The sequence below is a fragment of the Apodemus sylvaticus genome, chromosome 20 (assembly GCF_947179515.1).
Source record: "Apodemus sylvaticus chromosome 20, mApoSyl1.1, whole genome shotgun sequence".
NCBI classification, from domain to species: domain Eukaryota; kingdom Metazoa; phylum Chordata; class Mammalia; order Rodentia; family Muridae; genus Apodemus; species Apodemus sylvaticus.
In genome coordinates, this window is record NC_067491.1 from 62,093,037 (window position 1) to 62,203,438 (window position 110,402).

The 110,402-nt window shown below is 39.8% G+C and overlaps 1 protein-coding gene and 1 pseudogene across 1 annotated transcript; both read right to left on the reverse strand.

The window, feature by feature from the left end:
* Positions 1–9,592: 9,592 nt before the first annotated feature.
* Positions 9,593–93,031, reverse strand: LOC127670667 (leucine-rich repeat-containing protein 58-like; annotated as a pseudogene).
* Positions 33,090–75,124, reverse strand: LOC127670981 (vomeronasal type-2 receptor 116-like). The gene is made up of 7 exons (XM_052165608.1): positions 74,910–75,124; positions 60,636–60,927; positions 59,469–60,274; position 59,150; positions 57,396–57,623; positions 53,438–53,561; positions 33,090–34,018 (listed from the first exon to the last, which is right to left on the reverse strand). The coding sequence occupies exons 1-7, from the start codon at positions 75,122–75,124 to the stop codon at positions 33,090–33,092; spliced, it is 2,595 nt and encodes an 864-aa protein (XP_052021568.1).
* Positions 93,032–110,402: the final 17,371 nt, after the last annotated feature.

Consider the following 110,402-nt stretch of genomic DNA (forward strand, 5'->3'; position numbering starts at 1 on the left):
TGAACACAGATCCAGCAGTCCTCTGCTGTACATATGTTGGGAGCCTCATATCAACTGATGTATGCTGCCTGTTTGTTGGTCCAGTGTTTGAGAGAGTTCAGGGGTCCACGTTAATTGAGACTGCTGATCCTCCTACAGAGTTGCCCTCCTCCTCAGCCCTAATTCTACCACAGGAGTATTGTTTTCCTTGAATTTTGTTTCTGTTCTGATCTTCTGTCCTGGGTTGCCTGCAGTTCTGGTGATCAGTCAGACTTCAGGTCCAGTGCGGTCTCTTTTCTAAGACTTTTTGGCCTGGACAACCTCTTGGATTTGGATTTGGGGAAATACCATCACCTCTTGATCTCTAGAACTGGCATGACCTCTGGGAATGTAAAGATCTAGCAACATTGTAGTGTCTAATATGGTTGCCCAGGAGATGGGGTGTAGTTTATGGCTTTTGGGTACACTTTAAGGGGAGCTCATATGCAGGGGACCATGTCTTACCTTGGGTCCCTAGTGCCCACATGGCCTCTGGGAAAGCTTCCAGAGTCATGGACCAGAATATAGAACCCAGAGCATTGGGTGCCTTTAGGTGATGTTAGGCCTACTTTAAAGGGAAATTGTGGGGCGGCAGCAGAGCCGGTGTCAGTGCAGCAGTGGCTGGTCCAGGTGAAGGGCCATCAGCAGTGGAACCAAGGCGACACAGGGTCCAGTTAGGCCCTGCGCCCACGAACACTGACCTTCGCTGACCAGCCAGGCGGCAAACAGCTGAAGTTGTGCAGGGCCTTTCACTGCACAGAAGCCACTTCAGAACTTGGCCTCCCGCCAGTCAGGAGAGGCTCATCTCCATCTTGGTTTCGGACTCCAGAGATCGGACAGACTGAGGTACACAAACATAATCCGAGGCCAACACCGCGGGGGGGGGGGGCTGAGCCCAACGGGCATTGGCCTGCACCCAGGCCCTGGGCTGTTCGGGGCGCCATCGGGGTGCCAATCCAGCCAGGAGATTTTTTGCCTGGGCCTGCGCACACGCCGCCATTTTGCCTGCAGGACACCAGAGAGCTCTGGCGGGCAGACCCGTAACAGGCATAGCCTGAGGCTAACAAAGTGGGGGTCTAGGCCCCAAAAGGCACAGGACTGACCCCAAGAACTGGGCGGCTTTGTGGGCCATCTGTGAGTCAACCCGCCCAGGAGGTTGTTAGCACAGCAGACTCTCCCGGCGCTTTCGGGGAGCGCGGGCGCGCACGCCCGCCATCCAGGTCACCTGGTGGACCCAACTAACAGTCATAGCCCTAGGGGACCTTTGCTCGGACCTTGGCCTCCCAGGCTTTTGCCTGAACTCAGGGCCTGGGCGGCCAGGCTAACCTTTTGAGCGCCAGCCCGGTTGGGAAATCAGCTGCCCAGCGGAGTGAGCGGAACACAGGGGAGGTCACAGCAGCATACACCGTCAGCGCTCCCTGGGGGTACACACGGGCTCCATCTGTTCCACAGAAACAATCATGGCCAAGGCCTCAGGCAGAAGCCCTCAGCTCAACTCTCTCCGCTTCCGGATCCAGATCAGCCTGGGCGGCCACACCACATCTCTAGGTCCTGCAAGAGGCTAGCGGGGCTTCCGGCCTGCCAACTGGGAGAAGTTGGTGTGCTCCGGTAAGGTAAATCCTGCGGGGCCCAGTGGGGGCCTCGGGTGCCTGCTTCGGGATCTGAACAGCCAGGGCAGCAGCACCCTGTCTACAGGCAGTGCAGGGTGTAAGCTGTGCACCAGAGGCCAATGGGGAAGGGGCAGCTTGCACTGGTGAGTCCAGCACTGACAAGACCAAGTAACACCAGTGAGAACTAGATGGCAAAAGGTAAACGCAGGAACGTCACTAACAGAAATCAAGGCAATATGGCAACATCTGAACCCAATTCTCCTCTACCAGCATGTCCTGGATACCCCATCACACCAGTAGAACAAGATTTGGATTTAAAATCACTGGTCATGATGCTGGTACAGGAACACATGAAGGACATACTTAAAGAAATTCAGGAGAAAATAGATCAAAAGTTAGAAGCCCTTGCAAGGGAAACACAAAAATCATTGAAAGAAATCCAAGAGAATACAACAGCCAACAAGGAGGAAAGGCAAAAAACACTTAAAGCAATACAGGAGAACTTTGGTCAACAGGCTGAGGTCATCAAAGAGGAAACACAAAAATCTCTTAAAGAATTAAAGGAAAGCACAAACAAGCAAGTGAAGGAGCTAAGCTAAACCATCCAGGATCTAAAATCAGAAGTAGAAACAACTAAGAAAACTCAAAGGGAGACAACTTTGGAGATAGAAAGCCTTGGGAAGAAATCAGTGGACATAGATGCAAATATCAACAACAGAATACAAGAGATAGAAGAATCTCAGATGCTGAAGATTCCATAGAAACCATGGACTCAACAGTTAAAGAAAATGCAAAATGCAAAAAGCTTGTAACCCAAAATATCTAGGAAATCCAGGACACAATGAGAAGAACAAACCTAAGGATTATAGGCATAGATGAGAGTGAAGATTTACAACTTAAAGGGCCAGCAAATATCTTCAATAAAATTATGGAAGAAAACTTCCCTAACCTAAAGAGAGAGATGCCCATGAATATACAAGAAGCCTACAAAACTCCAAACAGACTGGACCAGAACAGAAATCCCCCCTCATCAGATAATAATCAAAACACCAAATGTTCTAAACAAAGAAAGAATATTAAAGGCAGTAAGAGAAAAAGGCCAAGTAACATATAAAGGAAGACCTATCAGAATCACAGCAGACTTTTCACCTGAGAATATGAAGGCTAGAAGGTCCTGGGCAGATCTGATGCAGATTCTAAGAGAATACAAATGCCAGCCAAAACTACTATATCCAGCAAAACTCTCAATCACCATAGATGGAGAAACTAAGATATTTCATGGCAAAACCAAGTTTACCCAATATCTATCAACAAACCCAGCCCTAAAAAGGATAATAGGAGGACAATACCAATACAAGGAGGGAAACTTCACCCTGGAAAAAGCAAGATAGTAACCTTTCATCAAACCCAAAAGAAGTTAAGCAATCAAATTTAAAAAATAACGTCAAAAATGATAGGAAGTAACAATCACTATTCCTTAATATCTCTTAACATCAATGGACTTAATGCCCCAATAAAAAGACACAGACTAACTGACTGGATACATAAACAGGACCCTACATTTTGCTGCTTACAGGAAACACACCTCAGGGTCAATGAAAAACACTACCTTAGAGTAAAAGGCTGGAAGACAATTTTACAAGCAAATGGTCCCAGGAAAAAAGCTGGAGTAGCCATTTTAATATCAGATAAAATGGACTTTCAACCCAAAGTCATCAAAAGAGACTCTGAGGGACACTTCTTGCTGGTCAAAGGAAAAATACAACAAGAAGAACTCTCAATCCTGAACATCTTTGCTCCAAACGCAAGGGCACCCTCTTTCATAAAAGAAACTTTATTAAAACTCAAAGCACACATTGCACCTAACACAATAATTGTGGGTGACTTCAACACTGCTCTTTCCTCAATGGACCGATCAGGAAAACAGAAACTAAACAGGGACACAATGAAACTAATTGAAGCTTTGGACCAATTAGATTTAACTGATATATATATAGAACATTCTATCCTAAAATAAAAGAATATACCTTTATCTCAGCACCTCATGGTAGCTTCTCCAAAATCGACCATATAATTGGTCACAAGACAGACCTCAACAAATATCAGAAGATCGAAATAATCCCATGCCTCCTATCTGCTCACTATGGAGTAAAAGTGGTCTTCAATAGCAACAGAAACAACAGAAAACCCACATACACATGCAAACTGAATAATACTCTACTCAATGAAACCTTGGTCAAGGAAGAAATAAAGAAAGAAATTAAAGACTCTTTAGAACACAATGAAAATGAAAACACAACATACCCAAATCTATGGGACACAATGAAAGCAGTGCTAAGAGGAAAACTCATAGCCCTGAGTGCCTCCAAAAAGAAAATGGAGAGAGCATACATTACCAGCTTAATGACACACCTGAAAGCCCTAGAACAAAAAGAAGCTATTTCACCCAGGAGGAGTAGAAGGCAGGAAATCATCAAACTCAGGGCTGAAATCAATCAAGTAGAAACAAAGAGAACCATACAAAAAATCAACAAACCAGGAGCTGGTTCTTTGAGAAAATCAACAAGATAGATAAACCCAGCCAGACTGACAAAAGGGCACAGAGAAAGTATCCAAATTAACAAACTTAGAATTAAAAAGGAGATATAACAACGGAAACTGAGGAAATCCAAAAAATCATCAGATCCTACTACAAGAGCCCGTACTCAACACAACTGAAGAATCTGAAGATAATGGACAATTTCCTTGACAGATACCAAATACCAAGTAAATCAGGACCAACTAGACCATCTAAACAGTCCCATAATGCCTAAAGAAATAGAAGGAGTCATAGAAAGTCTTCCAACCAAAAAAAGCACAGGTTCAGATCGATTCAGTGCAGAATTCTACCAGACCTTCAAAGAAGAGTTAACACCAATACTCTTCAAACTATTCCACAAAATAGAAACAGAAGGAAAACTACCCAATTGCTTCTACGAAGCCACAATTACACTGATACCAAAGCCACACAAAGATCCAACAAAGAAAGAGAACTTCAGACCAATTTCCCTTATGAACATTGATGCAAAAATATTCAATAAAATTCTTGCCAACCGAATCCAAGAACACATCAAAGCGATCATCCACCATGATCAAGTAGGCTTTATCCCGGGAATGCAGGGTTGGTTCAATATAGGGAAATCCATCAATACAATCCACTACATAAACAAACTCAAAGAACAAAACCACATGGTCATTTCATTGGATGCTGAAAAAGCATTTGACAAAATGTAGCATCCTTTCATGCTTAAAGTCTTGGAGAAAACAGGAATTCAAGGCCAATACCTAAACATACTAAAAGAAATATATAGCAAACCGGTAGCCAGCATCAAACTAAATGGAGAGAAACTTGAAGCAATCCCACTGAAATCAAGGACCAGACAAGGCTGCCCACTTTCTCCTTATCTTTTCAACATTGTACTTGAGGTACTAGCTCGGGCAATTCGACAACATAAGGAGGTCAAAGGGATACAAATTGAAAAGGAAGAAGTCAAACTATCATTATTTGCAGACGACATGATATTCTATCTAAGTGACGCAAAAACTCCACTAGAGAGCTCCTACAGCTGATAAACAACTTCAGCAAAGTGGCAAGTTATAAAATCAACTCAAGCAAATCAGTGGCCTTCCTATACTCAAAGGATAAGCAGGCTGAGAAAGAAATTAGGGAAATGACCCCCTTCACAATAGCCACAAACAGTACAAAGTATCTTGGGGTGACTCTTACCAAACATGTGAAAGATCTGTATGACAAGAACTTCAAGACTCTGAAGAAGGAATTGGAAGAAGACCTCAAAAAATGGGAAAACCTCCCAGGCTCATGAATCAGTAGAATCAATATAGTTAAAATGGCCATTTTGCCAAAAGCAATATACAGATTCAATGCAATACCCAACAAAATCCCAACTCAATTCTTCACAGAGTTGGAAAGAGCAATTATCAAATTCATCTGGAATAACAAAAAACCCAGGATAGTTAAACTATTCTCAGCAACAAAAGAAATTCTGGGGGAATCAGTATCCCTGACCTCAAGCAATACTACAGAGCAATAGTGTTAAAAACTGCATGGTATTGGTACAGTGACAGGCAGGAGGATCAATGGAACAGGATTCAAGATCCAGAAATGAACCCACATACCTATGGCCACTGGATCCTCGACAAAGAGGCTGAAAACATCCAATGGAAAAAAGATAGCCTTTTCAACAAATGGTGCTGGTTCAACTGGAGGTCAGCATGCAGAAGAATGCGAATTGATCCATTCTTGTCTCCTTTACTATGCTCAAATCCAAATGGATCAAGGACCTCCACATAAAGCCAGACACTCTAAAGCTAATAGAAAAGAAACTGGGGAAGACCCATGAGGACATCGGTACAGGGAGAAAGTTTATGAACAGAACACCAATAGCATATGCTCTAAGAGCAAGAATTGACAAATGGGACCTCATAAAATTACAAAGTTTCTGTAAGGCAAAGGACACCATCAAGAAGACAAATCGGCAACCAACAAATTGGGAAAAGATCTTCACCAATCCTACATCAGATAGAGGGCTAATATACAATATATATAAAGAATTCAAGAAGTTAGACTCCAGAAAACCAAACAACCCTATTAAAAAATGGGGTACAGAGTTAAACAGGGAATTCTCACCTGAAGAACTTCGGATGGCAGAGAAGCATCTTAGAAAATGCTCAACTTCATTAGTCATTAGGGAAATGCAAATCAAAACAACCCTGAGATTTCACCTTATACCAGTCAGAATGGCTAAGATTAAAAATTCAGGAGACAGCAGGTGTTGGAGAGGGTGTGGAGAAAGAGGGACACTCCTCCGCTGCTGGTGGGGTTGCGAATTGGTACAACCACTCTGGAAATCAGTCTGAAGGTTCCTCTGAAAACTGGGCACCTCACTTCCAGAAGATCCTGCTATACCACTCCTGGGCATATACTCAGAGGATTCCCCACCATGTAATAAGGATACATGCTCTACTATGTTCATAGCAGCCCTATTTATAATTGCCAGATGCTGGAAAGAACCCAGGTATCCCTCAACAGAAGAGTGGATGCAAAAAAATGTGGTATATCTACACAATGGAGTACTATTCAGCCATTAGAAACAATGAATTCATGAAATTCTTAGGCAAATGGATGGAGCTAGAGAACATCATACTAAGTGAGGTAACCCAGACTCAAAAGGTGAATCATGGAATGCACTCACTAATAAGTGGATATTAACCTAGAAAACTGGAATACCCAAAACATAATCCACACATCAATTGATGTACAAGAAGAAAGGAGGAGTGGCCCCTTGTTTTGGAAAGACTCAGTGAAGTAGTATTCGGCAAAACCAGAAAGGGCAAGTAGGAAGGGGTGTGTGGGAGGACAGGGGAAGAGAAGGGGGCTTCCGGGACTTCCGGGGAGTGGGGGTCTAGAAAAGGTGAAATCATTTGAAATGTAAATAAATTATATCGAATAAAAAAAATTTTAAAAAAAATTAAAAAAAAAATACAAAGTTTCTGTAAAGCAAAGGACGCCATCAAAAGGACAAATTGGCAACCAACAAATTGGGAAAAGATCTTCACCAACCCTACATCAGATAGAGGGCTAATATCCAATATATACAAAGAACTCAAGAAGTTAGACCCCAGAAAACCAAATAACTCTATTTAAAAATGGGGTACAGAGTTAAAGAATTCTCACCTGAAGAACTTTGGATGGCAGAGAAACATCTTTAAAAATGCTCAACTTATTAGTCATCAGGGAAGTGCAAATCAAAATAACCCTGAGATTTCACCTTACACCAGTCAGAATGGCTAAGATTAAAAACTCAGGAGACAGCAGGTGTTGGCAAGGATTTGGAGAAAGAGGAACACTCCTCCACTGCTGGTGGGGTTGCAAATTGGTACAACCACTCTGGAAATCAGTCTGGAGGTTCCTCAGAAAACTGGGCACCTCACTTCCGAAAGATTCTGCTATACCACTCCTGGGCATATACCCAGAGGATTCCCCAGCATGTAATAAGGATATATATGCTCCACTATGTTCATAGCAGCCCTATTTATAACAGCCAGAAGCTGGAAAGAACCCAGGTATCCCTCAACAGAAGAATGGATCCAAAAAAATGTGGTATATATACATTCAGCCATTAGAAACAATGAATTCATGAAATTCTTAGGCAAATAGATGGAGCTGGAGAATATCATACTAAGTGAGGTAACCCAGTCTCAAAAGATCAGTCCTGGTATGCACTCACTAATAAGCAGATATTAGCCTGGAAAACTGGAATACCCAAAACATAATCCACACATCAAATGAGGTACAAGAAGAAAGGAGTGGCCCCTGGTTCTGGAAAGACTCAGTGTAGCAGTATAAGGCAAAACCAGAACAGGGAAGTAGGAAGGGGTGGGTCGAGAACAGGGGAGGGAAGGGGGCTTATGTGACTTTCGGGGAGTGGGGGACCAGAAAAGAGGAAATCATTTGAAATTTAAAAATATATCGAATAAAATAAAAATAAAAAATAAAAATAAAAAAAGAAATGTAATATGCAAGGATTCTGTATACAGTTGGCTTCTAATAAAGCACTCTTCAAGAGATCACCTGATGCCCCACTGCAATCTTAAACTACTTTTGGCACTTACCAACTAGACTTCCTGTTACAGGTTGGATAATGATCAGCAGTGACAGTTACATGCTTTTTAATGTTAGCTAATATTTTTAGTATTTTATTCCTAATCAACTAGTTAGTAAAATTTATTAATTTCCGATGACAACACTTTCTGTTACTATTTTTCTTCCCCACCTTAGTGATACAATGTATTTAATGTTCTCTCAATGCTTTCTTCCGTGTTCAGTGGTTGCTGGCTCTGTGAACTCCTCTACTGAACACAATAGGCTCTGCTTCACTATACTTATGTAGTTGTAGTTTTTCTTTTAAATGTAGAGGAAGTCTTGGCTTAGTAAACAAGAGGAACAAAGGAGACACGCGTGGTGGTTAAAATCCGCCCCCTTCCACCTTGAGACAAATTTTCATGTGTGTAGCCCAGACTGGCCTCAAATGTACTATGGAGCGTAGGTTAACTCTGAAGTCCTGTTCTTCTGCCTCTACCTCCCAAGTGCAGGTCTGAAGGTGTGCACAACTATGCCCGACTTTTCCTCATTTAGTCTGATGTTGTAAAGCAGGTTCTTAGACTACTTAGCAGTTCTTAGACTACTTGTCATCTAGATTTTTGGGAGGTCCAAAACTATTATTCTGCCTCTTGGTGAATACACAGATCAAGACTTTAGCCTCTCATTAAGTGTAAAAGACATTTACTTAGAAGAGATCATTGCAGTTAACACAAATAAAGTTAAGATGGCCATGGAAGCAGATGGTGGTGTACACCTATAATATCAGCAACTAGGGAGGCAGAGGACCCCTAGAATTGCCATCTGGAAGATGTCCCCTCTGGGAGTTCTTCCAGGGAGATCTCTTAGTTCCAGGCCAGTCCATTCTACAGAGTTCCAGGCCCTCAGAACTCAGGTATTATGTATACATTTATTCAGCTAGTTAAAGTATATTTCCAAGTGTTTTGCACAGTGTCAGGTTATAGGCTGCCCTGAAATAATTTCTATATTAAGCTTCCATAATCTTGCTAGGATTAAGGAATTGCTAGTTTATATAAAGTTAGTAACAATCACACAAGACAAGAGCTGGTTTAAATATATTAAAAGTTATAGGCCTTACTGTCAAGTTAGTTGTTTAGAAAGGCTTTCAACAGTCCAGGGGTAACACAAGGAGAAGGTTCATTTTATTTGTGTATAGTGTTCAGCATAAACCAGCCATGGTAAGAGGACTGTGATGACTTCGTTAATCAACTCAGCTGTCCGAGGTTGTTCTGACTGATTGCAAACATCACTGTTCTTCAGAATGAACCATGCTGTTAGTGTTTCTTCAAAGACTTACATGAAAATTGTGGTCAATCGGCTTAATTTTGAACTGCCATTGATAATAAATTACACTCAAAGAATCTAAACTCGGGACCAGACTCACTCCTGCCAAATGTGAAGATAAAATGCAAAACCTTTCTTTCACACCATGGCAAAGTCTTACATGGACATTCAAGACAAAAACGCTCAGGTCTCCAATCAACTTCAAGACCTGGTTTCTTTTTAAGTCACTTCTGCTCCGTGTTTTATCAATACCCACTGCTCCCCAACCATGAAGAACTTTCTGCATTCTGTGTGCACTGGCTGCATCTTCTGAGTCAGACTCACTCTGGGATGTGGAGTTGTGTGAGGCAGAGTGCAGTGGGAGGAGCATTCTGGAGCACGCAGTGCATGAGGGAAGACGGTACTTCCCACAGAAACCCACAACCTTAATTTGTCTGACACCACAGTCAAAATAGACTCCACCACACTTTGGGTTTTGGACAATTGTTGGCTGAACCCAAGTATCTATGAAGATTCCCAGGAAGTCCATAGTGTGTGTATGAAATACTTCGGATCTTAATGGTCCTTAAGGCTAATTCCAGAAGAGCTGTATGGTCATGTAAAATCTCTAACAAAACAACCAACCAACGGGTTTCCTCGTAAACTCAACTTTTCCAGGGAATAAGATTGCGGATCTCTCGAGGCAGGTATGTCACCAAGTTATGAAAACTGAGGATCGAAGCGAATGCAACTGTGATTGCTGAGTAGGCACACTTTGGATCTTGTCATGCAGCACCGAGTAACTCAGAGAAGGCAGATTTGCTAATTCTTCTGGTGGGATTTCTTCAATGACATTTACTCCAAGGTATAAACATTCTAAACTCTGCAAGTTCTCCATCTCTGCCAGGATGCTCTGCAGCTAATTGCTGCCCAGCCCAGGCTGAAGGTCTGAAGCACATGCAGCTCCAACAGCGAGGCAGGCAGCTCCTGGAAGCTGTTGCCACTGAATTTGAGGACCTGCAAGCTGCAGCAGAGAAGCAACTGGGCTAGGCAGGCCCTTGGGCAGCAAGCCTGGGCCACCCAGCCGGTTGTTCCTGACCAGCAGCATGCGCAGGCCACTCAGTGTCAGCAGCTCAGGTCCCAGAGCTGCAAGCTCATTGCCACTCATGTCCAGGAGCCTGAGGAGGAAGCCACAGCTCAGCGCTCCCATGGCAGCGACCAGCAGCAGCCACAGCAGCGCCTCACACAAGCCACTCCACTCCTCGGTCGTGCCTTCAGCTCAGACTCCAGGGCCTCTGCCCCACATGCTGTGAACGGAGCAGTTGAGTTTGGCCTCCTGAGCCCGGTGTCCTCCGTGCAGCAGGATCCTAGGACGCCTGATGAGTCACTGCATCCTGGAACCTGAAGGGTTGGTTCCACCCCATCAGAAGTGGTGCAGCATGGCCCTGCCCAGGCTCACCCCTGATGCCAGCCGAGTCAAGCCTCAACCTTCTTCTTTACTCTTTGTCTAATATCCACTTACATGTAAGAATATACAGTTATAGATTTGGTTTATTGCTAATATTATCTTAATGGGGTTCCAAAATTATAGGAGAATTTGCATGTCTAAGTGTGAGGCACTGTCCTTCCTCCCAGATTGTGCTAAATGCTAAGTAAATTTCCTGGTAGCAAATGACTGGACAGGGAGACAGAGGTGGGACTTTAGATTTCCCAGACAGTAGATCACTGAAAAAAGGAAGGTTTAGAATTGCCATACTGGGGAATCAGAGGATGGAAAGGTCTCCCATTCTCATGGATTGATAGGTTTAATACAGTAAAAATGGGCATCTTACTAAAAGAAATCTACTTATTCAATACAATCCCCATAAAAATAGCAACACAATAATTTACTGACATGGAAAGAGCAATTCTTAGTTTCACATGAACGAAACAATTTTGAGCAAGTAAAGACTTCTGAAAGAATCACCATCCCTGACCTCAAGCTGTACTACAGAGCAATAGTGATATAAATTGCGTGATAGTGGACACGGACAGTCAGGTTAATCAACCGAATAGAATCAAAGACCCAGAATTAAACCCACACACCTGTGGACACTTGTCTTTTGATAAAGAAGCCAAAACCATACAACCAAAATTATAGCATCTTCAAATCAGACGGGCACTTAGCACCTTATTTTAAAACAGCGGTGGATTACAATTACGCTGATACCAAAGCCACACAAAGATCCAACAAAGAAAGAGAACTTCAGACCAATTTCCCTTATGAACATCGATGCAAAAATACTCAATAAAATTCTTGCCAACCGAATCCAAGAACACATCAAAACAATCATCCACCATGATCAAGTAGGCTTTATCCCGGGAATGCAGGGTTGGTTCAATATACGGAAATCCATCAATACAATCCACTACATAAACAAACTCAAAGAACAAAACCACATGGTCATTTCATTGGATGCTGAAAAAGCATTTGACAAAATTCAGCATCCCTTCATGCTTAAAGTCTTGGAGAGAACAGGAATACAAGGCCCATACCTAAACATAGTAAAAGCAATATACAGCAAACCGGTAGCCAGCATCAAACTAAATGGAGAGAAACTTGAAGCAATCCCACTGAAATCAGGGACCAGACAAGGCTGCCCCCTTTCTCCTTATCTTTTCAATATTGTACTTGAGGTACTAGCACGGGCAATTCAACAACATAAGGAGGTCAAAGGGATACAAATTGGAAAGGAAGAAGTCAAACTATCATTATTTGCAGACGACATGATCTTCTACCTAAGTGACCCAAAGAACTCCACTAGAGAGCTCCTAGAGCTGATAAACAACTTCAGCAAAGTGGCAGGTTATAAAATCAACTCAAGCAAATCAGTGGCCTTCCTATACTCAAAGGATAAGCAGGCTGAGAAAGAAATTAGGGAAATGACCCCCTTCACAATAGCCACAAACAGTATAAAGTATCATGAGGTGACTCTTACCAAACATGTGAAAGATCTGTATGACAAGAACTTCAAGACTCTGAAGAAGGAAATGGAAGAAGACCTCAAAAAATGGGAAAACCTCCCATGCTCATGGATCAGTAGAATCAATATAGTTAAAATGGCCATTTTGCATAAAGCACTATACAGATTCAATGCAATACCCATCAAAATCCCAACTCAATTCTTCACAGAGTTAGAAAGAGCAATTATCAAATTCATCTGGAACAACAAAAAACCCAGGATAGCTAAAACTATTCTCAGCAACAAAAGGAAATCTGGGGGAATCAGTATCCCTGACCACAAGCAATACTACAGAGCAATAGTGTTAAAAACTGCATGGTATTGGTACAGTGACAGGCAGGAGGATAAATGGAACAGGATTGAAGATCCAGAAATGAACCCACACACCTATGGCCACTTTATCCTCGACAAAGAGGCTGAAAACATCCAATGGAAAAAAGATAGCCTTTTCAACAAATGGTGCTGGTTCAACTGGAGGTCAGCATGCAGAAGAATGCGAATTGATCCATCCTTGTCTCCTTGTACTAAGCTCAAATCCAAATGGGTCAAGGACCTCCACATAAAGCCAGACACTCTGAAGCTAATAGAAAAGAAACTGGGGAAGACCCTTGAGGACATCAGTACAGGGAGAAAGTTTCTGAACAGAACACCAATAGCGTATGCTCTAAGAGCAAGAATTGACAAATGGGACCTCATAAAATTACAAAGTTTATGTAAGGCAAAGGACACCATCAAGAGGACAAATCGGCAACCAACAAATTGGGAAAAGATCTTCACAAATCCTACATCAGATAGAGGGCTAATATCCAATATATATAAAGAACTCAAGAAGTTAGACTCCAGAAAACAAACAACCCTATTAAAAAATGGGGTACAGAGTTAAACAAAGAATTCTCACCTGAAGAACTTCGGATGGCAGAGAAGCATCTTAAAAAATGCTCAACTTCATTAGTCATTAGGGAAATGCAAATCAAAACAACCCTAAGATTTCAACTTACACCAGTCAGAATGGCTAAGATTAAAAATTCAGGAGACAGCAGGTGTTGGAGAGGGTGTGGAGAAAGAGGAACACTCCTCCACTGCTGGTGGGGTTGCAAATTGGTACAACCACTCTGGAAATCAGTCTGGCGGTTCCTCCGAAAACTGGGCACCTTACTTCCAGAAGATCCTGCTATACCACTCCTGGGCATATACCCAGAAGACTCCCCACCATGTAATAAGGATACATGTTCTACTATGTTCATAGCAGCCCTATTTGTAATTGCCAGATGCTGGAAAGAACCCAGTTATGCCTCAACAGAAGAGTGGATGCAAAAAATGTGGTATATCTACACAATGGAGTACTATTCAGCCATTAGAAACAATGAATTCATGGAATTCTTAGGCAAATGGATGGAGCTAGAGAATATCATACTAAGTGAGGTAACCCAGACTCAAAAGGTTAATCATGGTATGCACTCACTAATAAGTGGATATTAACCTAGAAAACTGGAATACCCAAAACATAATCCACACATCAAATGAGGTACAAGAAGAAAGGAGGAGTGGCCCCTGGTTCTGGAAAGACTCAGTGAAACAGTATTCAGCAAAACCAGAACGGGGAAGTGGGAAGGGGTGGGTGGGAGGACAGGGGAAGAGAAGGGGGCTTGCGGGACTTTCGGGGAGTGGGGGGGCTAGAAAAGGGGAAATCATTTGAAATGTAAATAATTTATATTGAATAAAAAAAAAAAAAAAAAAAAGAAAAAACCAGTGGTGGATTAAGTAAGGGATTGCTTGCTAGAACCCTTCCCCTCATGTCCAGATGCCTCTTGCTTGTTTGGCTAGGGAGAGATTTGGAGCAATAAACTTCTATTGAACCAGAAGAAGAGTCAAATTTGCAGAAGAATGTTTTTACATAAGTAAACATGGATAAACTCACATAAAATTACATATGGATTCATGCTTGCACATTCATATATCTCCATTAAAACCAGTTGGGCCAAACTACATCCTTATCTCATAATTACACACACACACACACACACACACACACACACACACACATCTATACTTACAAATGCATTTGGAACAAAACATCAAGCACCAGCACAGAATGAAATCATTCATTCTGGATGAAAAATGAGCTCCAATATTTATTGCATAGTGAAAAAAAAGCTTCTTCAAGTTTGTTGCTAAATGAATTTAACCCAAGTCCATAGCAGAACGCTTTGTCCTCTTTAGTACAACTAAGCTTGCCTTGCTTTTAAGAAAAGACATGTTCTGTCCTGTGGTAAGGAGGGTCCTACCTGCCCCTTCAACTCTCTCTGTAGTTTCTTCTTTTTCCTCTTTCTCTCTGCATTGTGCATATTGCTCTTATTTTATAAAGTTGCCTTATATTTAAGATATTAAACTCTGTATTCTCCTTCTAAGCTTGCTCCCTCCTCCTGCTCTGATGTAACAATGCTCTTACTTTCAATGTGTTTGTTACTTTTTATTTCACTCAGTTTTTATTAGATATTTTCTTTATTCACATTTCAAATGTTATCCCCTCTCCTCATTCCCCCTCCAAAAGCCCCTATCCCATCCCTCCTCCACCTGCTTACTACCCCACCCACACCCGCTTCCCTATCCTGGCGTTCCCCGTCACTGGGGCATGGAGCCTTCACAGGACCCAGGGCCTCTCCTCTCATTGAGGTCTGACAGGGCCATCCCCTTCAACATATGTGGCTGGAGCCATGGGTTCCCCCATGTGTTCTCTTTTGTTGGTGGTTTAGTCCCTGGGGTTCTGGGGGTGCTGGTTGGTTCATATTTTTGTTCCTCCTACGAGGCTGCAAGATCCTTCAGCTCCCTGGGTCCTTTCTCTAGTTCCTCCATGGGGGACCCTGTGCTTCGTTCATTAGTTGGCTGTGAGTATCCACTTCTGTATTTGTCAGGCACAGACAGGGCCTCTCAGGAGACAGCCATATCATCTTCCTTTCAGGAAGCACTTGCTGACATCCACAATAGTGTCTGGGTTTGGTGACTGTATGAAGGATGGATCCCCAGGTGGGGCAGTCTCTGGATGGCCTTCCCTTCAGTCTCTGCTCCACATTTTGTCTCTGTATCTCCTCCTGTGGGTATTTAGTTCCCCCTTCTAAGAAGTACTGAAGTCTTCCTTCTTCTTGAGCTTCATTTGCTCTATGAATTCTATCTTGGGTGTTCCAAGCTTCTGGGCTAATATCCACTTTTTAGTGAGTGCATGAAATGTGTGTTCTTTTTGACTGGGTTACCTCACTCAGGATGATATTTTATAGTTCCACCCATTTGCCTAAGAATTCCATGAATTTGTTGTTTTTAATAACTGAGTAGTACTCCTTTAGGCAAATATCATCTACAAATAGTGATATTTTGAAATCTTCCATTCCAATTTGTTTGCCTTTTACCTTCTTTTGTTGTCTAATTGCTTTTGCTAGGTTTTTGAGTACTATATTGAACAGGTAGGGAGAGAATGGACAGCCTTGTCCAGTTCTTGATTTTAGAGGGGTTGCTTCAAGTTTCTCTCCATTTAGTTTGATGTTGGCTACTGCTTTGCTGTGTATTGCTTTTCTATTATCAGGTATGGTCCTTGAATTTATGATCTTTCCAAGAGTTTTATTATAAAGGGTATTGGATTTTGTCAAATACTTTCTCTGCATCTAATGAAATGGTCATGTGATTTTTTTCTTTGAGTTTTTTTATATAGTGGATTACGTGTATCATGAAGGGGTGATGGATATTGTCAAATACTTTCTCAGCATCTAATGAAGTGATAATGTGTTTTTTTTTTCCGTTGAGTTCCTTCATATAGTGGATTACATTGATAGATTTCTGTATATTGAACCATCCCTGCATCCCTGTAACGAAGCCTACTTGATCATGGTGGATGATTGCTATGATGTTTACTTGGATTCTAAAAGGAAAACCGCAAAACAAGGAAGGTACTTTCACCAATTAGAAAAGAAGATAAGAGTTATCTCAGAACAAAATAATCAAAAGGAGAGAATCACATGCATATAATGCCACCTACAACAGCAAACATAACAGGAACTAAAATATTCCATCCTTAGTATTTCTCAATATCAACAGGCTCAGTTCCCCAATAAACAGACATATGCTAACAGACTGGATATGCAAAAAGGATCTAGCATTTTGCTGCATATAAGAAACACACCCCCAATGACAAAGGTAGACACTACCTCAGAGTTAAAGGCTTGAAGCAAGTCTTCCAAGCAAACAGTCACAAAAAACAAGCAGGAGTTGTCATTCTTATAGCTAATAGACTTTCAACCAAAAATTTTCAAGGGAGATGGCAAACGACACTTCATATTAATCAAAGGAAAAGTCAACCAAGAGAAAGTGTCAATTCTGAATATCTGTGCCACAAATGTAAGGGTATCCACATTCATAAGGGGTGACTTTAATGAAGCTGAAAACACACCTTGAATCATACACAATAATAGTGGAAGACCTCAACACCCCACTCTCACCAAAGAACAGAGCATTGAAACAGAAACTAAACAGAGACACAGTGACACTAATAGAGGTTGACTCAAATGCATCTAACAAATATATATAGAACATTTTACACTACCACAAAAGAATATACCTTCTTCTCCATATCTTATATTACCTTTTCTAAAATTAGCCATATAACTGGTTACAAAACAAGCTTCAACACGTACAAGAAGATTGAAATAATCCCGTGCATTTTATGAGATTACCACAGATTAAGGCTAGATTTCAAAAACAACACAAAACCCCCTAGAAATCCCATGTACATCTGGAAATTGAACAACTCTCAATTCAATGATAACTTCATCAGGGAAGAGGTAAAGAAAGAAATGAATAACATTTTAGAATTCAATGAAAATGAAGGCACAACAACCCAAACTTATGAGACAGTGAAAGCAGGGCAAAGAGGAAAATTCATAGCACATAGGGCCCTAGTAAAGAAACTGGAGAGATCTTACACTAACACACTAACACACTAACAGCACACCTGAAAGCCCCACAACCTAAAGAAACAAACACAACCAAGAGGAGGAGAGGGTAAGAAATTGTCAAGCTCAGAACCAAAATCAAAAATGTAGAAACAAAGAGAATAATACAAATAAAGAAACCAAAAGCTGTTCCTTTAAAAAAATCAACATTATAGATAAATCCCCTAGCCAAACTAAGTAAAGGGCCCAGAGACAGAATCTAAATGAACAAAATCAGAAATTAAAAAGGGGACATAACAACAGAAGCTGAAAAATTAAAAAAAAAATTCATATCTTTGTACAAAAGCCTATACTCAACAAAACTGGAAAATCTAAATGAAATGGATGATTTCCTAGACAGATACCATGCACCAAAATAAAATTGGCATCAGGTACACCATCAAATCACATATCATCTAAGGAAATTGAAAAATTAAACTTCTGGAGTCTGGAGGCCTCTGGCAGTAGCCCTCAGATCTCTCTGCTTCCGGATCCAGATCAGCCTGGGCGGCAACACCTCATCTCCAGGTCCTGTAAGAGGCAAGAGGGGCTTCCGGGCGGCCAGCGGAGAGAAGTCAGTGTGCTCTGGTGAATCCAGGGAGCCCCAGCAGGAGCCTTCAGGTGCCTGCTTTGGGATCTGAACAGCCTGGGCCACAGCACTCGGTCTCCAGGAAGTGCATAAGACCTGGTGTGCACCCAGAGGCAGTCTGGGAGCTCACAGCACAGCTTGCTCCTGTGACACAGAGCTTAGGCTCCAGTCCGGAGGCCTCAGGCAGGAGCACTCAAACCTCTCCGCTTCCGGATCCAGATCAGCCTGGGCGGCAACACCACATCTGCAGGTCCTGCAAGAGGCAAGAGGGGCTTCCGGGCCCCCAGCGGGGAGAAGTCGGTGTGCTCCAGTGAATCCAGCAGGCCTCAGTGGGAGCCTTCAGGTGTCTGCTTCGGGATCTGAACAGCCTGGGCATCAGCACCCTGTCTCCAGGCAGTGCAGGAGGTAAGCTGTTCACCAGAGGCCACCTAGGAAGGGTCAGCTTGCACTGGTGAGTCCAACATTGACAAGACCAACTAACACCAGTGAGAACTAGATGGCAAAAGGCAAACGCAGTAACGCCAATAACAGAAATCAAGGCAATATGGCAACATCTGAACCCAATTCTCCTTTACCAGCATGGCCTGGATACCCCATCACACCAGTAAAACAAGATTTGGATTTAAAATCACTGGTCATGATGCTGGTACAGGAACACATGAAGGACATACATAAAGAAATTCAGGAGAAAATGGATCAAAAGTTAGAAGCCCTTGCAAGGGAAACACAAAAATCATTGAAAGAAATCCAGGAGAATACAAAAGCCAATAATGAGGAAACACAAAAAACACTTAAAGAAATACAGGAGAACTTTGGTCAAGAGGTTGAGGTCATGAAAGAGGAAACAAAAAAATCTCTTAAGGAATTACAGGAAAGCACAAACAAGCAACTGAAGGAGCTAAGCAAAACCATCCAGGACCTAAAATCAGAAGTAGAAACAACTAAGAAAACTCAAAGGGAGACAACTTTGGAGATACAAAACCTTGGGAAGAAATCGGTGGACATAGATGCAAATATCAACAACAGAATACAAGAGATAGAAGAAAGAATCTCAGATGCTGAAGATACCATAGAAACCATGGACTCAACAGTTAAAGAAAATGCAAAAGGCAAAAAGCTTGTAACCCAAAATATCCAGGAAAATCCAGGACACAATGAGAAGACCAAACCTAAGGATTATAGGCATAGATGAGAGTGAAGATTTACAACTTAAAGGGCCAGCAAATATCTTCAATAAAATTATGGAAGAAAACTTCCCTAACCTAAAGAGAGAGATGCCCATGAGTATACAAGAAGCCTACAGAACTCCAAACACACTGGACCAGAACAGAAATACTTCCTGTCACATAATAATCAAAACATCATATGTACTAAACAAAGAAAGAATATTAAAGGCAGTAAGAGAAAAAGGCCAAGTAACATATAAAGGAAGACCTATCAGAATCACAGCAGACTTTTCATCTGAGACTATGAAGGCTAGAAGATCCTGGGCAGATCTCATGCAGACCCTAAGAGAACACAAATGCCAGCCAAAACTACTATATCCAGCAAAACTCTCAATCACCATAGATGGAGAAACAAAGATATTCCATGACAAAACCAAGTTTACCCAATATCTATCCACAAACCCAGCCCTACAAAGGAAAATAGGAGGACAACACCAATACAAGGAGGGAAACTTCACCCTGGAAAAAGCAAGATAGTAACCATTCATCAAACCCAAAAGAGGTTAACCAATCAAATTTAAAAAATAACATCAAAAATGACAAGAAGTAACAATCACTATTCCTTAATATCTCTTAACATCAATGGACTCAATGCCCCAATAAAAAGACATAGACTAATAGACTGGATACGTAAACAGGACCCTACATTTTGCTGCTTACAGGAAACACACCTAAGGGTCAAAGACAAGCACTACCTTAGAGTAAAAGGCTGAAAGACAATTTTACAAGCAAATGGTCTCAGGAAACAAGCTAGAGTAGCCATTTTAATATCAGATAAAATTGACTTTCAACCCAAAGTCATCAAAAGAGACTCTGAGGGACTCTTCTTGCTGATCAAAGGAAAAATACAACAAGAAGAACCCTCAATCCTGAACATCTATGCTCCAAATGCAAGGACACCCTCTTTCCTAAAAGAAACTTTATTAAAGCTCAAAGTACACATTGCACCTAACACAGTAATTGTGGGCGACTTCAACACTGCACTTTCCTCAATGGACCGATCAGGAAAACAGAAACTAAACAGGAACACAATGAAACTAATTGAAACTTTGGACCAACTAGCTTTAACAGATATATATAGAACATTCTATCCTAAAGCAAAAGAGTATACCTTTTTCTCAGCACCTCATGGTACCTTCTCCAAAACTGACCATATATTTGGTCACAAGACAGACCTCAACAAATATAAGAAGATCGAACTAATCCCATGCCTCCTATCAGATCACTATGGAGTAAAAGTGGTCTTCAATACCAACAAAAACAACAGAAAACCCACATACACATGGAAACTGAACAATATTCTACTCAATGATACCTTGGTCAAGGAAGAAATAAAGAAAGAAATTAAAGACTTTTTAGAACTCAATGAAAATGAAAACACAACATACATAAATCTATGGGGCACAATGAAACCAGTGCTAAGAGGAAAACTCATAGCCCTGAGTGCCTCCAAAAAGAAAATGGAGAGAGCATACATAACCAGCTTAATGACACACCTGAAAGCCCTGGAACAAAAAGAAGCTATTTCACCCAGGAGGAGTAGAAGGCAGGAAATCATCAAACTTAGGGCCGAAATCAATCAAGTAGAAACAAAGAGAACCATACAAAGAATCAACAAGTCCAGGAGCTGGTTCTTTGAGAAAATCAACAAGATAGATAAACCCTTAGCCAGACTGACCAAAGGGCACAGAGAAAGTATCCAAATTAACAAATTTAGAAATGAAAAGGGAGATATAACAATGGAAACTGAGGAAATCCAAAAATCATCAGATCCTACTACAAGAGCCTGTACTCGACACAACTGGAGAATCTGGAGGAAATGGACAATTTCCTAGACAGATAACAAATACCAGAATTAAGTCAGGACCAAATAGATCATCTAAACAGTCCCATAATGCCTAAAGAAATAGAAGGAGTCATAGAAAGTCTTCCAACCAAAAAAAGCACAGGACCAGATGGTTTCAGTGCAGAATTCTAACAGACCTTCGAAGAAGAGTTAACACCAATACTCTTCAAACTATTCCAAAAAATAGAAACAGAAGGAAAACTACCCAATTCCTTCTACGAAGCCACAATTACGCTGATATCAAAACCACACAAAGATCCAACAAAGAAAGAGAACTTCAGACCAATTTCCCTTATGAACATCAATGCAAAAATACTCAATAAAATTCTTGCCAACCGAATCCAAGAACACATCAAAATGATCATCCGCCATGATCAAGTAGGCTTTATCCCGGGCATGCAGGATTGGTTCAATATACGGAAATCCATCAATGCAATCCACTACATAAACAAACTCAAAATAAAAAACCACATGGACATTTCATTGGATGCTGAAAAAGCATTTGGCAAAATTCAGCATCCTTTCATGCTTAAAGTCTTGGAAAGAACAGGAATTCAAGACCCATACCTAAACATAGTAAAAGCAATATACAGCAAACCGGTAGCCAGCATCAAACTAAATGGAGAGAAACTTGAAGCAATCCCACTAAAATCAGGGACTAGACAGGGCTGCCCCCTTTCTCCTTATCTTTTCAATATTGTACTTGAGGTTCTAGCTCGTACAATTTGACAACATAAGGATGTCAAAGGGATACAAATTGGAAAGGAAGAAGTCAAACTATCATTATTTGCAGATGACATGATAGTCTACCTAAGTGACCCAAAAAACTCCACTAGAGAACTCCTACAGCTGAAAAACAACTTCAGCAAAGTGGCAGGTTATAAAATCAACTCAAGCAAATCAGTGGCCTTCTTATACTCAGAGGATAAGCAGGCTGAGAAAGAAATTAGGGAAATGAACCCCTTCACAATAACCACAAACAGTATAAAGTATCTTGGGGTGACTCTTACCAAACATGTGAAAGATCTGTATGACAAGAACTTCAAGACTCTGAAGAAGGAAATGGAAGAATACCTCAAAAAATGGGAAAACCTCCCATGCTCATGGATCAGTAGGATCAATATAGTTAAAATGGCCATTTTGCCAAAAGCAATATACAGATTCAATGCAATACCCATCAAAATCCCAACTCAATTCTTCACAGAGTTAGAAAGAGCAATTATCAAATTCATCTGGAATAACAAAAAACCCAGGATAGCTAAAACTATTCTCAGCAACAAAAGAAATTCTGGGGGAATCACTATCCCTGACCTCAAGAAATACTATAGAGCAATAGTGTTAAAAACTGCCTGGTATTGGTACAGTGACAGGCAGGCGGATCAATGGAACAGGATTGAAGATCCAGAAATGAACCCACACACCTATGGCCACTTGATCCTCGACAAAGAGGCTGAAAGCATCCAATGGAAAAAAGATAGCCTTTTCAACAAATAGTGCTGGTTCAACTGGAGGTCAGCATGCAGAAGAATGTGAATTGATCCATCCTTGTCTTATTGTACTAAGCTCAAATCCAAATGGATCAAGGACCTCCACATAAAGCCAGACACTCTGAAGCTAATAGAAAAGAAACTGGGGAAGACCCTTGAGGACATCGGTACAGGGAGAAAGTTTCTGAACAGAATACCAATAGCGTATGCTCTAAGAGCAAGAATTGACAAATGGGACCTCATAAAATTACAAAGTTTCTGAAAGGCAAAGGACACCAGCAAGAGGACAAATCGGCAACCAACAAATTGGGAAAAGATCTTCATCAATCCTACATCAGATAGAGGGCTAATATCCAATATATATAAAGAACTCAAGAAGTTAGACTCCAGAAAACCAAACAACCATATTTAAAAATGGGGTACAGAGTTAAACAAAGAATTCTCAACAGAAGAACTTCGGATGGCGGAAAAGCATCTTAAAAAATGCTCAACTTCATTAGTCATTAGGGAAATGCAAATCAAAACAACCCTGAGATTCCACCTTACACCAGTCAGAATGGCAAAGGTTAAAAATTCAGGAGACAGCAGGTGTTGGAAAGGGTGTGGAGAAAGAGGAACACTCCTCCACTGCTGGTGGGGTTGCAAATTGGTACAACCACTCTGGAAATCAATCTGGCGGTTCCTCTGAAAACTGGGCACCTCACTTCCAGAAGATCCTGCTATACCACTCCTGGGCATATACCCAGAGGATTCCCCACCATGTAATAAGGATACATGCTCTACTATGTTCTTAGCAGCCCTATTTATAATTGCCACATGCTGGAAAGAACCCAGATATCCCTCAACAGAAGAGTGGATGCAAAAGATATGGTATATCTACACAATGGAGTACTATTCAGCCATTAGAAACAATGAATTCATAAAATTCTTAGGCAAATGGATGGCGCTAAAGAACATCATACTAAGTGATGTAACCCAGACTCAAAATGTGATTCATGGTATGCACTCACTAATAAGTGGATATTAACCTACAAAACTGGAATACCCAAAACATAATCCACACATCAAATGAGGTACAAGAAGAAAGGAAGAGTGGCCCCCTGTTCTGGAAAGACTCAGTGAAGCAGTATTGGGCAAAACCAGAACGGGGAAGTGGGAAGGGGTTGGTGGGAGGACAGGGGGAGAGAAGGGGGCTTGCAGGACTTTCGGGAGTTGGGGGCTAGAAAAGGGGAAATCACTTGAAATGTAAATAAATTATATCAAATAAAAAAATTAAAAAAAGAAAAGGGGAAATCATTTGAAATGTAAATAAAAAATATATCAAATAAAAAAAAAAACTTAAAAAAAAAATAAATTTCCCAACCAAAAACCGCTCAGGGCCCAGATGGCTTTAGTGTAGAATTCTACCACACTTTCAAAGAAGACATAAAAATAATACTCCTGAATTTATTTCTTAAGGCAAACGCAGAAAAAAACACAACCTTGTTCATTTTATGATTCCATAATTACTCAGATACCTAAACCACACAGATACCCAACAAAGAAAGACAACTTCAGTCCAATTTCCCTTATGAATGTCAATGAAAAAATACTCAATATAATTCTAGGAAACTGAATACAAGAATACAGGGATAAAAGGTTGATTCAATATGTGAAAATACATTAACCTAATCAAGTATGTAAACAGTCTAAATGAAAAAAAAATCACATGATCATCTCATTAGATGTTGAAAAAGCATTTGACAAAATCAACACAACCTCATGTTAAAATAATGGAGAGAACCGGAATTCAAGGCACATACCTAAACAAAATAAATGTAACATATAGCAAACCAACAGCCAATATCAAATTAATGGAGAGAAATTTGAAGCAATTCCACCATAATCAGGAAAAGGACAATGATGCCAACTCTCCCCATATCTCTTTAATATAGTAATTGAAGGTGTAGCCCGACAACTACAACAACAAAAGGAAATCAAAGGGATACAAATTGGCAAGAATTCAAGGTATCACTATTTGCAAATGATATGATACTATATGTAAACATCCACAAAACTTCTACCTGAGAACTAGTACAACTTATAACCAACTTTAGCAAAGTGTCCAGATACAAAATTAACTCCAAAAAATCAGTATCCTTCCTTTAGACAAATGATCAACGGGCTGAAAAAGAAATAATCAAAATAATGCCCTTCACGATCGTCACAAATTATATAAAATATCTTCATGTAACTCTAACCAAACAAGTGAAAGATCTGTATGTCCAGAACTTCTAGTCTTTCATGAAGGAAATCTAAAAAGACCTCAGAAAATGGAGTCATCCCCCATGCTCATGGATTGATAGTTTAAACATAGTAAAAATGGCCATCCTACCAAAAGTATTGTAAAGGTTCATTTCAATCCACATCAAAATTCAAACAAAATTCATCAAAGACATGGAAATAGCAATTCTAAATTTCATATGGAAAAACAAACCTGCCAGGATAGCAAAAACAATTCTTAACAATAAAAGAATGTGTTTAAGATCACTACCCATGATCTAAAACTATACTACAGATCAATAGTGATAAAAACTGCATGGTATTGGTACATCACAGACAGGTTGATCAATGAAACAGAATGGAAAACTAAGAAATATAACTACACACTTATGCACACTTCATCTTTGACAAAGAAGTAAAAAATATACAATGGATAAAGGAAAGCATCTTCAATAAATTGTGCTGGTCTAACTGGCAGTTGGTATGTAGAAAGATGAATGTACATACATATTTGTCACATTGCACAAAGCTCAACTACAAGTGGATCAAGGACCTCAAAATAAAACTAGGTACACAGAATCTAATATAAGAGAAAGTGGAAAAGATCCTCAAACACATTGGCACAGAACAAAATTTCCTAAACAGAACTCCAATGGTTCAGATTCTAAGATCAAGAATTGATAAATGGGACCTAACGAAACTGAAAAACCTCTGCAAGTCAAGGTACATAGTCAATAGGAAAAATCAGAAACCTACAAATTGGGGAAAACAATCTTCACTAACTCCAAATCTGATTTCCAGAGTGGTTGTACCAATTTGCAACCCCACCAGCAGTGGAGGAGTGTTCCTCTTTCTCCACACCCTCTCCAGCACCCGCTGTTTCCTGAATTTTTAATCTTAGCCATTCTGACTGGTGTAAGATGAAATCTTAGGTTTGTTTTGATTTGAATTTCCCTAATGAACAACCACTCTGGAAATCAGTCTGGCGGTTCCTCCGAAAACTGGGCACCTCACTTCCAGAAGATCCTGCTATACCACTCCTGGGCATATACCCAGAAGACTCCCCACCATGTAATAAGGATACATCTTCTACTATGTTCATAGCAGCCCTATTTATAATTGCCAGATGCTGGAAAGAACCCAGGTATCCCTCAACAGAAGAGTGGATGCAAAAAAATGTGGTATATCTACACAATGGAGTACTATTCAGCCATTAGAAACAATGAATTCATGAAATTCTTAGGCAAATGGATTGACCTAGAGAATATCATACTAAGTGAGGTAACCCAGGCTCAAAAGGTGAATCATGGTATGCACTCACTAATAAGTGGTTATTAACCTAGAAAACTGGAATACACAAAACATAATCCACTCATCAAATGAGATACAAGAAGAAAGGAGGAGTGGCCCCTGGTTCTGGAAAGACTCAGTGAAACAGTATTCGGCAAAACCAGAACGGGGAAGTGGGAAGGGGTGGGAGGGAAGATAGGGGAAGAGAAGGGGGCTTACGGGACTTTCGGGGAGTGGGGGGGCTAGAAAAGGGGAAATCATTTGAAATGTAAATAAATTATATCGAATTAAAAAAAAAGAACTCAAGAAGCTAACTTCCAACAAAAACAAACAACACAATAAAAAAAAAATTCGGGTATAGAACTAAAGAGAATTTACAACAGAGGAATTTTGAATGACAGATAAGCACTTAAACAAAAGTTCAAATTCCTTAGTGATCAGGGAAATGCAATTCTTAATGGCCTTGCAATTCTACCTTACACCATTCACAAAGGCTAGGAAAAAAACTCAGTGGACAGTACCTGTTGGTGAGGACTTGGAGAGAGAGGAACACTCATGGTTGCTGGTGGGCTTGCAAACTGAAAGAACTACTCTGGAAATCAATCTGGAGGTTCCTCAGAAAATTGGAACTAGATGTACCTGAAGACACAGCTATCCTACTCCTGGGCATACACCCTAAAGGTACCCTACTATGCCACAGGGCACGGGCATCACTGTGTTCATAGTGCCCTTATTTCTGATAGCCAGAAGCTGGAACCAACACAGATGTCCTACACCAACAGAATAGAAACAGAAAATACGGTTCATTTACACAATGGAATACTCTTCAGCTATTAAGAATGAGGGCATCACTCCTGGGCATATACCCAGAAGACTCCCCACCATGTAATAAGGATACATGTTCTATTATGTTCATAGCAGCCCTATTTATAATTGCCAGATGTTGGAAAGAACCCAGGTATCCCTCAACAGAAGAGTGGATGCAAAAAATGTGGTATATCTACACAATGGAGTACTATTCAGCCATTAGAAACAACGAATTCATGAAATTCTTAGGCAAATGGATGGAGCTAGAGAATATCATACTCAGTGAGGTAACCCAGACTCAAAAGGTGAATCATGGTATGCACTCACTAATAAGTGGATATTAACCTAGAAAACTGGAATACCCAAAACACAATCCACACATCAAATGAGGTACAAGAAGAAAGGAGGAGTGGCCCCTGGTTCTGGAAAGACTCAGTGAAACAGTATTCAGCAAAACCAGAACGGGGAAGTGGGAAGGGGTGGGTGGGAGGACAGGGGAAGAGAAGGGGGCTTACGGGACTTTCAGGGAGTGGGGGGGGGCTAGAAAAGGGGAAATCATTTGAAATGTAAATAAATTATATCGAATAAAAAAAAAAGAAAAAAAAAGAAAAAAAAATGAGGGCATCATGAGTTTTGCAAGCAAATGAATGGAACAGGGAAATATCACATTGAGTGAGGTATCTCATACCCAAAAAGACATGAATGGCATGTACTCACTAATAAGCAGATATTAGCCAAAATTATACAGAATTCCCAGGATACAATCCAGAGAACTCAAGTTTAAGAAGCCAAAGGGCCCTAGTGAAGATGCTTCATTTTCATTTTTATTTTTTTCTTTCTTTTTTTCTTTTTTTAATTTTATTTTATTATTTATTTATTTATTTATTTTTTTGGTTTTTTGAGACAGGGTGTCTCTGTGTAGCCATGGCTGTCCTGGAACTCACTCTGTAGACCAGGCTGGCCTCGAACTAAAAACTCTGCCTTCCTTTGCCTTCGAAGTGCTGGGATTACAGGCGTGCACCACCACCACCTGACTTAAAATTCTTCATTTTCACTCAGGAGGGAGAAGAAAGCAGAGGACAGAGGGACAAAGTGAACTGGGTGGAAGAGATGGGGGGGTCAGGGAAAAGGGAAACATCATCAGATATTGTGGGGTGGGAGGATCGGGAGTGAAGCCAGAGGGCCAGCATAATGAATGGAAATATGCAATCTCAGGAGCTAGGAGGTTAGGAGAATCTCTAGAACATACCAGAGACCTGAGCCTTGAGCGAGTCTCAAGACACAAAGGAAAGGACCTTAGATGATATGCCAAAATGCGGGAAGAGGGAAGTTTTAGAATCTACCTCTTGGGGGGCTGGAGAGATGGCTCAGTGGTTAAGAGCACTGACTGTTCCTCTGACAGTCCTGAGTTCAAATCCCAGTAACCACATGGTGGCTCACAACCATCCATAATGAGAACCAACGTCCTCTTCTGGTGTGTCTGAAGACAGCTATAGTGAACTTACATATAATAAATAAATAAATCTTTAAAAAAAAAGACTCCAGAATTTCTTTTCTTGCTGAGAATAGTTTTAGCTATCCTGTGTTTTTTGTTATTCCAGATAATTTGAGAATTGCTCTTTCTAACTCTGTGAAGAATTGAGTTGGGATTTTGATGGGTATTGCATTGAATCTGTAGACTGCTTTTGGCAGAATGGCCATTTTAACTATATTGATCCTGCCGATCCATGAGCATGGGAGGTTTTCCCATTTTTTGAGGCCTTCTTCCATTTCCTTCATCAGAGTCTTGAAGTTCTTGTCATACAGATCTTTCACATGTTTGGTAAGAGTCACCCCAAGATACTTTATACTGTTTGTGGCTATTGTGAAGGGGCTCATTTTCCAAATTTCTTTCTCAGCCTGCTTATCCTTTGAGTATAAGAAGGCCACTGATTTGCTGGAGTTGACTTTATAACCTCCTACTTTGCTGAAGTTGTTTATCAGCTGTAGTAGTTCTCTGGTGGAGGTTTTCGGGTCACTTAAGTAGACTATCATGTCATCTGCAAATAGTGATAATTTAACTTCTTCCTTTCCAATTTGTATCCCTTTGACCCCCTTATGTTGTCTAATTGCCCGAGCTACTACCTAAAGTACAATATTCAAAAGATAAGGAGAAAGGGGGCAGCCCTGTCTAGTCCCTGATTTTAGTGGGATTGCTTCAAGTTTCTCTACATTTAGTTTGATGCTGGCTACCAGTTTGCTGTATATTGCTTTAACGATGTTTAGGTATGGGCCTTGAATTCACGTTCTTTCCAAGACTTTAAGCATGAAAGGATGCTGAATTTTGTCAAATGCTTTTTCAGCATCCAATGAAATGACCATGTGGTTTTTTTCTTTGAGTTTGTTTATGTAGTGGATTGCATTGATGGATTTCCGTATATTGAACCAACCCTGCATCCCTGGGATAAAGCCTATTTGATCATGGTGGATGATCGTTTTGATGTGTTCTTGGATTTGGTTGGCAAGAATTTTATTGAGTATTTTTGCACCGATGTTCATAAGGGAGATTGGTCTGAAGTTTTCTTTCTTTGTTGGATCTTTGTGTGGTTTTGGTATCAGCGTAATTGTGGCTTCGTAGAAGGAATTGGGTAGGGTTCCTTCTGTTTCTATTTTGTGGAATAGTTTGAAGAGTATTGGTGTTAGGACTTCTTTGAAGGTCTGATAGAATTTTGCACTGAAACCATCTGGTCCTGTGCTTTTTGTAGTTGGAAGACTTTCTATGAGCCCTTCTATTTTAGGGGTTATGGGACTGTTTAGATGATATATTTGGTCCTGATTTACTTTTGGTCTTTGGTATCTGTCTAGGAAATTGTCTATTTCCTCCAAATTATCCAGTTGTGTTGAGCATAGGCTTTTGTAGTAGGATCTGATGATTTTTTGGATTTCCTCAGTTTCTGTTGTAATATCTCTCTTTTCATTTCTAATTTTGTTAATTTGGATACTTTCTCTGTGCTCTTTGGTCAGTCTGGCTAAGGGTTTATCTATCTTGTTGATTTTCTCAAAGAACAAGCTCCTGGACTCGTTGATTCTTTGTATGGTTCTCTTTGTTTCCACTTGATTGATTTAAGCAAAAAAAAAAAAAAAAGACTCTACCTCTGGTAGAAATACAGGGATCAAGTGGAGGCATAGGGTTGCTGTCCCACAGTGAAAAATGCTGACCCAGGATTGTTCCTGTCTGAAAGAACTGCAGGAACAAGAATGGAGAAGAGATTGAGAGAAAGAAGGTCCCGTGACAAGTCCAAATTGGACCCCATCTGAAGGGGAGGCTCCAAGGCTGACACTATTATTGATCCTAAGATACAGCTGAATGAGGGAAAGTCTGGAATAATTGAAGAGGAGTGCGACCCATAGGAAGACCAGTTGTCTCAATAAAGCCGGATCCTCCAGATCTCTCAGACAATGAACTGCCAAGCAGGCATCATACACTAGGTAGCCCAAGGCTCCTCACACACACACACCCACACACACACACACACACTAGGACTCACTGAAATGGCCTCACTGAGAGTAGACGCACCTATCACTTGAGAGACTTGAGGTCCCAGGACATGTGTAGGCCTGGTGGTGTGTGGTGGGGTGTGGGTTTGTTGGAGTTTGGGCCATTCCCTTGGAGAATGTGGTGGAGGAATGGGGTGAGGAAAGGTCAGAGGGCAAAGAGGGAAAGGGATAGAGACAGAACTGTAAAAATAAATTGGGGATTAGTAATAATACTGATAATAATACATAAAAAATATGAAGTACCATTGGTAGCTTTACCACTAGAACAAATAATCACAAAGAGACTTGCTAAGTACAATTTCTAATTATATCATAAAACAGATATGAGACTGAGTCTCAACCTTTCTAGGACATCTGTTAAATATCATGAAACTCTACAGTCCATAAAGACCCTTAACTGTAAATATCTGTGTTTACAATTAAAATAATTAATATAAAAGAATTCTTTTAGTCTCCGTTCCTTAGGTTGATTTGCCTTGTCCTAGTTCAGTGAGATGGGCTTTTTTTCTTATAGGATTTGCTAGTATGTTTTGTTTTTATCTTACGGAATCCTATTCTTTTCTAATGAGAAACAGAAATGGACTAGATCCAGAAGGGATGAGAGTAGAGAGAAACTGGGAAGATTAAAGTGAGATAAAACGGTAATCAGGATATTTTGTTTAAGAAAAGAATCAATTTTTAACAAAAGGGATAAGTTGCCCATGGTTGGTGAATATGTGAGTTGGTAATAAATCTTTAAACTGAATTAAAGTACAGTAAATAAATGAGTCCATGGTTATTATAGCTATTAATAGCAGTCTTTGGTTCAGAGAGAATAAAAAATATTCCCCTAAAAGATTTAGACTGCCAAAGCTGCTGATGGTTATCTAGACAAGTAGCTTTTAGTTGAAGACAGATAATTTTGGCTTCAAGGAAGATTTTATCAGTAGAAAAGGAAAAACATAAGGAGAAGAAGCAGAGAGGAAGGAGTGAAGGAAGGAAAGAAGGAAGAAGGAGGGAAGAAAACGAGAGTATACTGGAGTTAGTTTATTTTTTCTTGAAAGAAAGATGCCTTTGAAGTTCTGAAATTACTATAAATTCAGTGAGAGTAGTGAGTCTCAACCCTTGAGTCATGTCCCGTCTGTGTTCACAGGACTCTTCACAAGAGTCACCAAATACCTTTGAATCAGGAGATAATTATTTAATGATTCATAATGGTAGCAGAATTATTGTAATGAATTATCCATGAAAATAATATTATTATTGGAGCATCCAGAATATTTGGGAATATATTAAAGGGTCCCAGATTTATAGAGCTTGTGAACAACAGATTTAAGATGGTCAAGCAAATTTTAATTCATCTTAGGAGCAAACCATTACCTTTGTGAGTTTTGGGCAAGTGGTCTGCTAACTTAGTCTGAAAAAAGGGGGTTACATGCCCACATTTTGAATAGATTTTAAAATTAAAGAATTCTATGTGCTAAAAATTATGCATGATTTTTAGAGCACATTGTTTGTTTGCAAAGACTCAGGATTTAATCCACTGTTATCCTTATATGGTGTCAAGAAATAATTTTAGATTTTGAGATACACAAAAGTTTCAAAATGTGTTGGGAAGTGTTTAAAGGACACTTTTCATAATTTTGGAAAAGAAGGTAGAGAATAATGGTTAGAGTGATGTCACAATTAACTTATGGTTCTAGAGGAACAAGAATTTTATTGGTCAATATAATCATGTTACACATTGTACATAATGTGAAGCAGTGTCAGGGATTCGCCCACATGATGCTGACCTCAGACTCAGAGAACTAATTGCTTATTTAGCAGGACAGACATCAAGATGGTTCACATTTAGCTATGCCATGGTTTCTGCTGATTGCTGTTTCAGGACTTCAGTTGAAATGAGAACAGTATTGAAAGATTTGAAATTGTGAAAATTTATGAGGAATATTGTGGTATGAAGTTTTATGTGGCAGACAAACTGTGTGAAATTCCTGTCATCTGAAATTGTTAGAAATCAATGCCACCAGAAAGACACTGCATAGTCAGCACTGGGAGAAATGAAAAGGTCCTTAAAGGAAAAAAACACCACTGGTTGAAGTAATTAATATGATTTAGAAATAAGAATTTAGAGAAAAAGCCCCAGGACCATCACATGATTTGGTGAATAGAGTGTCCTTACTGCAAAATATGAGAGATTTCAATAGGAAAAATTAATAATTTAAGTCAGTGGAAACAATAAGAGCTCATGCAATCATATCTCAATGTTATGATTGTTTTCAAAAGGGTTTTCTAAAGTTATATTACAAATGTTTACTTATTTTGGGGACTGGAAATGCACTAGTCCAACTTCAGAAAATCGATTCCTTACTTCATCATGGGGTTCCAGGGAATTAAGCTCAGAATATAAGGTTTGGTGAGAAGAAGCCATACCCACAAACCATCACAGAAAAAAACATGTGATGGTCAGAACGGTAGAGATCCAGTGAAATTCAGTTTAGATGAAGAATCATGTGAACTATGTTTTAAGTAAATATTTGCCCCTGTGGTGTCTTTCATCCCTGTTACGAGGAAGTGTGTTTAATTCTGGCCTAAACAAAACAATGTAGCACTTAGGGACAAAGATTACAATTAGAATGCTTGCACTGGAAGCCAGGATAGAGAACATTTCCATAGCTACCCTGACCTTCCCAGTGGTGCTGTGGTAGACAGGGAGGAACGTGACCCATACACTGCAGAACACAAGCATGCTGAAAGCCATGGACTTGGATTCATTAAATGTGTCAGGAAGGTTCCTGGACAAGAAAGCCATGAGGTAACTACCCAAGGCCATGACTCCCAGGTAGGCCAGAGCACAGTGGAAGGCAACAGCTGAACCCTTGTTGCAAAGAATGATGATGTGTCCCTGTTCAGAGTGAGCATCCATGTCAATAAAGGGAGGGGATGTTCCCAGCCATATGGCAGAGAGAAGTACTTGTATCAGAGTGCAAGCTGGAATGACACATTTAGAGACCTGTGATATCTGCAACCATCTGATCTTTCTTCTTGGAGCTGTAATCTTGAAGGCCATAACTACAGTGATGGTTTTGGCCAACACAGTGGATAGAGTCACAGTGAACAGAAGTCCAAACACGTTCTGTTGCAGGATACATGTGGCTGTGTGTGGAAGACCAAGGAAAAGCAATGGACAGAGGAAACAGAGTGTCAGAGTGATGAGCAGGATGTAACTGAGAGATCTGTTATTTGCCTTGACTACTGGAGTGTCTCTGTGGTTTACAAAGACCCCAATAACAAGAGCTGTGAGAGTAGAAAATCCAAAGGACACGAATGTGAGTCCCTTCCCCAAGGGATCATCATAGGCCAGAAAGGTGACAGTTTTCTCCAGGCAGTGTGTCTTCTCTGCATTTGTATAATGAGTTTCTGGACAGTGCACACACTGATCCATACCTGGTGGAAATGAAGTTGATCATGAATGCATGGTCAAGTTTCCCTTTACCCTACTACATTTTATGCTTCAAATTCATTGGATTGTTATTACAACCATGTTCCCTTTTCACTTGTGGTATAGAGATATGAGTATTCTAAAGTGAATAATCACACAAGGTAAGGTTTATACTCCTTTCGAAAAACCCCATGAAGAGTATCCTTTTCTGGAGAAAAGGGTATTTTTCACATTATACATTATAAATATATCACTGAGGAAACCATGTAGGAACTGAAGGTAGAATAAGGAGGTAAGAACTGAAGCTGAGTCCACTGGAGTGTGGGGCTGCCTGCCCTGCCTCTACTATTTTCCTTGACCTGCTGTGTTATGTAGCTTATGATCACCTCCTCAGAGCAGCACCAACCCAGTGAGGCAGCGCAGCCCACAGCAACCACTAAACATGAGGATGTATAAAACTTTTTGCTACAGTCCAGCTCTTCAAAGGATTTTCAATTGTGGTTTTCTTTTATTACATAAATCTTGATTGTGTCAAATTGACAATGAAAACACCCATAAAATCTCATACCTAGAGCCGATTTATTTTAGTTGTATATTGAAGTATTCTTATTTTTTGCTTTTTACCCCTCTTTTATTTATATTTTATAATACAGTTGAAGCATATATTTTCAAACTAGAAAATACCAAATTACATGGCAATAACTAATTCAATGTTTATGCCAGTCCTCAAAAATATTTCTAAATTTCCAATAGAAGATGCGAATTCAATTTTGAAATAGACATTTTTCATTGAATTTCTTAGTAAAATGATTTTTTAGTCTGGGATATATGACACAAATTCATTTTTATTTATAAATTTTTTTCAGTTTGAAAATATTTTCTTCTCATGTGATCTTGGTTGGAAACTACTAAATATGTGTTCAAAGCATTCCTTATCTTTCCCCAGCCCCTTTCATTTTTGATGGAAGGAAGTTCTCACAGGTGTTATAGTGAATATATGGATGTTTGAGAAAAGTTAGTAGGCCTTTTCTCTTTTAACTTCTTCTGGATTCTGTGATGAAATTAAGGGTAGAGTAGGGGATGTAAGTTCCTTTTCATATTGAGATAATTTCGTGGCTCTTAGTTTACTGTTTTGAAAAACTTTTTGAAAGATTTTCAGGAAAACAACTACTTAAATAGCTAAATTTATGTTTTCTTTGTTTCTCCAGAATAGATTTTAAGAACTAAATCTTTGTGAATAAAACTCAGAGGCGAAAAACAAATGCTCCTAATATTATTTAATCACATATTTCTTGTCACAAATAACTTTCCGTATTTTTGTAAAAAGGCTTCATTTCAAAAACTATTTTAGTTTCACTTTTCCTTAAAAGATACAGAAACACTACATTTACTTCTTTTTACACTCAGCTCTACATTTGTGTATCTTTCTTATGCTTTCTTAAATTCTCCTGTCAAATAGTTAACATTTTCTCAATGTGACTATTCATGCTAATGTAACACTTTTAAAAATATCTGTTCTGCTCTGTTGTTAGATTATTTTTGTTGCTTTGTTATGCTAGCTTTTAATATTGTATCTTAGAAACAATATTCATTAATTTATGGCAACTGATCTATAAGACAAAATTTATTTTGTATAAAGCTTATTGTTTGTCTTGAAATATATGTTTATTATATTTCCCTGTATTCAAATTCCTTTGATCAGGAATTTCTTTAACTTTTGACTGTTCAACATATATGTAGCTGTATTTTTAATCAATACAATCTGATACTGTGATGTAGGTCAAAATCTTTATTCTATTCCATCCCTCCAAATGTACATATCTCTAAAGTGTCTGAACTTCAGTGTGTAATAAAGGAAGCATTTTGGGGAGACAGTTGAAGTGGTCCTTCTACAACCACATTAAATTCGTAAGTGAAATTTATATGTCTTCAATCTGCATACAGGAAATATAACCGAATTAACAGACAATTAGGTAGTCTATATGTAGCAGAGAAATACCTTATATAAAATATTTTACTGTCAAATAATAGAAATTAATACATGAGGAAATATAATTATCCAGAAATCTGCACCAGACTTCTATTCTCCCACTACATCTCTGCCCAGGTTCATCAAGCCTGTTGATCCAGAACCAAAACATTTAGATTTCTTTCCTTCTCTAAACATCCCTGCCCAAAGAACTTTGTCAGGCATGGCTCTGAGGAGATCGTCCCTGCCAGATATAAAATTTTCTGCCAAGTCTCCTGCCATTTTTTAAGACCTGCTATTCCAGAAACATATAGCCCAAAAATATACACCAGGGGTCTGTCACAGCAAGATCACAGTGGTTAGCCAAAATCTCAATATATATCATAACTGGAACATGCAGTGACTAAAACATGTAGATGGCTGTAGGAGTTCTCTAGTAGAGTTTTTTGGGTCACTTAGGTAGACTATCATGTCATCTGCAAATAATGATAGTTTGACTTCTTCCTTTCCAATTTGTATCCCTTTGACCTCCTTATGTTGCCAAATGATTTATTGTTTTATTATTTAAAAAAAAATCTAGATGGCTAAAGGCATGAAACTAACTCAAACAACAAAATTCAAGAATATTATGACACCAACAGGGCAAACTTACTCTACAACAGCAAGCCCTGCAAATCTTAACACAACTGAACCACGGTGCCCTTAAATCCAGTCTTATGAAGATGATAGATGCCATTAAAGAGGAAAGAATAAAATGCTTAAAAAAGAAAAGGAAAACACAATCAGACAAATATAGGGCTTTACAGAGGAAACAAATAAATCTCTTAAAGTAATAGCAGAAACTACAGTTAACCAGGGAAGTAAGTAAAACTGTTCAGGAAATGAAAGTGGAAATAGAAGCCAGAATGAAAATACAAACTGAGGGTAAACTGCAGATGGAAAACCTAAAGAAGCTTACAGAACAACAAATGCAAGTATCACCAATAAGATAAAAGGATGTAGGAGAGAATCTCAGGCATACAAAAATAGAAACTGGCACATCAGTAAAAGAAAATGTTAATGCTAAAATATCCCTGAAACAAAACAGCCAAGAAATCTGGAATACAAAGAAAACATGTAACCTTAGAATGATAGGAATATTAGAAGGTAAAGAATCCCAGATCCCAGGGTGAGAAAGTATTTTCAACAAAATTATATTAGAAAAAATCACAATGTAAAGAGAGAAATACCTATAAACATAAAAGATGCTTGTGAAACACAAAATAGAGTGGGCCAGAAAAGTCCTCTCTCAACAAAATAATGAAAATACAGAATGTAGAGAACTAAGAAAGAATAAGCACTGAGGGAAAAGACCAGGTATCATTCCATGGCAGACCTGTTAGAATTGTGCCTTTTCAATAGATTCTCTAAAAAACTGAAGGGCCTGGACAGATATCTTAAAACCTATCTGCCTGCACTCAGGAACTGAGCACCTGGGCAGCTTTTGTCTGCCAGCCCTCTGGGCTCTGGAAGGTGTGGAAGGAGAGAAGCCCTGCAGCCATATTTGCTGTCTGCAGAGACACAAAAAGATCACTAGGTACTGTAACACCCTGATCCTTAGAATTCTGGTGGTGCAAACCGCCAGGGGTCTGCCTGCACTCAGGAACTGAGCACCTAGGCGGTTTTTGTCTGCCAGCCCGCTGGGCTCAGGGCCTGTGTCCTGCCCAGGAAGCTGTAGAAGGAGAGAAGCCCCACGGCCAAACTCACGGTCTGCAGGGACACAAAAGGATCTCTAGGTACTGTAACACCCTGAGCTTTAGATTTCTGGTGGTGTAAACCGCCAGGGGTCTGCCTGCACTCAGGAACTGAGCACCTAGGCGGCTTTTGTCTGCCAGCCCGCCAGGCTCTGGAAGCTGTGGAAGGAGAGAAGCCCCGCAGCCATATGTGCTGTCTGCAGGGACACAGAGGGATCGCTAGGTACTGTGGCACTCTGAGTCTTAGATTTCTGGTGGTGCAAACTGCCAGGGGTCTGCCTGCACTCAGGAACTGAGCACCTTGGCGGCTATTGTCTGCCAGCCCACCGGGCTCGTGAAGCTGTGGAAGGAGAGAAGCCCCGCAGCCATATTTGCTGTCTGCAGGGACACAAAGGGATCACTAGGTGCCATAACACCCTGAGCCTTAGATCTCCGGTGGTACAAACCACCAGGGGTCTGCCTGCACTCAGGAACTGAGCACATATGCGGTTCATCTGCAAGCCAGTCAATTGTAGGACCTGCGTCCTATGTGAGAATCAACAGAGGGAGTGACCCCCACCACAACTTCTTCCCTTCATAATAGAGCAGACAGAGAACACTTGGTTGACCTTGACAACCTAAGTATAGCATTGCTTGAGGCAAAATTGAGAAGGGCTCCAAAGGCACAAAAGAGGAAGCCAGCATATCAATAATCTGTGCCAGAAGAAACTCAGTCATCCAGTGTTGCAGAAATAACCTTAAAGATCCACAGTAGGTTGAAGCTCCAGCCAGTGACAATAAGACAATCTAACTCCTGGGAGAACCAGATGGCTAAAGGCAAACATAGGAACGTTACTAACAGAAACCAAGGCATTATGGCAACATCTGAACCCAATTCTCCAACATTAGCAAGTCCTGGATACCCCAACACACCAGAAAAACAAGATTTGGATTTAAAATCACTGGTCATGATGCTAGTACAGGAACACATGAAGGACATACTTAAAGAAATTCAGGAGAAAATAGATCAAAAATTAGAAGCCCTTACAAGGGAAACACAAAAATCATTGAAAGAAATTCAGGAGAATACAAAAGCCAATAAGGAGGAAACACAAAAATCACTTAAAGAAATACAGGAGAACCTTGATCAACAGGCAGAAGTCATGAAAGAGGAAACACAAAAATCGCTTAAAGAATTAGAGGAACAAACAAACAAGCAAATAACAGAACTGAGCAAAAATTTTCAGGATCTAAAAACAGAAGTAGAAACAACCAAGAAAGCACAAAGGGAGACAACTTTGGAGATAGAAAACCTTGGGAAGAAATCAGGGACCATAGATGCAAATATCAACAACATAATACAAGAGATAGAAGAAAGAATCTCAGATGCCGAAGATACCATAGAAACCATGGACTCAACAGTTAAAGAAAATGCAAAATGCAAAAAGCTTGTAACCCAAAATATCCAGGAAATCCAGGACACAATGAGAAAGCCAAATCTAGGGATCATAGGTATTGATGAGAGTGAAGATTTACAAATTAAAGGGCCAGCAAATATCTTCAACAAAATTATGGAAGAAAACTTCCCTAACCTAAAGAGAGAGATACCCATGAATATACAAGAAGCCTACAGAACTCCAAACAGAGTGGACCAGAACAGAAGTACCTCCTGTCACATAATAATCAAAACCCCAAATGTACTAAACAAAGAAAGAATACTTAGGTCAGTAAGAGAAAAAGGGCAAATAACATATAAAGGAAGACCTATCAGAATTACACCAGATTTCTCACCAGAGACCATGAAAGCTAGAAGATCCTGGGCGGAGCTCATGCAGAATCTAAGAGAACACAAATGCCAGCCGAGACTACTATACCCAGCGAAACTCTCAATTACTATAGATGGAGAAACCAAGATATTCCACGACAAAACCAAATTTACACAATATCTTTCTACAAACCCAGCCCTACAAAGGTTAATAGGGGGAAAGCACCAGTACAATGAGGGAAACTATACCCTGGCAAGAGCAGGATATTAAGCTTCTTTCATCAAACCCAAAGAGGATAACCACACACATATAAAATTAAAATAAAAAATGTTAGGAAGCAATAACCACTACTCATTGATATCTCTTAACATCAATGGACTCAATTCCCCCCAAAAAAGACATAGACTAACAGACTGGTTACGTAAACAGGACCCTACATTTTGCTGCTTACAGGAAACACACCTCAATGTCAAAGACAAAAACTACCTTAGAGTAAAAGGCTGGAAGACAATTCTACAAGCAAACGGTCCCAGGAAACAATCCGGAGTTGCCATTCTAATTTCAGTTAAAATTGGCTTTCAACCTAAAGTCATCAAAAGAGACATGGAAGGTCACTACTTGGTGGTCAAAGGAAAAATCCAACAAGAAGAACTCTCAATCCTGAACATCTATGCCCCAAATACAAGGGCGCCCTCATTCATAAAAGAAACTTTACTAAAGCTCAAAGTACACATTGCACCTAACACAATAATTGTGGGTGATTTCAACACTCCAATTTCACAAATGGACCGATCAGGAAAACAGAAACTAAACAGGGAGACAATGAAACTAATTGAAGCTTTGAACCAATTGGAGTTAACAGATATATATAGAACTTTTTATCCCAAAGCAAAAGAATATACCTTTTTCTCAGCACCTCATGGTACATTCTCCAAAATAGATCATATAGTTGGTCACAAGGCAGACCTCAACAAATATAAGAAGATTGAAATAATCCCATGCCTCCTATCAGATCACTATGGAGTAAAAGTGGTCTTTAGTAACAGTAAAAACAACAGAAAGCCCACATACACATGGAAACTGAATAATACTCTACTCAATGATACCTTGGTCAAGGAAGAAATAAAGAAAGAAATCAAAGATTTCTTAGAATTTAATGAAAATGAAGGCACAACATACACAAATCTATGGGACACATTGAAAGCAGTGCTAAGAGGAAAACTCATAGCTTTGAGTGCCTTCAAAAAGAAATTCGAGAGAGCTTACACTAGAAGATTAAAGGAACAACTGAAAACCCTGGAACAAGAAGAAGCTAATTCACCCAGGAGGAGGAGAAGACAGGAAATCATCAAACTCAGGGCTGAAATCAATCAGGTAGAAACCAAGAGAACCATACAAAGAATCAACAAGACCAAAAGCTGGTTCTTTGAAAAAATCAACAAGATAGATAAACCCTTAGCCATACTAACCAAAGGGCACAGAGAAAGTATCCAGATTAACAAAATTAGGAATGAAAACGGAGATATCACAACAGAAACCGAGGAAATTCAAAAAATCATCAGATCCTACTACAAAAACCTGTACTCAACACAACTGGAGAATCTGGAGGAAATGGTCATTTTCTTAGACAGATACCAATTACCAAAATTAAACCAGGATCAAATAGACCATCTAAACAGACCCATAACCCCTAAAGAAATAGAAGGGGTCATAGATAGGCTTCCAACCAAAAAAAGCACAGGACCAGATGGTTTCAGTGCAGAATTCTATCAGACCTTCAAAGAAGACTTAACACCAATACTCTTCAAACTCTTCCACCAAATAGAAAGAGAGGGAACACTAACCAACTCCTTCTTCGAAGCCACTATTACACTGATACCAAAACCACACAAAGACCCAACTAAGAAAGAGAATTTCAGGCCAATTTCCCTTATGAATATCGATGCAAAAATACTAAATAAAATTCTTGTCCACAGAATCCAAGAACACATCAAAACGATCATCCACCATGATCAAGTAGGCTTCATCCCAGGGATGCAGGGATGGTTCAATATATGGAAATCCATAAATGCTAACCACTACATAAACTCAAAGAAAAAAAACCACATGATCATTTCATTAGATGCTGAAAAAGCATTTGACAAAATTCAGCATCCTTTCATGCTAAAAGTCTTGGAAAGGACAGGAATTCAAGGCCCATATCTAAACATAGTAAAAGCAATATACAGCAAACCGGTAGCCAACATCAAACTAAATGGAGAGAAACTTGAAGCAATCCCACTAAAATCAGGGACTAGACAAGGCTGCCCCCTCTCTCCATATCTTTTCAATATAATTCTTGAAGTCCTAGCTAGAGCAATTAGACAACAGAAGGAAGTCAAAGGGATACAAATTGGAAAGGAAGAAGTCAAATTATCACTATTTGCAGATGATATGATCGTATAGTTAAGTGACCCTAAAAACTCTACTAGAGAACTCCTACAGCTGATAAACAACTTCAGCAAAGTGGCTGGCTACAAAATCAACGCAAGCAAATCAGTAGCCTTTATATATTCAAAGGATAAGCAGACTGAGAAAGAAATTAGGGAAATGACCCCCTTCACCATAGCTACAAACAGCAAAAAGTATCTTGGGGTGACTCTAACCAAACAAGTGAAAGACCTATATGACAAGAACTTCAGATCTCTGAAGAAGGAAATCGAAGATCTCAGAAAATGGAAAAACCTTCCATGCTCGTGGATTGGCAGGATTAATATAGTTAAAATGGCCATCTTGCCAAAGGCAATCTACAGATTCAATGCTATTCCCATAAAAATCCCAACACAGTTCTTCATAGAGCTAGAAAGAGCAATTCTCAAATTCATCTGGAATAACAAAAAAACCAGGTTAGCTAAAACTATTCTCAAAAGTAAAAGAACTTCAGGGGGATTCAATATCCCAGACTTTAAACTCTACTACAGAGCAATAGTGATAAAAACTGTATGGTATTGGTACAATATCAGGCAAGCGGAACAATGGAATAGGATTGAAGACCCAGAAATGAACCAATACACCTATGGTCACTTGGTCTTCGACAAAGGGGCTGAAAGCATCCAGTGGAAAAAAGATAGTCTTTTCAACAAATGGTGCTGGTTCAATTGGAGGTCAGCATGCAGAAGAATGCGCATTGATCCATTCTTATCTCCTTGTACCAAGCTCAACACCAAATGGATCAAGGACCTCTACATAAAACCTGACACACTGAAACTAATTGGAAAAAAACTGGGGAAGACCCTGGAGGACATGGGAACAGGGGAAAAGTTCCTGAATAGAACACCAATAGCTTATGCTCTAAGATCAAGAATTGACAAATGGGACCTCATAAAACTACAAAGTTTCTGTAAGGCAAAGGACACCGTCAAAAGGACAAAAGGTCAACCAACAGACTGGGAAAGAATCTTCACCAACCCTAAATCCAACAGAGGGCTAATATCTAATATATACAAAGAACTCAAGAAAGTAGAACCCAAAGATCCAAATAACCCCAATAAAATGTGGGGTACGGAGCTAAACAAAGAATTTTTACATGAAGAACTTCGGAGAGCTGAGAAACACCTTAAGAAACGTTCAACATCATTAATCATTAGGGAAATGCAAATCAAAACAACCCTGAGATTTCACCTTACACCAGTCAGAATGGCTAAGGTCAAAAACTCAGGAGACAGCAGGTGTTGGCGAGGATGTGGAGAAAGAGGAACACTCCTCCACTGCTGGTGGGATTGCATGATGGTGCAACCACTTTGGAAATCAGTCTGGCGGTTCCTCAGAAAACTGGGCATGTCACTTCCTGAGGACCCTGTTATACCACTACTGGGCATATATCCAGAGGATTTTTCAGCATGCAATAAGGACACATGCTCCTCTATGTTCATAGCAGCCCTATTTGTAGTAGCCAGAAGCTGGAAAGAACCTAGATGTCCTTCAACGGAAGAATGGATACAAAAAATGTGGTATATTTATACAATGGAGTACTATTCAGCCATTAGAAACAATGAATTCATGAAATTCTTAGACAAATGGATGGAGCTGGAGAACATCATACTAAGTGAGGTAACCAAGTCTCAAAAGATCAATCATGGTATGCACTCACTGATAAGTGGATATTAGCCTAGAAACTTTGAATACCCAGGACATAATCCACAAATTAATTGATGTCCAAAAAGAATGGAGGAATGGGCCCTGGTTCTGGAAAGACTCAGTGCAAGAGTATAGGGGAATTCCAGAACAGGGAAGTGGGAAGGGGTAGATGGAAGAATAGGGGGACGGAAGAGGGCTTATGGGACTTGCGGGGAGTGGGGACCCAGAAAAGGGGAAATCATTTGCAATGTAAATAAAAATAAATTAAAAAAAAAACTATGAAAAATCACACATGCCAACCTAGAGTCCTATACCCAGAAAAACTGTCAATCAAAACAGATGGAGTAAACAACCATAATTCAAGACAAGTCTGGATTTAAACAATATCTATCCAAAAATCCATTCCTACGACAAAATGCTAGAAGGAAAACTCCAACAGAAAGATGATAGCTAATTTTAAGGAAATACAAGAAATAAGTAATTCCATACAAGGAAAATCAATTTAAACACACACACAAACCCATATACACACAACACCAACATCAAATAATAGGGATAAACGAACACTGATCATTAATATTTCTCACCATCTATGGATTCAATTTCTCAATAAATGACACAGACTAACAGAACAAGTACAAAAACAGCAACTATCTGTACTGGCTGGTTTTGTGTGTCAACCTGACACAGGTTGGACTTACCACAGAGACAGGTGCTTCATTTGAGAAAATGGCTCCATGAGATCCAGCTGTGGGGCATTTTCTCAATAAGTGATTACAGGGAAGGGCCCCTTGTCAGTGTTGCCATCCCTGGTCTGGTAGTCTTGCTTTCCATAAGAAAGCAGGCCAAGAAAGCCAGGGATGCTAGCCCAAAAGTAACATCCCTCCATGGCCTCTGCATCAGCTCCTGCTTCCTGACCTGCTTGAGTTCCAGCCCTGACATCCTTTAGTGATGAACAGCAGTGTGGAAGTGTAAGCTGAATAAACCCTTTCCTCCCCAACTTTCTTCATGGTCATCATGTTTGTGCAGGAATAGAAACCCTGACTAAGATGCTTTCACTTTGCTGTATAAAACAAACATCTCAGCAATACCAATAGACATTACCTTAGAGTAAGTTCTGAAAAAAAATTCCAGGACAAAAAACCCTAGAAGTAAGCTGAAATAATCATTCTTATACTTATTAAAATAAACTTCCAACTAAAATTAATAAAAGGAGATGGGAATGGATAATTCATACTCAGCAAAGGAAAAATCTACTAAGATGATATTTCAATTCTCAACATGCATACCTCCAGTTCAAAGGCCTGAACATTTGTAAATGAAACATTGATAAAGCTTGAACCACATGTCAAACTCTGAACATTACTAGTGGTTAATTTCAAAACCCTGTTTTCACCAACTGACATGTTATTTAGTCAGAAACTAAACAGAGAAATAACAAAACTTACAAACATTATGAATCAAATGAACTTAAAAGGCATCTAGAGAATATTTCACACAAACACAAAAGAATATACTGTCTTCTCAGCACCTGATGGATTCTTCCCCCCCAAAATTTACCAGATAATCAGTCACAAAGCATCCTTCATGGATACAAGAAAATTGAAACATCATCTTTTCTGTTATGAGAGAACCTTGGAGGAAATTTGAACTTCAACAACAGAAATACCATGAAACCTAAACACTCATGAAAACTGAAGAACTCATTACTCAATGATCTCTGGATTAGGGGAGAAATAAAGAAATTTTTAGATTTCAATAAAAACAAATCACAGCAAACCCAAATTCTTGGGAAACAGTAAAAATATTGCTAAGAGGAAGGATCATTGCACTGAGTGTCTTTATAAAGAATTTAATTTGAAAATTCTCAAAAGAGTAATTTAAACATATATGTGAGAGCTCTAGAAAAAGGAAATACCAGGAAGAGGAGGTAAGAAGGGGAAATAATCAAATCAGGGCTGAAATCAATCAGTTAGAGCAAAAGGAATAAAATTAATCAATGAAGACGAACTAGTTCATCGAGAAAATCAATAAGATAGACAAAACCTCACCATATTAACTACATAGCAATCGTATCAAAATAAATAAAACCCACACTTGAGAATTCTTTGTTTAGCTCTGTACACCATTGTTAATAGGTTTCTTTTGTTCTCTGGAATCTAACTTCTTAAATTCTTTGTGTATATTGGATATTAGCCCTCTACCGGATATCCGGTGGGTAAAGATCTTTTCTCACTTTGTTGGTTGCCATTGTGTTTGTTCTATTGACAGTGTCCTTTGTCTTACAGAAACTTTGTAGTTTTGTGAGGTGCCATTTGTCAATTCTTTATCTTAGAGCATAAGTCACTGGTGCTCTGTTCAGTAAATTTTCCCCTGTGCCCATGTGCTCGAGGCTCTTCCCCACTTACTCTTCTATTAGTTTCAGTGTATCTGGTTTTATGTGGAGGTCCTTGATCCAATTGAACTTGAGCTTTGTACAAGGAGATAATAAATGATCAATTTGCATTCTTCTGCATGCTGACTACCAGTTAAACCATAACCATTTGATGAAACGGCTATCTTTTTCTCACTGGATGGTTTTAGCTACTTTGTCAAACATCAAGTGACCATAGGTGTGTTGTTTCATTTCTGGGTCTTCAATACCATTGCACTGATCTACCAGCATGTCACAGTACCAGTTTACCATTCACTTTTTAAACACTATTGCTCTGTAGTACAGTTTGAGGTCCAGGATGCTGGATTCCCACAGAAGTTCTTATATTTTTGAGAATAGTTTTTACTATCCTGGGTTTTTTTGTTATGCCAGATGAATTTGAGAATTGCTCTTTCTAACTCTGAAAAATTGAGTTGGAATTTGGATGGGGATGGCATTTAATCTGTATATTGCTTTTGGCAAGATGGTCATTTTTACTGTGTTAATCCTGCCAATCCACAAGCATGGGAGATCTTTCCATCTTCTGAGGTCTTCTTCAATTTCTTTCCTCAGTGACTTGAAGTTCTTGTCATACAGATCTTTGACTTGCTTGGTTAGAGTCACACCAAGATACTTTATATTGTTGGTGACTACTGTGAAGGATGTTATTTTTGTAATTTCTTTCTCTTGCTGAGAAACACCTAAAGAAATGTTCAACATCCTTAGTCATCAGTGAAATGCACATCAAAATAACCCTGAATTTCCACCTCACCCCAGTCAGAATGGCTAAGATCAAAAACTCAAGTGACAGCAGGTGCTGGAAAGGATGTGGAGAAAGAGAAACACCCCTCCCCTCCACTGCTGGTGGGACTGCACGCTGGTACAACCACTCTGAAGGCAGTTTGGTGTTTCCTCAGAAAACCATATGGACACAGTATTATTGTCCATATTGGACATAGTATTACCTGATGATCCAGCGCTACCACTGCTGGGCATATACCCAGATGATTCTCCAACATGTAATAAGGACACATGCTACACTATGTTCATAGCAGCCAGAAGCTGGGTAGAACCTATATGTTCCTCAACATTGGAATGGATACAGAAAATATGGTACATTTACACAATGGAATACACTATTAAGGTATTAAAAGCAATAAATTTATTAATTTTGAAATTCTTAGGGAAATGAATGGAAGTAGAAGATATCATCCCAAGTGAGGTAACCCAATCACAAAAGAACCCACATTGTATATGCTCACTGGTAAGTGGATATTAGCCTAGAAGCTCAGAATACCTAAGATACAATTCCCAGACCAAACAAAGCTCAAGAAGAAGGAAGACCAAAGTATGGATACTTTGGTCCTTCTTAGAAGGGGTCACAAAATGCCCATGGGAGGAGATAAAGAGACCAAGTGTGAGCAGAGCCTGAATAAAAGACCAACCAGAGACTGCCCCACAGAGAGATTAATCCCATATACAGTCACCAAACCCAATCACTATTGTGGATGCCAATAAGCACTTGCTGACAGTAGTCCGAAATAGCTGTCTCTTGAGAGGCTCTGCCAGTAGCAGACAAGTGCAGAGGTGGATGATCTCAGAAAACCACTGAACTGGTCATAAGGTCCCCAATGGAGGACCTAGAGAAAGGACCCAATGAGCTGAAGGAACTTGTAGTCCCATAGGAGAAACAACAATATGAACCAACCAGAACCCCCAGAGCTCCCAGGGACTAAACCACCAACCAAAGAGTACACATGGAGGAACCCATGGTTCCCGCTTCGTATGTAGCAGAGGATGGCCTTGTTGGGCATCAAAGGGAGGAGAGTCCCTTGGTCCTGACAAGATTCGATGTCTCAGTATAGGGGAATGCCAGGACAAGGAAGCATGAGTAGGTAGGTTGGTGAGCTGGGGGAGGGGTGATGGAATAGGGCGTTTTCAGAGGGGAAACGAGGAAAGGGGATAACATTTGAAATGTAAGTAAAGAAAATATCTAAGCAAACATAAATAAATATATATGAATAAATAAAATCATAAATGAAAAAGGAGGCAAAAAATCAGACAAGAAAAAAAAGTGTTAACTTACTGCAAAGCTTATACTCCACAAAACTGGAAAAGCCTAATGAACTGGCTGAATTTCTAAACAAATTCCACACTTACTAAAGTTAAATCAAGATCAGGTATCCTATATAAATATCTCTAAAACATTAAAAAAAAAAGAGAAGCAGTCATGAAATGTTTCTTGTCTATTAAAAATACCCTAGAAAATTGGAATACCCAAAACATAATCCACACATCAAATGATGTGCAAGAAGAATGTAGGAGTGGCCCCTAGTTCTGAAAACAGTCAGTGTAGCAGTATAGGGCAAAACCAGAACAGGGAAGTGGGAAGGGGTGGATGGGAGAACGGGGGGTCGGGGGGGGGGGGGAAAGGCGAAATCATTTGAAATGTAAATAAAAAATATATCAAATAAAAAAAAATACCCAGGGCCAGGTGGTTTTATTTCAGAATTCTCCCAGACTTTTAAAGGAGAGCTAAAACCAATGCTTCACGGATCATTCCCCCAAATAGAAGCAGGAGCACCGCCAAACTCATTTTATGAATCCACCGTCAAACTGATACACAAATTTCACAGACTCAACAAAGAAAGATAATTTCAGACCTATTTCACTTTTGCATATTGATGCAGAAATACTAAAAAAAATCTATAAAAATCAAAATTCACAAACCAATTGCAAGAACACCTCAAAAACATCATACACCATAACTCCGTAGGATTCATCCCTGAGATCCAAAGATTGTTCAATGCATGAAAATCCTTCTGCCTGATTCACCATATTAAAAAACTGAAGAAAAAAAAAACATAATGATCATCTCATTAAATGCTGAAAGAAACATTATGAGAATGTGATACCAATTCATTCACGAAAAGGAACCTTCTAGCTTGACAGAGCACTGGAAATCCCAACAAGCAGGAGAAAGAGTCAGATGCAGATATTTGCACCCAACCAATAGACAGAAACAGCTGACCCCTTTTGTTGAACTAGTGAAGGTTGAAAGAAGCTGAGGAGAAGAGCGATCCTGTAGGAGGACCAGCAGTCTCAAGTAATCTGGACCTATGTGATCCTTCGATCACTGGACCACCAAACAGGCAGCATATACCAGCTCCCAATACACATACAGTAGAGGACTAATGGGTCAGTGTTATGAGATGATGCACCTAATCATCAAGAGACTGGAGACCTCAGAGAGTTTAGAGGTCAGGCAGGGTGCGGGTCTGGACCTCCATGTGGATACAGAGGGCATGAAGGAAGTATGAGATGTTGAACAGTTGGTGAGTAGATGGTGGTGAATAAAATATGGAGTGTAAAAAATTAATTAAAATAAAGAAAATATTACATCAATTTATTTTTAAAGTATTTGAAAAATCAGGGATATATGTCAAGTATCTAAATTTTACACACCAACATACAGAAAGCCTGTAGCTAATATCAAATTAAATGGACAGAAACTTAGCTAATTCCACTAAGATAAGGGACAAGACAATGTTGCCCACTCTCACTAATCTTTTCAACACAGATGTTGAAGTTGTAGCTGGAACAGTCAGAGAACTAAAACAGATCAAGTGGATACAAATTGGAAAGAAAGAAGTCAAAGTATTGCTTTTGACAAATGATATGATAATAAACATAAATAATTCCAAAAATTCTACCAGAGAACACCTACAACTGATGAACACTCGGGGAGTAGGGGACCAGAAAAGGGGAAATCATTGAAATGTAAATAAAAAATATATCGAATAAAATAAAAAAATAATAAATAAAGAAAAAAGAAAAAATAATAAAAGAAATATTAAAAATCACAAAAAAGTGACTGAATACAAAATTAAGATTAAAAATGCCACATTCCTTCTTTACACAAATGATAAATGAGTAGAGAAAGAAATTAGGGAAACAGATTACTGTATAATATTTACAAATAATATAAATATCTTCATGAAATTCTAGTCATGCAACTGAAAACCTATAAGAAATTATCTTGAAATCACTGAAGAAAACATTGAGAAAGATAACAGAATATCGAAAGATCTCTCATGCCCTTGAAATCAAAATTAACATAATGCAAATGATTACCATACCAAAAGTAATCTATGCATTCAATCCGATTCCCATCAAAATTACAATACAATTCTTTACAGACTTTGAAATAGTAATCTTAAATTAATATGGAAAAACAAAATCCCAGCATCACTAAGGGAATCTGAACTATAATAGAACTTTTGGAGGTAACCCCATCCTTGACTTTAAGTAATAGTAATAAAATCTGCATGATACTAGTCTAGGAACAAACAGATTGATCAATGGATTCAATCCTCAAAGCCACATGCGTACAGACACTTAAATTTCTGACAAAAACCCAAAATCATACAATGAGGAAAAAGGAAAGCATCTAAATAATAGTGGAGAGCTAATGGGATGTCTGATGTAGAGGAATGAAAATAGATGCATATCTATCACCCTGAACAAAACTTCAAGTGAAGTGGATCAAAGATGATAGCATAGACTCCAGAGAACCAGGTAATGCTATTAAAAATGGAATACAGAACTAATAAAAGACTTTCCAAATAAGGAATCTCAAGTGGCTTAGAAGCTCCTAATGAGGAAATGCAAATCAAAACAACCCTGAGATTTCATCTTATACCAGTCAGAATGGCTAAGATTAAAAGTTCAGGAGACAGCAGGTGTTGGAGAGGGTGTGGAGAAAGAGGAACACTCCTCTACTGCTGGTGGAGTTGCAAATTGGTATGACCACTCTGGAAATCAGTCCGGCAGTTCCTCTGAAAACTGGGCACCTCACTTCCAGAAGATCCTGCTATACCATTCCTGGGCATATACCCAGAGGATTCCCCACCATGTAATAAGGATACATGCTCTACTATGTTCATAGCAGCCCTATTTATAATTGCCAGATGCTGGAAAGAACCCAGGTATCCCTCAACAGAAGAGTGGATGCAAAAAATGTGGTATATCTACAGAATAGAGTACTATACAGCCATTAGAAACAATGAATTCATGAAATTCTTAGGCAAATGGATGGAGCTAGAGAACATCATACTAAGTGAGGTAACCCAGACTCAAAAGGTGAATCATGGTATGCACTCACTAATAAGTGGATATTAACCTAGAAAACTGGAATACCTCAAACATAATCCACACATCAAATGAGGTACAAGAAGAAAGGAGGAGTGGCCCCTTGTTCTGGAAAGACTCAGTGAAGCAGTATTCGGCAAAACCAGAACGGGGAAGTGGGAAGGGGTGGGTGCTAGGACAGGGGGAGAGAAGGGGGCTTACGGGACTTTCAGGGAGTGGGGGGCTAGAAAAGGGGAAATCATTTGAAATGTAAATAAAAAATTATACTGAATAAAAAAGAAAAAAAAAGAAAAAAAAAAAAGCTCCTAATGAATTGTTCAACATTCTTAGTCATCAGGGAAATGTAAATCAAAATGACCCTCAGATTCCACCACACACCCTTTAGAATAACTAAAATCAAACTCTCAGGTGACAGCAAATGCTGGTAAGGATGTGGAGAAAGAGGCAAACTCTTCTATTGCTGGTGGGAATGGAATCTGGTAAAACCACTCTTGAAATAAGTCTGATAGTTTCTCAGAAAATTGTAAATAGTACTACCTGAGGATCCAGTTACACCACTCCTGGGCATATATCCAAAAGATGCTCCAATATGATCATATCAGCCTTTTTTGTAATAGCCAGAACTTGAAACAACCCAGATGACCATCAATGAAAGAATGGATACAATACTTATCTTACAAATACACAATGGAGTGATATTTAGCTATTAGAAATGGCAACTTTGAGTTTTGCATTCAAATGGATGGAAATAGAAATTACCATCCTTACTGCGGATGTCGAGCAGCAAAAGAACACAGAAACATAAGTGCTACTCTCTCATAGTGATCTGGCTATTAGGCAAAAGGCTTGTAATACCCATGATACAATGGACAAACTATGAAGATCAAGCTGAAAGAAGACCAAATTGTGGTTCCTTCAGTCCTACTTAGAGGGTGGAAGAAAATAATAATGGGAGCTAGAGGGAGAAAATTGGTTGACAGAGCCGAGGATGAGGGGAGAAGAGTGTCAGGATACAATTCACAGACTAAATGAAGCTCAAGAAGAAGGAAGAACAAAGTATGGATACTCTAGTCCTTCTTAGAAGGGGGAACTAAATACATACAGGAGGAGATACAAAGTGTAGATCAGAGACTGCGGGAGAGATAATCCAGAGACTGCCCCAGCTAGGGATCCATCTCATATACAGTTACAAAACCTGGAGACTATTGTGGATGCCAACAAGTGCTTGCTGACAGGAGCCTGATATAGCTGTCACCTGGGAGGCTCTGCCAGTGATTGACAAATATAGAGGTGGATGCTCTCAGCCAACCATTGAACTGAGCACAATGGACAAACTAGAGAAGAGACCCAAGGAGCTGAAGGGGTTGCAGCGCCATAGGAAGAACAACAATATGAACCACCCAGCTCCCCCAGAGCTCCCAGGGACTAAACCATCAACCATAGAGTACACAGGGATGGACCCATAGCTCCAGATACATATGAAGCAGAGGATGGCCTTGTTGGACATCAAAGGGAGGAGAGGCCCTTGGTTATGAGAAAGCTAGATGCCCCAGTATAGGGGAACCCCAAGACAGGGAAGTGAGAGTCCGTGGAATGGTGAGCAGGGGGAGGGGGATGAGTTAGGGGATTTTCGGGGTGAAACCAGGAAAGGGGACGACATTTGAAATGTAAATAAAGAATATAACTAATAAAAATAAAAGTGCTTGCTCAGAGGAGCCAGATACAGGTGTCTACTGACAGAGCCTGAGAAATACAGATGGGGATGCTCACAGCCAATCATTGGACTGAGCTCAAGAATCCCAATGGAGGAGTTAGACGAAGGCCTGCAGGAGCTGAAGGGGTTGCAACTCCATAGGAAGAACAGTATCAACCAACCAGAACACATGGAGGGACCCATGGGTACAGCTGCATATGCACCCGAAGATTACCTTATCTGGCATCAGTGGGAGGGGAGCCCTTTAGTCCTGTGGAGGGTGGATGACCCAGTGGTGGAGAATGCTAGGGCTCTGAAGTAGGAAGGTGTTGTGTGGGTGGGGGTGGCATCATCATAGAAGCAGGAGGGATAGGATTGGGTGTTTGCTGATGGCAAAACAGGAAGGGAGATAATATTTGAAATGTAAACAAATAAAACAAACAATAAAAAATTTTAAAGAAAGAGCATAGACTTAAAGATTTAGTTGCGAATCTGAAGTAATGTAATTTCCACGTAGTTCTCTTGTCTAATTTTTTTCCTTTACTTAGTTTTGTCAGTGCTCCTTAGAGAGGATGTAAAACCCTCTGAGAGACTTGTCCTTCACCTGTCTCATTGGAAATCTCATTGTCTGGGCAAGGACTGCAGTCAAAGCAACAGGTAGGCCTTCCCTCCAGGACAACTTTCCTGAATCCAGGGCTGCAGCTCTCACTGCAGACAGACCGAGGAATCTGAAAAATATTTAATAAAAGATACAAAATGCTTAGCTCTTAATCAATGCCCAAGTACATATTTTATAATAAAAGGTATATTAATTAAAATTTATATTTAAAAACGTACAAACTTGCTGTTTAACCCCACTTGGCTATTGAATGAAAAGTGGAAATGAAGTTTGGCCAACAACAGCCATCGCTTTCCTCCTCCTGAATGTGGACAGAATCTGCCCAGTTTCCTCAAATCACTGCTGTCCTGATTCCCTGCTTTGATGAACTTCACCCTCCAACTGTGATGTATTGAAGAGAATCCTACTTTCCTCGCATTGGTTTTGTTGCCATTTTTCCAAGATGAGACTTAAAAATTAAAGGACATCCTCTCAGTTTGTTGTGTGTCTGCAAAAGGCTTAAAAGCAAAGGCCCCCTGAAAACTGACTGTGACTGCCTTTCTAGTTGTCTTAGTTCCGGTTTCTATTGTGATCAAACAGCATACCAAAAGCAAACTGAGGACAGACATGTTTCTCATCAAAGGAAATAAGGACAGGAGTTAAAGCAGGAAACTGGAAAATTAATAGAAATGAAGAACATGCAGTATTTCTGTTTACTATCCTGCTAATCATGGGTTTCTCACCCATGATTCTTAAACAACTAAGGACCACCTGACACCACTCCATTTTATGTGTCATTGTGAGGTTATTTTTTCACTAATTGTTTTATTAAGTTCACATACAGGATGCTGCCTCTCCTGGTCCACACCCTAACAGTCCTCCCCCTGCCCTGCTGTGCTGAGACGGTGTGGGTCCCCTGGATTTACTGCCACTCTGCCACATCATGTCTCTACAGGATTAGCTTCATACTCTCCCACTCTGGCCAAGGAAGGCAGCTAAGTTGTGGAGTGATTCCCACAGATAGCTTTAGGACAGCCCCCACTTCAGCTTTTTGGAACAAACATGGAGTTTGAGCTGCACATCTACTACATATTTTGAGGGTGTTGAGACTATGTCTATCTCATGTATGGCCTTTGATTGGTGGATTATTTTGTCAGAGCCCCCAAGGTTTGAGGTTACTAGACTCTTGGTCTTCCTGTGCAGTTCCTAAACTATTCTGGGCCTCAGTCCTTCCATAAGAGACCCTTAGCTCTGTCCAGTGTTAGGCTGTGGATCTCTTCATCTGTGTCTGTCTACTGTTGGGTGAAGCACCTTGGAGGACATTTGTGCTAGGTCTTTTTCTGCAAGCATAACAAAATATCATTAACTGTTTCAGAGATTGAGTATTGCCCCAGGATGGATCTCAAATTGGGCCAATTATTGGATGGCCATTATATCAATCTCTCTTCCATCCTTGCATTTCTTTTAAATAGGAGAAATTTTGGGTCAAAATTTTTGTGTCTGTGTTGTTGTCCTTATCCCCCCAAGGCAGGACCAGCATGGCTATAGAAGTTGTTTGTCCTCTTCATGTTACACATCTCCACTGCTATTTTCTCAGCTATGGTCACATGAATTTTCTACTGGTACCCTTCCTGAAGCCATGTTTCTGACACTTCCATGTGATTCCCTCAAACCCTCCACTGATGGCAGCTACAGATTGCCTTTCATTTTTCTAACTCTCCCAACACCTGATACTGAGACCACCATTCCCTACCACCTTCCCTCTCACACCCAGTTCCTCCATCACTCTACCCATTATGACTGATTCAAACCACTTCTAAATGAGATTCAAGTATCCTAGCTTCAGTATCCTGCTTTGTTTAGCTTCATTGGGTCTGTGGATTGAATCAGGGCTATCATGTACTTTATGACTAATGTCCTCTCAAGAGTGAGCAAATTCAGTGCATGCCTTTTGGGTCTGGGTTACCTCATTGAGGAGGATATTTTCTAGTTCCATCCATTTTCCTTGAAAATTTATAATGGCCGAGTGTTTTAATAGCTGAATAGTAGACCACTATGTGAATAAAAGACATTTTCTGAATCTATTTTTCCATTGAGGCCTAACTGGGTTGTTTCCAGTTTCTGGCTATTATGTAAGGATGCTATAAAGATAGGAGAGCAAGGCCTTTCTGATATGGTACAGCAGTTTTGGGTATATGCCCAGAAGCAGTATATATATATATATATATATATATATATATATATATATATATATATATATATATATATATATATATATCTTCATGTAGTACTACTTTCAGTTTTCTGAGAAAATGACAGTTTGTTTTCCTGTGTGATTGTACAAGTTTGCAATCCCACCAGAAACAGAGGAGTGCTGCCCTTTCTCTATATCCTTACTACCATATGCTATCTCTTGAGCATTTCTTTTTATCTTAGCCATTTTGATTGGTGTAAGATGATTTCTCAGGGTCATTTTCACTTGCATTTCCCTGATGACTATGGTTGTTGAACATTTCTTTAACTGCTTCTAAGACATTCAAGGCTCCTCTTTTGAGAATTCTCTATTTAGTTCTTTACCACATTTTAAAAATTTTGTTATTAGCTTTTCAAATTAAGGAATCTAATTTCTTGAGTTACTTATTATTTAGAATATTAGGCTTCTACTGAAAGTAAAGTTAATGAAGATCTTTTCACAGTCTATCACCTGCCATTTTTGTCCTATTGATAATGTTCTTTGCCTATGGAAGCGTTTCAGGTTCAGTTATCAATGGTTTCATGATCCGTCCAGGAAATTGTCTTCTCTGCCAATGGGTTCAAAGCTATTTCCCACTTTCTCTTCTATTAGACTCTGTGTATCTTGATATTATGTTAAGGCTTTTAATGTGCTTGGTCTTGGGTGTCTTCAGAGTGATAATATTGGTCTATTTGCATTCTTCTACAAGCATATATTCAGTAGGAGAGACATCATTTGTTGAAGATGCTTTCTTTTTTTCCATTGTAAGGTTCAGCTTCTGTCAAAATCAAGTGTCCAAGATGTACTACAGGGAACTGATTTCATTCCACCGATCAACTACTTTCATTTTATAAGAAACCATAAAGGTTTTATACCATTGCTCAGTATTACATTTTGAGGGCAAGGATGGTGATTTCTCCAGAAGTTCTTTTTTTGTTCAGGTTCATTTAGCTATCCTTGGTTTTTGTTTTTCCATATGAAATTGAGAATTGTTCTTTGAAGGTCTGTAAATAATTGTGTGAGAATTTTCATAGGAATTACACTGTATCTGTAGATTCCTTTATTAAATTTGTAAAATTTAGGTAACACTCTAAATTTCCAATTTTCACTAGGTTAATCAAATTCATCCATGAGGATGAAAGAGGTTTCCATCATCTCACATCTTCTTCAATTTATTTCTTCAAGGACTTGAATTTGTTTTCATACATGTCTTTGATTTCCTTTGTTAGAGTTACACCAAAATAGTTTACATTATTTGTGGTTATTATTGGTAAGGGTGTTTTTTTCACTAATTTCTTTCTAATCCCATTTTTTAATAAATTAGGGAAATATCTCCCATATTAATGGTCCCTCATACTACCATGTTTTATGATAATACTTGACAGGTTTTCCTTGATGAAAGAAGTTCAGAAATACTATCTATACTAAGATTCCTCTTCTCAGAGAAGTTCAATTTATGTTATTTTGAAAAAACTTTACCTTGGACTCTAGAAGTTAATGTAAACAGCCTGATATCTCTTTTGTTACAATGATGTCAGAAAGTAGTAATTGATAACCTTTCTTTAAAGGCCAAAATGATTAGATAATTTAAAAATGTTTAAAACACTTCCACAAGAATGAGCGATCAGTAAAACTCTTAATAATAATAGTTATGAGTGTATTGATGGGGTAATTATTAACAACCAAGATTTACTACGTCAAGAAGCATATAAAATTTACTTAGAAACACACCTCTGTAAATCCTATGGGCCAGTTAATCATGTAGTCAGATATCATCAGCTGTTTCCCCTTGGAAGCACTAGGAACAAATGTTCCTACTTTCACCAATAGTGAAAGACCTGATGGAAAGTCCCAAATGTTGTTAATATCATACTCTGGATCAGCCTTCCTTTTCCAGTCCAGAACCACAGGGTCACCAACAGAGTTTTTGACTTGAATATTCTTCAGAAAAGGGTGAAGCTAAAAGATATGAGAAATCATATGATGAAGTTGAAGTTATGAATTTATAATTTAATTATGAATAAGGAGTTATTTCCTGACAATAGTGTATGATGTTAACACTATTTTAATTAATTTTCTATGGGATTGAACACAACAAAAGAAAGCTTAGGAGAAAATAAATATATTTTTTTTCTTAAATGTCAGTTTGCATAGAATATGCCAGGCCAAGAAGAGCCAAATGATCAAAGATAATACAGCAAACAAGTCACAACTTTTTATCCCTTTTCAAAAGATTGAAACTACTTCATTTCTATCACTATTATCTAATAGAATACCATATAATTCCAAGAATCTATAAAATGCTACAAAAGAGCCTATTACTTTGCCATGGTTTAAAGAAACTATCTTATTACTATTCCAAGTACTACCAAATGTTCAAGGACTATGGAGTGAACAGATCTCAACTTCTTTGAAAAACTAGGTATATCCTTATATTTCCTGACATTTTCACAGCCTCAATGTTTAAGATGAGGTTACTTGAGTTTGGTGGATAATCAGGAGTGGGCTGATTTAGAGCACATACTTATTCTAATGGCATACAGGAATTTTGTATATATTTTGTGTAAAATGAACTTGAAAACCTGGATTTTTTCTTTTTTCTTTTTTCTTTTTGTTCTGGTTTATTTGCAAGACTCAGAACATATATTTCAAACAATCAAATGTTTTATAAACTTAGCAACATAGAATGCAATGTCATTTTTCAAACTAGAAAGCATAGCCTAACATGAATTGATAGCCATGATTTACATGTATGTTGACTTCTATGAAACCCAGAGGTACACAGTTGTCCTGTACGCTTCACTGACTTAGAGAGTGCTTATTATTCCTATAAATAAAAAGTCACACAAAATTTCCCTAGATTCAAAGACCGAACGCCCCAAAGTCGCCTGACACAAGCCTCGCGAGAAAGCTTAACAGGGTAACTCCAGCATAACCACCAGCTTGGCCCTTGGATTTGGATTGCAGACGTAGTCACATTGATAACTATGACTACCCATCACAACTAACAGTATGTCATGCTATGAAACAATAAATTATTCTTATTTATCTAAAGTGGGGTGTCCTCTAAACAACATTTTCATTGCCTTTACCCTCTAATCACCTTTTCTTGGCAATTCCTTTTTTACTTTCTAAATCTACTCTAGAATTTGGATCTATATTTCCTTTTTTATAGTTTTTGTATGCTTTACAATGTAATTATTCAGTTCCATCCTGATTGCAGTTCCTCTTTTTAGACTAATCAATCTCACCACACAACCCCCATCAACTTCTCTGAGATGGTGTAGCATCCCCTGGGTATTCACAACTCTAAGACATGAAGATTCTTTAGGGATCGGCACATTAATGAAAATCTTGGTTTTTCTACTGAGAAATTAGCAAGACAAATATCTCTGCTATTTCTTTTTTTGTTTGCTTGGGGGGGGGGGTTGGTACTTTTTTAAGACAGGGTTTCTCTGTGTAGTCCTGGCTGTCCTGGAACTCACTCTGTAGACCAGCCTGGACTCGAACTCAGAAATCTGCCTACTTCAGCCTCCCAAGTGCTGGGATTACAGGCGTGTGCCACCATGCCCAGCTATCTCTGCTATTTCTACAAAAAGAAGATTTAGTCTGTTGAACAGAATCTTCTACAGGCCACTCATCATGTACATAGATATTGAACTATATTGATATCTAAGCACTGAAATATGCACTATGTCTTATAGGTTATTGAATGGAAAAATAATATAGCATTACTAGTTTGAGAGCTTTTCAGGCATCTGTGTCATGTTGGTGAATTTACAATACAAAGAAAGGCACATTTACTGCCAGGGGAATGACAGAGTCCTATCAATATTTGCCTGTGGTTGAAATTGTATTTGATTGAGATTCTTCTCATGGAGACTGTGGGCCACTGCATACACAGCATTGTACACATTGTAACTCTCTTCAGTCATGACCATTTCAAAAAGACTCCTTGGCAACAATCCCAAAGAGGCATTGGGCAGACAGTTTTCAATGATTTTACTTTCAGAATGCAATCTTGAGCAATTGAAAAAAATCATCCACAAGCTATGAAGAAGAGTATCTTCTGGGTATTTAACAGGATTGGTTTCCTGCAGAAATTTTGTGAAACCAACAATCTCCCCATGATGGGGTGAAAAAGTGAGAGCCCCATGGGATAAATGTAACATTGAATATGGTTGAATCGTTGGGACAATCCATTTTTTATTCATAACCCAGATTTTATTCATCGTGTACTTTCTATAGATATTTATTATTACAGTTAATAGGAAATCAGTGGGTCCATAAATTACAATCACATCTGCTGATGACTCTAGAGTATGCATCTGATCATATGTTAGAGAATGAAATATTGATTCTCCCACATATGATGCTGTTTCCACAAAAGCTATGCAGGCTTTGTTCTTTTCCATCTCCATTCTAAAATCTGATGCAAACTTAGAACCTTTGTGGTCATCTGTGATGAGCAGTCCCACCCAGGTCCAGCTGAAATGAAGCATCAAAGAGGCAATACCACAGAACAGAGCTGTGTCTTTGGGGGCTACCTGGTACACAGAGGTAAACTGATTTGTGTCAATCTCTGCATGATCAAAACGCCCAACAGTAAGCTGAAAGGAAATCAGTATTTTAAAAATGAGAACAATAAATGCCATTTAAATAGTCTTAGTCTTAAAAACCCGATTTAAGTTATAAAGTTGATACTCTGCTCAATAGTTCTTAATGTCACATCTCATCTCCTGAGTGTTTCCAGAAAAATTATTGAAAACTATTAAAGTTTTAAATTGCCTTGTGTACTGTTCACCCTCCTTACTCTACATCAAAGTAAAAAAAATAACAGACTGTGAACGTACTTGTCTTTCTATTTGCTCTTTAATGCCAATTAATCAAAATCTCTCCTTTTCATTTTGCAAACAGCTAATTCTGAGAAAAGAAAGCTGGCTTCCCACCACTCACATCATGTGCACTCACCTGAGGAAATTTGTAAAGACCCAACAATGTCCCAATGATTTCAGATGATTTCCATGATATTCCAGTAAGTGTAGCAGCCGATTTCCACTTTTTTCTATAATTGTAATTAGGGATAAATATGCTCAAACCTGTGAGCCAATAGAATACACTCTTCAGAATGTTCCTTTCAGTATCTGGGAGATCATATATCTCAAGTCCCGGAGACGTGTTTGGTAAAACATGAGGGTTCAAGTTGATTTCATTGATGGCAAATAACATGGCCAAAACAAGTTGGTAGTTTCGTATATCCATCCTGCATAGAAGTATCACAGCATTCATATTAGGAACTCATAACTATTATACCTATAACTTTAGAGCAATGGCTTTTATATTCTGAAAGCTTGTGTTTGCTTAGAACACACAGTCCTTCAACAAATTCTTCATTTCAAATGATATGCTGAAGAGCAAAACTTATTAATTATATATCCAAGAGAGTTTGCTTTCTCTGACTTCCAGATGTGGAAATATAACATAATTCCGTCATAGAATGAAATATATTTCTTTACAAATTATCCACTCTTCTTATCTTCCAGTATGCCAAACTATGAAAAATAGTTTATTTTTCATGAAGCCACCAGATTCATGTGATATACTATTATGAAAGAGCTCACTTTGTGAATTCAGTCTATCTGTGGCAAGATTTGGCTTTTGAAAAACCTGTTCATTTTTGGTTTACCCTGGAAAATAGATGGATGCAACCTTCTCTGTGTGGGCCAGAGATTAAATAACTTTTGCAAGATGGAATGGCTAGAAAGGGAATCATATTGTGTAAACCCTCAGAGCCACTAGGTACCATATTTGCATGGAAAACTATGTTTTGTGGTATGTGATCACATGTCTTATGTCCTTATGTGGAAAATATGGCAAATATCCAATTCAGGAATGTAGTAGGGAGTTAGGAGATGCCTACAATCTCTGGTGGGTGCCTGGGTACCAGAGTGCCACGGTCTCAGACATACTCAAGCTTACTAGGTTTCTGGCTTTTTCTTCTATCCCAGACTCATCTCCTTAAGAAAACTAGGAGCTGGGTGGCAGTGGCACACGCCTGTAATCCCAGCACTCTGGGAGGCAGAGGCAGGCAGATTTCTGAGTTCGTGGCCAGCCTGGTCTACAGGGTGAGTTCCAGGACAGCCAAGGAACTCTGTCTCAGGGAACAGAGAAACCCGGTCTCAAAAAAAACCAAATCCAAAAAAAAAAAAAAAGAAAGAAAGAAAGAAAGAAAGAAAGAAAGAAAGATAGAAAGAAAGAAAGAAAGAAAGAAAGAAAGAAAGAAAGAAAGAAAGAAAGAAAGAAAGAAAGAAAGAAAGAAAGAAAGAAAGAAAACTAGGAAAAGTATCAAGATTGGTGGCAAGTTTCTATGTTGGCGCACATTGTGTGATGTTTTGTCACTATTATTGGATTTTGAATTCTAATCTTTCAGGGAGTAAAGCACTGGCTTAGTTGTCAGTTCTTGGTTTTGCTATTTCTACAGACCATGACTGGCTTGATATTTTGTGAACATACATCCTTCCTCACTTGCCTTTAGGACGTAACATATATCTGACTACGAATAGCTGGGAAGAAAGTGAATAGCAAAACTTCCAGGAGATATAGGGATATTTCAAAGCAGAAATCAAAGGTGGGAGTCTTGCTAGCAGGACACTGTGGTTTCTGGATGGACCTGAAGATGAGCAGAGAAGTAAAGTGGACCACATCCAGGACATAGTGGCTGGTATTACAGTGGAGAATTTCAAAATTTTCTGGTAATCTGCCCACCTAAAACTCCTATGCCTTAAAATATTGAAAAGCATCTGTCATTATCTATACCACTGGTGGGTGCGTGAGTCTACTACATACAACCTTATCATTAAACATGCAGAAGCAGGCCTATCTGTAAATTACAAATGAGTCTGTCTATATCTTGCTTCCAGACAACCCTGGATATACATTAACCCTATCTCAAAGAAAATGAAAAAGTAGAAAAATTCCACTGTGAAGTCACAAATATTGTTAAAAGTACCTAAGTTATCGCTTCTTGACCTTTTGGCTAATTTAGATGCTCTCCACTAAATAATTCTAAAATACAGGAGAAAGAAAGGAGTCAACATAGTAGGACTTCACTGCAAAAGAGGACAGTCAGGTCTGAAGGTCAGAATAACATATGAACGCCTAGCCTCAAGTGATTCGGTGATTTCTGCTTTTCCTCACTGATGAGCACTCATAGAAGCCCACATAAGCTCTGAAGCTGCAACATTGACAGGATATATTCCCTGCACACAAACAACATCTACTTTCACTTCTGGTTTCAATCCCAGAGCTGAACCTGTGCACCAGCTCTCTATACCAAAATACTGCCAATAGAGAGTTAGTCTCCAAGTAGTGATGACAAACCTATGAGCAGTTATAAGACTACCAATCTGCTCTGAGGGACCTGACCAGAGTCCTCAGATCGCAGGAATCAAGGAGAAGTGTGAGATAGAATCGCTTGGGTTTCAGTCTCTGCCCAGAGTTAACCATGGGCCACAGAGAGAATTCCTCCCAGAGAGAACTGATATCAAAGGAGTGCTGACATGCAGACTTGCAGAAGGGACAAGCCACAATCAGGGACAAGAATACCAACTAACACCAGAGATAACTAGATGGCAAGAGCCAAGGGGAAGAACATAAACAACAGAAACCAAGGCTACTTGTCATCAGCATAACCCACATCTCCCACCACAGCAAGCCCTGGATACACCAACAAACCAGAAATCAAGGCTCTCATTTAAAATCAAATCTCATGATAATGATAGAGGACTGTAAGTACATAAATAACTCCCTTAAAGAAATACAGGAAAATGCAGGAAAACAGGTAGAAAGTGTTAAAGAGGAAACACAAAAATACCTTAAAGAATTATAGGAAAACACAACCAAATAGGTTAAGGAACTGAACAAAACCATCCATGATTAAAAATGGAAATAGAAACAACAAAGGAAACAAAAGGAGACAACACTGAAGATAGAAAAACTAGGAGAGAGATCAGGGCTCATAGATGCAAGCACCTCCAACAGAATACAAAAGATAGAAGAGAGAATCTAAGGTGCAGAAGACACCATAGAAAATATTGACACAACAATCATAGAAACCACAAAATGAAAAAAGTTCCTAACTCAAAACATCCTGGGAATCCAAGACACAATGAAAAGACAAAACCTGAGGATAATAGGTATAGAATAGAACAAAGATTCCCGACAGAGAGGGCAAGTAAATATCTTCAATAAAATTATAGAAGAAAACTTCCATAACCTAAAGAAAGAGATGCCCATGAATATATAAGAAGCCTACAGAACTCCAAACAGACTGAACCAGAACAGAAATTCCTCCCATTACATAATAGTCAAAACACAAAATGCACAAAACAAATAAAGAATATTAAAAGCGGTAAGTTTAAAAGGTCAGGTAACATATAAAGGCAGACCTATCAGGATTACACCAGACTTCTAAACAGAAACTATGAGAGCTAGAAGATCCTCAGCAGATATCATACAAACCCTAAGAGAAGACAAATGCCAGCCCAGGCTACTATCTTTCTACAAATTCAGCCCTGCAAAGGGTAACAAATGGAAAATTCCAACAGGAGGAGGGAAACTACACCCTAGAAACAGAAGAAAGTAATCTTCTTTCAAGGAACCCCAAAGAAGATACCCAAAAGAAAAGAACATAATTTCATCTCTAACAACAAAAATAACAGGAAACAACAATCACTATTTCCTAACATCTCTTAATATCAATAGACTCAATTCCCCAATAAAAAGATATAGACTAACAGACTGGATATGTGAACAGGGTACACATGCAGCATTTTGCTGCATACAGGAAGCATAGCTCACAGACAAAAACAGAAACTACCTCAGGGTAAAGGGCTGGAAAACAATTTTCCAAGCAAATGACCTCAGGAAGGAAGCTGGAGTAGCGATTTCAATATTGAATAAAATCTACTTACAACCAAAAGTTTTCAAAAAAGATAAGGAAGGACACTTCATACTCAACATATGAAAAATATTCCAAGGACAGCTCTCAATTCTGAACATCTGTGCTACAATTGCAAGGGCACCCACATTCATAATAGAAATTTTATTAAAGTTCAAAGCACACAATGAACCTCACAATAACAGAGGGGCACTTTAATATTTCAATCTAACCAATGGTCAGATCATGGATACAGAAACTAAAGAGAGAGACACAGTGAAACTAACAGAATTTATGAAACAAATGGATTTAACTGCTAATTACAGATGATTTAACCCTAAAGCAAAATAATAAACCTTCTTCTCACCATGGTACCTTCTCAAATTATCTACCATATAATTTGGACACAAAATAAACATCAACAGATCCAAGAATTTTGAGTTAATCCCATGTATTCTATCAGACCACCACAGAATGAGGCTGATCTTCGATAACTACAAAAACAGGAAGCCCATGTACACATGGAAGTTGAACATCTATCTCCTCAATGTTAACTTGGTCAGGAAAGAAATAAAGAAGGAAATGAAAGACTTTTAGAATTCAATGAAGATGAAAGACACAACATACCCAAACTTATGGGGCACAGTGAAAGCAGTGCTAAGAGGAAAGCTCATAGCTCTGAGTGCCTCCAAAAAGTAACTAGAGGGAGCATACACTAGCAGTTTAACAGCACACCTGAAAGCTCTCTTACACAAATAAGCAAATACACCAAAGAGGAGTAGACAGCTGGAAATAATCAAACTCGAGGATGAAATCAACCAAGTAGAAACAAAAAGAACTATATAAAGAATCAGCAAAAGCAGTTGCTGTTTCTTTATCAACAAGATAGTGGAAATACTTAGCCAAACTAACAAGACAACACAGAGACAGTATCCAAATTAACAATGTCATAAATGAAAAAGGAGACATAGCAACAGAGATGGAGGAAATTTAAAGAAATTATCAGGTCCTAATACCATAGACTATACTCAACAAAACTGGAAGTCCCTTTCTCAGAGGAACCATAGCACCCTCACTTAAGTCCTCCTTCTTCTTGAGCTTCCTGTTCTGGGTGAATTGTAAATTGTTTATTTTGAGCTTTTGGACTAGCATCCGCTTATTAGTGAGTGCATACCATGTGCATTCATTTGTGACTAGGTTACCTCACTCAGGATGACACTTTCCAGTTCCATCCATTTGCCTAAGAATTTCATGAATTCATTGTTTTTAATAGCTGAATAGTATTCCATTGTGTATATATACCACAGTTTCTGTATCCATAATACTCACAGGAGCAATAAGGGAGGCAATGTGTGGAGCAGAGTCTGAAGTAAAGGCCACCCAGTGACTGCCCTACGTGGAGATTCATCCTATAAACAGTCAACAAACCCTGATACTACGACAAGAAGCATGTACCAAAAGGAGCATGCCATGGCTGTCTCCAGAGGGACCCTGCATAGCCTTACAAATACAGAGGCAGAAACTAGCAACCAATTATTAGACTGGGCTTGTGGTCCCCAACGGAGGATATGGAGGGTGGTCCGGAGGACTGAAGGAGTATATAGACCCCTTGGGAAGAACAATGACTTCAGACACCCAGACACCCCAAGACTCCCAGGGACTGAACTATCAACAAAGGGGTACACATGGTTCCAGCCAAAAATGTGTCAGAGGAAGGCCTTGTTAGGCATCAGTGAGAGGAGTGGTCTTTGGTCATATAAAGGCTCAATAGAGGCCCCTAACAAAGGGAAACGAACAGGGGGAATGTGGGGGGGAAGGTGGGACTGTGTCGGGTAGAGGGGCATATATGTGGAGGCAGGGGGTGGGAGGAGGTGTAGGGAATCTTTGGGGAGGGGGGCTTTTGGGAGTTGGTAAATTGGGAAAGGTTTTACCATTGGCAATCTAAATGAAGAAGATACTCAATAAAAAAATAGTAAAAATAAATTAATAAATAAATGCACAGGGCCAGAAGATTTGAGGGTAGATTTCTATCAGAATCAAAGACGTCTTAATACCAATAAACCCAAACTCTTTCACAAAATAAAAACAGAAGGAACACTACCCAATACATTTTACAAAGCCTCATTTATGCTTTGTAAAGCCTCATTTATGCTAAACCACACAAAGACCCAACAAAGAAAGAGAATTTCAGAACAGTTAACAATTTCCCTTATGAATATTGCTGTAAAAATATTCAATAGAATTCTAGCAAAATGAATCCAAGAACACATCAAAATGATTATTCACCATGATCAATTGTGCTTCATCTCAGGGTTGCAGAGATGGTTCAATATATGGAAATCCATCAACTTAATCCATTATATAAACAATGTCAAACAAACAAAAACCCACATGATCTTCTCATTGGATCCTGAAAAACTTTTGACAAAATAAAACACCCCCTCATGCTAAAAGTATAGGAGAGATCCGGAATTCAATTCCATACCTAAACATAATTAAAGAACTATAAAGCAAACCAGCAGAGTTAGAGAACAGGAGCAACCGGAGAGGGATAGAGGAGCAGGAGGGCAAAAAGGAGGGGCATGAACAGGTAATAGAAGAGACAGGGGAGAAGACAGAAAATAAAACAGAAACAAGTAGCAGTGGAGATGTCAAAATTGGGGCAACCAGAAGACAGTCCCAGACTCCAGAAAAGTGAGAGGCTCCCAGGATGCAATGGGGATGGCTTTAGTAGTAATATCCAAGAAAGAGATACAAAACCTCTACACACAACCTCCAGTAGATCGTCATGACCCCCAGTTGAATCATGATGCCACCCATGTAATTCAAAACTTTAAACCCAGAAATATTCCTGTCCAAAGGAAAGAGAGAGACAAAAATGGAAGAGAGACTGAAGGAAAAGCCATCTAGAGGCCACCACGAGAGCTGTGGAAGCAAACACCCACAATATTGTTGATGTCAAGGGCTTGCTGGAAGGAGCCTGGTATGACTATTCCCTGAGAGGTTATGCCAGCAACTGATTATTACTAATGGAGAAACTAACAGGCAACTACTGGACTGAACGCAGGGACCCCAATAGAAGAGAAGGGGAAGAACTGTAGGAGCTGAAGGGGATTGCAACCCCATATGAAGAGCAGCATCAAGTAACTGGACCATCCAGGCCTCCCAGGGACTAAACAAGCAACCAAAGATTGTACATGAACCAAGACATGATTCCAGATACATATGGAGAAGAGGATGGCCTTCTCTGACATCAAGGGAGGGTAAGGAGGCATGATTCTCTGTGTAAAGGGATGCTAGACTGGTGAGGCAGTACGGGGTGAGTGGGTGGAGGAGCACCCTCTTAGAGGTAAAGAGTAGGGGGGTGAGGGGCAATGTGATTGGGAGCTTTGTGGAAGTGGAACTGGGAAGGGAATTCTCATTATAAATATAAACAAAAAAGGATAAATTATGTATTTGTATAAGAAAAAAGAAGACAGCATATATAAAATAGATATATCATTCAAATAAAATGTTAAATTTTAAAAAATTCCAGACCCAAAACATCCAGAAAAATCTTGGACAATATAAAAAACAAAGTTTACACATATAGAAATAGGAGAAGTAGAGAATCCCCATGTCAGAAATCCAGGATATTTTAACAAAGCCTTAGAATAAAAATGTCATATCCTATAGAAAGAGTTGCCTATAATATGCAAGAAGCTTACAAATTACCAAAAAGACAAGCTAAGTAAACTTTCCTGCTACATAATAATCAAAACACTAAGTACACAAAAGAAAAGAAAAGAAGAAATACAAAAAAGGATTAAAACTAAAAGAGAAAATGGAAAGTAATATATAAAGGCATACCAAATAGAATTACATCAGAATTCTTAAGAGACACTCTAAAAGCCATGTGGGACCAGGCAGATTTCATATAGACTCCAAGAGACCACAGATATCCATGGATAGTATTTTACCCAGTGAAACCTTCCCTAACAATAGATGAAGAAAACGAGATAGACCATGAGAAAGACAAAGTACAGAATGTACTTGTAGGAAAATTCAAACTAAAGGATGTCAAATGTAGCCCTGAAAATTCAGGCAATAAATAATCTCATACCAGCATAACAAAAGCAGCAAAGCAAACATACACTCCACCCTACCACCAACATCAATACCTAAAATAAAATAACAAGAGTTAATAATCATTAATCATTGTCTCTCATTGCCAATGGACATAATTCCCTGAAAAACAACACAACCAAATAAAATGACTACAAAATCAAGATGTTACTTTGCTGCATAATACAAACACTACTCAACATCAAAGATAAAAAAAATTATCTCAGAATTAAGGCCTGGAAGGGGTTTCCAAACCAATATCCAAGAAGATCAGTAAGGTCACCTCTAACAAGTTAGACTTCCAGCTAAAATTGCCAAAAGGAGATGGGGAAGTGGACTTCATACATACCAAGGAAACATCTACCAATAGTATACTTCAATTCTCAACAACTATGCCTCAAATTCAAGGGCACCAATATTTGAAAAGAAACATTACTAAAGTTCAAATCCCATCATCCTTCACACCCTTGTAGTGCAAGATTTCAATATTCCACGCTCACCAATAGTCTGGACATACCAGACAAAAACTAAACATAGAAATTGTAGATGTAATAGACAATATGAACCAAATGGACATAGCAGATAACTAAAAAGTATTTCGCCCAAACACAAAAGAAAATACCTTCTTCTGAGCACCTCCTCTAACACTCTTAGAAAATTACCACATAATTATTCACAAAGTATATTTAAACTCATAAAAACATTGAAATAAACCTTTATATTTGATCAGGAAAATACTAATTAACAAGCTATCAACAATGACATCACTTGTAATCTATCATCAATGACAGAACAACAAATAGTATAGTAACTCATGGACACTGAAGCTATCTCTTCAGAATAACTACTGGATCAAGGTATAAATAAAGGAAGAAATTAAAAACTTCGTTGCTATTCAATGAAAATGAATACAGATCATAATCAAAGTTGTGGACTCAATGACATTGTGCTAATAGGAAATGTTAAAGCAGTATGTACTTTCATAAAGAAATTGGAGAGATCTTCTACATTCAACTTAACAGCACACCAGAATATTCTACAATAAAAAGAAGCAAACACAGGCAAGATAATTGCATGGTAGGAAACCATCAAACACATGGCTGAAATTATTACAACTGAAACAGAAAGAACAAAACAATCAGTTAAACAAGAGTTGATTCTCTAAAACAAACAGGATGAAAAAAATGTTTATCCGAACTGCCTAAAAGACACGAAAGCTGTACCCAAATTACCAAATTCAGAAAGAAAAAGAGGCAAACAACCAAAGATAAAAAATAAATTCAAATAATCATTAGTTCCTCCTTTAAAGACCCTTCTTCCACAAAATTGGTGAAAGAAAGGGACAGTTTTCTTCATGAATACTACTTACCACAGTTAAATGAAAATCAGATAAGCAGTGCAAATTGTCCTGTAGCCCCAAAGGATATAGAAGAAGTCATTAAAATCATTCAGTTAAAGCAAAGCAACAACAACAAAAAAAAAACTGAAGGTCAGATGGTTTTAGAGGAGAATTCAACAAGACTCTCAAAGAAAGACTAATGCTAATCTTCCTAGAAATATATTCAAAAGGAACATTGCCCAATTCATTTTATGATGCCACTGACACTCTAATGACCAAACACCACAGAGTATAAGAAAGCCTGTTGTAGAAAAATTTCTACTGAAAGTAGGTGAAACTACTCAATAAAAGACTTGCAAAGAACTGAAAGGGCATTGACAACATCATCTACTATGATCAACCGGGTCTCATCTCTGAGATGAAGAAATGGTTAAATATATACAAATCTTTCAATGTAATCCACAGTATGAAAAACCTGAAAAAAGTGCATAATCATGTCATTAAATGCTGAAACAGCATTTGAAAACATGGAGAAACCTTTAAAGATAAATAGTTTTCTACTGATCTGTGGTATAAGGGACATACACTTAAGAAAGCCAGTTTACACTAAGCCTAAATCGAAGAAAGCAATTCTTCAAACATCAGGAAGAAGACAAAGCTTTCCACTATCTCCAGAACTATTTAATATAGTACTTGAAGTTGTAGATTGAACAATAAAACAGAAGAGGAGTTTATGGGAATTCAAATTGAAAAGGAAGCTATCAAAATATCACTATTCACAGATGATATGATAATATAAATAAGTGAGTCCAAAGTCACATATACTAAACTAACCAAATATTATCAATAACCATCATATATGGAATCAATAAGGAGACCAAGGAAGAAATTGCTAGTGAACCACTCTATACAACAGCCACAAATTATATAAAAATCTTGTGGTAACAAACACCAAGCAAGTCAAAAACATGTATAATAAAAATGTTCAGTCATTGAAAATAAATTGAAGATGTCAGAAGACAGAAAGATCTCAAGAGCTGATGCAATAGTAGGATCAACATAATGAAAATGGCCTTCTAATCAAAAGAAATCTCCTGTTTCAACTTAATCATTATCAAAACTACAACAGAATACTTTTCAAAACTTAAAAGAATATGTAACTTCATACGTAGAAATAAAATCCCACTGTAGATAAAACAATTATGTACAATAAAGAAAATCCCAAGGTATTACTTTCCCTGATTTCAAACTGTACTACACAGCAATAGTAATAAAACCATCATTATTTTAGCTTAAAACAAACAGGTTTATTAATAGAATTAAACGAAAAAACCCTTATTGGAATCCATACACCTATGGACAATTGATCTCAGATAAAAATCCAAAAATTATACAACTGTAAATAAGAAAGTATTTTCCATGAATTGTTGTGGTCTCACTAGATGTCAATGATTATAGAATGCAATTAGTTGCACATCCAGGTTTTGCACAAACCTAAATTCCAAATAGATCAAAGATATTAACATTAGACCAGAAATACTGAATCTAATCCTAGAGAAATTAGGGCAAACCGTTGCACGCATTGAAGAGGAAAGACTTTCTGAACAGAACACCAATCATGCAGTTGCTGTACATTATCACAGCTAATAAAATGATAATAAAAAAGGTTTGGTAAGGCCAAGGAAAGACCAGTTGTTCAAAACAGCAGTCTTCAGAATGCAGAAAGATTTTCACCAATTCCACTTCTTGCAGATAGCTATTATCCAAAATATTTAGAGTACTCAAGAGACTAGAAAACAACAAATCAAATATTTCAATTAAAATTCAGTACAGATCTAAACAGAATTTTCAACAGAAAAATCTTAAGTGTCTGGGAAACATTTAAATAAATGTTCAAAATTCAACAGAAAAATGTAAATCAAAATGATTCCGTGATTTCATCTTACACATGTCTGCTTGGCTAAGATCAGAAACAAAAATGACAGTTGACGCTGGTGAGGACCTCAAGGAAAGGATGTGCTTGCTCCTCCATTCATGGCAAACTTCTACAGTGACCTTGTCCATCAGCAACTCAATAGCCAGCCATACCTCTTCTGAGCATACATCAAAATATTCTACAGTTGTGCCCAAGGACATTTGCTCAACCATGTTCTTTGCAACTTACTGCATAACAGCCAGAAACCAGAAGCAATCTAGATATCCCTCAGTCAAAGAATAGACAAAAATGTGTTAAGTTTACATACTGCCATAGTACACAACTCTTTAATAGAGCATCATGGAATTTGGAAGTAGAATTATTTATCCAGAGCAAGCTTATCCAGACCCAGGAAGATGAACATGGCATGTTCTCACTGACAAGTGGATTAGTTCTGAGGTACAGATTTGGAGAGAGCAAGTAAGAAATAGGGATTAAGGGACAATGCAAGAATATTCACAATGTAACAAATATTAGTGTCATGTGTGTATAAAGAACTTGTTCTTTGCCAGGCGGTGGTTACACACACATGTAATCCCAGCACTCTGGGAGACAAGAGGCAGGCAGATTTCTGAGTTCGACGCCAGCCTGGTCTACTGAGTGAGTTCCAGGACAGCCAGGGCTATACAGAGAAGCCCTGTCTCCAAAAAACAAAAACAACAAACAAAAAATAAAAACAAAACAAAAAAAACCCAAAAGAACTTGTTCTTTTGTTTATTACTATGTACTTTCACTTCCACAGTACTATTGTCATGTTATTTTGTTAATTTAAATCACCTTACACCAAAAATACTACGGTTTAATGATTAGGATGTTTTGGGTAATTTGAAATCCACCAAATATCCTTGTAACTGAAGGCATCACTAGCAATATTTTTGGTGAAAAAAGTTATAGTTTTATAAACACCAGTATATAAAATGGATCAAACATGCAGACTTCATTTTATTGGGAAACACTTCAGCTTGGGGTTTTCATGCTTGCCTGCTGTTTTTGATTCCAAAATATTTTTTGATTAAAAAAATACCTTCCACTAAACTATTGCAAAATGGATTAATAATAAAAAATCAGAAAATGGGTTCAATTACACACACGTAAATTGAAACTCCAGTGTTAAGGCTCATAATTCTAGCCACTCTAAAGCACATGAACATTGTGTTCATTGTGAGCCTGACGCTTGCACTTGTGCACATAGAAACAGAAAAAGGAAGAATGTCAGAAAGATCCTTTTTCAAAATGACTGTGCACCACATCACTCTATTATAAAAGATTTAATCAAAAGCATGAATGAAATTTAATAGATCTTACTCTATATTTACTTTATATGAATACTTTATATTCAGATACCCTTTCTTGTAGAAAACTAGATAATTTTAAATTACATTAAATAAGGCGAATATAAATATATTTAATATATTTATACTTTATACATATATTTATCATACATGAAAAAAGAAATCACTTCCCAAATTCTGTTGTCTTATTTCATATCCTGTTAAATCATCTGACAAGTCATTTTCCACTTGCTAGTATTTGATGAGCTGTTCTACTGCAAATGTGCTTTTGCAGTGAGATTGCTCCAACTACACTGTCTGGACAGACATGGGGCATAGTGCAAAGTGGTTCCTGACGTGGTGCAACTGCACAACAGTGTAAAAGATTTATCAAATGCATCCATGGTTCTTGCAAAGTTAAAAAAGATATATACCTGGGGCATTTAGAGAGCCACATGAAATATTTCAGCTAGTTGTGAATTTTTGGATCACTCTGATCATCTTTAATCTTAAAATTTATTTCAAAATATGAAAAGATGTCTTCTTCACCTAATGATGTTTTATTTCTGAATCATTTTCCTTCTACACTGCCTTGACCTAACAATTTATCACCATACCAATTTGCTAGCAAAGTGTTAGCAATGTTTCTACTTAGACTAAATCCACTTAGACATTCAGCAATTTTCCAGCAACTAACCAGAAGCAGGACATTCATTGCACAGTTTTCCTTCCCCAGGTTGAATTCAGAGTTGAGTGTGTACTTTGTTTCTCTATTTCAGTTCTTTAGTTTATATATACCCTGATAGAAATTTCAGCATGGTACAATATACACTTTATTTCCTTGAAAAATTATTGTACATTGCTATTTATGTCTGAGATTACCAAGGAAGTTGAAGCAAACTTTATCTAGATCTGCTGTTCCTGCAGATATTAGACTGTCTAGGAAAGAGCCTTCAGTGACATAATCTCAGAATATTCCTGTATGAATAAATTCATGAAATCAAGTATTGCATAGTGGAAATTTATAAATTAAATAGGTTGTAATGGATAAAAATCTGAAATCATATAAATTAAAAAACATTAGCTTTCAATACTCTGCAAAATGTTAAGGATAGAAAATAAAAGTGAAGAGAGATAAATTTCTAATTCTGCCATCACTGCATTCAAATCTGTGTCAGCTGACACAAACAACACTGATCACTCTAGAACCTGAGGAGGTATTACAATGTCACAGATTTCAAAGGTATTACCTGCTCTAATACAATCACAAATAAAACTCCGCGATTCTCTGAAGTGTTCTGTCAGGCTACTGCCAACATCCCTTGTAGTACAGGACTGGCATGAAATGTGCTCACAGTCTGAGGAATTACAGACAGCATGGTGAAAGGTGATCAAACTGCAATGACCAAATATGAAACACAAAACTCTGTAATGACATATTTCTCTTCTCACTTGAGAGGACATAAGGAGTCATCAAGAAAAGAAAATTAAACAGAGGATCTTGGAATGGAATATATGAAGGAAACCTCATGAGGAGAAATTTTTGGAATAAGGTTCAAATCCACACTTAAAGTAGGACAAACGAATATTTAAAAATGAGTTGATACAAATCACTTACCATACATCATTAGATGTGCCCAAAGGTAATGTTTTCCAATCTATTTCTAAACTTGAAGCAGAGTCACTTACGAGAGGAAAAAATGCACCAATGACCACAGACCCATCACGTTGCAGTACATGTTCTGATTCTGTTAGGCCAAAAGGGGCTGCAATGATCCAGATGGGTGTTCGCATCTGTAAAAACCAGAAGATAAAAAGCCAAGAGAAGAGCATATGAAGAGATGTTTCTGCCAAGATCTAAGTCGTGGGATGGTACAACCTATGGTGTGTTACGTATATATATTCAGTGCTCATATGTGTTTGCATGTGCGTGCCTGTGAGTGTGTGAGTGTGTTTGCACTGTTGTTGTTGACATGATGACAGAATATTACACTCTAATCAGCCAGAGATATGTGCAAGGATCCTTCCATTCACCCTGTGAGAATTCTATGGCACTTTATCCTTCAGGCTATCCATATGAGTCACCTCACTCAGTGACAAACAGGTTACAGCATCAAAGGACATGCTTTCATTTCCACTAGGAATCACAATAATTACTCCAAGACTGAAACACCCCAGTGTTGCTTTCTGCCTCTGTGTTTATGGCCTAAAATGTTTACCAAGAAAGAATTTATTCGAGAGCCTTTCAAGATAATGCCTACATATCACATCAAAGGAAATCATTGTTGGAAAAATATAAATACACATTAAAGACCCATACCAAGAACTGATGAACTTAATTAAAGGTGCACCATGCTCCAAAAAACTTAATAGTATTGGTCTTAAGTTCACTTTTGACTCTCGTATGGTTCTTAGGGTTCTGAGACAATTCTATCTTTCATACATGCATGTCTATATACCAATACTTGGCCAGTTTACTCCTGCATACCCTTTGTGTCACATTTGTGTCACATTGTTGTGTAACCTACTACCAAGGTGAAGTTATTACTTCAGATGCATAACTTAATTTCAAGGTAGAAATCAGGTTAATAATTTGTTCTTTATCCATCCTGGAACAATGAATATATATATATATATATATATATATATATTAATTCATTGCCCTCTTAACAACTCATTCCTTTTTTTTCTTTTTTTGACATGAGGGTATTAGAGAAATTCCCCCCATTTCTCCAAAGAACATATCATATGCTGAGGGGGTCTCTATGTTTCTTTCATGGAGTCACTCAACAAATGTATCATAAGCAGGGACTATTTTCAATCAATAAAACAATTTAAGGCAGAATAAATACATTGTTCTGTAGTGTAGACGTGCTTGCATTTTCCTGTTAGTTTGATTGCCATGAAGGTTGTACAACATAATAACTAAAAGAATGTATAGGCACGTGTAGGTGAATGATATAGGTAAGCAAAAACTTCTGTAAATTAAAAAAAAAACCCTATCCCACCCTCCCTCCCCCTGCATCTATGAGGATTCTCCCCCACTCACCACTCATTCCTGCCTCTATGCCCTACCATTCTCCTATACTGGGGCATCAAACCTTCATAGGACCAAGTTCCTCCCTTCCCACTGTTGCCAGATAATCCCATCCTCTGCTACCAATACAGCTGGAGCCATGGTCCCTCCATGTGTATTCTTTGGTTGGTGGTTTAATTCCTCAGAGCTCTGGGTGGGGGGCCTGGTTTGTGGATATTGTTGTACTTCCGATGGGGTTACAAACCTCATCATCTTATTCATCCTTCCCCTAACTCCTCCACTGGGGTCCCCATGTTCAGTCTGATGGTTGGCTGCAAGCATCCTTGCCTGTATCAGTAAGGGTCTGGCAGAGCCTCTCAGGAGAGAGCCTTATCAGGCTCTCATCAGCAAGTACTTGTTGGCATCAACAATAGAGAATGAGTTTGGTGGCTGCATATGGGATGGATTCCCTGGTGGGGCAGTCTATGGATGGCCTCTCCTTCAGTCTCTGTACCATTCTTTGTCCCTGTATTTCCTTTAGACAGGAGTAATTGTACATTAAAATTTTAAGAAGGGTGCGTGACCCCATCCCTCAACCAGGGGCTGTGCCTAACCTCTGGATATGGTCTCTATAGTTTCTCTCTCCATATTTTGTTAGATATTTCCGCTAAAGTCATCCCCATTGGGTCCTGGGAGCCTCTTGCTTTCCTTGCTCTGGGACTTCCTGTTGACTACCCCCAGTTCCCATCTGCCATTGGTACAGACCTCCGTTCAATTTCCTGACCCTCTTTACACACCCCCAGTCTCCTCCCACACCTGATCCTGCTCCATCTTTTTTTCTCTCCCTCCTCTCTTCCTTCAAAGTCCCTCCCACCCTCTACCTCTTGTGATTATTTTGTTCTCTTTTCTAAATAGAAGTGAAGCATCCGCAGATTGATATTCCTTCTTCATGACCTTCCTGTTATCTGTAAGGCAAAGGACACTGTCAATAGGACAAAGCAACAACCTTCAGAATGGGAAAAGATCTTTACCAACCCTACATCTGATAAAAGGATAATATGTGCCACGGCTGCCTGTCAGTTCTACTGGGGCAGACTCTTTCCAGGTCTGCTATAGTGAAAACACCATTTTCTGATACATTCTAGAGAATCAGCTGCACTCAGAGCATTTGAGAACCAGAACCACTCAGGGACTTTGGGTCTGCTATAGTGAAGACAACGTCTCCTGATACATCATAAAGAGCCCACTGCACTCAGGACATTTGGTCCCTCTGCAGGAGTGTGGAGAGGCCTGGGAGCATGGTGATGATCCTGGACCACAGAGCTACATCCACAAACACCACCACAGGAGAGCTGGTCTCCCAGGAGTGCCTACATACCAGTGTGCACAGAGAGAACAGGAATCCCAGGAGTACAGATACACAGGCTTGCAGGACAGAGAAGCCACAGTCAGAGACAGCAAGACCAGCTAACACCAGAGATAACCAGATGGCAAAAGGCAAACACGAGAACATTACCAACAGAAACCAAGGCAACATGGCACCATCCAAATCTAGATCTCCCATAACAGCCAATCCTGGATACACCTAACACAACACAAAGGCAAGATCTAGATTGAAAATCACATCTCATGATGCTGACAGAGGACTTCAAGAAGGACATAAATTATTCCCTTAAAGAAATACAGGAGAACATGAGTCAACAAGAAGTCCTTTAAAAAGGAAACACAAAAATCCCTTAAAGAAATAAAAGCAAACATGGGTCAACAGGTAGAAGCCCTTAAAGAGGAATCACAAAAACTCCTTAAAGAATTATAGGAAAACACAAACAAGCGAAGGAACTGAACAAACCATCCAGAGTCTAAATATGGAAGTAGAAACAACAAAGAAATCACAAAGGGAGACAACTCTGGAGATAGAAAACCTTGTAAAGAAATCAGGAGTCATAGATGCAAACATCAGCAACAGAATACAGGAGAAAGAAGAATCTCAGGGGCTGAAGATACCAGAGAAAGCATGGACTCAACAATCACAGAAAATGCAAAATACAAAAAGTTTGTAACTCAAATCATGCAGGAAATCTAGGACAGAATGAGAAGATTATATACCTAAGGATTATAGGTATACAAGAGAGAAAAGATTTACAATTTAAAGAGCCAGTAAATATCTTCAACAAAATTATAGAAGAAAACTTCCCTAACCTAAAGAGAGAAATGCCCATGAACATACAAGAAGCCTACAGAACTCTAAATAGACTGGACCAAAACAGAAACCCCTCCCATCACATAATTTAAACACCAAATGCACTAAACAAAGAAAAAATATTAAAAGCAGTAAGGGAAAAAGGTCAAGAAACATATAAAAGCAGACCTATCAGAATTACACCAGACTTCTCACCAGAAACTATGAAAGCTAGAAGATCCTGGACAGATGTCATACAAATCCTAAGAGAACATAAATGTCAGTCCATGCTACTATACCCAACAAAACTCTCAATTACCATAGACAAAGAAAACAAGACATTCCATGACAAAACCGAATTTACACAATATCTTTCCATAAACCCAGCCCTACAAAGGATAATGAGTAGAAAATACCAACACAAGGAGGGAAACTACACCGTAGAAAAAGCAAGAAAGTAATCTTCTTTCAACAAACCCAAAAGAAGATAGCCACACAATCAGTATTCCACTTTTAACAATGTAAATAACAGAAAGTAGAAATCGCTTTTCCTTAATATCTCTTAACATCAATGGTCTCAATTCCCCAATAAAAAGCCATAGACTAACAGACTGGATATGTTAACAGGACCCAACAATTTTCTTCACACGAGAAACCTACCTCAGTAACAAAGACAGTCACTACCTCACAGTCGAAAGTTGGAAAACAATTTTCCAAGCAAATGGTCCCAAGAAACAAGCTGGAGTAGCCATTCTTATATCAAATAAAATCAACTTTCAACCAAAAGTTGTCAAAAAAAGATAAGGAAGGACACTTCATAGTGGTCAAAGGAAAAATCTACCAAGATGAACTCTCAGTTGTGAACATCTATGCTCCAAATGCAGGGATACCCACATTAATAAAAGAAACTTTATTAAAGCTCAAAGCATACATTGCACCCCACACAATAACAGTGGGAGACTTCAACACCCCACACTCAGCAATGGACAAATCATGGAAACACAAGCTAAACAGAGAAACAGTAAAACTAACTGAAGTTATGGACTAAATGGATCTAACAGATATTAATAGAACATTCCACCCTAAACAAAAAGAATATACTTTCTTCTCAGCACCTCATGGTACCTTCTCCAAAATTGACCGTATAATTAATTGGTCACAAAAGAGGTCTCAACAGATACAGGAATATTGAAATAATTCCATGCACCCTATCAGATCACTACGGCCTAAGGCTGGACTTTAGTTCAAACAAAAACAGCAAAAAATATACATAATCAGGGACGCTGAACAATGTTCTACTCGATGATAGCTTGCTCAAGGGAGAAATAAAGAAAGAAATTAAAGACTTTATAGAAATTAATGAACATGAGGACACATCATCATGCCAAAACTTATGGGACACAATGAAAGCAGTGCTAAAAGGAAAACTCAGAGCTCTAAGTGTCTCCAAAAAAAATGGAGCTTATGCTAGCAGCTTGACAACACACCTAAAAGTTAAAGAACAAAAGAAAGCAATTACACCCAAGAGGAGTAAACTTCAGGAAATAACCAAACTCAGGACTGAAATCAACCAAATAGAAACAAAAAGAACTATACAAAGAATCAACGAAACCAGGAGGTGGTTCTTTGAGAAAATCAACCAGAGAGATAAACCCTTAGCCAGACTAACCAGAGGGCACAGAGGCTCTCCCCAAATTAATAAAATCAGAAATGAAAAGGGAGATATAACAATAGAAACTAGCCAGGCGGTAGTGTCACATGCCTTTAATTCCCAGCACTTGGGAGGCAGAGGCAGGCAGATTCCAGAGTTCAAAGCCAGCCTAGTCTACAGAGTGAGTTCCAGGACAGCCAGGGATATACAGAGAAACCCTGTCTCATGGAAAAAAATAGAAACTGTGGAAATTAAGAAATCACCAGATACTACTACAAGAGCTAATACTCAACAAAATTGGAAAATCTGTACAAAATGGACAATTTTCTAGACACATACCAGGTGACAGCGTTAAAATGGGATCAGATAAACCATCTAAATAGCATCTAAATAGTTACATTAATCCTGTTGAAATAGAAGCAGTTGTTAAGAGTCTCCCAAGGGGGAAAAAAGCCCAGGACCAGATGGGTTTAGTGGGGAATTCTATCAGATCGTCAAAGAAGAGTTAATACCAATACTCTTCAAACTATTCCACAAAATAGAAGCACAAGGAACACCAGCCAATTCATTCTATGAAGCCACAATAATACTTATACCTAAACCAAACAAAGACCAAACAAGGAAAGAAAAGTTAAGACCAATTTCCTTTATGAACATTGATGCAAAAATACTCAACAAAACTCTGGCCAGCCGAATCAAAAAATGCATCAAAACAATAATTCACCATCATCACTTTGAACTCCAAGGTCTGATATTGTCTAACTATATTCTGCTGGCCTATGATCTCAACGACAAAGTTAGATGTGTCCTGCCTTTCCCTGTGAGCCTGACTTACAGCTCTTTCTAGGGGCGATTGGTGTGTCTCAGGATCACTGCTCCTTCCTGCACTTGATACCCTTTCTGCAACTTAATTTCAAACTCCAATTCAAGTAATTGCATCTCCATCTTGGTATCATCTCGTACAGTAGAGGCCACAGGCAGAGCAGAAGGTGCACTAGGAGGCCAATCCTCACCATAATATTAGGCAGCTCCGTCATCTGAATGAGCTTCCTCCTCTAATGTTAGCTCATCAGTAGTGTCTCTAGATCTTTCTAAGTTAGGGTTGAGAAGACTCTTTTCTGAGGAAGTCCTCTCTGGCAGGCTTCCTTCTTGAGATTCCTCAAGTGTGATATCTGGTGCCTGTGAGATCTCTTCATCAGTAGCATCTTTTATAAGCATCCGGAGGCAGAGGGTAGTATTATCTGCCTTTGTGGCTCTTAGTGCTTTTCCAATTTTTTCCCAGGTTCTCTTATATAAAGTTCTTTTTTTCACGGAACCATGGGCAACAAGAATCTATCTGATCTAAAAAACCTTCTAACCATTGTTTTCAAACCCTACTCCTTTCTCCTGAAGCAGCTCTTGAAGGCTGCGAACAAACGCCTGGTTTGAAATTCCTATCCCATTTCCCACTGTCACCTCCTAAGCAAGCTCAGTGTTGGGTCTACGCTGTCCCACTTAGCCCCTATCCTTCTGCACTGACAACAACAGCTTCAAAAAGATGAAATTTTAGACTAGTGTTAGTATTTAGCTCCTGTATGTGCTCCCCATGCAGGATACTGTCTTTTTCTATTTTCTGCAAAGGTTCGCCGAGACAGGGTCGCCTCAAGACACCTTCCTGTGTCTGGATATTGGTCAGGTGCCAATCTGTAATTGCCAGCAGTTATGTTGAACAGGTTCCCTGGAACGGAAGCTGGGGATGTATGGGAAGGTGGGGAAAAGAGAAGGAGACCAAGACAACAGCACCTGCTCAAAGCCTCAAGGTTTAATGGAGGACTCAGAATTTTAAGGTTTCAGGTAAGACTCTTCCCCCAAATTCCAGGGTGTGTTCTGGGAACTGGTCTGGCTGTTCCCTTGGCATTGGCTCCACTGCTCAGGCAGCTGGGTGGGTCACCTGCTTAATTCAGGAATTTGTAAATCTGGAGGAACAAAGAACTTCACCTTGGTCTGAGTGCTCCACCCTAGGTGGAGAGGATTATGGCTAACAGAGGAATTTCCACTCAGAGGCTGGGAGAAGAACTTCATCTTGGTCAATGTCAAGTTCCTGCCAGGTGGCATGGCACCCCAATAAGGCTCTCTACACTGGATGTTTTCAGTCAGGAGCTTTTTGCATTTTGTGTTTCTTTGACTGCTGTTTCAATGTTTTCTATCTTCTGCACCCGAGATGCTCTCTTCTTTCTCTTGTATTCTGTTGGTGATGCTTGCATCTATTACTCCTGATTTCTTTCCTAGGTTTTCTATCTCCAGTGTTGTCTCTCTTTGTGATTTCTTAAATTTTCAACTTCCATTTTTAGATCCTGGATGGTTTTGTTCAGTTCCTTCACCTGTTTGAGTGCGGTTTTTCTGTAATTCTTTAAGGGCTTCTATCTGTTTACCTGTGTTCTCCTGTATTTCTTTAAGGAAGTTACTAATGTTATTCTTAAAGTCCTCTATTAGCATCATGAGATGTGATTTTAAATCCAGCTCTTGCTTTTCTGGTGTGTTGGGGTATCCAGGATTGCTATGGCGGGAGAACTGGTTTCTGATGTTGCCAAGTAGCGTTGGTTTCTGGTGCTTATGTTCTTGCGCTTGCCTTTGCCATCTGGTTATCTCTGGTGTTCATTGTTCTTCCTTTCTTTGGCTGGAGCTTGTCCCTCCTGTGGGCCTGTAAGCCTGTGTCAGCACTCTTAGGAGACCAACACTCTTCTGACAGGATCTGTGTGCAGATGGCTGTGGAGCCTCTTGGCTCCAGGGTGCAGATGGTAACTGGACTGCTCCTGTCCCAGCTGCTCCACTTGATGCCCTGTGCATTCCTAACCTTTCCCCTCCAGACAGTTATTGGAGAAAAAGTGTGGATCTCACCTCCAGAAGTGAAGACTCTGCTGGGAGATCCCACTCTCCTGGTGGGCAGTGCACAGAGAGAAGTGGAGCTGCCGGGCTCCCTGGTACAAATGGTGACAGGAGGGCTCCTGTCCCAGCTGCTCCACTGATCATATGATGGTGAACATTTCTTTAGGTGCTTCTCGGCCATTTGATATTCCTCAGTTGAGATTTATTTGTTTACCTCTGTACACTGCTTTTACTAGGGCTACAGGTTTCTCTGGAGTCTAACCTTTTGAGTTGTTTGTATTTATTGGGTATTAGCCCTCTGTTGTATGGAGGGTTGGTAAAGATCTTTTCCCAATCTGTTGACGGCAGTTTCGCCCTCTTGACAGTGTCCTTTGCCTTACAGAAGCTTTGCAATTATATGAGGTACCATTTGTCAATTATTGATTTTAGAGCACAAATCATTGGTGTTCTGTTCAGGAAATTTTCCACTGTGCCCATGTGCTCAAGGCTCTTCCCCACTTTCTCTTCTATTGGTTTCAGTGTATCTGGTTTTATGTGGAGGTCCTTGATCCACTTGGACTAGAGCTTTGTATGAGAAGATAAGAGTGGATCCATTGGCATTCTTCTACATGCTGACCTCCAGTTGAACCAGCACCACTTGTTGAAAATGTTCTTTTCCACTGGGTGGTTTAAGCTCCTCTGTTACAGATCAAGTGACCATAGGTGTGTGGGTTCATTTCTGTGTCTTCAGTTCTATTCCACTGATCTACCTGCCTGTCTTTGTTCCACTACCATGTAGTTTTTATGACTATTGCTCTGTAACACAGCCTGGGGTCAGGGATGGAGATGATTCCCAGAGAAGTTCTTTTATTGCTGAGAACAGTTTTTGCTCTCCTGAAGCTTTGGTTATTCTAAATAAATTTGCGTATTGCCCTTTCGAACTCTATGAAGAACTGAGTTGCAGTTTTGATGGGGATTGCATTTAATCTGCAGATTGCTTTTGGCAAGATGGCCATTTTTACTATATCAATCCTCCCAATCAGTGAGGATGGGAGATCTTTCCATCTTCTGAAATCATCTTCAATTTCTTTCTTCAGGAACTTGAAGTTCTTGTTATACAGATCTTTCACTTGCTTGGTTAGAGTCATAAGGTTTTTATATTATTTGTTACTATTGTGAAGCATGCTGTTTCCCTAATTTTTTCTCAGCCTGTTTATCCTTTGAGTAGAGAAAGGCTACTGATTTGTTTGACTTAATTTTATATTCAGCCACTTGCTGAAGTTGCATTTCAACTGTAGGAGCTCTCTGTTGGAACTTTCGGTGTCACTTAAATATACTGTCATATCATCTGCAAATAGCGATATTTTGACTTCTTCCTTTCCAATTTGTATCTCTTTGACCTCCTTTTGTTGTCTAATTGCTCTGCCTAGGATTTCGAGTACTATATTGAATAGGTAAGGAGAGAGTAGACAAACTTGTCTAGTCCCTGATTTTAGTGGGATTGCTTCAAGTTTCTCTTTTTTTTTCATTTATTTTTTTATTGATATATTTTATATACATTTCAAATGATTTCCCCTTTTCTGGGTGCCCACTCCCTGCAAGTCCCATAAGCCCTCTTCCAAGGCCCTGTTCTTCCATCCACCCCTTCCCATTTCCCTGTTCTGGAATTCCCCTATACTCTTGCACTGAGTCTTTCCAGAACCAGGGGCCACTCCTCCATTCTTTTTGGACATCATTTAATTTGTGGATTATATCCTGGGTATTCAAAGTTTCTAGGCTAATATCTACTTATCAGTGAGTGCATACCATGATTGATCTTTTGAGACTGGGTTACCTCACTTAGTAAGATGTTCTCCAGCTCCATCCATTTGTCTAAGAATTTCATGAATTCATTGTTTCTAGTGGGTGAATAGTACTCTATTGTGTAAATATACCACATTTTTTGTATCCATTCCTCCGTTGAAGGACACCTAGGCTCTTTCCAGCTTCTGGCTACTACAAATAGGGCTGCTATGAACATAGTGGAGCATGTGCCCTTATTGCATGTGGAATACTTTGAAGAATATTGGTATAAAACTATCTGGTCTTGTGCTCTTTTTCTTGTTGGGAGACTTTAAATGGATGCTTCTATTTCTTTTGGGCTTATGGGAATATTTAAATAGTTTGTCTGATCATGATTTAATTTCGGTACCTGGTATCTGTCTAGAAAATTGTCCATTTCATCCAGATTTTCTAGTTTTGTTGAGTATAGGGTTCTGTAGTAAGATTTAATAATATTTTTGCATTTCCTCAGTTTCTGTCCTTATGCCCCCCTTTGATTTTCTTAAAGAACCAACCCCTGGTTTTGTTGGTTTCCATGTAGTTCTTTTTGTTTCTACTTGGTTATTTTCAGTTCTAAGTTTGATTATTCCCTGCTGGGTACTCCACTTGGGTGTATTTTCTTCTTTTTGTTCTAGAGCTTTCAGGTGTGCTGTTAAGCTGATAGTGTATGCTCTCTCCATCTTTTTCTTTCATTGGGGAACAGGGAAATGACTCATAGCTATGGGTTTTCCTCTATGCGCTGTTTTCAATGTGGATATTAGCCATAAAATACAGGATACCGATGCTACACTCCACAGACCCAAGGAAGGTAAGCAAGAAGGAAGGTTCAAGTGAGGATGCTTGAATCTCACTTAGAAGAGTGAATAAAACAGTCATAGGAGATAGACGGAGGGAGGGAACTGGGTGAGAGAGGGGATAGGGAGGTGAATGAGGTGATACAGTTTTCAGGAGCAGGTGGGGAGACAGAAGGGCCCAGAAGGCCAGGAGAATAAATTGAAATCTGCAACTCGCAGGGTTCTGGGCTGGAGGCATCACAAGGACATAAAACCTGGGATGGGGTAGACACCCAGAAATCAGTGGGGACGACCTTAGCTGACACTCACAGCAGTGGAGATATGAAGCCTGAAATGGCCACCTCCAGTAGCCAGACAGGAACCCCAGTGATGTGATAGGGACACCAACCCACCCACAAAACTTCTGACCCAAAATTTATCCTGTCTACAAGAAATGGAGGGGTAAAGATGGAGCAGAGACTAAGTGATTGGCCAACCAATAACCAGCCCAACTTGAGACACAACCCACGGGCAAGCACCAGTCCATGACACTACGATGATACTCTGTTATGATTCCAAACAGGAGCCGAGCATAACTGTCCTCTGAAAGGGTCCACTCAGAAGCTGACTGAACCATCCAAACATGGGATGGAACTGGAGGACTTGTATTAGTCAGGATTCTCTAGAGTCACAGAACTTATGGACTGTCTCTCTATATTGAGGGAATTTATTGTGATGACTTACAGTCTGTAATCCAACTAACGCAACAATGGTCAGCTGTGGATGGGAAGTCCAAGGATCTAGTAGTTGCTCAGTCCCCAAGAGGCTGGTTGTTTCAGCTGATCTTCTGTAGAAGTAGGTTCCAACAGATGTGCTGGCAAGTAAGTGCAAGTGGGTGAAGAAGAGTGAATCTTCCTCCTTCAATGTCCCTATGTAGGTCTCCAGCAGAAGGTGTGGCCCAGATTAAAGGAGTATGCCACCACACCTGGATCTGGAACATGCTTTGTCCTAGGCTGACCTGGAACTCGGAGATCTCCTTGCCTCAGTCCCCTGGGATTAAAGGCGTGTACCACCTTGCCTGTGCCTAAGCTTTTCATGGCCACTATGCCTCAAGATCTCCATGCTAAGATCCAAATCAGAAACTTGTATTTTCCAGCCTCAAGACCTGGATCACAAGTATGCCCCTCAATTCTGAATTGTAGTTCTTTCCACATGTAGTCAAGCTGACAACCAGGAACAGCCATTACAAGAATCTTATGGAAGAGTTGGGGGAAGGATTGAGGGCCTGGAAGGGGATAGGAACTCACAGGAAAACCAACAAGGTCAACTAACCTGGACCCCTGTGGGCTCTCAGAGACTGAATCACCAACCAAAGATGTTTGAATGGGCTGGACCTAGGCCTCCCCTTGCAATGTAGCAAATGTGTAATTAGGTCTTCATGTGGGTCTTCCAACAGGTGGAGTGGCGTGTATCCCCAAAGCTGTGAAATATGTTTCCCTAACTTGGTTACCTTGTCTGGTCTCATTGAAAGAGGATATGCGTAATCCTGCAAAGACTTGATGCACAAGGGTGGGGGATACCCGAGGGAGGTCCTCTAAGAGGAGAAGGAGATGGGTGACAGGGGGGAAGACCTGTCTTCTTGAGTGAGGGGAAGACCAAGAGGGAGGGCATAAACCAGGTGAATGAATGAATAAATAAGAGTGAATAAATAAATAAATATGTTTTTCTATTATTTTAAGTGTATGAGATTTGGGAGGGGGTGTATGGGCACATGTGTACAGTACCCAGTGCCCAGTGGTCAGAAGAAGGTATCAGATACCTCTGATGATGAAGCTAAGAGGCAGTCATGAGTTACCATGCACACTAGCCACTGGGCCATCTCTCCAACCATAAAATTATTCCATTGCTACAGCATGACTGTAATTTTGATACCATTATGAATCATCATGTAAATATCTGATTTGCAGGATGTCTGGTACGTTACCCCTGTGGGGGTTGTGACCCCCCCCCCCATGTTGAGAACCACTGTTTTAGGGACTTGGTTAGGTTCCAGGCCAATGAGAGACCTTGTTTTATTGAAGAAGAAGAAGAAGAAGAAGAAGAAGAAGAAGAAGAAGAAGAAGAAGAAGAAGAAGAAGAAGAAGAAGAAGAAGAAGAAGAAGAAGAAAGAAAGAAAGAAAGAAAGAAAGAAAGAAAGAAAGAAAGAAAGAAAGAAAGAAAGAAAGAAAGAAAGAAAGAAAGAAAGAAAGCCTCTAAGAATGGACACTTGAGGTTGCCCTCTGACCTCCACATGCAAACACACACACACACACACACACACACACACACACACACACGAACATGCGCAGGCACACAGGAGAATCACTGTCACCCAAGCTGGTCTCACACTCCCCATTCTACTACCTCAGCCGCCAAGTGCCAGTGTCACAGGCACGTGTCCCACACCCACAGTCTCTGGGCCTGCTGAACATTGCCAGCACTGGGCAGTGAGGCAGACAGGCAGGCATGGGTGCCTGGGGAGGGGCTCAGCTCAGCTGCAGTCAGGCCAAACAGAGGATCTGTACAAGCAGAGCCCTGCTGTGCTCAGGATCTGAGCCTGCCTTTTCACTGGGAACTTCTGCCTCTAACAGAACAGCTGGGACCTGTAGGACCCTACAGTGCAGAGCATTGGCTGCAGGATGCTGGCATGCAGTCACTTAACAGGGAGGATCCCCATGAAAATGCAGGCTGTCAAAGGCTGAACACCAGCTACCAAGGGCAGAGGCATCCGGCATGCTCTCTGAGTTGAGCTGAATTCCTTGGGTCTCCTGGATTTTAGTGTCTGCCAGTGGCATACAGAGGATCCTGACCCAGCCTCTAAGGAGAAGAAGGAAATGGAGGGGGAGTCGGTACTTTTGACTGTCCCCCCATGCTTCCAGACCCAAAGACCTGAAAGACATAAGGAGCCCGCCCATTCCCAGAGGAACACACACCTTGTCCAGGGATACAGCAAGACCTGCACCCCTCCTGCTGCCCCTGGGAGACTGGCCAGACACCCTGGGAGCACGATCAGGCACCTCACCAGCACTAACCATGAAGGGTCTGTGTTTTCTAAGCTGGACCTAGGATAAGTATCCACCACGCACAGAGGAAGGCCACAGTGGCTATGAGGCCTCTGTCTTGGCCAATATACAAGATACCCAGGACAGGTCTCTGTTCCCCAAGTCTCTCCTAAGACTGGCAGGTCCTGCACAATGATGCACTGAGATGTTAGGTAGGTGCAGGAGGACCTTCTACCTCACCTGGAGAGCTTGAAAAGCAACATGCACAGCAGAGACATTTGGTACAAAGTTTATAACACACCCTCCCATGAGACAGTAACTTAAAGTGTTTTGAAACAATCAGGAAGGGCAGATCCAGGAGGACCTACTTCCAAAGCCTGGAATACACATTTGGTCCACATGGTCAGAGTGGGGACAGGACAGGACATCAAGTCTGAGGGAGGGGCTTGGAGGCCCCGAGCAGTAATCTTCCACAGGCGTGAGGAAAGGATTCAGACCAAAAGCAATGTGTGACCTTCCAGGCAGTCCAAGGGTTGGCAGCCTTCTTCCCAAGGCCACCTGCCCACGCAGGCAAACAAAGTGTTCATCACCTTCAGGGCCGTCAGGGAGGGTGCTGACTTTGTGAACAGTCTCGGGCCAACCATTCCCAGGGCCATGCTGGGATGGCCCTCCTCGAAAACCCACTGGTGACAAGAGAAGCCCTATGAGCAGGACCGCATCTTTTGAGGCCATGCGATAGTCAAGGAATGCTGAGGATGGGCCCTGCCCACACTCAGGGCCAGACAGGCACCCAAGACCCTGGTCCACAGTCACCAGCCAGGACCCCGGGACAGCTCCAAAGCCAGGAGTGCCTGATCGGGGCATGGGGCCAACACATGACTGGCCCACGGGTGACTTTCCAGCTTCCATAGCAGCTAGGGTCGGTCACCAAGGGTCAGCGTCAGCGACAGACTGGGCTTGCGCTCTGGCTCTTCACCCTCCTGGCAGGGCTGGGGCGGCCGGGATTTGAAGAAATCTGAAATGTAGTGGACCTGGGGAGGGGAAAGACAGTGAGTAGGACAGGAAGAAAAAGAACATCTTCTGGGGGCCCTGAGGGAGAAGGTGAGGGGGTGTAGTCATGTGTATGGGTGGGGCCAGCAGTGAGGGGCTGTTTGAAACTAATTCCGCTCCTCAGAGGGGCTGCAGATGAGGAGTTGCCTTGTGAACCTTCTCCCCACCTTAACTTTTCAAATAAAGGATTGAGCCAATGATTGGGCAGGAGGAAGGAGGAGGAGCTGAGAGTCGGGGGGAGGAGCTGAGAGTCGAGGGGAGGAGCCACAGGGGATAAATAGGAAGGGAGGTGCTATGAAGGATAAATAGGAGGGGAGGGGCTTCGGGGATTGCAAGCTAGGCTGCAGAGAGAATCTCATGGCCTGGAGAAACTGCAAGTTACATGGACTAATATAGATGGGAATAGAGTAGTGTGGCAGGAGATCTGCCCAATCTAGGCTTGTAGCTTTTTTTGTTAAACAAATGAGATTTCTTTTACCGGGGAATTGGGTTGGAAACAAAAGTAGCAACAAGGGAAAAGCTCTTGAAGACAAAACAGCAGGCAGAAGTTGCAGGCCATCAGAGGCCGGCAGTGCAGATCCTGTAGGTCAGGCAAGCAGCACTCACCTTGAGGCAGGCCACCAGGGCTCCCTGAAGGAGGCCGACGAGGACATCACTCCAGTGGTGCTTGTGGTCAGACACTGGGCTATAGCCCACATAGTTGGCAAAAGCCACCAAGAAGAACTGAACGGTGGGCCTCAGCAGCCGGGCCCACTTCCAGCAGAGCCAGGCCTGCACGTACAGCTATCGGGACATCAGCCTGCTGTCAGCTGGGCCCACGAGTGTCCACAGCCTGCCCAGCCCGGGGCCAGAGTCGCAAGGCCTCCCACCCTTAGTGCCTCCTCCACACACCCCATTGTACAGAAGGGTAGACCAAGGCACAGGGAACGCATGGCCCCATAAGGTACCCCGGGAAGGAGATGGGTACTCACCACCAGGAACAACATGCAGTACATGCCAAAGGAGGAGTGGCCAGAGTAGAAGAACAGCCTGAGAGAAAGGACAGCCACTCAGGTCATGGAGACCCAGAGGCAGGCCTGCAAGCTCCTTGGGGAGCTGGCAGCTATAGAGGAGTGCAACTCAAAACTCAGGCAAACAGGGCCAGAGAGGTGGCTCAGCAGTTAAGAGCCCTGAATGCTTCTGGAAAGGACCCAAGTTCAGTTCCTGGTGCCCACATCCTACTCTTCACAACTACCTATAACTCCGAGTCCAGGAAATCTGATACCTTTGGCCTCTGAGGGTACCTGTAGTAATGCACAAACACACACACACACACACACACACACACACACACACACAATTTTTTTTTGTTTTTTTTCAAGACAGGGTTTCTCTGAGTAGCCATGGGTGTTCTGGAACTCACTCTGTAGACCAGGCTGGCTTCGAACTCGGAAATCCACCTGCCTCTGCCCCCCAAGCACTGGGATTAAGGCGTGCCCCACCACTGCCAAGCTCACACACACACACACACACACACACACACACACACACACACACACTTAAAAGTAATAAAAATAAATTGTCTTTAGGACTTACTTTTATTGTATGTGTATGGGTGTTTTGACACATCTCTGTGTGCCACACGCATGCAATGCCTGCAGTAGCCAGAAGGAGGCATCAGATCCCATGGACCTGAAGTTGCAAACTGTTGCGTGTGGACTAACTTGTGAGTTTTCAGAATCTAATACAGATCCCCTGGAATTAAAATAAAAATTTAACCCGAGGGGAACTGGAGAGATGGTGTAACTGTTAAGAGCACTGGCTGCTCTTCCAAAGGACCTCAGTTCAATTTCCAGGACCCACACAGTGGCTCACAACCATCTGTAACTCTGGCTCTTAATTCTGGCCTCCACGCTTACCGTCCATGCATGTGGTATATGGAAATATGCAGGCAAACCACCCATACACATAAAATAAAACTAAAATTGAGAAACAAAATTTAACCTGAAGAAAGGCTTGCACACGGGACACTCCCTCAGGAGGCCCTGGAGCAACCGTCTCCCCTCCTGACCCTCAGTTCACCAACTCCAACCCCTGCCTGCTCCTGGAGCAGCCATGGCCAGCAGGAGCACATGGTCAGTCTCCCAATACTACAGTCGCAGCCACTGCTGTGACAGCTGTCGGTCTGGGTTGCTGGTCATCACCTCATCTTACAAAGATATTTGTCACTGCTCGAGCGGCAGCCATGACCTATGTTTTGGAGACTCTGAGGAGTCATTCCCCAACCCGGGCACCCCCAGAGCTGCTCTCCAAACTTAGCAGATACAATAAGGCTAAGGCAGAGTCCCCAGCCCCACCCCAGCACCCAGAAAACAAAAGTGAAATGTATGTCCAATCCTGTTGACCTCTATGCAGACCACAGACCTCATTCTAACAGGGCCACCCTCAGTTCCCTCATGTAAGCCATGAAATAGACAATGACCTCAGTATCCACTGTCCCTGTGACTCGGTGTCGAGTCACAGCTGTGGGTTTGACCTTAAGTACAGTCACAAACAGACACAGACAAGAGTCACGGATTTGCAACAACAAAAAATATCCCAGGCGTGCACATGCATAGCACAGCTAATAACTAGAAGCTGCCTAAGGAGCTGGGGAGACGGTCAGCCAGGACGATGCCCCTGTGCAAGCCAGAGGACCTGAGCCACCCTAATAATCACGTCAAAGGAGGCAGTGCATTCCTTAACCCAGGACTGCACCTTGCTGGCCAGTCCAACAGGACTGCACAGCTCCAGGTTAAGTGAGAGTCCTTGCCTCAACCTTTAAGGTGATGAGGGCCTGGAGAGTGGACTCTGGGGTTGGGAGCGCTCAGCGCACTTGCAGAGGATGAGGGTTCAGGTCCCAGCACCCACACAGCAGCTCACAGCAGCAGCTTCTAACACCAGTTCAAGGGGATCTGGTGCCCTCTTCTGACATCTGTAGACTCTGGCAGCTTCAGCAGTGAGATGGGCAGGTCCTGGAAGCTGTTGCCACTGAGGTTGAGCACCTGAGGCTTCAGCAGAGCAGTGACTGGGCCAGGCAGGCCCTTGGGCATTGAGCCTGGGCCGCCCAGCCCGTTGTTCCTGACCAGCAGCATGTGCGGGCCGCTCAGTGTCAGCAGCTCAGGTCCCAGTGCTGGGAGCTCATTGCCACACATGTCCAGGAGCCAGAGGAGGAAGCCACCGCCCAGCGCTCCCATGGCAGCAACTGGCAGCAGCAGCCACAGCATCGCCTCCTGCGAGCCATGCCACTCCTCGGTGGTGCCTCCAGCTCAGACTCCAGGGCCTCCGCCCTACACGCTGTGGATGGACCAGTTGAGTTTGGCCTCCCCAAGCCCGGTGTCCTCCATCCAGCGGGATCCTAGGACCCCTGATGAGGCAGTGCATCCCGGAACCTGAAGGGTTCCACTCCATCAGAAGTGGTGCAGCATGGCCCTGCCCAGGCGCTCACCTCTGATGCCAGCCTAGTCAAGCCTCAACCTTCTTCTTTACTCTTTGTCTAATATCCACTTACAAGTATATATATACAGTTGTAGATTTGGTTTATTGCTAATCTTATCTTAATGGGGTTCCCAAATTATAGGAGAATTTGCATGTCTAAGTGTGAGGCACTGTCCTTCCTCCCAGATTGTGCTAAATACTAAATAAATTTCCTGGTAGCAAATGACTGGACAGGGAGACAGAGGTGGGACTTTAGATTTCTCAGACAGTAGATCACTGAAAGAAGGAAGTTTTAGAATTGCCGTGCTGTCACCTTTCCCTGGGACTAGATGTCCCAGACTAGGTTGGTACCCAAGACGGTCTTCCTCTTCTCTGTGCACAGGGTAGAGGGGAATATGGAGGGAGAGGGATTTGTAAGATCATAACTAGAAGAGGAGATGGGGGGCTGCAGTCAGGATGCAAAGATATTTTTTAAAAAAATAAATTGAAGAAAAAATGAAAAAAGAAAGTATTGCCATGCTGGGGAAGCAGAGGATGGAAAGGTCTCCCATTCTCATGGATTGATAGGTTTAATACAGTGAAATGGGCATCTTACTAAAAGAAATCTACTGGTTCAATTCAATCCCCATCAAAATAGCAACACAATAATTTACTGACATGGAAAGAGCAATGGTCAGTTTCACATGGAAAAGCAAAAAACCAGGATGCATGATACAATTCTGAACAAGTAAAGACTTCTGAAAGAATCACCATCCCTGACCTCAAGCTCTACTACAGAGCAATAGTGATATAAATTGCGTGATAGTGGACACGGACAGTCAGGTTAATCAACCGAATAGAGTCAAAGACCCAGAATTAAACCCACATACCTGTGGACACTTGTCTTTTGATAAAGAAGCCAAAATTATACCATACAACCAAAATTATAGCATCTTCAAATCAGACTGGCACTTAGCACCTCATTTTAAAACAGCAGTAGATTAAGTAAGGGATTGCTTGCTAGAACCCTTCCCCTCATGTCCAGATGCCTCTTGCTTGTTTGACTAGGGGGAGATTTGGAGCAATAAACGTCTATTGAAACAGAAGAAGAGAGTCAAATTTGCAGAAGAATGTTTTTGCATAAGTAAACATGGATAAACTCACATAAAATTAAATATGCATTCATGCTTACACATTCATATACCTCCATTAAAACCAGTTGGGCCAAGTTATATCCTTATCTCATAATTACACACACACACACACACACACACACACACACACACACACATCTATACTTACAAATACATTTGGAACAAAAAATCAAGCAACAGCACGGAATGAACTCATTCATTCTGGATGAAAAATGAGCTCCAATCTTTATTGCATAGAGAAAGAAAAGCTTCTTCAAGTTTGTTGCTAAATGAATTTAACCCAAGTCCATAGCAGAACGCTTTGTCCTCTTTAGTACAACTAAGCTTGACTTGCTATTAAGAAAATACCTCTGCCATCCGAAGTTCTTCAGGTGAGAATTCTTTGTTTAACTCTGTACCCCATTTTTTAATAGGGTTGTTTGGTTTTCTGGAGTCTAACTTCTTGAGTTCTTTATATATATTGGATATTAGCCCTCTATCTGATGTAGGATTGGTGAAGATCTTTTCCCAATTTGCTGGTTGTCGATTTGTCCTTTTGATGGTGTCCTTTGCCAACTCCAACAGAGTTAAACAAAGATTTCTCACCTGAAGAACTTCAGATGGCAGAGAAGCATCTTAAAAAATGCTCAACTTCATTAGTCATTAGGGAAATGCAAATCAAAACAACCCTGAGATTTCACCTTACACCAGTCAGAATGGCTAAGATTAAAATTTCAGGAGACAGCAGGTGTTGGAGAGGGTGTGGAGAAAAAGGAACACAACTCCACTGCTGGTGGGGTTGCAAATTGGTACAACCACTCTGGAAATCAGTCTGGCAGTTCCTCCGAAAACTGGGCAACCCATTGCCAGAAGATCCTGCTATACCACTCCTGGGCATATACCCAGAGGATTCCCCACCATGTAATAAGGATACATGCTCTACTATGTTCATAGCAGCCCTATTTGTAATCGCCAGATGCTGGAAAGAACCCAGGTATCCCTCAACAGAAGAGTGGATGCAAAAAATGTGATATATCTACACAGTGGAGTACTATTCAGCCATTAGAAACAATGAATTCATGAAATTCTTAGGCAAATGGATGGAGCTAGAAAACATCATACTAAGTGAGGTAACCCAGACTCAAAAGGTGACTCATGGTATGCACTCACTAATATGTGGATATTAACCTAGAAAACTGGAATACCCAAAACATAATCCATACATCAAATGAGGTACAAGAAGAAAGGAGGAGTGGCCCCTTGTTCTGGAAAGACTCAGTGAAGCAGTACAGGGCAAAACCAGAACGGGGAAGTGGGAAGGGGTGGGTGGGAGGACAGGGGGAGAGAATGGGGCTTATGGGACTTTCGGAGAGTGGGGAGCTAGAAAAGGGGAAATCACTTGAAATGTAAATAAAAAATATATCGAATAAAAAAATCAATAAAAAGGAGAGAAAAACATAAAAAAAAAGAAAGAAAATACCTGTTCTATCCTGTGGTAAGGGGGGTCTTACCTGCTCCTTCAACTCTCTCTGTAGTTTCTTCTTTTTGCCTCTTTCTCTCTGCATTGTGCATATTGCTCTTATTTTACAAAGTTGCCTTATATTTAAGATATTAAACTGTGCATTCTCCTTCTAATCTTGCTCCCTCCTCCTGCTCTGATGTAACAATGCTCTTACTTTCAATGTGTTTGTTACTTTTTATTTCACTCACTTTTTTATTAGATATTTTCTTTATTCACATTTCAAATGTTATCCTTTCTCCTCATTCCCCCTCCAAAAAGCCCCTATCCCATCCCTCCTCCACCTGCTTACTACCCCACCCACACCGGCTTCCCTATCCTGGCATTCCCCATCACTGGGGCGTGGAGCCTTCACAGGACCCAGGGCCTCTACTCTCATTGAGGTCTGACAGGGCCATCCCCTTCAACATATGTGGCTGGAGCCATGGGTCCCTCCATGTGTACTCTTTGATTGGTGGTTTAGTCCCTGGGAGTTCTGGGGTGCGGCTTGGTTCATATTTTTGTTCCTCCTACGATGCTGCAAGATCCTTCAGCTCCCTGGGTCCTTTCTCTAGCTCCTCCATGGGGGACCCTGTGCTTAGTTCATTAGTTGGCTGTGAGTATCCAATTCTGTATTTGTCAGGCACCTACAGAGCCTCTCAGGAGACAGCCATATCATCTTCCTTTCAGGAAGCACTTGCTGACATCCACAATAGTGACTGTATGAGGGATGGATCCCCAGGTAGGGCAGTCTCTGGATGGCCTTCTCTTCAGTCTCTGCTCCACATTTTGTCTCTGTATCTCCACCTGTGGGTATTTAGTTCCCCCTTCTAAGAAGTACTGAAGTCTTCCTTCTTCTTGAGCTTCATTTGCTTTATGAATTCTATCTTGGGTGTTCCAAGCTTCTGGGCTAATATCCACTTTTTAGTGAGTGCATGCCATGTGTGTTCTTTTGTGACTGGATTACCTCACTCAGGATGATATTTTCTAGTTCCATCCATTTGCCTAAGAATTCCATGAATTTGTTGTTTTTAATAACTGAGTAGTATTCCCTTAGGCAAATATCATCTACAAATAGTGATATTTTGATGTCTTCCATTCCAATTTGTTTGCCTTTTACCTTCATTTATTGTATAATTGCTTTTGCTAGGTCTTTAAGAACTATATTGAACAGGTAGGGAGAGAATGGACAGCCTTGTCTATTTCTTGATTTTAGAGGGATTGCTTCAAGTTTCTCTCCATTTAGTTTGATGTTGGCTACTGCTTTGCTGTGTATTGCTTTTCTATTATCAGGTATGGTCCTTGAATTTCTGATCTTTCCAAGACTTTTATCTTAAAGGGTATTGGATTTTGTCAAATACTTTCTCTTCATCTAATGAAATGGTCATGTGATTTTTTGCTTTGACTTTTTTTATATAGTGGATTACGTGTATCATGAAGGGGTGATGGATTTTTTCAAATACTTTCTCAGCATCTAATGAAGTGATAATGTTTTTTTCCTTTGAGTTCCTTCATATAGTGGATTACATTGATAGATTTCTGTATATTGAACCATCCCTGCATCCCTTTGATGAAGCCTACTTGACCATGGTGGATGATTGCTTTGATGTTTACTTGGATTCTAAAAGGAAAACTCCAAAACAAGGAAGGTACCTTCACCAATGAGAAAAGAAGATAAGAGTTATCTCAGAACAAAATAATCAAAAGGAGAGAATCACATGCATATAATGCCACCTACAACAACAAACATAACAGGAACTAAAATATTCCATCCTTAGTATTTCTCAATATCAACAGGCTCAATTCCCCAATAAACAGACATATTCTAACAGACTGGATATGCAAACAGGATCTAGCATTTTGCTGCATATAAGAAACACACCCCCAATGACAAAGGTAAACATTACCTCAGAGTTAAAGGCTTGAAGCAATTTTTCCAAGCAAACAGTCACAAAAACAAACAGGAGTTATTATTCTAATAGCTAATAAAATAGACTTTCAACCAAAAATTTTCAAGGGAGATGGCAAACGGCACTTCATATTAATCAAAGGAAAAATCAACCAATAGAAAGTCTCACTTCTGAATATCTGTGCCACAAATGTAAGGGTATCCACATTCATAAGGGGTGACTTTAATGAAGCTGAAAACACACCTTGAATCACACACAGTAATAGTGGAAGACCTCAACACCCCACTCTCACCAAAGGACAGATCATGGAAACAGAAACTAAACAGAGACACAGTGACACTAATACGGGTTATGACTCAAAGACATCTAACAAATATATAGAGAAAACATTTTACACTAAAACAAAAGAATATACCTTCTTCTCCATACCTTATATTACCTTTTCTAAAATTAGTCATATACTCAGTTACAAAACAAGCTTCAACAGGTACAAGAAGATTGAAATAATCCCGTGCATTTTATGAGATTACCACAGATTAAGGCTAGATTTCAAAAACAACACAAAACCTCCCAGAAAACCCATGTACATTTGGAAATTGAACAACTCTCTATTCAATGATAACTTCGTCAGGGAAGAAGTAAAGAAAGAAATGAATAACATTTTAGATTTCAATGAAAATGAAGGCACAACAACCCAAACTTATGAGTCAGTGAAAGCAGGGCAAAGAGGAAAATTCATAGCACTTAAGGCCCTAGTAAAGAAACTGGGGATATCCTACACTAACACACTAGCAGCACACTTAAAAGCCATAGAACATAAAGAAACAAACACACCCAAGAGGAGCAGAGGGTAGGAAATTGTCAAGCTCCGAACCAAAATCAAAAAAAATAGAAACAAAGAGAATAATACAAATAAAGAAACCAAAAGCTGTTCCTTTAAAAAAATCAACATTATAGATAAACCCCCTAGCCAAACTAACTAAAGGGCCCAGAGACAGAATCTAAATGAACAAAATAAATTAAAAAGGGGACATAAGAACAGAGGCCGAAAAATTAAAAAATAAAAAATCATATAATTGTACAAAAGCCTATACTCAGCAAAACTGGAAAATCTAAATGAAATGGATGATTCCCTAGACAGATACCATGTACCAAAATAAAATTGGGATGAGGTACACCATCAAATCACATATCATTTAAGGAAATTGAAAAATTAAACTTCCTGAGTCTGGAGGCCTCTGGCAGTAGCCCTCAGATCTCTCTGCTTCCAGATCCAGATCAGCCTGGGCGGCAACACCTCATTTCCAGGTCCTGTAAGAGGCAAGAGGGGCTTCCGGGCGGCCAGCGGGGAGAAGTCAGTGTGCTCTGGTGAATCCAGGGAGCCCGAGAAGGAGCCTTCAGGTGCCTGCTTTGGGATCTGAACAGCCTGGGCCACAGCACTCGGTCTCCAGGAAGTGCGTGAGACCTGGTGTGCACCCAGAGGCAGTCTGGGAGCTCACAGCACAGCTTGCTCCTGTGACACAGAGCTTAGGCTCCAGTTCAGAGGCCTCTGGCAGGAGCACTCAGACCTCTCCGCTTCCGGATCCAGATCACCCTGGGCAGCAACACCACATCTCCAGGTCCTGCAAGAGGCAAGAGGGGCTTCCAGGCCCCCAGCGGGGAGAAGTCGGTGTGCTCCTGTGAATCCAGCAGGCCCCAGCGGGAGCCTTCAGGTGTCTGCTTCAGGATCTGAACAGCCTGGGCATCAGCACCCTGTCTCCAGGCAGTGCAGGAGGTAAGCTGTTCACCAGAGGCCACCTGGGAAGGGGCAGCTTGCACTGGTGAGTCCAGCATTGACAAGATAAACTAACACCAGTGAGAACTAGATGGCAAAAGGCAAACGCAAGAACACCACTAAGAGAAATCAAGGCAATATGGCAACATCTGAACCCAATTCTCCTTTACCAGCATGGCCTGGATACCACATCACACCAGTAAAACAAGATTTGGATTTAAAATCACTGGTCATGATGCTGGTACAGGAACACATGGAGGACATACTTAAAGAAATTCAGGAGAAAATGGATCAAAATTTAGAAGTCCTTGCAAGGGAAACACAAAAATCATTGAAAGAAATCCAGGAGAATACAAAAGCCAACAAAGAGGAAACGCAAAAAACACTTAAAGAAATACAGGAGAACTTTGGTCAACAGGCTGAGGTCATGAAAGAGGAAACACAAAAATCTCTTAAAGAATTACAGGAAAGCACAAACAAGCAAGTGAAGGAGCTAAGAAAAACCATCCAGGATCTAAAATCAGAAGTAGAAACAATTATGAAAACTCAAAGGGAGACAATTTTGGAGATAGAAAGCCTTGGGAAGAAATCAGGGGACATAGATGCAAATATCAACAACAGAATACAAGAGATAGAGGAAAGAATCTCAGATGCTGAAGATACCACAGAAACCATGGACACAACAGTTAAAAAAAATGCAAAATGCAAAAAGCTTGTAACCCAAAATATCCAGAAAATCCAGGACACAATGAGAAGACCAAACCTAAGGATTATAGGCATAGATGAGAGTGAAGATTTACAACTTAAAGGGCCAGCAAATATCTTCAATAAAATTATGGAAGAAAACTTCCCTAACCTAAAGAGAGATATGCCCATGAATATACAAGAAGCCTACAGAAATCCAAACAGACTGGACCATAACAGAAATACTTCCTGTCACATAATAATCAAAACATCATATGTACTAAACAAAGAAAGAATATTAAAGGCAGTAAGAGAAAAAGGCCAAGTAACATATAAAGGAAGACCTATCAGAATCACAGCAGACTTTTCATCTGAGACTATAAAGGCTAGAAGATCCTGGGCAGATCTCATGCAGACCCTAAGAGAACACAAATGCCAGCCAAAACTACTATATCCAGCAAAACTCTCAATCACCGTAGATGGAAAACTAAGATATTCCATGACAAAACCAAGTTTACCCAATATCTATCCACAAACCCAGCCCTACAAAGGATAATAGGAGGAAAACACCAATACAAGGAGGGAAACTTCACCCTGGAAAAAGCAAGATAGTAACCTTTCATCAAACCCAAAAAGGTTAACCAATCAAATTTAAAAAATAACGTCAAAAATGACAAGAAGTAACATTCACTATTCCTTAATATCTCTTAACATCAATGGACTCAATGCCCCAATAAAAAGACATAGACTAACTGGCTGGATACGTAAACAGGACCCTACATTTTGCTGCTTACAGGAAACATATCTAAGGGTCAAAGACAAGCACTACCTTAGAGTAAAAGGCTGAAAGACAATTTTACAAGCAAATGGTCTCAGGAAACAAGCTGGAGTAGCCATTTTAATATCAGATAAAATTGACTTTCAACCCACAGTCATCAAAAGAGACTCTGAGGGACACTTCTTGCTGGTCAAAGGAAAAATACAACAAGAAGAACTCTCAATCCTGAACATCTATGCTCCAAATGCAAGGGCACCCTCTTTCGAAAAAGAAGCTTTATTAAAGCTCAATGCACACATTGCACCTAACACAATAATTGTGGGTGACTTCAACAGTGTACTTTCCTCAATGGACCAATCAGGAAAACAGAAACTAAACAGGGACATAATGAAACTAATTGAAGTTTTGGACCAATTAGATTTAACAGATATATATAGAACATTCTATCCTAAAGCAAAAAAATATACCTTTTTCTCAGCACCTCATGGTACCTTCTCCAAAATCGACCATATAATTGGTCACAAGAAAGACCTCAACAAATATAAGAAGATCGAACTAATCCCATGCCTTCTATCAGATCACTATGGAGTAAAAGTGGTCTTCAATAGCAACAAAAACAACAGAAAACCCACATACACATGGGAACTGAACAATATTCTACTCAATGATACCTTGGTCAAGGAAGAAATGAAGAAAGAAATTAAAGACTTTTTAGAACACAATGAAAATGAAAACACAACATACCCAAATCTATGGTACACAATGAAAGCAGTGCTAAGAGGAAAACTCATAGCCCTGAGTGCCTCCAAAAAGAAAATGGAGAGAGCATACATTACCAGCTTAATGACACACCTGAAAGCCCTGGAACAAAACGAAGCTATTTCACCCAGGAGGAGTAGAAGGCAGGAAATCATCAAACTCAGGGCCGAAATCAATCAAGTAGAAACAAAGAGAACCATACAAAGAATCAACAAAACCAGGAGCTGGTTCTTTGAGAAAATCAACAAGATAGATAAACCCTTAGCCAGACTGACCAAAGGGCACAGAGAACGTATCCAAATTAACAAACTTAGAAATGAAAAGGGAGATATAACAACGGAAACTGAGAAAATCCAAAAAATCATCAGATCCTACTACAAGAGTCTGTACTCAACGCAACTGGAGAATCTGGAGGAAATGGACAATTTCCTTGACAGATACCAAATACCAAAATTAAATCAGGACCAAATAGATCATCTAAACAGTCCCATAAAGCCTAAAGAAATAGAAGGAGTCATAGAAAGTCTTCCAACCAAAAAAAGCACAGGACCAGATGGTTTCAGTGCAGAATTCTATCAGACCTTCAAAGAAGACTTAACAGCAATACTCTTCAAACTATTCCAAAAAATAGAAACAGAAGGAAAACTACCCAATTCCTTCTATGAAGCCACAATTACGCTGATACCAAAACCACACAAAGATCCAACAAAGAAAGAGAACTTCAGACCAATTTTTTTTTATGAACATCGATGCAAAAATACTCAATAAAATTCTTGCCAACCGAATCCAAGAACACATCAAAACAATCATCCACTATGATCAAGTAGGCTTTATCCCGGGAATGCAGGGTTGGTTCAATATACGGAAATCCATCAATGCAATCCACTACATAAACAAACTCAAAGAAAAAAAGCACATGGTCATTTCATTGGATCTGTATGACAAGAACTTCAAGACTCTGAAGAAGGAAATGGAAGAAGACCTCAAAAAATGGGAAAACCTCCCATGCTCATGGATCAGTAGGATCAATATAGTTAAAATGGCCTTTTTGCCAAAAGCAATATACAGATTCAATGCAATACCCATCAAAATCCCAACTCAATTCTTCACAGAGTTAGAAAGAGCAATTATCAAATTCATCTGGAATAACAAAAATCCCAGGATAGCTAAAACTATTCTCAGCAACAAAAGAAATTCTGGGGGAATCAGTATCCCTGTCCTCAAGCAATACTACAGAGCAATAGTGTTAAAAATTGCATGGTATTGGTACAGTGACAGGCAGGCGTATCAATGGAACAGGATTGAAGATCCAGAAATGAACCCACACACCTATGGCCACTTGATCCTCAACAAGGAGGCTGAAAACATCCAATGGAAAAAAGATAGCCTTTTCAACAAATAGTGCTGGTTCAACGGGAGGTCAGCATGCAGAAGAATGCGAATTGATCCATCCTTGTCTCCTTGTACTAAGCTCAAATCCAAATGGATCAAGGACATCCACATAAAGCCAGATACTCTGAAGCTAATAGAAAAGTAACTGGGGAAGACCCTTGAGAACATCGGTACAGGCGGAAAGTTTCTGAACAGAATACCAATAGCGTATGCTCTAAGAGCAAGAATTGACAAATGGCACCTCATAAAATTACAAAGTTTCTGTAAGGCAAAGGACACCATCAAGAGGACAAATCGGCAACCAACAAATTGGGAAAAGATCTTCACCAATCCTACATCAGATAGAGGGCTAATATCCAATATATATAAAGAACTCAAGAAGTTAGACTCCAGAAAACCAAACAACCCTATTAAAAAACGGGGTACAGAGTTAAACAAAGAATTCTCAACGGAAGAACTTCGGATGGCGGAGAAGCATCTTAAAAAATGCTCAACTTCATTAGTCATTAGGGAAATGCAAATCAAAACATCCCTGAGATTCCACCTTACACCAGTCAGAATGGCAAAGATTAAAAATTCAGGAGACAGCAGGTGTTGGAGAGGGTGTGGAGAAAGAGGAACACTCCTCCACTGCTGGTGGGGTTGCAAATTGGTACAACCCCTCTGGAAATCACTCTGGCGGTTCCTCTGAAAACTGGGCACCTCACTTCCAGAAGATCCTGCTATACCACTCCTGGGCATATACCCAGAGGATTCCTGACCATGTAATAAGGATACATGCTCTACTATGTTCATAGCAGCCCTATTTATAATTGCCAGATGCTGGAAAGAACCCAGATATCCCTCAACAGAAGAGTGGATGCAAAAGATATGGTATATCTACACAATGGAGAACTATTCAGCCATTAGAAACAATGAATTCATGAAATTCTTAGGCAAATGGATGGCGCTAGAGAACATCATACTAAGTGAGGTAACCCAGACTCAAAAGGTGAATCATGGTATGCACTCACTAATAAGTGGATATTAACCTAGAAAATTGGAATACCCAAAACATAATCCACACATCAAATGAGGTACAAGAAGAAAGGAAGAGTGGCCCCCTGTTCTGGAAAGACTCAGTGAAGCAGTATTGGGCAAAACCAGAATGGGGAAGTGGGAAGGGGTTGGTGGGAGGACAGGGGGAGAGAAGGGGGCTTGCAGGACTTTCGGGAGTGGGGGGCTAGAAAAGGGGAAATCACTTGAAATGCAAATAAATTATATCGAATAAAAAAATTAAAAAAAAAGAAAAGGGGAAATCATTTAAAATGTAAATAAAAATATATCAAATAAAAAAAAAACTTAAAAAAAAATTAAATTTCCCAACCAAAAACCGCTCAGGGCCCAGATGGCTTTAGTGTAGAATTCTACCACACTTTCAAAGAAGAGATAAAAATAATGCTCCTGAAATTATTTCTTAAGGCAAACGCAGAAAAAAACACAACCTTGTTCATTTTATGATTCCATAATTACTCTGATACCTAAACCACACAGAGACCCAAAAAAGAAAGACAACTTCAGTCCAATTTCCCTTATGAATGTCAATGAAAAAATACTCAATATAATTCTAGGAAACTGAATACAAGAACACAGGATGAAAGGTTGATTCAATATGTGAAAATACATTAACCTAATCAAGTATATAAGCAATCTAAATGAAAAAAAATCACATGTTCATCTCATCAGATGTTGAAAAAGCATTTGACAAAATCAACACAACCTCATGTTAAAATAATGGAGAGAACCGGAATTCAAGGCACATACCTAAACAAAATAAATGTAACATATAGCAAACCAACCGCCAATATCAAATTAATGGAGAGAAATATGAAGCAATTCCAACATAATCAGGAATAGGACAATGATGCCAATCTCCCCATATCTATTTAATATAGTAATTGAAGGTATAGCCCGAGAACTACAACAACAAAAGGAAATCAAAGGGATACAAATTGGCAAGAATTCAAGGTATCACTATTTGCAAATGATATGATAGTATATGTAAACATCCACAAAACTTCTACCTGAGAACTAGTACAACTTATAACCAACTTTAGCAAAGTGTCCAGATACAAAATTAACTCCAAAAAATCAGTATCCTTCCTTTAGACAAATGATCAACGGGCTGAAAAAGAAATAATCAAAATAATGCCCTTCACGATCGTCACAAATTATATAAAATATCTTAGTCTAACTCTAACCAAACAAGTCAAAGATTTGTATGTCCAGAACTTCTAGTCTTTCATGAAGGAAATCTAAAAAGACCTCAGAAAATGGAGTCATCCCCCATGCTCATGGATTGATAGTTTAAACAAAGTAAAAATGGCCATTCTACCAAAAGTATTGTAAAGGTTCATTTCAATCCACATCAAAATTCAAACAAAATTCATCAAAGACATGGAAATAGCAATTCTAAATTTCATATGGAAAAACAAACCTGCCAGGATAGCAAAAACAATTCTTAACAATAAAAGAATGTGTGGGGCAATCACTACCCATGATCTAAAACTATACTACAGATCAATAGTGATAAAAACTGCATGGTATTGGTACATCACAGACAGGTTGATCAATGAAACAGAATGGAAAACTAAGAAATATAACTACACACTTATGCACACTTCATCTTTGACAAAGAAGTAAAAAATATACAATGGATAAAGGAAAGCATCTTTAATAAATTGTGCTGGTCTAACTGGAAGTTGGTATGTAGAAAGATGAACGTACATACATATTTGTCACATTACACAAAGCTCAACTACAAGTGGATCAAGGACCTCAACATGAAACTAGATACACAGAATCTGATATAAGAGAAAGTGGAAAAGATCCTCAAACACATTGGCGCAGAACAAAATTTCCTAAACAGAACTCCAATGGTTCAGGTTCTAAGATCAAGAATTGATAAATGGGACCTAATGAAACTGAAAAACCTCTGCACGTCAAAGTACATAGTCAATAGGAAAAATCAGAAACCTACAAATTGGGGGAAAAAATCTTCACTAACTCCAAATCTGATAGAGGGCTAATATCCAAAATATATAAAGAACTCAAGAAACTAACTTCCAACAAAACCAAACAACCCAATAAAAAAACTCGGGTATAGAAGTAAAGAGAGAATTTACAACAGAGGAATCTTGAATGACAGATAAGCACTTAAACAAAAATTCAAATTCCTTAGTGATCAGGGAAATTCAAATTTTAATGGCCTTGCAATTCTACCTTACACCATTCACAAAGGCTAGGAAAAAAACTCAGTGGACAGTACCTCTTGGTGAGGATTTGGAGAGAGAGGAACACTCCTGGTTGCTGGTGGGCTTGCAAACTGAAAGAACTACTCTGGAAATCAATCTGGAGGTTCCTCAGAAAATTGGAAATAGATGTACCTGAAGACACAGTTATCCTACTCCTGGGCATATACTCTAAAGGAACCTGACTATGCCACAGGGCACGGGCGTCACTGTGTTCATAGTACCCTTATTTCTGATAGCCAGAAGCTTGAACCAACACAGATGTCCTACACCTACAGAATAGAAACAGAAAATACGGTTCATTTACACAATGGAATACTCTTCAGCTATTAAGAATGAGGGCATCATGAGTTTTGCAAGCAAATGAATGGAACAGGGAAATATCATGTTGAGTGAGGTATCTCATACCCCAAAGGACATGAATGACATGTACTCACTAATAAGCAGATATTAGCCAAAAATATACAGAATTCCCAGGATACAATCCAGAGAACTCAAGTTTAAGAAGCCAAAGGGCCCAAGTGAAGATGCTTCATTTTCATTTTTATTTTATTTTATTTTTTGAGACAGGGTTTCTCTGTGTAGCCCTGGCTGTCCTGGAACTCACTCTGTAGACCAGGCTGGCCTCGAACTAAGAAATCTGCCTGCCTCTGCCTCTGCCTCTGCCTCCCAAGTGCTGGGATTACAGGCGTGCGCCACCACCGCCTGACTTAAGATGCTTCATTTTCACTCAGGAGGGAGAAGAAACAGAGGACAGAGGGACAAAGTGAACTGGGTAGAAGAGATGGGGGTGTGTTCAGGTAAAAGGGAAACATGATCAGATATTGTGGGGGTGAGAGGAGTGGTAGTGAAGCCCAGAGGGCCATCATAATAAATGGAAATATGCAATCTCAGGAGTTAGGAGGTTGGGAGACCCTCTAAAACATACCAGAGACGTGGTATGAGCGAATCTCAAGACACAAAGGAAAGGACCTTAGATGAAATGTCCAAAAGTGAGGAGAGGGAAGTTGTAGATTCTACCACTGGGGGGCTGGAGAGATGGCTCAGTGGTTAAGAGCACTGACTGTTCTTCTGACAGTCCTGAGTTCAAATCCCAGCAACCACATGGTGGCTCACAACCATTCAAAATGAGATCCAGCGTCCTCTTCTGGTGTGTCTGAAGACAGCTATAGTGTACTTACATATAATAAATAAATAAATCTTTAAAAAAAAAAGACTCTACCTCTGGTAGAAATACAGGGATCAAGTGGAGGCATAGGGTTGCTGTCCCACAGTGAAAAATGCTGACCCAGGATTGTTCCTGTCTGAAAGAACTGCAGGACAAACAATGGAGAAGAGATTGAGAGAAAGAAGGTCCCGTGACAAGTCCAAATTGGACCCCATCTGAAGGGGAGGCTCCAAGCCTGACACTATTATTGATCCTAAGATGTAGCTGAATTAGGCAAAGGCTGGAATAATTGAAGAGGAGTGCGACCCATAGAAGACCAGTTGTCTCAATAACCCTGGATGCTCAAGATCTCTCAGACAATGAACTGCCAACCAGGTATCATACACTAGCTGGCCCAAGGCCCCTCACACACACACAGACACACACACACACACACACACACACACACACACACACACGAAGACTCACTGAAATGGCCTCACTGAGAGTAGACGCACCTATCACTTGAGAGACTTGAGGTCCCAGGAAAGGCATAGGCCTGGTGGTGTGTGGTGGGGGGTGGGGGTGTTAGAGGTTAGGCCATTCCCTTGGAGACTGTGGTGGAGGAATGGGGTGAGGACATGTCAGAGGGCAGAGTGGGAAAGGGATAGAGACTGAACTGTAAAAATAAATTGGGGATTAGTAATAATACTGATATTAATAAATAAAAAATATGAAGTACCATTGGTAGCTTTACCACTAGAACAAATAATCACAAAGAGACTTACTAAGTACAATTTCTAATTATATCATAAAACAGATATGAGACTGAGTCTCAACCTTTCTAGGACATCTGTTAAGTATCATGAAACTCTACAGTCCATAAAGACCCTTAACTGTAAATATCTCTGTTTACAATTAAAATAATTAATATAAAAAAGAATTCTTTTAGTCTCCTTTCCTTAGGTTGATTTGCCTTATCCTACTTCAGTGAGATGGGCTTTTTTTCTTATATGATTTGCTAGTATGTTTTGTTTTTATCTTACGGAATCCTATTCTTTTCTAATGAGAAACAGAAATGGACTAGATCCAGAAGGGATGAGAGTAGAGAGAAACTGGGAAGATTACAGTGAGATAAAACTGTAATCACGATATTTTGTTTAAGAAAAGAATCAATTTATTTTTAATTTTTTTTATTCGGTATATTTTTTATTTACATTTCAAACGATTTCCCCTTTCCTAGCCCCCACCACTCCCAAAAAATCCCGTAAGCCCCCTTCTCTCCCTCTGTCCTCCCACCCACCCCTTCCCACTTCCCCGTTCTGGTTTTGCTGAACACTGCTTCATTGAGTCTTTCCAGAACAAGGGGCCATTCTTCCTTTCTTCTTGTACCTCATTTGATGTGTAGATTATGTTTTGGGTAACCCAGGTTTCTAGGTTAATATCCACTTATTAGTGAGTGCATACCATGATTCATCTTTTGAGTCTGGGTTACCTCACTTAGTATGATGTTCTCTAGGTCCATCCATTTGCCTAAGAATTTCATGAATTCATTGTTTCTAATGGCTGAAAGAATCAATTTTTAACAAAAGGGATAAGTTGCCCATGGTTGGTGAATATGTGAGTTGGTAATAAATCTTTAAACTGAATTAAAGTACAGTAAAGAAATGAGTCCATGGTTATTAAGCTATTAATAGCAGTCTTTGGTTCAGAGAGAATAAAAAATATCCCCCTAAAAGATTTAGACTGCCAAAGCTGCTGATGGTTATCTAGACAAGTAGCTTTTAGTTGAAGATAGATAATTTTGGCTTCAAGGAAGATTTTATCAGTAGAAAAGGAAAAACATAAGGAGAAGAAGAAGAGAGGAAAGAGTGAAGGAAGGAAGGAAGGAAGAAGGAGGGAAGAAAACGAGAGTATACTGGAGTTAGTTTATTTTTTCTTGAAAGAAAAGAAAGATGCCTTTGAAGTTCTGAAATTACTATAAATTCAGTGAGAGCAGTGATTCTCAACCCTTGAGTCATGTCCCTTCTGTGTTCACAGGACTCTTCACAAGAGTCACCAAATACCTTTGAATCAAGAGATAATTATTTAATGATTCATAATGGTAGCAGAATTATTGTAATGAATTATCCATGAAAATAATATTATTATTGGAGTAACCAGAATATTTGGGAATATATTAAAGGGTCACAGAGTTATAGAGCTTGTGAACCACAGATTTAAGATGGTCAAGCAAATTTTAATTCATGTTAGGAACAAACCATTACCTTTATGAGTTTTGGGCAAGTGGTCTACTAACTTAGTCTGAAAAATGGGGGTTACATGCCCACATTTTGAATAGATTTTAAAAGTAAAGAATTCTATGTGCTAAAAATTATGCATAATTTTAGAGCACATTGTTTGTTTGCAAAGACTCAGGATTTAATCCACTGTTATCCTTATATGGTGTCAAGAAATAATTTTAGATTTTGAGATACACAAAATTTTCAAAATGTGTTGGGAAGTGTTTAAAGGACACTTTTCATAAGTTTGGATAAGAAGGTAGAGAATAATGGTTAGAGTGATGTCACAATTAACTTATGGTTCCAGAGGAACAAGAATTTTATTGGTCAATATAATCATGTTACACATTGCACATAATGTGAAGCAGTGTCAGGGATTCGCCCACATGATGCTGACCTCAGACTCAGAGAACTAATTGCTTATTTAGCAGGAGAAACATGAAGAATGGGTCACATTTAGCTATGCCATGGTTTCTGCTGATTGCTGTTTCAGGACTTCAGCTGAAATAAGAACAGTACTGAAAGAATTGAAAATGTGAAAATTTATGAGGAATATTGTGGTATGAAGTTTTATGTGGCAGTCAAACTGTGTGAAATTCATGACATGTGAAATTGTTAGAAATCAATGCCACCAGAAAGACATTGCATAGTCAG

Bases quoted from the DNA above. Each gene is read 5' to 3' on its own strand.
- LOC127670981 (XM_052165608.1), bottom strand. From the start codon at position 75,124: ATGCTCTTCTCTTGGCTTTTTATCTTCTGGTTTTTACAGATGCGAACA. The intron at 60,275-60,635 runs GTGAGTGCACAT...ATTTCCTTTCAG, and splicing joins GTCTTTACAAATTTCCTCAG to CTTACTGTTGGGCGTTTTGA. The intron at 34,019-53,437 runs GTGAAGGACAAG...CATTTCCACCAG, and splicing joins TGAGATTTCCAATGAGACAG to GTATGGATCAGTGTGTGCAC.